This window comes from Nymphaea colorata, chromosome 7 (assembly GCF_008831285.2).
Source record: "Nymphaea colorata isolate Beijing-Zhang1983 chromosome 7, ASM883128v2, whole genome shotgun sequence".
Taxonomy (NCBI): Eukaryota; Viridiplantae; Streptophyta; class Magnoliopsida; order Nymphaeales; family Nymphaeaceae; genus Nymphaea; species Nymphaea colorata.
Window position 1 is genome coordinate 20,322,133 of NC_045144.1, and position 142,382 is coordinate 20,464,514.

General features: G+C 37.4%; 11 protein-coding genes, 1 long non-coding RNA gene and 1 pseudogene across 18 annotated transcripts in view; 7 read left to right on the plus strand and 6 right to left on the minus strand.

The window, feature by feature from the left end:
- Positions 1–8,935: 8,935 nt before the first annotated feature.
- LOC116257578 (uncharacterized membrane protein At1g16860) lies at positions 8,936–16,653 on the plus strand. The gene is made up of 4 exons (XM_031634467.2): positions 8,936–10,228; positions 12,093–12,248; positions 15,920–16,131; positions 16,211–16,653. The coding sequence occupies exons 1-4, from the start codon at positions 9,434–9,436 to the stop codon at positions 16,401–16,403; spliced, it is 1,356 nt and encodes a 451-aa protein (XP_031490327.1). The 5' UTR covers positions 8,936–9,433; the 3' UTR covers positions 16,404–16,653.
- Positions 16,654–17,738: 1,085 nt separating this feature from the next.
- LOC116257794 (upstream activation factor subunit spp27) lies at positions 17,739–21,584 on the minus strand. The gene is made up of 2 exons (XM_031634782.2): positions 21,111–21,584; positions 17,739–18,083 (listed from the first exon to the last, which is right to left on the minus strand). Exons 1-2 carry the CDS (start codon positions 21,291–21,293, stop codon positions 17,955–17,957), a joined length of 312 nt encoding a protein of 103 aa, XP_031490642.1. The 5' UTR covers positions 21,294–21,584; the 3' UTR covers positions 17,739–17,954.
- A 1,735-nt stretch (positions 21,585–23,319) lies between these two features.
- On the minus strand, positions 23,320–24,226 carry LOC116257818 (non-specific lipid-transfer protein 3-like). Its single transcript, XM_031634813.2, has 2 exons — positions 23,658–24,226; positions 23,320–23,546 (listed from the first exon to the last, which is right to left on the minus strand). The coding sequence occupies exons 1-2, from the start codon at positions 24,209–24,211 to the stop codon at positions 23,540–23,542; spliced, it is 561 nt and encodes a 186-aa protein (XP_031490673.1). The 5' UTR covers positions 24,212–24,226; the 3' UTR covers positions 23,320–23,539.
- A 7,390-nt stretch (positions 24,227–31,616) lies between these two features.
- On the minus strand, positions 31,617–50,387 carry LOC116257575 (centromere/kinetochore protein zw10 homolog). Its single transcript, XM_050078808.1, has 15 exons — positions 49,715–50,387; positions 49,455–49,577; positions 45,968–46,136; positions 43,768–43,925; positions 41,980–42,213; positions 41,763–41,909; positions 38,452–38,544; positions 36,620–36,715; positions 34,931–35,059; positions 34,763–34,840; positions 33,694–33,852; positions 33,421–33,574; positions 33,260–33,342; positions 32,386–32,474; positions 31,617–32,051 (listed from the first exon to the last, which is right to left on the minus strand). The coding sequence occupies exons 1-14, from the start codon at positions 50,306–50,308 to the stop codon at positions 32,391–32,393; spliced, it is 2,301 nt and encodes a 766-aa protein (XP_049934765.1). The 5' UTR covers positions 50,309–50,387; the 3' UTR covers positions 31,617–32,051; positions 32,386–32,390.
- A 2,056-nt stretch (positions 50,388–52,443) lies between these two features.
- On the plus strand, positions 52,444–57,480 carry LOC116257888 (triacylglycerol lipase 2-like). Of its 2 annotated transcripts, XM_031634902.1 has the most exons (9): positions 52,444–52,752; positions 52,836–52,922; positions 53,263–53,403; positions 53,643–53,753; positions 54,548–54,691; positions 54,963–55,003; positions 56,244–56,326; positions 56,427–56,522; positions 57,095–57,480. In XM_031634902.1, the coding sequence occupies exons 1-9, from the start codon at positions 52,480–52,482 to the stop codon at positions 57,412–57,414; spliced, it is 1,296 nt and encodes a 431-aa protein (XP_031490762.1). In that variant the 5' UTR covers positions 52,444–52,479; the 3' UTR covers positions 57,415–57,480. The 2 variants fall into 2 exon arrangements, with proteins under 2 accessions (XP_031490762.1, XP_031490763.1); XM_031634903.1 differs by lacking the exon at positions 54,548–54,691.
- A 2,270-nt stretch (positions 57,481–59,750) lies between these two features.
- On the plus strand, positions 59,751–70,147 carry LOC116258074 (ubiquinol oxidase 4, chloroplastic/chromoplastic). Its single transcript, XM_031635164.2, has 9 exons — positions 59,751–60,072; positions 61,129–61,336; positions 63,939–64,032; positions 64,875–64,990; positions 66,353–66,461; positions 67,343–67,411; positions 69,307–69,378; positions 69,462–69,509; positions 69,620–70,147. Exons 1-9 carry the CDS (start codon positions 59,936–59,938, stop codon positions 69,826–69,828), a joined length of 1,062 nt encoding a protein of 353 aa, XP_031491024.1. The 5' UTR covers positions 59,751–59,935; the 3' UTR covers positions 69,829–70,147.
- Positions 70,148–71,840: 1,693 nt separating this feature from the next.
- LOC116257850 (triacylglycerol lipase 2-like) lies at positions 71,841–79,190 on the minus strand. Of its 4 annotated transcripts, XM_031634848.2 has the most exons (9): positions 78,809–79,190; positions 78,121–78,243; positions 77,145–77,285; positions 76,212–76,322; positions 74,473–74,616; positions 74,343–74,383; positions 73,788–73,867; positions 73,584–73,679; positions 71,841–72,415 (listed from the first exon to the last, which is right to left on the minus strand). In XM_031634848.2, the coding sequence occupies exons 1-9, from the start codon at positions 78,992–78,994 to the stop codon at positions 72,093–72,095; spliced, it is 1,245 nt and encodes a 414-aa protein (XP_031490708.1). In that variant the 5' UTR covers positions 78,995–79,190; the 3' UTR covers positions 71,841–72,092. The 4 variants fall into 4 exon arrangements, with proteins under 4 accessions (XP_031490708.1, XP_049934759.1, XP_049934760.1 ...); XM_050078802.1 differs by lacking the exon at positions 78,809–79,190 and having other exon boundaries at positions 77,145–77,515; positions 77,957–78,233; XM_050078803.1 differs by lacking the exon at positions 78,809–79,190 and having other exon boundaries at positions 77,401–78,233.
- Positions 79,191–83,475: 4,285 nt separating this feature from the next.
- Positions 83,476–86,805, plus strand: LOC126410223 (uncharacterized). The gene is made up of 2 exons (XR_007573839.1): positions 83,476–83,745; positions 84,141–86,805. It is a non-coding gene; the product is annotated as an uncharacterized LOC126410223 (long non-coding RNA).
- Positions 86,806–89,755: 2,950 nt separating this feature from the next.
- LOC116257195 (probable LRR receptor-like serine/threonine-protein kinase At1g74360) lies at positions 89,756–93,425 on the plus strand (annotated as a pseudogene).
- A 13,211-nt stretch (positions 93,426–106,636) lies between these two features.
- Positions 106,637–115,315, minus strand: LOC116257027 (probable UDP-3-O-acylglucosamine N-acyltransferase 2, mitochondrial). Of its 2 annotated transcripts, XM_031633621.2 has the most exons (10): positions 115,097–115,315; positions 114,418–114,625; positions 111,823–111,899; positions 110,078–110,124; positions 109,216–109,280; positions 108,977–109,028; positions 108,756–108,826; positions 108,556–108,622; positions 107,035–107,106; positions 106,637–106,950 (listed from the first exon to the last, which is right to left on the minus strand). In XM_031633621.2, the coding sequence occupies exons 1-10, from the start codon at positions 115,257–115,259 to the stop codon at positions 106,876–106,878; spliced, it is 897 nt and encodes a 298-aa protein (XP_031489481.1). In that variant the 5' UTR covers positions 115,260–115,315; the 3' UTR covers positions 106,637–106,875. The 2 variants fall into 2 exon arrangements, with proteins under 2 accessions (XP_031489481.1, XP_031489482.1); XM_031633622.2 differs by lacking the exons at positions 108,556–108,622; positions 108,756–108,826.
- Positions 115,316–117,754: 2,439 nt separating this feature from the next.
- LOC116256998 (uncharacterized) lies at positions 117,755–126,459 on the plus strand. 2 transcript variants are annotated; one of them, XM_031633569.2, is made up of 8 exons: positions 117,755–117,896; positions 117,985–118,158; positions 118,293–118,462; positions 119,184–119,260; positions 124,969–125,034; positions 125,278–125,352; positions 125,430–125,504; positions 125,607–126,459. In XM_031633569.2, exons 2-8 carry the CDS (start codon positions 118,007–118,009, stop codon positions 125,988–125,990), a joined length of 999 nt encoding a protein of 332 aa, XP_031489429.1. In that variant the 5' UTR covers positions 117,755–117,896; positions 117,985–118,006; the 3' UTR covers positions 125,991–126,459. The 2 variants fall into 2 exon arrangements, with proteins under 2 accessions (XP_031489429.1, XP_031489430.1); XM_031633570.2 differs by having other exon boundaries at positions 117,773–117,896; positions 117,989–118,158.
- A 6,608-nt stretch (positions 126,460–133,067) lies between these two features.
- LOC116257419 (protein argonaute 4-like) lies at positions 133,068–140,643 on the plus strand. The gene is made up of 23 exons (XM_031634146.2): positions 133,068–133,221; positions 135,384–135,593; positions 135,670–135,875; positions 135,988–136,197; positions 136,323–136,459; positions 136,537–136,634; positions 136,729–136,826; positions 136,934–137,102; positions 137,187–137,303; positions 137,383–137,490; positions 137,598–137,660; positions 137,773–137,886; positions 137,982–138,147; positions 138,226–138,341; positions 138,421–138,558; positions 138,707–138,846; positions 139,097–139,162; positions 139,258–139,321; positions 139,417–139,525; positions 139,651–139,724; positions 139,810–139,904; positions 139,999–140,030; positions 140,152–140,643. The coding sequence occupies exons 2-23, from the start codon at positions 135,384–135,386 to the stop codon at positions 140,328–140,330; spliced, it is 2,709 nt and encodes a 902-aa protein (XP_031490006.1). The 5' UTR covers positions 133,068–133,221; the 3' UTR covers positions 140,331–140,643.
- A 1,105-nt stretch (positions 140,644–141,748) lies between these two features.
- LOC116257595 (amine oxidase [copper-containing] gamma 1-like) overlaps positions 141,749–142,382 on the minus strand; it is a 13,764-nt gene continuing 13,130 nt past the window's right edge. Inside the window, exon 5 of the mRNA XM_050078817.1 lies at positions 141,749–141,935. Coding sequence (XP_049934774.1) covers positions 141,764–141,935 — 172 coding nt within the window. The 3' untranslated portion in view covers positions 141,749–141,763. The remainder of the gene's footprint in view (positions 141,936–142,382) is intronic.

Sequence of the window (142,382 nt, forward strand, 5' to 3'; positions counted from 1 at the left end):
TCCAAAGGAGCCATCACTCCAATGAAATCAACTGTAGCTGCTGTTGTTATAACATGAGAGATAACAGCCAAGGGCAAATTTTCTTTGTCCCCAAACCCAAAAAAGAAGGGAGAGAGGGACCCAACATTCCAACCCACTTGTCACATGCATAGCCCCACATTTGTTCACCAGTCCTACATGGTGAGTTCCTATTGGTTGGCCTGAGACGTCACGGCACCATTAGGCGGAGTTGTTTGCTGTGGACTGGCATTGGGAGGGCACTTGGAGTCCCATTGGCATGTGTGTCATAAAAGGGGTTGTTCATTTCAAACCTTTTTATGAAATCCCGTAACACGGAACTCTGTTTCTACGGCACATGTTTATTAAAGATTATTTAGTAGCAGAAAGATTTTGTGAGTGTTTGATGAATCTGTCATCATTTTTAAAGTAGATTCATAAATCACTAACTAGGACATGTGTTTATGAATCTAACCTAAAGATTGGTTACATTCATAAAGTGTCTCATTAACAAACAACCCCTTAGCCAACCCACCAATACTATGCATGCAAGCTCAAGGGAAAATAGGTGGTATGGGAAATTGTTATAGAATATTACAAAAAGCTACTCAAAGAATTAACAATTAACAATTCAACATTTTTAAATGTTTTTTTCCAACAATTGGGACCAAATGACATGTTTATGATTTGACCATCAATTTTTAAGATTTTAAAACTACTTTTTGAGAAATAACATGAAAATCATGTAGCTATTGGATGAAGTTGACAAAATGGGGTGGTGATTTATTAATTTCGAGCAGTTTTTTTTTTATATTTTAATGTTTAAAATATTCAATCATGGGTTTTAGATGACGGGTGTTGAATGGTGCAGAGCCAAGATTTTTCAGTGACAAAACTTTGGTGTGGGCACTTCATATAAATTTAAAGTCATAACGATGAAAAGTTAATACATTACAATGAAATTTTTGATGGACTGGTGTGGGCAGCAGCCCACCCCAGCCAACAAGTAACTCTGCCACTCATGCTCAACACTTAAGAGGTGTTTGATAGCTTCAAATTTGAGATATAAGTGATTGGAAATCATTGAAAAGCTTAGATTCACAGAATTACACTCCCATCCAATCTAAGAAAGGTTTATATTGAGAGTCTCATACGAAATAGATATTAGATCTACCTCGGATCTAAGATCCGAAGCCATCAATCAGATCCATATTAAAAATTATTGTTAATAATGTTGTTTTCATCTCTGAGTTACATGTGGCATGATTGGATTGGCCCGCCTTAAGATTTAGTTGAGATTTGGAAGAGAGATCGAGTGGCATGGAAAGTCATTGATAATGATATCTTGAGCATGAAGCGCGCATCCTGACCATGACACGTGTCATTGCAAACACCATAATCAATAACTGCCTTCAATTCAAATTGAGGCAAGATCAGATCAGGTGACATTGAAAAATTATATCGTTGTAGCATTTCGTTTAAACATCCAACCTTGGGCTTTAGGTGCCACGTGGCAGCCAACAGAGATCGTATACATGATTTAGTTAGGATCCTTAGATAATAAAAATTAATCACTTTCGGGTGAGCGATATTTGACTCACCGCTCAAAGAAGGTCGAAGACTTCACTCAACTCTTCATCCTCAAGATACAGCACATGCGTCGGTGCTTTGAGATGCCGCATCTATTACGCTTCAACTTACGTGTCAGTAGTTTCTCTTTTGTAACATAGAGAGTTGGTCCTCATAAAACGAGTCACCTTAATTATAGTTTTATTAAGTTTAGTGCGTATTTTATGTGGCGTGATTCAATTGATCGACTTTATAATAAAAATTGTGCTGGAAATCCATGTCTGGTTAATATTATTCAAAGTGCCTTCCTATGTCTAATGTGTGACAACACTTAAAAATTAAAATTATTGTAGTTGATAAGTTTTTCACAAGCATTTGAGGTAAAATTGTTGGACAACGACAACAAATGAAAAGAAAAAAAGAACCACAAAGCCAAATAATTGGAAGGAAGGACTCATCACTTCTTGTTGTTGTTGTTAACACAGATGCCGTTTAAACGATGACTCGTTGGAGGTAGAGTTAGAAATTTTTTAGGAGAGGAATCAAATTATAGTTTCAATTTCTTAACAAATATAAATTTTTGAAATTTTCATATAAAATATATAAAATTTTATAATTTTTTTATTTTTTTTTAGATTGAACCCGTCTGTCGGGGCCTTTAAATCAATGAAAATTGCTAAATGGCACCAATTTTTTAGAAGGTCGAAATGTAGCAATTTTTAAAATATCGTGAGAAATTTTTATTTTAATTAGTTTTTGTACAGTTTTCCCTATTTATTATTTTAAAAAATGATTTTTTTTGCTGCTCCACAACCGATTTAACTGAACCGGTGAATTTGCCGATTTTTCATTTCAGGTGCATCCCTCTTGGCATAAGCTGAAACAGATCTAATTACAGATCTGGATTTACAGACATATCAAATCAAGCAGTACTGGATTTAATTGGTTCGAAACAGTTGGTTCTATTCAAGTAGACCTGATTAAATTACGCCAAGGTGGATCTCTATTTGAACTTGGATCTTAGTCTGAACTCAGACCAAACCCTATATGATATTAATCCAACCCAACTATTTCAGGAGCCTTTATCTGTAACAAACACACGTTTGGTATTTTTCCATCCATCTTCATATAATGTTGGGTCTGGGTCTCATTGAACACCAAGATCTGGATTGAAGCTTAACGTATTTACCTATTGAATAAGGTACAAGTTGATTTCATCTATCTGATTAAGATCCAGACTTGGACTTGACTAAAGATTGAAGAAAATACGATTCAACAGGTAAAATTGATACAGATAATGTCGCAATTGGATTTGAACCAATTTCGAACTTGGTTTAAAATCTGATTATGTGCTAACAATGTTGGATCCAAACCAAATCTGATTTGCTCGGTTCAAATCAAATTGGACCCCATCAAGTAATTTATGTGATCTTCGAGAATTTCTAAGCTAAAAGTTTAAGATCTCACCCGTTCCGGACTCACCTTAGTTGGATTCATCTTTGATAATGACATTGGGTCGATCCAGACCCGGGTCCAAGTATGTTGGATTTGGACCCACCGACAACCCTTATGAGGAGTGAGTGGGAAAGGCGGAGGCACAGATTTGAAGTCGCAATCTCTCCACAGGCACCGACAGATACTTCCATTTCGGATCAATTATATCCGGGCCCCACGAATCACAAACGTTCCCATTCTTCCCCTTTTTGGATCCACTCGCTCTCTCAGTAAACAATATCATTTTCAAGGATCTCTCGCTTTCTCTCATTCTCTCTCTAGGTTTATTTGTATTGCATAGCAAATTCGAGTTTGGATTCGGTTAGTAATCAGATCCGAACTTTTACCAGACACAGTTCCGAAATCAGATTCGTCTGATCCCTTTATTGACTGACGAGAATCTTATTTTCCGAATATTGTAATATGATTTCCAGTAAAAATTTAAATCTGGATTTGCATGTCTTCTTAAATGAACCTATGTTTGATCACAGATCAATATTATAAGCAATATTCAAATAGTTGGCTGTAGTGATAGCCGCATCATATTCGAATGTTTCCATTGAAGACCACCTTATGGTGAATCTATTTTTTATTTTACTTTATTTACTTATTGGCAGAAACTTAATTTGCACAAAACTACGATAAAACGGTTCAAATAACAACCCCTAATTCAAAGTTCTCCCTTCTTCGTATCACTTGAAAGCATAAAAAATGCTCTGAAAATGAAAAAAATAAGAGCTGAAAAAAGGCAAAAAAAAAAAGAACTGTTTTTTTTAAGTCGAAACAGAAAAACGTGAAAAAGCATGCATTTTCACGTTTTTTTCATTTTAGACTTTTTTTATGTTTTTCTAATACCAATATGCTTGTTTTCATTTTATAACTTTTATTTGCTGCTTATCTACTTATTTTTTGTTATTGTCTTATTAATTTCTCATTTATTATGTTTTGTTCTAATTTTTTAAAATTTAAAGGTTTACCGTCTTTTTCTAGTTTTTTTCAAGCTCACTATATTATACTGAAGAAACTTTGGCATTTGAAACATAAAAAAGATATTTGTGACTATGCTTTAAAGAAATGATGCAAGAAAATTGAATGGTGACTCTAGTTTTTTAAAGTCACCCAACCATTTAATCTACACTTTTTGTTATAATATGATGGACAATTAAGAGAAAAAAGTGATGAACATTTTAATAATCTAATATTAGTTTATATATATATATATATTTGTTTTTTTCTCTCAACTATTCATCCTTTACTAGACGCCTTATTAGATGGCTGGTAACTTTAGATAACTAAAATCATAATCCATTCACTTATATATATATATATGTATATATATATATATATATATATATATGTCAAGAATTTATGAAGTATGGCTTTTGTTCCTAACCAAAGCGGTTTGAGATATGTCAATTTCTTTTTATATATATATATATATATATTAAAGTAATTTATTAAAATCTGATCAATAATTGTCATATTGCTTTTTCAATGAAGTTACTTATGATAAATTGTAGGTTGTCTAATCATATGCACCACACAACCTATATGGTACTTGTAGTTCCTTTGGGGCTTGTGTACAAACACTGGATGAGGATAGAGGGGAAGAGAGTTCACTATTTGTGGGTGCATTTGTCCCACCACTCAATAATTGATAGAAGCCTAGCGGTCGGTAGCCAATACTGGGCTTCGTGTCTGAATTTGGATTGGACATGTGACACAGCTTGGGTCCAGTCCGATCCAGTAGGGCCATTTAGATCCTACCGACAAAATTGTGATCAGATGAGAGTAAACAACAAACATATAAGAGAAGTATATTTGTGCAAAATTCTTCTTATACTCTTTTGCTAAATTATAAACTGCAACCATATCTTATATTTATAACTTATTTTTATCATTTTTATTAATTTAGAGAATTTAATCAGTTGAAATTTAATTAGTTAATGCTTCCAATATTGGTAAGCTAGGGTTTAAACTTTACGCTAAACAAAAAATTCAAAATAACAACTGATACAATATATATATATATATAACAAAATGCATTTAAACTACTCAACTTTTTATCCAAAATTTTGAGGAGAAGGTGTTACCACGACTTAGTAACGAGCCAAAGCTTCCGCCTAACTACTTAACATTTTAGGATAAATGGTCTGCTTTTAGTACCTCAGGTGTGTCGCCTTACTGTGCTTCAACTTGTATATTGTTGACCCTATTTATAGCACAAAGGGTGATGACTTTGACACTCAAAATAGAAATTTGCAGCCTACTAGCCCTCCACCCCAATACATTGCACCAACTAGAATAGATGCTTGTGTGAGTAAGATATAAGATATATATATAAAGAGAGAAAGAGAGAGAGAAAAAATAAATTAAATCTTAGAAATAAGCGCTTCAATTGTTTACTTAAAAAAAAACACACAAAAAACATCAATGCACTTATGAAGAGTTATATTTGCTTGCCATGTGAGACACGCTTCTGATGACTAAAATGGCCCCATAAAATAGCACGAACAATTAAGTCTTGCTAAAATTTTAATTTCATTTTTAAATCATCTTAAAAGCTATCATAAACATGCAAGATAGATAGCTGGATAGATTAATTGATAGATAGCATGAACAGCTTAACTCTTTTGGGTACTGATTGAAGTGCAAAACCTCCAATACAAGTCATAAACATGTTCTAATTACTCTTATTGTAAAAAAAAAAAATTAACTTGACTTAAAGCATTATTAGCATTAAGATAAATACCTAACAAAAGAATCTCCTTAGAGTTCAATTTTCACGAGACTATGTCACTTATCATAATCTGTCATGTCTTTGGCAAAACCAAGCTTATCAATAAAAATAAAATATAAATTTAACTAAATTAAAATATTTTCTTAAAAACTAACTGGCATGCAGAATGAGAAGCAATGTCAAAAGAAATTCAATACCACGAGGACAATCCACTTAATGGGCAAGCAAGGGAAAACAGCAGGGCAGGGGCAAACCTTAGGTGTAGATACAACTACCTCTATTTACTTGCCTCAATCAAAGGGAATCCTAAGCTGGACAACTCTTAAGTTTTTAATGACAAGTGGACTTTCAAACTTTAGTTTAATATATTTGATGAATTAATATATATATATATATATATACTTCAAGCTGTGTGAGTCAAGATGATTTCGCCACCCAAACCTGGATGGAAAAATCCATAAATCCTATATATATATATATATATATATATATATATATATATATATATATATATATATATATATATATATGCGTGGATGTATTTTTAATGATGATTAATTCATTTTCTTGATAAATCTAACCATATGAATGGCATTCTAACGTCTAAATTAAAATGTATGAACACAATGTTTTAACGAGCACATCAATTCCTGTAAGATGAAAATAAAAATTCCCAAATTGGGATTCATGCTTTATTGCTAATTTGCCATGTAATGCATCATGAAGCAAGTCAACGCCTTATATGCTACTTAAATTTTCAAATTTAGTTATATAAATTAGTTTGTATACCTGAAAATAAAAGAATAAGAATGAACAATTATAGTTTGTCTACGAATCAATTGAACACTCATTCATTTTAGACCCATGGATCAACATGACATAATTTTCATTATGAAGCCCGTCAAGATTTCATAATAAATAAGTAGACCATGTGCAACAATGCTTCACGGCGTACTCTTAAGAGGACATTTGATTGTTGTTCATTGAAACAGGACAGACGTGACGTCTAATTTTATATATATATATATATATATATATATATATATATATATATATATAGCATGAACTTTATTTTACATCAATTAATAAATTATTAGTTTATAAAAGTTTTAGGTCAAGCAATTATAAAGTATACTACAAAAAAAAAAGTGCAACTTCAAAACTTTTTAACCATCTAAATGTATTTCTTCAAGAATTGCCAAGCCGATGCGTTCCATAATTGGTTGGACAGTTGGTTGTTAAAACTTCGAAGCTAAAAGTGAAATTCTCAAACGACTTAATGCTGAAAGTTAAAGCCAATTTTACAATAGATTTGATTCAACTGATCATTTAAGGCGCAAATTAAGTCATTTAATATATGTGCTTACTAAGTAAATTAAAATAAATTGTTATTAAGAATATTTATTTTCTTGTCAGTGTAATATATTGTTGATTACCCAATAGAGATATTGTCACTTCTGTAACAATATAAATAGTCTCGTCACTCTTGTTTAATATACTGACCTTAATAATGATATTAGAATGAAACAATGGGTAAAAGGACTTCTCTATGTCAATGGAAATAATTAAGGAGTTGCATGGCTTGCTCTCATGGGAATTAAAACACCCACATGCTTGTTTAACATTACAAAAAAATGGAAATTGGGCCTTACATTGGAAGTGTACTTTCATATCAATTTTTCCATTTCATCTAAAAAAGTGATTAGGGTGAGTGAAAAAGTTCTTAATCCCACCGCCAGAACAAAAGCCGAAGGGCCGCCCTCTTTTATATGCCCCAGCAGAGGTAGGCTGGTGTGGGCAGTTGCCCACGCTAGCCAACACCAATCCCTGAAAACCTTCATTACAAAAGAGTTGGATCTGGGTCCAGCCAAATGTCATGCCCACACCAAACTCATGTCGATGCCCCGTAAACACCAAACCCAGCTAAGAGAGTTGTGCCCCTTTGATAAATTTTTCTGGCTCCGCCACTGCCCAGGGCTAGGGCGAAGCCGGCAAGGGCCACTACCCCCTTTGAGATCCTGAAAAAGCATGACTTTATGATTAAACTTTTCAAAAATTTTAATTGGTTCCCATAAAGATTTTGAAAATTATACAATGGATCACCCTTTGAAAATATTTTGGTTCCTCAATTGTCCAACTAGCGCTTTGTAGCATTCCAACCCAATTAATACGAAACATAACACATGCGAGAATGAAATTAATGTCACACACTTTCACTACCATGCCCTTTTGAAGGTACTTGACACAAGAAACACTAGCATTTTATAAATATGCCTCAATTTTTGCGACACATTCATGAAACATTGTGTTATTGTTCTTGTTGCCAAACACCTCCCCATTCACCTATATAACTTATAACTTATCAAGAGCTTAAAGTCATGACAAATATTACATGCTTTTGTTTTAGTTTTCATTGCTTTTTCTCAGTAAAAAGATTCTTCTTCATGGTTCTTTTGCTACTTCTGTGCCCAAAAAGAGGAAAATTAAAAGGAAACTATCAAGATATTGATTGTATTTTTTTTTATCAAGGTGAAGGTAAAATTTTGAAGTGTCATTTGAGGTTCTTCACGCATGTGCTTGTAAATCATGTTAAAAGTTCAAGCTAGCACTTATAATTTCTTATAAATGTTAACAAAAGAGAGGAAAGTAAAACTATGAAGAGATTGATTTAAAAAAATATGAATTGCAAATTATTTAATAAATTATATCTTTTTACTAAACAGTAAAAAGTAAAATTGTAAAGCGTATTCGGATGCTCTCCAAAACCATTTTATGAACACAAGCTTCTATTCATAATTTCTGAAACACTGGCCAGCTGTTTGTAAAACGTGACAAGTTTAGTATTCATTAATTTCAGTCACAAAATAATTTCCATTTCCGAACTTGTGCCCACAATCATCCTTAAACCACTCTCCAGATTTTAAGCATATTAAATAATCCAACAATCCACAGGAAAAATGAAGGATAAATCAAACGGAAACATTATGAATAGGAAAGTGACTGATAAAAAGTGGGGACTAAGATAAAGCAATTCACAGAGGAAGGGAAAGGGTGAGACCTTTTGCTGGTAATCTGCCGCGTGCCGAGCTCGAGCACATAGGTAATGGAGGGAGGTGAATGAAAAATCTTCGACTCCCATCTGGGTAGAAAGAGAGAGAGAGAGAGAGGAGAAGGAGACAGAGCAGTCACCTCTTTCTCCCTTCGCTTTTCCATGGAATGGCGACGCCGTAAATTGAATTGAAGGGAGGAGACTCTCTCTCCTCTTTTCCGTGGAATGGCGACGCCGTAAATTCAATTGAAGACTAGAAAACCCCTCTTCTCTCTCTCTCCCCAAGTGCCAATCAGTAGATTCCACTTCACTCAACAGTGGCACAGTTGCGACTCTCTTCCTCTCTCTAAACTTTCCCCTTCCAAAACCATTACCACCCATTTGTCTCCTGTCATTTTTGGGGTTCTCTCTCTCTCTCTCTCTCTGTCTCTGTGCCCATGTTCTGAGACTGCTTTCTTCCAAAGCATCACTAGGTAAGATTTGGTCTAGTGGTTTCTGTCTGTGTCTCTGTGAGTTTGTGCGCGTGCTGTATCTTGGGTATTAGCTACATTGTGCCAATAAGGCGACAGAAGAAGAAGAAGAAAATGGCAACAAGGATCCCGTCGCACCAGTTGAGCAGCGGGCTGTACGTGTCCGGGCTGCCGGACCAGCACAAGGAGCGGCAGCCAGTTATAGTTTCGAAGGCCGTGCCTTACACAGGTGGCGACGTAAAGAAGTCCGGCGAGCTCGGGAAGATGTTCGACATCCACGTTGTGGAACAGCCCACCACTCCCCCATCGTCCTCGAGGCCTCGCAGTGGTTCCCTGGCCCGATCTGCGTCTAACTCTGGTCCCCAGCAGCTCCCTGCGCCCACCTCCGGCTCCGGCCCTCAGTCCTCCCGTAAATCCTCCGGCCCTCTCTCGAGCGCCGGCAACCCGGCTGCGTCACGGTCGGGCTCCGGGTCCCTGACACTCCAGCCGACCGGCCTCATCACCTCCGGCCCGGTCTCCTCCGGCCGCCGGCCGTCCGCCTCGTCGTCTGGCCCAGCAGACTCCTCCTCTGCCGCTGCACAGCCGCCGGCCGGCAAGGTCGTCTATGGTGCCTCTGTCACGAACCTGAGCAACAGCGACGCCGCGAGGGTTCGGTTCAGCATCTCCAAGTCCATCGTCTGGGTGTCGGTGGTGGTGTTCATGATGGCGCTGATCGTTGGGATCTTCATGCTTGTGACGGTGAAGAAGGCGGTCATCCTGTTCGTCATTGCTGGAGTCGCAACGCCCGTGGTGGTGCTGCTCGCCTGGAACTTGGCCTGGGGAAAGCGAGGGCTTCTTAGGTTCTTGGCCAATTACCCTGATGCGGAGCTCAGAGCGGCCAAGGATGGGCAATACGTGAAAGTCACAGGGGTAAGAAGATTCCCTCCGCCGACAATTCCAACTTGCTTCTTTGCCTTGCTTCCTTTTTCTTTCTGAATTTTATAGAAAATGGTTATGTGGAGGGGTCCATTTTAGATGTTGGAAGAGTCATTATATAAATGGCACCGCCGAAACGTGCCTCATTTATTTTTTTGGCTCAATTATAAGGCAAATTGAAGGTCTAAAAGAATCTTTTTGCTCCATTGCATGATCAGCTGCATTGTTCCCCTCCATGCATATGAATAAAGATCTTCAGGAGAAAGCTAAGGGCATAATTTTGAAGGCATTTAGCCTATTCAATGGTCTAAGTAGTATTCTCTAAGGATCAAAATACAATGGCAGTGTGTCTTGTATTCGGTCCAGCTGCTAATGCCAAAATGAGAACTAAACCTGGAATTAGTGTAAGAATCGTCTATGATTCTATGGTCTATCTTCATTTTACTTCTTGCTGGGGTTTTTGGTAATGCAGCGCCACAATCACCTAGATGACCAGCAAGTGACCCCGCATAAAGGTTGATATTTTCGTGAAGGGTTGATAATTTACTACATGAATTACATTTCATTCCTTAATGAAGAATATCTGCTGTTGAGTTGTTCCTGTTATCTTTTGTGTTTGCTGTTGCGCCAAAGTTGTGTTTCATAACGATCATCAAGGTTTCATTGAGACAATTCTTTTTTCCGTATGTTCTGTTGCGGGGTCTTTAATTTTGTATAACTGCAAACATGGAAATCGTTTTGTAAGGTAATGGGAAAAAGGGAAATACTCTTGCTGGAATGTTTTTCTTTTACTTGTGACAACATATGTAACACGGACTCTTTGTGGAGGTTGCAGCACCCGCATGGTGTCAGTGCAGGTCCAACACACCAAATGCAATCGTCAGCTTGTTGAGTGTGCTCAGCTAAATATATGCACATTGGAGATGATTTCTTGAGTTTTGTAAAAATGTCAAGATGTCCACATGAAAATGGTGTAAGAATGGATTATGTGATTCACTAAGCAAAGATGCACTTTTCAAGTATTATCACAATGTATCTTCAATTTCAGATATTGGTAACAAAGGTAGCAGATTGAGTAGTTTAATAATCATGATCACAAATCAAATCTAGGTTACAAGATGAAATTCTTATTTCTCCTTTTTGGTCAATGGAATTCTCAGTTAACAAAACTGGACAAAAACTTTGAAAATCAAGTATCTCATCCAAAATGCAGATTAAATGACCAAACAATTTCTGTGTCAAATTCTTGGTATTTGCAATCTTTGCAGTGGTTCCTCCAAACGTTTTCTTATGTCTTTGCTTTGCCCTACGTAGCAAAGCCCATGGTAAAATGTCTTTTGAATCCTTTTATTATTTTATTTTATTTACAAGATGGCAAACTAAGTCTGTGATAAAATGTTTGCATAGCTGTATTTCCAAAAGATATCTGGTCATTATAATGTACACTGTCAGCATCCCTTTCTGTTTATATGCATCTGTATACTAAATATAATTTTTAAAGACTTTCATTACCACCATGCCTGACTGATTGCTAGTTCAGACTTTTGTTCTTTTGGTAGCTTGTCATTCAGCTGTTCCCTAATTTGAAGGCTGCCAAGAGCACTACTTTTATCTCAAGCTGTTTCTTGTTCATGAATTGGGCCTAAGCTAGCTTGTTGAGTTGTTATGGATCACTGTTTTGGTTCACTAGTTCTTTTAATTGAATTATTCCAACTTATATCAGTTTCTCATTTTTTTTCAATGTCGGAAAAGGATCCTAGTTGCCGTGTGCTTCTCCAGTAGCTTTGTTGTGACTTGTGTGAATCATGGTCCATTTGTTGTTTAATGATCCATTTGTTGTTTATCATGGCTTTTGTAGGTTGTCACTTGCGGCAGTATTCCACTTGAATCCTCATACCAGAGGATTCCAAGGTGCATCTATGTATCCACAGGACTGTATGAGTACCGAGGATGGGGTGCAAAGCCTGCAAATTCTAATCATCGTTGCTTTACATGGGGTTTGAGGCATTTAGAGGTCAGTACCTGCAATTCCTAGGTTTCCACTAATATTTTGCTTTCATTTTTTTCAAAAGTTGATTTTTAAAGCATGCTGGGGTTTAATCCTCGGTAAATTTGAGCCTGCTACAGGTTCTGTGATGACTTCCAAATTTTGCTACCGTCCGCCACTTTCACATCTGGGCTTCTGCTTGTTCCTCTCTAGTAGCTCTTTTCCTGCCTAATTTCTGAACGTCTATTCTAAATGTATATTTCCCGGATTTGTAAGTTCTTCCTGCTATTCACATGCTAATATGGCCTGGAGTTGGTACTAAAAACTTCAGAAGATTCTTTAAGAATTGGCTTTTGTTTATCTGATGTGTATCATGGCCTGTGTGGCATGTTTATGTTTCTGCTTTCTCCATTCTAAAGGTTTGCTTGATGGCATATGGTAGCTTCTGTGTAAAATTTCACTCCACTTTTGGGTGCTGCAGTCCTCACTGCACCAATGAAACAGGGAGTTTCATTCCTATTCCTTTTGACCCCAAATGTGGATATAGCTTGTTTCATGCTTAGCGATGTGTTGGTTTTCACCCTGATGAGATCTTAATTTTGCTTTCTAACAATGGCTAACAATGGATAACTGTATCTAAGACGAGTATCCTGGATAAAATTGCCTGTGGATAGCATATCACTACAAGTATGTGCCCCCTCGGTTTATTTAATTATATTGGGACTTATTTTCCTTAAAATTTTATTAGTTTTGCCTGTGGTTCTTACCTTTATATTCAGGATTCCCTCAGTATTTTCAAAAGATGTGTCTTCTCCTTTTCACCTGTTCTAGTGGAGAATATAAATCTTGCATAACAAGCGCATACAAACACTTACCAAAAGAAAAGAAGAAGAAATAAATAGTGTGGGTATTGCAGCTCGACTCTCCAAATTTTATTCATAAGTTCATGTATCTCTAAATTTTCATTCTATTCGTCTTTATATTTGTTAGTATTGTCAATTTGTCATCACAGAACACACTGTCTAGTTTTTGCCTGTTGAGCAAGGATGGATAAATCGGAAAGCTTGAATTATCTGATAGGTTAGTTGATTATAAGATGTAGCAAAGAGTATGTATATCCCTGGAGCAGTAGCTGAATGAGGCACATCCATAGCATGGACCTGATTTCTGGCTGGTGCATCCTTCAATTTTTCATGTTTTTTTATCAGTAAGAATTCAATGATTCATCTAGTTTGCTAGGGGTTTGGGTTTAAGACTTTAAGTCCTTCAAGTTGAAAGAGTTCCAAAATTCAATACTCCGTCTTAACTCTTATGATCTTATCATGCTAGGAGTCTTGGTCGTAGGAAAAATAGTGGATTGTTGGCTGTAGCTTGGATATTGGAATGTCCGTATTCCTCTAATAACAGTAGAATCTTCCAAAGTGCACCCTCATATTCTTAATTTCTTAGTCATCTTTCATGCCTTTCATCCATTATTTTGCACATTTGCTTTCACATCATGTGCATACACATATCACAGTTACCTGATTTGGAATGTTTTAAGACATCATGTTCTTATAACCAAAATAGTTCCTAATGATACTGTAAGGAAAATTTTGCAATAAGCATGGCCAGCATATAAATATTGTGATAACATCATGATACTGTCAAGGTAACATCAGAATGTCTAATCTTTCCTTTTCGTTGTGTGTGTGTGTGTGTGTGTGTGTGTATATATATATTCTCCAGGTTTTGTTTATTTGGAAATAATAAAACTTTCTAAAAAGTCAAATTTGTAAGTAAAAGTAAAAATATAGAATACGTGTAGTTATTCTTTCTATTCCTGCTTTTTCTAATTTTAACCATTTTCCAAGAAAACCATCATGTTAAAAAACTTTGGAGCTAAACCTTCCTAGAAATTGCTGAGAACAACATTGGCGATTATGATATAATGCACATACACAAACACATGTATGTTGTGAGTGTGATTCTGTTTGTGTCTTAAAGGAGAACATACACACATATTTATATTGGTTCTGAAACAAAGATCTTTAACTCCAAAGGCCTTTTTGTCCCAGCTACAAGTCCTTTTAAATGCTTAGCCATACTTGATGTATTGATGTATTTGAGAAATTTGAAAAAAAAAATAAAGCATAAGATGGCCAGCCGAATACCTGTTGTTGGCTACAATGGGTATGTAGCTCAGGCATATTCTGAGAAACCTTGAAACTACCTTGTTTCAATTTCTGCTGTTCCTAGGATAGCTACAAAGGGGCAGTTGATGGCACAGCATCTTTTGAAGGTGCTTGTTTTTCCTTCTTGTGTACAACAAGAAGTTTCAAGAAAAATAAGGGTCAAGACTGCTGTCTGTTTTCAAATATTTTTGCCTTTACAATATAGAAACTTTCCACCCAGGTTTGGTTTCAGGACATAATGGGCAAAATTTTCACCCATTGAGTACACTCTGAAATAATTTTCAGGGTTAACAAGCAGCATCCAAATCTTTCAGTGCATCCAAATTTTTGTGGTATTGGAAGGGTGCCAAGGGAAAAAATCATATTTTTAGTTGTGGGTTTAGGGAGGATTGGGTTTTTACTCTTAAAGTTGTTCACATTTATGTCTGGAAGGAGACTAGGTGCAAACTAATACTAAAGCGCTGACACAGGTATGCAGGTGAATTATGGGTTGGAGGCTGGCCCATGAGTCGGGCATGGATGGATTGATTTGGTACCATAGTGGAGAACATGTGTTTGTGAAGTTGGGAAATGGGAATATTTTTGGCTGTTACTTGGAGACATAGATGGGTAGTAAAAGTTTCCTTTTTCTTTCGATAGACAAGCTGGAGTTGGGTGTAGTTCTACCAGATTATGCCAATAGTGGTGTGCACCTGTAGGATTCAATTTTAACCTAACGGAGCTCTTTCTTGCCATCACTTGCCTGTCTTATCATGACTTTCCACATTTAGACTGAGTTATGAGGAAGATCCCTCATTTTTCCTCTAGTCATACAGCAGTTAGCTTATGGTACAAACTACAAAGATTATTGAGGTGTTTGTAGAGAGTTGGTGGCTTATGGCAAGAAAGTTTGAGAGGTGCTTATCCATGGGAAACTATATTGACTTTCAAATGCGCTTAGCACTAATGACTTGCGAGTCATCAAATTTCAAGGACTTAGAGAGAGAACGATGGTAAGACATGCCTGAACTAATTTTACTACTTTCTGTTCTGCTCATAGCATCTCTGGTGTCAAATCCAAACCGACCATGACAAAAATTGGTTTCTGCCAGACTAGGCATCATCATCAATTAGGTAGCCTTTGCGTTAGATCACAAATATAACCATTTTATCAAGCTTACATCATCATAGGCTGGTTCTTTACTGTATGCTTGGTGCAGTTAGATGGGCAGTTTCAATCCTTATCATATAATGTGTTTAGCTGATCGAATGGGCAGGTGCATACTTGGGATTGGAATGTGTACGCGGGGTTCGAAAACAGTTTAGGTGTCAATAAAACCAGCTATTTTTATTGTGGTGGCATGTTGTATGTTGGGCATACCTTTCATCCCGCTCTCTCTTCCTCTCTCTACCCTCCTTTCCCTTTCATGTGGATATAACCCATGGTTTAGCTCACTGAACATGTTTCACTAACTTATATGAAAGTTGCACTTTTTTAAAAAATCTTGTACAAATGTTCACTCAGCAGCTCCTCTAATTCTGCAGAGGTATGTGGCCGATTTCTACATATCGGATTTCCAGTCTGGACTGAGAGCGCTGGTAAAAGCTGGTTACGGCGCAAAAGTTTCTTCATTTGTTAAACCTGTGACTGTTGTGGATATCACAAAGGAAAATAAAGAATTATCTCCTAGTTTCCTGCGCTGGCTTGCAGATAGGAAACTTTCAGCTGATGACCGAATCATGCGGCTGGAAGAGGGGTAAAATAGCAATAATTTCCAAAGTGGCAGATCGTATTGTAATTTCTTCACTTGCTAATATTCTCCTTGTCTATGGCAGGTATATCAAAGAAGGAAGCACTGTAAGCGTAATGGGAATTGTTCGTCGTCATGACAATGTGCTAATGATTGTTCCATCTACAGAGCCAGTCTCCACAGGTTGTCGGTGGAAGAGCTGTCTTCTTCCCACCACTGTTCATGGGCTCATCCTAACATGTGATGAGAACTTGAGTACAGAAGTCATAGCCGTGTAAATATTTCTGTGTGAAGGCATGGCCGCTGCTTCATGTCCATCTCGTTGTTCAAGTAATCTGAGGTGGAAAACACATGTAGCATAGTATTGTTTATGTATAAATCTGTACCCAAAAAGCTGGATGAGCTCTGCGTAGTTTGTCACTGTAATTTCTTGCTTCCCTGTCTAATTGTATTTAAGAGTTGCTGTATCAAGGGATCGTGATGCGTTTCTGATGTGGGTTAGTCAATTGCTCTTGCAACTTTTGCTCTCTTCTCCTTGCAAATGGCACACATGCACACGTACACACGATGCTTTCATGGAATGTGTTACCAAATATTTTCAATTTTCAGTGCAATAATGGTTCTCAAGTTTCAAAATATCTCATTTATCCTCGAGTCGAGTAGTAGTTCAGAATGAAAGGGCAGTTGCATGGAACTTTTTGAATTATTTGGCAAAAGCTGAGTGAGTTTGGAGTTCCCTACTGGGAAATGTCTTTAGAGTTAATTTATTGTGAAACTATGCGTATGGATGTGATAAAACTTGGAAACAGTGGTCGACCTACGGTGAACGCCCTAGCCCTGAAGAGAGTCAGCCAGCATCATTGGCTATTTTCAGTGCGAAGTTTTCTGCTTTTATGAAGCACAATGTACGTCTGGTTAAATGACTTAAAGGTTCATATGCCATCTAAATCTGAAAAGCTTGGCAGCCTAAATCACATCTCATGAGGTATTGAGATACTTTGCTTCAATTGAAGATTAGAAAATGTGGCCACAGTGCAATGCGTGAACATATTCCACCGAAGCTCAGGTAGGGTTTGAAGCTTACCTCTGATTACCAATAGCTTAAACAACTTCAAAGAAATACAGGTACATGACTCTTGGTTGCAAAGCTAGGGATTCAATAAAGAAAGGATCCAAGCTCAAAGAAGTGACCAGCTGCTTCAGTCAATATTGTTGCTAAGTATTATAACAAGGTCTTAATCCTAAAAGGCAAGCACCAGTTTAGTTTAATGTGAAATGCTCAAATACCATTTACTCGAAACCAAAACTTAAGAGGATGGATATTCTTAGGCAAACGATTTGCAAATCAGCTTGCTTGGCCGAGTTGACCTGAGCTTCAGGCTTGACCTGGCGCCAGGCATAAAAATGTCTTTGAGCGACCTCACCATGCTGAAGACCCAGCTTGGTTGATCAGAAGACTCCTTAAATGCCAAAACCACGTTCCGTTCCAAACATAGGATCTCGGACTAATCAAAGACCATAAATAGCCCCTGATATATGTATTCCAGACTTTGGAGATCTCTCTCTCTCCCCAACACCACACACACACACAGAGAGAGAGAGAGAGAGAGAGAGAGAGGAAGGAAGAACTTATAACTGGATTTCGACCATAGAAGAAACCTCAGATCATATCAAGAACAATGAAGGTGCAAAATTTTCGCCTGATAAATATGTCAATCAAGTGAACCAACCAGATGCAGATTTACAAGCCAATTTGAGACAGTTCTAGAAGCCAAGCCAGGGTGTATATAGAGATTGAAAGCCTTTCTACTAATCACGATTGCCCTCATTCACTTTGACTTTGCTGGAAAATGTAATTTGACAAGCCCCGGGAGCTCGGACAGTTCAAATTTGTTCTTGCCCAAAAAAATGCTTCTCAATTTGTCATCACAGTTAACCAAGTTTCTATTTCTTGGATCCTGCACAACCAAAAGCACCTTATTAGCATCCGCTGTTGAGGAAAACTGCATGGCAGGAATACATAGATCCATTGATTTTCTTAACAAGAAACCACACACCAGGATAGATACATAATACCCAGATTCATTTGGAAAATAAAGACCAATGTAGATTCTGTTAAGAACTTAAGGTAACATTCCCAACAAAAAATAAGAATTTCATTGCATTTATTCAGTTTTAACCTGACAATTTAATGTTAAAAAATGACAAAACTCTACTACAAAATAAAGGAAAGACATGAGATGCGTGGCAATTGCTGTTTGAGATCTGAACTGATCGTAAACCATGTAGAGCCTCTAAGGGGAGATGTTCACAATACAAGTTAAAGCTACACATTCAAATTTAGTATGATCCTTGAGTTTCTAAAGAAGCAAAAAAGAAGAGGTGCAGTTAAGGAGAAATTGCTGTTTGAGAGCCTGAAAACTGATGTCATGCTAGAAGCTCAATGCTGCTTTTCAAGGTAGAGGATTAACACAAACTTGGTCAGCCTAACAGGTAATAACAGGATAACACCTAGACCACCTGTGCTGGTAAGTGGGGAATGTGAAGGGTGTCAAATTGAGGACCCTGAAGCAAGTCCCAACCCTGTCATTTTGCTAACTGGGCTGTCCCATGGTCTTATCCTCATAGAGCTAGTGGTCAGGGGTCACCTGGGGCTTTCCATAAGGGCACCTTGTCATAAAAAGGAAAGCGACTTAGATGATACTATCCTGTCACCCATATGCATGAAAACGAAGACTTGCATGATGGCACCAGCTGCGACTGTACAGGCAATGACTCACACCTGATTCAGAGATTGAGAAAATCATTCCCATTCACAAAAGACCGAGTAACTTGATTGTCATATTCTCTTAAGCAGAGATAGTAAGTGATAAAATTTCAGTATCTTCTCTCAAAATTAAGACCAGCAACAGGATGAATCAAGAAAGAAGCCACACTAACAATACTTTAAAGCCACATAATGCCTTCAATATGGTGATAACATACAGATCATGACATGCTGGCTTGCTTCTTTGTTGTTAAGCATTTCCAGCAAGGCATCTTCACAGGGAGTCAGAGGAAGCATTCCCTAGTGGTAGGAGGACTAATACCCAAGGTTTTAGTGCCAAACACAGCCCAATCAACTGTGGGTTCAAAACCAACTAAGATCGCGTTGACACCCTGAGAGAATCCTCTTCAACATAAAATATTCTCCTGCATATTCACCTCAGTGCAAACGAGCAGAATATTATTTTTTTTTTGAAAAGTAGGAAATATAAACAGGTGGTTTTCTATTGATCCTACACTTCACCAGAACTTATTACAAACCAATCCACCTGAAAAGGCTGCATGATGGTGATGGGATTATGCTTCAAGTGACAACCATGATGAAGTTCCTATTGTAGTCAATCACATAAAGAGTCGACAAAACCTAATCTTAGTTGGTATGGGAGTGAGGGTTGACGAAATGCATCAGAAAGAAGAAACTATTTCATATTGTCCTCATAGACCTCTATGCTTCAAACTCTTCGTCAGCAGTAACATTAAGTTTCATTATTCAAGCCAGGAGTATAAGCTTATTGACCTTTTCATAAAGGCAGACCTAATGCCCAATTTGACATAATGATTACAGGCAATGGTATCTTGATCTTAAAGGGCATTGAAAAGATGCATATTTACTAATAGTAGACAAAGGATTCTTCCCCATCTCTTTTGGTGTGCCATGATAAGGATGTTGAAAAACATCTGATATTCTTACACACAAAATAAGAGAAATACTTCCATCCAAACTTTCCAATTTTCATTCCATTGATCCACATTTTAGGTAACGAGTCTCATTAAGTTTTATAGCAAAAAATGGCATAACATTATTGCGAGAGAAAACAATTTTCCACAGAGCACAATCACATTTATCAAGAACCCTAGAGAACAGGAGCATGTATGTTTGACGTCCAAATTGGTCTTATTAGAATTTGAGTACATAACACAGTTAATCAGAAAAATCAGTTGAAGTTCAGTCTACTATGCAATTTACATCAAGAAGTTCAATTTTGGTGTCGCCCTAAGCCACTTCTAGGTGTGGAGCATAAAAGAGATTTGCTAACAACATCCAAAAACGAAAGAGTCATGGGACTGAAAGCCTTTTACCATCAGAATTATACCAAGAACAGAAGTTCATGAGTGATGGATTTTTGTCAACCTGAAAGAGCTGGTACAATGACCCTACCATCCATGGCATGACAAAACCATGGTCGTCCAAAATGGGATTCCTCACATTCTCTATTAGATGGAGAAAAATAAAATGTGCAATATAAGATAATAAAGAAATAGAGAAGCCGAATTTGTTCAAATTCACAGCACCAGGGGCAAATTAGTGATAGATTTTTGTCAACCTGAAAGGGCTGGTAAAATGATCCTACCATCCAAGGCATGACAAAACCATGGTCGTCCAAAATGGGATTCCTCATATTCTCTACCAGATGGAGAAAAATAAAATGTGCAATATAAGATACTAAAGAAATAGACAAGCCGAATTTGTTCAAATTCACAGCACCAGGGGCAAATTTGGAGAATAAAGGAACAATTCTCTGTCCTTCAAAGCACAACTGCTTTCCTCCAAAATATCCAGTATGTTTTTCATCGGTAAGGAAACATGAGGTACACCCACAACATATAATCCACAAACAAGATTTTTATCTTTTATACAATTGCAGCCTGCAAGAACTCTTTGAATGACACTGATCAACAATAGAACATAAGACTTTGTTTATATTGTGATGTAACCGCATTCAAAATCAGGGATTCTGTACGATAAATTGCATATAACAATTAAACATACCGAACAGCTGGATTTAAGACAACATAAAATGAACAGTAAAACCAAATAAACTCTGTTGCTACAAGTTATGATCATCACTGGAAATAGAATAATTTGTTGTAACATCAGACAAGCCCTTGCACAAGAACAAGACAGGATCTGAAGAGAATTCTCTTTGTTGGGAGCGAACCTGAAGGTTGTTGTCCTTGATGTAGGACCAAACACGGATGAAACACTTGAGGCGCGACATCTGGGACTGGCCCCCAGTGAACTCTCGAAGGTTGGAGGGCAGGTTTATTGGGTCTATCAGATTTCCCAACTTCTTAGCACTCTCTTGGAACAGTGCCTTCTTCGCCTGCGGAGGCAACACCATCTCCCTCTCTCTCGCTCAAAGCTTTACTTGCAGACCGCCAAACACAATCGATTTTAAGGCCTGTGATATCGACGCGCTTGAAACACCCAAACAACCAAAGGCAGGGAGGACGCTGCAAGATTGGTGCTCTCGTTTATAGAACCGTTCAGACAAGTTTGCGATTTGGGCGCCAGAAATCGGCGGCCGGCTAGAGAGAGAGATAGAGCGCAGTGTTCGAATTCGATAATAAAATCTGAATCCGATTAACTATAGTGTATGTAGCAACTCGATTACATTTCATTTCACTTGACCCAAATCACCAAATTAGAACTCCTGATAAACATCCAACATTCGTTACATCTGATTAAAAAATTCTTTACATTTGATTAGTATGGATGGTTCTGGCATTCTATTTGGACTCTGTGGTATGTCTCAATTTTAAAGTTGACTAAGAAATGATGTTTTTTTCGTCTAAATTGCGGGTAAGCTCCAACTATATTGAAAACTTCAAGCAGCAGAATTGTAGATTTGGGACTGGATTCAGGTCATGAGTATCATGTTACAAAGCCATGCTCATGATCAATAACCCTCATATTTCCGTAAAGCTGTGATATAGAACTAAGAGCTCCAACTATATTGAAAAATTTAAACAGCAGAATTATAGAGTTGAGATTTGATTCAGATCTTCAGTGTCGTATCACAAAGCCATGATCATGATCAACCACCTCCACATTCATATATAACTTCTTTATTTGAGAAATCACAAAAAACAGTTTAAGTTTGTGAAATAGTTTCCAATATATTCATTTTAACCTTAATGAAAAGAAAGTTCGCAAATCAATTTTTTTTTTAAAAAATCGAACTATCAGGATTTTCTCTGTCGCACACATACTCCCTTCCGCCTTTTGTCTTCCCAATTACACTCGAAAGAAAGGCAAAATGATGAAGAAGCTGATCAGAAAATGTGAGCTAATGAAAAATTTCAATCTATAGGGCACTTTATATCAAGGGTAAAACGGTTTTATTGAATATATTTTAGTGTTTACCATTCATGAAACAAGTGTTCAGGAAATAATTTTGTAAGATAAAGTGGTTATTTGCAATTTTATAAAAGTAGGTAGTTCCTCATAAATACACATAACAAATTATCTGTAAATTTCTAAAAGTGTTATGGTTATCTTCACAAGGATAATCACCATTAAATCATTGTATAAACTAAATTGTTATAAATGACAATAGTGGTCACGGGAAAAAAGTTTCTCATGCAGTAGAGATTGTCCTCCTATTTGTCATGGAAAACCATGTTTGATTTTCCAGTATTAATTATATACAGCAAAACTAACAATGCAACTATGGATTATTTACAGGACACAAGTTGCAGAGCAAGAAATTCTTTTTAAGGGGTTGAACAGTAAAAATTTGAACAATATTTTTCAAAATTTCTATAAGAGCTAAATTAAACATTTTCAAAATTATAAATGTAAATTTTTTGATCTCTTGAGTTTCAATCATTGAAGCCGCGGAACACTTTGCCATTTTATATGTTTTTTTATGGATGTGTCCCAAAAGAAGAGAGTGTATTGAACTGTACACAATGTTGGAGACTAATTCCGTCGTCATTCTAAAATGGCTGATCCATTTTGCTTAAGTTCACATCTCAAACAAAAACGTGTTCTAAGAGATTTTGACTTAATCTAAATTGGTAGACGGATTCATTGTCATCATTTGTTGCCAACTCTGATGATCAAAGTTCCTAAAATGTCTTTATTGCGGATCTTTTACTCTTTTCATCTTAATGATATAAAACTTAGATTTTGTTTTAACAATAGCAAGAAGTTCATCAAAAAATTTTAAGTACATTTTTGAGACTCCTTCGAGGATTATGCGACCGGCTGAATATATATATATATATATATATATATATATATATATATATATATATATATATATATATATATATATATATATATATATATATATATATATATATATATATATATATATATATATAAAACACTAGAAAGTAAAAAAAGAAAGTACAGCAGCAGCACCAAGTGGCATTTTTTTTAATTTATTTATTAAGCAAGAAAAGGGGTTACACACGATAACAGCATCATCTGACATCAAACTCACTGCACCAACGTCCAACAAAAACACAGTAAAATGAAAACCCTGTTAGATCTTGTAAATCTCCAAATGAAGAGTACTGAACTACTTATTGGTTGCCATAATCTATCACTCAAGGGAGCTCGATCAGCACGGTCGCATCAGGCTCTGCAAAAGAACATACAGAAACGAAGCACGTTAAGCTCATTCATATATATATTATATATATATTGTATGTATATATTATATATATATATGATTAAGAGAAAGAGAGATCACATCTTGCTGCAGTCAACATTGGGGGTGATGACTACGGTGAGCTTGATGTTGCAGAGGGCAGGGAGGGAGCGGACGCGCTGAGGGTTGACACCAAAGGACGGCGCCGTCTGCTTGAAGCACTCGCACAGGGACCTGCGGGCGTCCGCCGTCGGCGCCATCCGGTCGAGATTCTGAGCCCCCCGGCAGCAGCCGTCGCTGGGAGTCGCCCCTCCCGCCCCCACAAGGTAAGAGGTGCACGGTATCAATGCGTTCAACGCATCCCCACACGATACCCCTGCTCCCTCGGCGGCGTGGCTCCCCACCACCACCAACAGCAACAGAGACACCACTTGCACCACCGCCACCACCTTGGCCGCCATTACAGAACCTCCGCAGTACTCACTCGCCACTAATAAAGTTCTTCCTGGCTGTGGACTCCCCAAGAGCAGTAGTACGAGGCAGGACTCTGAAGATGAAGTTGGTGCTTTATTTATAGACGCTCCTCGTCGCCCTCGACGCTTCATGAAGAGAGTAAGACCATTGGAGCCTCCGTTACTGCTATTAAATTGCTTCATCTGTCCCACAGACTGGTATTAAGAAAGAGTATTTCAGGAAGCAGAAGAATGGTTAGCCTGCTGGCGATCAACAAGGGGCGCTTTACAATGTGACATCCAACCGCCTAGAATTTAATGCGCCTACTTAGAAACTTCAATATAACCCTTTGATTCTTTTCTCTTGAGTAGGTGTGCATGCCAATACGGTATATATGAAGCTAGATCCATCTGCCAGCCTTACAATATGCAATTTATTTATTCGCATTTTCTCGTTGCTCATTCCATCAAGTACAACCAACTCCATATATATATATAAAAGCACAGCCGCCAATGTTCCGTTGAGAGAGTCGTTTCGTAATAGAGTTTTTCTTCTAAGAGTTAAGAGAGCGAAGAATTTGTCAGTGTATGTTCGCAATAGATAAATATTGCTATTGTAAAGAATAACGAAAAGGTTGTGAAATTTTAGTTTTTAATCGTCTTTTTTGCAAAAGCAAACAAGAATTACACAGCTAAAATATGCTAAAAAATGATATAATTGTAAAAATGCAGCACAGTTTCTTGTATATATATCTTTGCAATCAATCACATTTTAAACAAAACCTGATGATGAGTTAAGGAAAGATATAATCAATTCTAGAATTTTAATTCCTATTTGATCAAACACATTATTTTCAATTCTAAATCAAAATGCCAACCTATCAAAACAAAGAGAAACTAGAACTAAAATTTTCATTCCAATTCCAGTTTGAGGTTGAATTTTGTTTCTATAATTTTAATTTTAGAATCAAAATTCAAGACAGTCAAACACCTCCTTAACATACAACTTAACAATTTGCGTCATAAATACTGGGAAAATATTGTTAAATCTTCTTGTCATATAACTCATAATGATATGATCAGCAGGACTGACTCACAGTCATTAACTAATTAATGAAGCTTTGCTCTCCAGCAACACATGAGATCAGCTGAAGCCAGGGAGATCACATGGTGGTGCATGCAATGGCGTCCATTCGTTTGGAGGATCACCGGTGTCTCATTATAAGCACGAGATCAGGGAATCATCATGGCCTTTCGCACGAAGAAATTGATGACTGAAAAATTGGTAGGTGGCTACATACGCGTGGAAGACATGAATAATAAGGGCAATTCTTGGTGGTAGTTGATCTTCTTCTTCTTCTTCAGCATCTGATATTTAGTTTTTCTGCGTTTCTGCAAGTGCAGGTGGAGTTGAGAGTTGGGGATGTGTCGGAAATCCATCTTTGTGGTTTAGATATTACAGATTGTCAACGAAACTGGTTTGAGTAATAACTCACGATGTTGAAAGATGAACCTCCGTCTCTATAAGTGGCGATAGCTATTAAACTAATGGTTTTGACAGCATCATATTTTAGTCTGAGACCATGTCATCAAAATTAAGAAAGATCACACGCGTTTGCTCCAACTGCACAGTCGACTGCACATAAAACGTAACTTTACATCTGATCACAAGCGATTGATTTGTTTGGTGTAACATAGATGCAAAATGACGTTTAATATTGGTCAAATCGTAGAGAATTAGCTATTTATAATTCTTTGCAAAAAAGTATTTTCTTTTAAGCTTAGAAATTTTGATGCATTTTTGCCTTTAATGAATTTCTGGGTCACAAAAATAAGCCCTTCATATACGTCAGTGAATATAGAATGCCAGTTAAACTACCATATGTTCAAGGAAATCATGGCAACCTGATGTACATGTAAAACAGATTTACAATCATGAATGTCAACCTCTTAATATCATAATTAAATCACACACACACACACAAATAGGTAAACACCAAACTACTTGGGTAAGAGACAAAAACTATACACTATACATATATATATATAAACCAATGCTGCTTGATAGGATAGTTGTTGGATGACTCAAATTCATAGTTTGTCATTAAAGAACCACAAATCTTCGCTAAAATTATTAGAAGGTATCACTAGACAATATACTGTCGCTAGTGCCAATGTGGCTTTGGAGATTTTTTGTTTTAATTTTAAACATATATCTGGCAAGAATGAATATTCCTACATATATATGTACATAAAGTGAAATAAGCTGACCAACGGCTATGACTGTTGCAAATGGTACACGATGTGGTTAAAAACTGTGGTCAATCAACTATCATTACGGATGTACAACCTGTGACCGTTTGTAACATCACAAAATACAAAAGCCATCCCATTATAGACATTGGCCGGCTGTTTCAATATGTATATATATATATGGTTCATTTAGGTGGCATTTTATGTCTACATATATGCGTGCACACATGCATGAGAAAGAGGGATAGAGTAGAGTGGAAGGGGAGAGGGAGGCACTAACTCTTCTTGGTAGGTGTCATGCCCACCACCCACAAAATGCTCATAATCAATCTACATGGTCGCTGCCTTTTGCAGACAGAAAAAGAAGAAAGGCAAGATCTATCTCTCCCTCCCTCTAATTGGCAGAAGAACCAAGAAAGGTTCCTATGGAGGAAGAAAGTGAAGCAGCCGACTTGCTGCACATTTGAATGTGCTTCTGAATCATGTCGAGCGAGTGAATGGACAGTTGAACTACCATGGCGACTTCTGATTAATTGCTCTCCTGTCTATATATCAGCACCAATGAAATCAATGTTCTCAGCTTCCATATCCGACCTACCCATATCTAATCGACCCCACACTTCTCACTTCCATGCAAAGCTACCAACAATCCGACAAATGAGTTTTCATTTTAAAGACGCTTCTCTCTATCAACAGTTTGGAACATGAGCATCAGATCATGCCATAACAATAGCATCGTTGCCACTACGGAGCATTATTAGTGACGTATGGATCTTTGGCAACTTCCCTCGTCTTCGTTGAAGATAGCCGGAAGTCTTAGTCATGAGGATAACTTGATCAAGAAGACACGCCAAACCTATGTATATATATGCAGTTCATGAGTCATGCGGTGCAGGCAGCCAATGCAGGCCATTAATTTTTCAAAAATATAACTTCATAGGCGATATCAGAATATCCAAAACTATAGGTGCGTAAAAACATAATTGAGATCGGAATGTGGGATGCAATTTTATGCCCCATGAACCTATTTTCTAAGATTAAGAATTACTGATTTTGAGCCCTTAGACAAGATATATATATATATATATATATATATATATATATATATATATATATATATATATATATATATATATATATAATATATATATATATATATATATATATATATATATATATAAAGTTTTTTAAAGGGGTGGTCTTTAAGAAAAGTACACTAGGCTCCATGGGAGCATGTTAGCTCTTACGTCCAGCTTGCAGAAATATGGTATTGGTATTGCAGAAAATTTCATTGAATTACATAAAGGACATGATTCAACTTTATCACACACTTATATGGTAATAACCATGTGGATATCAGGGACAACTCAAGCTGTTCCAGAGAAGAAAGATAGTTGGTGGATTCTGCTTGTGCTTAAGCAATAATTCATCCAGTTAGTAAAACCTTTTGTAGTCAGATTTGAAAACAATGGACGTTGATAGGAATATATATGTAGCAATAACAACCTTAAACCCCATTTTCAAATTAACTTATATTTGAATTTAAGCTTAGACAATCTAAATCTACAAGGTTGAAAAGAAAAGGTAAATGACAATTTAAATTGACATTTTTTTTGTTGTTGTGGGAGGGGGAGGGGGGGGGGGGGGGGGTGATGGGGATAGGAAGAGGGGAGCTCATGAAATCCAATCCATGCGTTGGATCTCGATGATCATTTCTTTCTTCAAACTTATATATAGATTTAAGTAATACGAGCTCACTCATGAAATCAGATCTAAAAAAAATTTGCCAAAAACTGGTCTAGAGGACCATAAGTATTGCATGGTGTTGATACCCTATCTAAATTTATATGATTGCAAAGCAATCACTAAGTTGATATTATTTTTAATTGTCGATCATTTTAAAGCCCTTATAAAGTTTGATCTCTAAATCCAATTTCTACATCTTCTTTAGACCTTACAGATTTGGGTAATTTAGGCTCATACGTAGAGTTAAATATGAAGAAATAAGGTAAAATCAGGCCAAATAGTGCTGGATGGCCATACACCCTGCAGGGTTGTAGGAAATGACTCATATTTGAAGGAAACAAGTAAAGCTCTTAACCCAATTGTTGTTTTACATATAGAAGACAATGCTATTTAAATAATGTTACTAATAAATTTATTCTGACCTTAAACCGTGGTCTAATGCTATTTAAATAAAGTTACTAATAAATTTATTCTGACCTTAAACCGTGGTCTCTGTGTGTGTGTGTGTGTGTCTGTATCAGCTTCATTCATCAGTGAGATGTAGCCATCATTATGAACTTTTCAACAAAAAAGATAATTAGGCATTTATACAATAATTAGCTTGAAAGTGCTGCAATCAAAGTATCAAGTTGCCAATTTATCCACTTGTTTCATGATTCTTAATCATGTCCTAGTCAAGAACTCTCGTGCATTTGATAATAAGTGGAAAAGCAAATGGAGCTTTCAATGCCTTCTCAAGGAATCCCTTCAAAGGTGTCTCCGAATTGAATGTCCCTTGCAGCTTTCGCTTTCACTTTCAATTTCCCCAATTTCCCCAACAGAAGACTCTTGAATATGGGGCAGCAAGAAAAGTTCTCACTGGCAATCTCTTGCCTAAATGTTCAAAATTCTTTGTGGTGTCTCTCAACGTAGATTTGTCAATTTTCTTTTAATTGTAGTACGAAATATAAAGAGAAAAACTTATAAAACAAGTTTCACACTTTTTTTTATATATATATTTTCCATCTGAACAAGAAGCAAAGACATTTACCTGTCGATGTGGACATATCCAAATGGAACCAAAGAGGATCAAATAAATTGAATGGATGAAAAGCATGATTCTGGCGTTGATATGAACCAAAAGAGCTCAAACAGCACATCTTTTCTATAATTTGGGTTCAAATAGATCCAATCTTATAGGTTATGCCAGACACGAGGCTAGAAAGCAGTGCCAAAAACAAATATACAGCCATTTTTCCAACCATTTCTTGTCTGGGAAATGCCTATGTTGGTATCACCAACCACAATGACAAAATGTTTAAAAGCGCCAACTATCAGCCTGAAAATCACATATGAAAGCAAGTGAAAGATACCACATATTTACCAGTAATTTTAGCAAAAACTAATTTAAAAGCTGTAAAAGTAAATCAAGTTAAAAAAAACAAAAAGATCTAAAGATCAAGGACTCATAAGACAATTTCATGCATTTCTTCATGGTAATATTTGTTGCTATGCCTGCATCTATGTCAACACCTGCCTATAACATCGCAATATGGCGATCTGGCTGTGAGGGGCCACTTAAGAATCCGGTTTCCCCTAGGAAATAAAATAAAAAGTCACATCCATGACCATAAATATCGTGATATTAACGAGAAAATGATAAAAAAGAAAAATTTCAAGAAAAATGCATCTTCTTGAAAAAATGTGAAAAATATATTTTTCGTGTTCTTCTCACATTTTCCCTTTTCTTTTGTTTTTATTTTTTTAAGGTTAGTGACATCATGGATTCACCTTTAAACATAAATTAAATTATTTATTATCATTCTTATTATCATTAAGACATTATTGATATCATTTTATCTAGTTTTTTAATGGCTTCTTATTTGTTTCTCATTTGCTTTACTTTTACCTAATTTTAGGATTTTTTTCTTTTGTAAAAAATTTGCGAAGACTTTCCCAAAATCTTTTCGAGATAAACAATTTTGCAGAAAAATTTTCGAGAAAAACCTCACCATTAGGAACCTGAGAATGATATTTGTAGCTATGGTCACACACCAAATGGAACATCAAAATTGATTTTCTGGCGTTTCAACTGGGTTGTCAACTTGGTTTCAGGGGTGGTGAAGCTGGAAGCCCTCCTCGAGGTCACCCATTAGGATTTTTTAACATCCTACCTGCAAGCCACAACAGAGGTCCGCATAGCCATCTTTAAGGCCTTTATTACAGTTATTGCTCATTAGGATACTATGTGGTAGAGTTTATGAAGAATAATGAGGCACATCATTAGTCATATGATTCAGTTTGAGGAATTTATATATTCTAGCCTCAAGCAAATGATGAAGTACAAGTCCGCTTTCAGAATGGCGATGGCTATGTTATAAATAAGAAAATGCTCAGTTAGAGGCAGAAAATATGTTAATGTCCACTGGTAGCAGTGAATCAGCCAACCAAATGAAATTTCACCCCAATTTAAGTCATTGTGCAACTGTTTGCATTTAATAAATAACTACCCCGCGTTTTGGAATGGTGGCCACGATAAGACCGCAATCTTACCATCCAACAGTAGTAAGCTACTCTACTAGACTGATTCCATGCAACACTTGCAGAAGATCAGCAACTGAATGAACTATTACTGTATCCATTTTCTGTTACTGGCAATTTTGCACAAAGGATTAAACCCAGAGGCATACAAGAAACAGTGCCACAAATCCCTTAAAGCATATTGTTTCTTTCATTTCATTAAGCAGTTCGATTCTTTTGTTCTTTACAGAAATTTGAGTTCAGTGGCATCTCACGTTGTCATGCACCAGAAGTGTTTATTACATGAAGCATTCCGAAAAACTACATTATCAAAACATCGGACAAAAAACGTGCCCAGAATGGAATTTCTCTTCCTCTCAACTGATAGAAAAAAGTGCCAACAATGAAAAAACCTTGGGTAACAGGGAGATAGCAACACAACAAAGGACATCACCATAGAGTAGAATGCCATAGCTTGAGGAACTGCAAGGCAGTTTCCTATCTTTCAGCTTACCAAATCATGCAATATAAACTATGAACTACACCTCCAATGCAGAAAACAACAGTATTCAAGATCAGGAAATGGAAATCTCTGATAATGTAGTCAACTTGGAGAAGAAAATGAATGCTAGATGAAAAGATAGACCAAGAAATAACCAACATCCACATACTTGTAGCTAGGCATGTTAACAAATCAGATTCAAATCAAATATACCCCTAACTATATCTGCTTTTTCAAATATTCACATATTCAGATTCCAATACCAACAAAGAGAAGTGATATCTAAATCTGAATATGCTTTTACATTCATTTCCAAATCCAAATCCAAATTTTGAACCAAATTTGGCATTTTTCAAAATTGTAAGAGAATAAGGTATACAATATTTATTTAAAAATAAATCAGATCATAATCATATCAGATATTTATGTACATCTGGATCCGAATCTAATGGGATGTCATCTCTTAAATCAGAATCCAATCCGATTTCTTAATCGGATATTAATTTTTTTTCATATCCAATTTTTTTAGAACGGTTCAGTCGGATATCCAATCTAGATCAGATATATTGACATCTCTACGTGTGACAGGAAGGCATCAGAAAACAAAGGTGAAAAAAGGAGACTTAGTTCTAGATTCCAAATGAATTTTGTCATCAACTTCAATATATCTTGTAAGCATATTAATCAGAAACAGAAACTGCGGAGAAAAATTGGAAAGAAAAGGCAAATGACATTAATATAGAGAAACGAGGACTAAATAATATACTTAATTTACATAAAAAAACTTCAATGATGCCATGTAATGAATAAATGAACTCAGCTGCTGACTAGATCCCAGGTGAACGGAATCCATCTGCCCTTTCCTGGGAGAAGAACAGTTCTTGTTATCTTCATAGCCTCTTTAGAATCGTAATAGTAGATGGGCTGCTGCTTATTTGTTATATTGCCTCTCAACCACAATATAATGTTGGCGGTGCCAGTATGCAGACAACCTTTACACATCTCGGTATTTGTGGTGGACCAGACACAGTCCACACAGGAAACCTGATTTCATGTAAATCAATAAGCCATCTCATAAATCACAGTCAACAGTAAATAATCACAGTCCGTGATAAATAATGAGACTGCAAAATGGCCAATATAAGATGTCCAAAAAACTGCTTCTTCATCTGCATTATGTTCACATGGGAAGACAATATGCAACAAACACAGTTTCCCAGAAAAAGTGCAATTCATTCAGATGACCAGTATCAATCAACTGAACATCTTGTGGCTGAAACAAGAAGTAAGCAAGGGTGTAGAAACAACTTGTGATCTATGCATATTCCTTTCAACGATCTGACCTTTCAACGATCAGACGTTATTTTACCTCACGTACCTGTTCTAAAAATAAGCACTTTCTATTCTAGATAGGCACTCCTTTCGTATAGGTGAATCAGCAAATATTGCTTTCACAAAATCCAGAACCTGTACACCAATAAAAGCAAATGTTTCATGAGAGAAATTTCAGATACCAGAAAAATTATTAACTGAACATAACTAACAAACTCACCGTAATTATACATGAAAACTACATAATTAAAAGAGTTTAAGTTGCATGCAAATAGTCGGCTGTAGTCATTGTGATTCACAAATCTAAAATCAGATTGATGGCGATCACCAATCCTCCATAAAAAAAAGTATGGAATCATGTTTGCACACAGATGATCACCATAGATACTAAAAGACGTCATGAAAAAATAATGCCATTTAAAACTATTTGGAAGTTCTACATGCTCTTCCTCATATTATGGAGAAAACAGACTGCATCTTGCATTTTTCGAGCAATACAATTGGAAAGAGACCTCTCATCATAGTCACGAGTCTTTCCATTTAATGATTAAAGAACTTTGTTCTACAGAGCACCCTTTGCAAGTTCAGAAATGAGAAAGGAAATAAAACTGCTTCTTCGCACGACACAGAAATAAACAGAGAAAGGTATTGTAATCAGATTCATGTTGTTGGGTCATTAATCATGTAATTCCAATACCAACTCTCCATAAGAATGGAGTGAGTCATATATGCTTGGTAAATAGATGTGGAACACTCCCGAGCAACTTAATGAGACCAAATGAATGTGTGGTGTCACTAATCCATGAACAGATAATTAAAGATGCGCAACTGAATTATATATAATGACACTAATCCACTGCACCACATCCACAAGGTCACCTGTGCAGTTAGCACAAATATTGTAACAATTAAATTCTTACCTCCAACTTTGAAAAGCCACAACTAGCAAGAGAGCCATCTTCCCAAGCCGCTGTAATTGATTTAAGAGACATATCCAATAAATCTGGAAAATTAAAAGTAGAACTTTCACTACATAATAGAGCAATTAACCACTAGTTTAAAGACTGAGAATAAGGCAAACCTGCTAGTTTGCGGAGCTTGCATAAAGAAGGTATTAAATTCTCCAATTCAAACCATACGTCACTGTCTGATCTCCTATCCTCACTTTTGTTGATTCTTATAGTCTCGAATAAAGTAGATAAATTCTCTAATATAATGTAGATTAATCTTTGAAGCTGCAAATTTTAATACTATGAGTGACCAAAAAAGGAAAAAAAATCCAAAAGTTCACAATAGACAATATATAAATAAGTACATTAAATAAAATTAACCACTAACTGATGGAGGAGCTGACCTGAAGTGTCTCATCAGCCCCCAGGTCATCTAGTTGGAGTACATCTTCATTTATCCTCGAGAAAACACGATCCAAAATGCTGCAAAGTGTTCTCCTATATGTAGCTGGAATGAGCACTGGTTCCCACAAGATATGAACCTTTTCAAGGACAAATACAACCTGATTTGGCAAAACAATTACCATTCAGATATGCACCAATAATGTAAAATCTGGTCCATCTTTTTTGTAGCTTGATCTCATACCAAATGTTAAGACACAATGTATCTCAAATCTAGTGATTTGTCCTGATTAGTGCGAAACTGTTTCACTCTCCCAAGCAATGATAGAAACTCAAACCCAATCATGATTCTTCACCACATTTCTGACCTGATACCATATCTAAGCTAAGGAAAGAGGGGTTTTCTTGGTAGGTTATCAGACATTTCCCAAACATCACCCTTTCAGACACTAAAGATTCCTGTTCCTCCCTGTGGCTGTCCAATAGACCTGGAAGCGAACCCATGAAATTCATAGCCAGCTAAGAATAAGGGGAAGAGGACAGGTCAAGACTGTCACATATAGGAGGAGCTAGGTCAGTTCCCGGATCATATGTAATATACAACTGAGCTATGCTGTAATAGCAGTCTTTTCCATGCCCTTAATTAACCAGCCATTGAGATGCTCATAAAGTAATAATCTAAAGTTGTAACATATTAAAAATAGATATTTTAACAGTTTTAATATTTATAGATGGATCCAGAGTTCTGAAACTTATACTAAGCACAGACACTGATCATATTATTGTTTGCTTTACTTATAATTGACTGGCTATTGGCTATCATGTTGTGCAGTTGTTAGATATAATCATGTCCAGAAACAGCAAAAATCCTGTATAATATACAGGAAGCAAGAGGTATTTCTATTTTTGTTGAGATTTCAGTACCTGTTGCAGAACCTTTTAAGTTTATCTGTTGAAGTAACTCAAAATAGCTTAAACAGATAACAGTAATAAAATCAAAGAATACTCGCACAAACATGTCACAAAAAACACATGAATGAATGACATAAACATTTAGAAATTGAAACAAACCTGGTCTATAGCAAACTTTGCTGACTCAAAGTTCTGCCTTTGGTGAGTATTTTGAAATCCATTTGCACCATCCAAAGCCTGGAGCACAGGAAGAAAGACATAAGAATCAGATATGGCTTCTTTCAAGAATTTATCCAATATTACTAAGCCAAGATATTCAGCTTTGACCTCTTTTATATTCAGATCAGTAAGTTGAATTTGTTTCTGGAGTGTTTCTGCTGCTAACTGTTGGAAATTCGGGGCTATATCCACAAAGACCATAAGTTCACTTAGAGCAGATGGAGCAAATGCACGATACTGAAAAGAAAACAAGTACAAAGTTCAGCTGTTATGTACACTATACTGCAAAAGAGAAAATGAACACGAGAAACAAGATGAACACTTTCTCTGTCAAAGAAGTTCATTTCTCAAACTTCAAAATAGAAGTATAATATTTTACATGGCCATCATGGCACAGGAATATGGTATTCAGAAACTAAGAAGTTCACCAAATTAACAGTAAAGAAAAAGATTTATAGAACCACATGCTATTGCTCATTCACCACAAATTTTCCAGTCAACATCTGATCCTGCATTAGAGCTGTGGAGCTTAATTTTCATAATTTGCAAATCTTGTTGGTTTAGGCAGAAGCACTTTATAACCATAATAACATCTGGTTCTCAGGAATCAGGATCATCATGGAATGGGAAAATCTTGGAACAATGCAGAAAAGTTGTTTTGCTTGGGAAAGTTTCAACCTGCAAGTCTTTGAAGAATGATAAAACATTTACATGTCAAATATGTGAAAAAAAAATTACCAAACTAAAACAATATAGGATCCATTGTCCCCATCAGCCATATGAACTCGTTGACTACTTTCAAGTTGTTTCTCACAAATCCAGCCCTATGTATGGATGCAGGACATCCAAAACTCTAAGATTAGAAAAAAAAACCAGTCATGAAAATCTGACGTGCAGATCAGATTGTATATAAGGATTTTCAAGTTTTATGGTTTAAGCATCTTCAGCCTGTTGCTTACAATCTAGAGATCGGAATGTCATGATTTTAACCGTAATTCCCTCATAGTCATTGAAATTCTACATCAATATATGGGTTAGGTTTCATCTTTAATATTTTTTTTTTGTTTTTTACTAATAAATTAAAGATACTAAAATGGACTAAAGTTTCTTTTTCAATAAGCAAACCACAGCTAGAAAGAGGTAAGACCAGACCATGAACATTTAAACTCTTGCCTTCAACTTAAAGTATCAAGTCCAACTTAATGACAGTTTGACAACCAGTTGTCCATAAAGAAGAAAATCTGATATTTTATGCAACTAAAATCCTATGTACCATAAGTTTCAACAACATATACATCATGATAACCTCAAACCACACAGAAATGAAATCAAGTCTCAACAAAGATGAAAACCTGATATTTTATGCAACTAACATCATATATATCACAAGTCTCAAGTATCAACAACATATACATCATGATAACCTCAAACCACACAGAAATGAAATCAAGGCACCTGTACATTTTCTATTTGTCATACGGAGATATGTTAAAGTGAGGGTTGGTACAAGATTATACAACGGTCAATCCACTCCCGGTCTTCCAAAAGCTATTGCAGTACAGTAAGTCTCTCTAAAGAAATACAGACAGGAAACATGTACATAACACAGGCGATAATAAAACCAGAATATACACTGACATGATAAAAGATACTAGACATCTCTATCTGAACAGAAACTGCAAGACTAATTGCCACTCATTGTAGCACGAGCAGCAAAGAACAAACTCAAAGCCTAAATTTTGTTGGATGAGAAATAAGATCTTGCTAAAGCAAGAAAAAACCAAAAGACTACCATACCTCAAATGCAAGCCCTAAAGCCTCCTGTGACAGATGCAGAAGATCATTGTATACGAGTATAGCAGCTTGGCTTACAGTTTTCAATTGCTTTTCTAGCTTCATAAAGAAAGAAAAGAGTAAACATCCAAATGTAGAATGCAAATATTGAGAATGAGACATAAAGCTATCAGTTACAACAGATGTGAAGATGTGAAATTCTTCAAGAACATAAAGAATAGCTAACACCAACATTCAAGCAAAGCATTCCCAACAATCATCATATAAAGGGAGAAAAACTGGTGATATAAATTCCTAAAACAACGTCATTTAGAAAGAAATGTGCATTGAGCTAATACCTCATTAATGTTTTTTACTGGTTCAACCATGACAGATAATGCCATGTTTATCTAGATTCCTACATGTACCACGGATAAAACAATTTTGAGGATTCACAGCGGCAACACAACTATAAAAAAGAAAACCTAGTCTAGCTTGCAGCAAGTTCATGATGGCATACGGGAAACATTTTATGCAAGAACGCAGTATGTCCATTTTCAAACTAAAACAAACAGTCTATAGTGTAGTTTATGGTTGCACCCACATTCCGTGTTTAGATAGGAATTGCAAGAGAGGGCCATGGTGAGAAATATTTATCTGGGCAGAAGCAATTCATGCAGGCTAATTTTTTATTTTAAGAATCAGGCAAGATATCCAAGATTCAAATGCCATATTGGTAAGTATCCACTATAGCCACAAATATTGTTCTTGGGTTTTTATCGGCAAAGTTTTTCTCGCGTATTTATCAGCAAAGTTGTTTTTTCCAAGAAAATCTCGGGAACATCTCAGAATTTTTTAAAAAAATAAAAATCAAAATGTTAAGCAACAATAAAAGAAATGAAAAAACTAATAAGTATTGTATTGCATTTAGGAGGTTATGTTAAATCCCGTTTTTATTGTTTTCCTTTTTTTCCCGTTAATATCGCAATATTTTTGAAAATATCATGATATTTGTGGCTATGGTATCCACTACAGGTTGAGGCATACAACATCCAGAATCACCAACATATCAACGATTTGAAAACAACCCAACGGTATCAACATTTTAGAATAGCTCAGAGTATGAAGCAAAACACTGCAGACACACACACATATATGAACTATACTAGGTTTGTATTTTTCACAAAAAACGCTTTTTCATGCATCTTAATTTTATGTTTTATGTGAATGTCTCTTTAACTTTAACAATTTATATCATAAAAACTATTCTTCATATTTTCTCTTTCAATTTTTCGAACTGAGATTTTCCCCAATACATCCCAAGAAAAAACAATTTCAGAAATCCTTACAAGAGAAAGCTCACAAAGAAATTTATAAGCATGAGCTCAGTTAGTATATACAAGCCCATCTTCTAGATTTAAACAATATCATTTCACATCATGATCAGTTCACTAAAGATACAGTGACACCTCTGGTCTTTCCACTGCTACAGATAATATATCTTCATATACAATCTAAGAAGCCTCTATTGAACAGAATAATAAGATGAAGTGCATATCTGTCCATCATGTCCATTCCATCTCTGAAAAGTTACTCTCAAATTTTGCAGCTACATCTACATTCTTTTCCACATGATATGCCTCACCTAGGAAAAGAGCTTGACAGTGGCAAGCAAGTGACTAAATAAAGACATGATTATGTCAACAACTAACATTGACTGGAAGAAGAATCAAAACAGACCAATAGATTAAGGTACATTATTTTGACAAATTTTCTCTGATAAAATTACTTCTTATATAGGAAAAGAATCTCATGATCATGAATAAACAGAAAGAAATGAGTATGTGATGAATAACCTTGACTGGAATAATAACAAGATAAAGCAGGAGGGAATCCCTTGCAGCATGATAAAATTCGAGTGCCACCATGTTTGATGATACAGAAGCATCCTACACAGAGTTGACATTATCAAAAAAGAAAAAAAAAGTCATACGAGAATTACCACAAAGACTTAAAAGACATCCAAGGTGGACATTCTCAAAAATCTTTTGAAACTGAAGAATCAAAATGAACCCAAAACTTTTCATGGTTGCAGCTTCTTGTAAAAGAATTTTAGAACTAGCAGAAATGTTTATTTGTAACATGCCTAACATTATGCCATAAAATCCAAGAGCCTTGAAAATCATAGGTCACACCCTCTATTGTCGAACCCTACATTGGATAGTTGCAAATGACCCTGATACCAACTACAGCAGTCCATCCAAGAACCTATCTGGGTCTCCAATTAGGTGAATCCATTCAACCATATAGCCAGAGTTTATTTGTCAATGACAAAGGCTAGAACCATGATTAACCATACAGTTCTTTGACTGTTTACATGTCCAACTACAATTACAAGTAATGCTCCCAAACTCTGTCACACGGGTACTGTTCTTAAGGAGCAGTACCTGTACCGTACCGATATGATACCGGTACAGGTACTGGTACACACTTGGGTGCATCTCGGGTACTTGTTTGACCATACCGGGTACAGTCAACGTACCTGGGTACGTATCTGGCTTTTTTCCGACTCAATCAAAGTTGACCGTGTCCAAAACCATCTTTAAATTAGGGCTTTTGTTTTTCTTTTTTACTTTTAAACAAAACGCAAAACCCTCGACTGTTGTCAAGGGCTCTATGTATCACCCACAGCAGCAGCACATGTGGAGTTCTCCGGCGACATTGGGTGCTCGATCGACTGGATTTTGGCAGTTTTCAGCGAGAAGCAATGTCTCTGGTGAAGGGCAATGCAGCTGCTGTTGTTCAACGACTTCTCCATCGCTGATTTGGGCATTTTTTGTTGAAGCTTCATATTTAAGCTTCTTTTTGTTTTTGGCAGTCTCTAGTTGTCCATCAATCTATCAGTTTACTTCTGGCGGCAGGTTTAGAATCGTCTGTCCTTCTTCTATGACCTGAATCAACTATTCTTCTTTTTTCTTCTTCAAAAATCATATCATCTACAATCGTGCATGCTCCTATGTTATTTTCTGTAATTCGCCCATTCCATTTCAGCATTTAGCACTTAGATTCCAGTTCCACAATGCTGAGTCGTACTTCGTATTTGACTGTCTAAGGGGCTGTTCAGTTGTTTGGTAGATGATTTTCCTCATTCCATTGCAACTGTGCAATATATGCAGCAGACAACATTGAGATTGATATGTATTTTGTCCACATGCATAAAGTTTTTCATAGGTTTCTTAAACACACTGCTGCAGGAGCCGTTGGTATATATCTTTTGTGTTTTTTACTTGTTTATGTTGATATATGTTTTCTAGTTTATGTTGATATATATGTTTTATGTTGTTTACTTGTCATAGATATTTTTATGTTGTTTACTTGTTCATCATTTCTTAGTAAGTTTTCTTTATATATATATATATATATATATATATATATATATATATATATATATATATATATAGCCATACCCCCGCACCCAAGTTTTTTGAAAATGATCCATACCCGTACCCATACACACACCTGCACTGGTACCCATACCTACACACGTACCTATGTGACATAGCACCCAAATTGGAGTGTCCATGTGACATAGTGCCCCAAGCCTTGTCAGTCCTATTCGACCATGTGAAAGAAAAGTCTATTCCAACAGATTACATTTCTCAATTTTCCATGCAAGAAACAAGGAATTTTTTATGTATATATTTTTTTCAAACAAGGAAAGAGTGATTTCTCTTTCAATTTGGCGACAATGTAATAGTATTTAATTCTTCATGAATTTCCACTACTCAGTTACCATTCCTTAGATAGTGATATGCTTAAGTAGACTTGCCAATCTCATTGCATTGTTCAAAAGAGTATCTGACTTTGGGGATACACTTTGCAAGAGATTTACATAAATTTTTAAACAAGTTTGTCAATGCAAAATTACGTCTAAAATGGCAATGATGATCTCCATTTTTCGAATTTTCAACTTTTTCTAAATTTGCAGATAGGCCCCTAGACTTGGCTGATTTGCCTAGGCTGGTTGCTCTTAGGCGACCTGTTACTTGAAAATGCCTAAGCCATCATCTAGGCCCTCAACAGGCTATTTTTTCTCCAACAACCTAGATTTTTTTTCCCTACTATCTGAGGCAAATTTTCTTCTTCTTCTTCTTCTGTTTTAATGCAACCCATTTATTTGATGTTGCATATTTGCACATGGGCACATAGCACAAGTTAGTACATACACCATCACACTTGAATATTTTATAATGCCCCTGTGGCTGTGGCTAAAGTCTTTCAGCGACAGATTATTTAGCCATCCAGCAGCTGGCTGGTTCACACACACACACACACACACACACACAACACATAGATACATACATATATATATATATGTTTATTAGAAATTATAACAAAAATGGTTTTATGATATTGACATGGAAGCTGTACTATTTAAAAAATCTATGTTCCCCCTTTTTTATTTAAATTAGATATTTTAGGCTCTTTTTAGGCTTTTACGTTTAAAAATTATAGTTACACATTTAGTAGTAGCTAATTAAGAAAATATTTTTTTTTTCATACTCTGTAACACTGGAAAACATTGATATTGACTTGTAAGTTCCTTTTATGCTACATGACTTGTAAACAATTGTTCAATTTCATTAAATTTGATTTTTCAAACTTCTAACTGTGATTTTATGAAATGTCAAAATTTTAATTGTTTTATCGTTATAAGTTGATAGTTAGAGGTGCTTCATTGAAAACGTTTCAGCCCTTTCGTTCTTTCTCTCTCTCTTTTTTTTTCTTTTTGACTGCTTAATGTGCCTAACCCTGCTAGACTCTAGGCGCAACCCACTGCCTAGGCTGCATAGAGTGCGTTTGACAACATGGTTTCCATAATCATGGAGACAAGCGGAGAATCACTGATCTCCTTTGCATCCAAGAGTTTGCAGCATCAGAGAATAAATCAGCAAAATGTTAGACATTCAGAGGTAGTACCAACAACAGAAACAATAGCACATTATTGGACTCTGCTTGTTTGTTTTCGCATGATTTATTCAAGACAAGAACTTGATATTCAAACCTCAACAACAGGCCAAAAATTTTTCAATCAATAGAAATATGTATTGTTTTTTACACAATAGAATTATGGAACTTAATTTCCAAGAATTCATTTGTCAGGTACCTCAAGTGTTTCCCGGACTAGTTTCATGAGTTGAGATGCAGCTCTAGACACCAGGCGAACATTAGGCCAAAAAGGGATATCCTCTTTGTTGTTTGAGAGATTATCAGCATTTGTACCTTCAAGACTCTCACTCCTTCTTGTGTTTTCCTGTAAAAGAATGCCATCCTTTCTATGACGTGAACTTCTGAAGAACCAACAGTAATAGCAACATGCTTACCTGAGAAAGAGAAAAGTCACAACTCAAAAGCAGTTTTCGAGCTTTTGCCACAATTTCATTCTTCTTCCTGGAAGCAAAGTGGACTTCGACATTCTGAGCAAATCTGGTCAACTTTTCATTCTGGCCATCAGTCATTGGAATAAACAAGATGTCTCCCAATGACCCTTCAAACTCTTCTGTGGCTTTCAAGATACCTTGATATTCAGCAACCTTAGATGCTTCACTAGGCACAACCTGCTCAAGTAATTAATGATTCTAAAAGTTCAGCAACAGTGCATGGAGAAATGAATCATTCAAGAAGATGAATAGTAAATCAGTAAATTACGGAGTGACAACTGAGTATTTCAAATTTTCAATAATACCACAAGATCTTTGAAAGCAATAAAAGCAGTGAAAGACATGGAAGGCTTCGTCTATTAGACCACAAGCTCGCATAGAATCGTGTTCGATAAGTCTATTATCTAATGACATGAACATTAGCAAGATCTTAGAAAAGTTAAACCACAAAAATCAAAATAATATAGTTTAGCTATATCTCAGCAGAGGTAAATCCCACAACAATGTAGGTTCGCCAGACAAATTATCATTCATAGTTTAAGTAACAAAGCAGCACCGAGTTCACAACTGCAAAGTGATGAAGACCTTGTACACTCTAAAGGTCAAATGAAGTTCACATATAAACATTACTTTCAAAATGATCATTGAGTGCCAAATTTTCTTGCATAAAGGTTCACTTTAAATCCTGCAGATTAGAGGAACATAGCTGCCATCTGAATCAGCAACAGTGCATGCATGCATAGACATGCTAAAGGCACTAATGACTAATCATGTATAGCATATCTGGTTGAGAAATTTTTACTCAAAGAAGCCTGCCAGCCACTGAAATATGTTATTCTCATGGGATCATGAGAGCCCTAGGATGTGATTACATCAAACTGGAACATTTTGAACTCTTTACATCCTGGAACATTTTGAACTCTTCCATCCCAGAACACTTAGAATACTCACACTAGATCACCTTATTGAATGCCTCATACCATCACAACAATACTGGTTCGAGATACACTTTTCTTGAATTTTCACAATTTTTTTGTAATATATCGTTTAGACCCCAAGTATTAATTTATCTTCAAAACCACAGTATAGATTCAGTGAAAGTCAAACACTTCCACGTGCTACAATGTGACTTGAACCAGGAAACTATATCTTACAATAGACATACTTCAAACAGCAGCCAATGGTCCCCAGCCAAAACTGGTTATACAGGCAGTCGCCTACTTATGGTGAAATGGCAGAGCTCAACCGTAACCTAACCTAGACTATATACAGCCCTAACACCATATTATATACACCAACATTAGTTTGGGGTGAAATAAGAGAGCTCAATTGCACCATACAGCAAGCATAACTCCATTACCATATTAGAAATACTCAGGACTATATTCTTATCATTGATTGAGAGAGAGAGGGGGGATGCATGCATAAAACTTTCTTAAAATTCTAAACTCAAGCAGAATCCTAGTAAAGACCAGCAAAAAGAGATTATTGCACATAATTAATATGACCAATGCAAAACACAAAAGAGTTGCCCAGTGTTACTTTAATGTTTCAGACTGTTTGCCGAACAAGAAATAACCATACATGAAGATCAAACCACCAAGGAAAGCACCTCTTTTATGTAACCAACAATGCCAAGAAAATAACATCAAAGCTAATGCAAATACTAATCTACATGTATAAGAAAATGATAAACTGTAAAGACATTTGCCAACAAGCATCCCTACCAACCTTTGAGAGGAAATTCATAATAATAGAATCGGAAATTTGTGGCCATGTCAATCTTCCAAGAATGCCCATCCAAGTTCCATTTTGGAAGCATATGAAGTTGTATGCAAACTTCAAAACATCTATAAGCATTGGATAAACCATCACGACATCCAAACTTTCTGCCTGCCACAAAATACACCAGCAGATCATGTATATATTTCAACTAGTAAGATTAGTAGTCGTTAAAATCAGAAGTTAGCATAGGTCCGCCAACATCCTAAAAAGACTAGCAGCAATTCACATCTGCATAATTATTACATAAATCACTTGACTACTAAGTCACACGGACGCTGCAAATTGACTGCCGCACCCGTCTCGACAACTTGAGTGCGGGTGTGGCTCGGATTTGCACCCGATTCGAGTCAACAAGAGTCGGGTGCAGCTGACCGCACCCGACCATTTTCGTCCATTTTGGACAAGCACCTGACTCGCGTTTGACTCGAGTCGGGTGCAGTCAAACCGCGTCAATCCTATTTTCGTCCTTTTTTGGTACTTTTTATTTTAAAAAATTTTATCGTTAAAAAAGAGGGTTTAGCATTGTTTTTTCCATTTCAGTGTTCTGTCCTGGTTTTGTTGTTTTTTTTTTGTTGTTTACTTGTTTAGTGTTTGTACTTTGTAAGCATGTTAATGTTTAATATGTTACATTCATATACACAATACATTATAACTTATTAATATGTAATATATAATATTCATATATAATTTATCCATAAAGTGTGCAGTGTAGAGTGTATAGACTATAGTGTATACTCTAAATTTCTTAATTCTTATACGTGTGTGTATATATATATTTTTATAATAATAAATTAATAATGACAAATAAATATTCTCGCCGCACCTCCGCACCTAAATTTTTGGGGATGTGCCGCTCCGGCACCTGCACCTGCACCCCACACCTATGTGACATAGCTTAGCTATGGTTTTCTTTCTAACTAGCCAATTAGTTACTTTACTTAGGTACTTAATAACTAGATAGTTCATTAGCAATTTGCTATAGTACAGTTATGGTGCTCCCAGGAGCCCATACACCTACTCACAAAAAGTTATTTTTAGTAGCTAATACAGTTTTTTATTCATCCATGATCCAACCTTACAGGTATTATCCATATACATCTTTTAGTAGAAACCAGTTTCTATATAATGTAATTTTCAAGCATAAATAGCATTTTAATATCTTGAAAATTAATGCCCCACAATGTGCCACTTTTTTAAGACTTCTTCATGTTTCTATATCCAAAATGTCACAAATATTGTTCTCATGTTTTTTGTGGGTGAGGTTTTTCTCAGGTATCAATCATGAAGTTTGCTTTTCTCTGAAAAATGTTAGGAAGTCAAAAAATTTGAAAATGTAAAATATGAAAATTAAGTTCTCTACTTATTTTGTTGCAAAAAAAAATTGACAAAAAAGAAATCTCAACAAATAAAAATATATCAAAAATTTATTTTTCTGAAAAAGGCAAAAAAGGTGACAAAAACATGATTATTTGTTTTAGATAGTTTTTCAAAATATGACGTTTTTCCCTTATTTTCACATTTTTAACACAATATATTGAAACAACAGTATTTGTGACCATGGTTGAAATGACATGATCTAGAACATCAATTCTACCAAATAAACCATGTTCAATGTATATCAAAGTTTGATGTGATTATAGAGCTTGTAATTATGGTTTTCACGACATGACTGTATGTATAGACTATAGAGAGAGAGAGAGAGAGAGAGAAATGCACCAATCAAAAGGGGGGAAAAGACTAAGAAATGCATCTAAGACCCAAAAGCCTATGTAAACAATAAATAGGGACTAGTCAACTAGTTAATTGACTAGCCAATGAACCATGGCCCAGCCAACTGGATAGTCATGGATTAATTGCCAGGTCACTGACTGGGCCAACAGAAGGATTTGTCGCCTAGGATGAGAATAGAGCTAGCAAGTTCCACCATGAATTATATCCTAGTTCAAGTATATGCTTGTAAGCATCTGCAGTAAAAGATAAATTAACTGAAATTACATCCACTAAAATGCTATTCAAAAGAATTTTTAATAAAAATATCCAAATTATATTAATAGAATTTTTTTCTAAATAAAATGCAGATTTTCTGCTTCAATCAAATCTAAGCAACTCAAAAACTCAGAACTCATTGAGCATAATAGTGCAACACTTGCCTGCGAAACAGGAGAAGGTTCTGGATGAAGAACGATCTCAACCATGCCTTCACTTGGCTCATCCACAGATACCTTTCCAGCTTTTCTGCCTATAACTGGCATAATTACAAATTTGTTCAACAAGTCTGCCACTCTTGCAAGCCCATAATTAAGAAGACCAATAATCTGCAGATGCCAGAAAGACTTTCAACCTGAGAAAGAAGTGGAACTAAAAAAATGAACATATCATGGAACTCCCAATAAAATGGTTTCTCTAGTTCTTATTTTTGTTTTTTAATTCCAAAGAACAAGCATATCATGGAACTAGAACGGCAAAAGATAAGTGCCAACTAATAAGTTACTTATTCTGAAAAACATAACAAACTTTAATGTGGATGAAGACATTTGTAAGTTATACCTTAGATAAACTTGAAAATTGGTGTTCAAAGCATGTCTACTTCCAGGATGATGTGTTTTCAGCTGCATGCTGAGATTTTATTTCCATTTAGCTTCATCATGGCAAACATTTCAGTAAAGAAATCTCTTTTTAAGTATCATATCCTCAAAGGAGGATAACAAATAAAAGTGACGTGGGACCTTACACAATTAAACCACATGATATGCATGCTTTACTTCATATATTGTAGGCTCGTTGCCATGTTAAACATGATCATCTCTTCGGGGTAAAAGTATATGAAATGCTCTGCCAGTTGAGCAACGGAGCCAACAACTAGCACACTATTCTAACATATTTTGTCAACAAATCCATAGCCTAAGGAAAGAAACATTGTGTATCTCCAGACTAACAAAAACAAACTATCGCTAGACAGCCTCCAAAAGTGGCAGAGTACATCTGCTTGAGGGTGGGCAAGCATTCCTGCTGACTTATAAAATTTTATGGGGGAGGTAGGAGAGGGTGCAACTCCCTTTGCCTTTAATATGCACCCACCTTTTCACTAATATCTAGTTAAGTACTATTTTTCTTTCTTAGTTATAGTATGCTAGTATAGACATTCAAAGTACCTCCTAAACAAAAACAAAAAATAGTTGCCAAAAATACATTCTTTAATGACAATGCTCTCTTATCCAGTTATCCTTGCTGCACAGAAGGTTTAACATTACTATTGATTTGAGGCACATCGATGTTAATATTTATGTATTAATTAATCTGCATGTTTTATAATTATTTAGTGGTGGAGACGAAAAATTTTAGCAAAATTTGTCTTTTTCATTTTTAAGATAAAGTTACAAACTTGTGAGTTAGAAAGAATGAGAGAAAAAAAATTCTTTTTTGAAATCTTATTGTAGAAAAATCTTGGCACTACCAGAACTCGCAATTTATTTTCCAAGAAAGTTAGAAAATATTGGCAGGTTTATAATTAAAAAACATATCACAAACTTATCTTCGGAAAATACGATACTGTAATATAGAAGTTCTTGTCTTATCCTTGGTGAACCTATAAAATTACTTTTCTTTTTCAGGAAATTGGTGAACCATACTTTCTATTTTGAATCCGACAGGCTTGAACTTATAATTTATTTATTAAAACAAGTTAATGCACACCTGGTCAGATATCTAGCCCTGCCACGGGACTTTTCAAGTGTAAGGATGACTAGAAGATAAACCTTCAAGACAATGGACATGCCACGTTGCAGCATGTGCTATTCCTTTGGAGACCTTAAACCCTTTCCAGCTAGCATGAACGAACAATGAGGGGGCGTTCGTTCATTTCCCTTGATTTGGAGGTGAAATTTCACTAAAGGAAAGTTCTCTTCGTAAAGGGAGAAAGAGCTGAAATTTCACCTCATCCTAAAATGAGGTGTGTTTGATGAACTAGAAAAAGTTCACCAAGAGAAATTTATTGGTGTTTGATGGCTAAGTGAGGGAATGAGAGAAAAACAGTTAAATAACTAACTATTACAAATCTGTGTTTATCAATACTTGATCTTAATGTATTTCAGGCATAATACTCGCTAGTATCCATGGTAGATGACGTCTATCTAACAAAGCTGGAGATATATTTATATGGGGAATTAACATGCATTCACTCCTTTATGCATTAACATCAAGAAGCAACCGTAGATATTAGAAGTATTAAAGCGTTAGATAACACCATACAATACTATTATATGATACTAATCTTTTACCCGGTTCTCCATATGGGTCCCAAGTAGCCATAGATAAAAAAAAATTGTACAAGCAAGTTGGTCTGCCATCATGGTGGTTCTTGATATGTCCGCAAGGCTGAATCGTTGCAATCCACAACTCAAAGACAAGAGAGAAAACTGAAAAAAGGGGGAGAACGTGAAAACCCTATTTCGTCAATTCTGCCTTCACTGGGTGCTCCAATTGTCAACGCTCGAGGCCTGTTTTAGATCCTCCTTCCCACCTCGTCAAATAGGTTGGCCTCTTTCTCTCCTTCCTTTTCAACCCCATGGAGAAGACCTCAGTTGATAGTGGATTGTCAGAACAAGTTGTCAGACAGCAAGAAGAAAATGGGTGATTGAGATAGTAATTACATTGGCTGTCTATCACCCAATGCTCTCATCAGGCGGCTGAGATTTTCTTTGTTTTTGTTCAACTTATGTATATGGGTATTCTAATTCAAATGTTCATTAGGCAAATAGAGAGAATGGGGAAAATGAAGTTCAGCAAAATCTTACTTTCATTGGATGATGTGTGGACGTGGGGTGTTGCTCAGACGACAATGGCAGCTCCTCAGCCCACAACGACAATGGCTGCTGCTCAGGGGAATGCAACGACACTATTTTGTGAGAATTGAAGCCCTGAAGCTGATAAACACCGGTTGAAATTTACCGGGGTAAAAAGACGAACCACCAGAGGTCCCACTTTTTCCCCAGGTAAGTTTCAACCAGAATGAGGCACTTTCACCGGCTAAATTTTTTGGTGTTTGATGAAAGTGGGGAAATCCATACCATTTCCCCATGTCTACAGTGTTTCACCCAGCTATCAAACGCCCCCTAAGGATCTTCCATTTTGTAGCTGGTTAGAGGTTATGTGCTCCAAACATGGACAAGTTCAGATCCATGGAGCAAGCTGGCAAGGCAGCTCACTAAGATTTCTAAGCTCAAGTAGCAGAGTGAACTTTGTTTTGCAAGTGTCGTTGGTGCTTTGCATGATGGAATATGTGACAGGGAACACACAGGGATAAAGATGTCAGGCATCACATTTCTTTCTATGAGTTCTTGAGAAGCTCTTGCTTCTATATGCTTCAAAATTTCGGGTTACCAATTGCCTCTCTAGCAAGAAAACGAAACAATCATGGGTCCTAATATTTCAGGAAAAGATACACCTTCACCGGCTCCATGCTCTATTCGTTCTCACAAAGAGCAAAACTCTCCCACTTCTCAAGTTCGAAGCAAGGAAGGAATCCATGGATCAGTTGGATAGACCAAGAATTGCCCAAATTCTAGCTTAACAAGAAATCATGCAAACATTCGTAAGGACAACAATGCCTACGATAGAAGGAAGAAGAAGCATACGTCCAACGCCTTCAAGACTGACTGAAGCTCAACCCCATCGACTTGATTCCTAACCACCAATCTGCCGCTCTCCGACTCGAAATGCACAGCGTTCTCCAGATGCTCAACAAGCACTCTTTGTAACTGCGGGATAAGGGAAACGGGAAATTCACCAAAAAAAAGTGCGATGAAAGAAATAAGAGAAGAGGAAGACGAAATTTGCCCAAAGAAATTCGTCTAGGAAGAGCGAAAGAAAACAGAACTAGGAAAGCGCAAATTACCCGCTCGAAGCACTCGACCCATTGAGTTCTCAACAGGGAAAACGCCACAGGATCCACCTTGCGGGAAGGAATCCCACCTCCCCCGTCCTTCCACTCATCCGGAACCGACAACGCCGTCTGCAGATAGCGAACTCCTCCGGCCGCCTCAACCAACCGCCCGGCCTCGACGCCCTCCCTCACAGCATCCAGCCTCTCCGCCAGGTCCGAGATCACTCGGACGACGCGCAGAGCCTCCTTCTTCTCCGCGAGCTCCCTGCGCTTGCGGCGGCTCTCCTCCACCAGGCTGCGGAGCTCAGCGTCGAGGGGACGGCCGGAAGGGCCCTCGTCAAAGAGGCGGAGGACAGTGGCGAGGCTGGCGGCGAGGTCGTCGACCTTTGAGGAGGTATCAACGGAGCGGGAGAGTATGTCAGCGAAGTCGCGGTGGTGGTCGCGGACGTACTCTGCGACCCTCCGCTTGATGTCGAGGGATCGGACCTGGAGGCGGTCGATGAGGAGGCGGAGGTCGGGGGAGGAGAGCGGGGAGGACTCGTCGATCTCCTCCCCTCCCGACGGCAGCAGCTCCCTCAAGTCGATGGAGCCCCTCACCACGTCCATTGCTCCCTTCCCTTTCCTTCCACCGGCCGGCCGGACCGACGGAGGGGGTTGCCTTCCTCTTTCTAGTTTCTCCTCCTCTCCTCTTGTCTACCGCCCAACCGCTCCAGTCATCCGAGCCAAGTGACTCGGCGCCGTGGGACGAGTCAAGCGCAGTCAGATGGGCGGAGCCACGATTCGAATCCCATCAGCATAGTTACGGAAAGGGTTGCAAAAAATCGGTTTCTAAACCGGCGGGTTGCCGATTCCATGAATTGGTCACTTGAATCGGTTGTGAAGTGGACGGAATATAAAAAAGAAAATAATTTAAAAAAAATAAAGAGAGAAACAATTAAAAAATAAAATTTTATAAATAATTTTTTTTAAACGTCGACACATGGCCCTCTGAATCTCAAATTTGAATTTGATTCGAATCCGCCGATTCCAAATAAATGAAACGGTTTATGTATTTCTTAAAAAAATTTAGTTATGTCCATCGAACTAAATATGAAAAGTTCATACTTATTGAAAGGAGTTTCCATGGTTACTTTTTTAGTAGATCCACATTATTACTGCATTAAAAAAATTGAGACCATTGTTGGACTTAGTGAGAACTATCTCAAATCAACCTCAAGTTTGAAGTTGATCCATGAATTGCTTGTTTCATATTGAATTTGTATGGTGGGTCAGGTCTAAATTTGTCACGAGATCAAAAGTCATGTTAGATTTTCAAGGTTTTTGTTTGTCCTGTTCATGTGGCACCTGACAATGCTTGAGAATATAGTCGGATGTGATTCAATTGGCACCATAATTCCAGATTTGTATGTTAAAACATGACTTACATGAATTGAAAGTCATCATTTTATGTATTCATGCAAAAGCGAAAGCTGGGTGTACTTGGTGGCGACTCTTAGATAGCGTTTGATTGTTTTCCTTGATTTGGATGAGAATAAATTTCACTGGGGGAAAGTTCCCTTGGCAAAAAGTGGAAGGAGAGAAATTTCACTTCATTCGAAAATATAAGGTGTGTTTGATGAGCTTAGAAAGTTTCATTTGAAGAAATTTATTGGCGTTTGATGGCGGTCAACCCCGCCTTTCCCAAGTGGATGCAGTTATGAAGTCTAAAAAGGATGATGAGAAATCCAAATTTTAACAAAATTTGAATTTTACAAACAAGTCGAGGGTACCATCCAATTAAGCTACATAAACTCTATATTTACTTGCTTTTCGTTTCACAAATATGCAAAAATATTTGTGATGCAAAGTGATGTCCAAATTAAGCTACAAATTTTACTTTCTTATGTGTAATATGCAAAGAGATGTCCATCACAACTTAAGAAACTCTTGAATGAGATAATTATTTGGTCAAATCATTTGAAATTTTTATATTTGTTAAGATTTTTTAAACCTAATTTCTTCACACGTCATAATTGTTTCTTGATCTATTACACATAAAAAATAATTACAGGTAAGAGCAGCGGCCGAGTCAAGGTAGCACTCGCATGGGTTTTGTCTTTACCCTAATTTAAAAAGAAAAATTACATATAATTTTTATAAAATTTTACTTGTTTTATTTAAAAAATGATATTTTGGTCCTAATTAAAATTTAGAAACTTTGATTCAACCTTTTTGCCCAAGAGTTCAAAAAGTGTGTATCTAGTACCGGTGGGGCAATGGCCGGAATCAGCTCCGGCAACGTCCAGCTGACCCGCCGGCAGGCGGCAGCACGAAGGGAGGGAGATGTATATATATATATATATATAGGAATAAGAGAGGAGAGAGAGAGAAGAGACGAAAGGATGGTTTGGTTTGAAAAGGAGAAGGAGAATGAAGAAAAGAAAGAGATAGAGTGGGGGAGGGGGAACGTGGCAATCGGAACACGGATACTAATTAAGTGGAAGATGAGAAAAAGATTAAACGCGTGTTGAGGGGGACGGAAAAGCATCCATGACGAGACACAGGCGACGCTTTTGTCATCATGTTCACACAGGGCAACGCGTTTGAAGGAAAAGAAGAAACCCCACGAAGACGGTGGCCATGGGGAGGCCACTAAAGCGGTCTATGGTGATGATTCCAAAGGAAGACAGTGGAAAGAAAGCTGTGCGCTCAAAAGGGCAATTCCCCAAAAAGCATTCCCATTTCCGCCATGGCTAACTGGCTTGTGCATTTATTGCTGATAGTGATCAGGCTTTTAAATGCTCACGGCCAAACAGCACCAACATGCAACCAAGATGGCGTTATCTGTTAGAGCACTCACCGCGGCTCCTCAGCTTCTTCTTCTTCCTCTGCTTCTTTCTGTGTCGCTTGTAATTGTGAATGGCGACGGAAGAACCAGGCCGCTGTTGCCGGTTAGGAGCACCATCATGAACAGCGCAGCTGAAGGTGATGCTGGTGCACTTCCTTCCCCATCTCCGGCTGGGTTGTGCTTAAAAGTCGGGGACTATGGATACACATGCCAAGAATACAAGGTCTCTCTCTCTCTCTCTCTCTCTCGCTCTATATATATATATATATCTGTGTCACTCTTTCTTTTAATTGTGTTGAACCACAGGTGACCACTGAAGATGGATACATCCTTAGCCTGAACAGGATCCCCACAGGAGGACAACCAGTCTTGCTGCAACATGGCGTGCTTGTGGTATAATCTATAATGTGTTCTTTCTCTCTTTATAAGAGTTGAAATCCTTTCACCATTTAATGCATGTCATGCATTGCATTTGCTGTGAAAGGCAATGACCGACTGTCACACTGGTCTTTTAAAAACTTTTTTTTTAATTGATATTTTTAAACATTTATTCATATATATATATATATATATATATATATATATATATATATATATATATATATATATATATATATATATATATATGTCTTTCCAGCCAATTTTTCACCGGTGTAAAGGCGGGAGAATTTCTCCTTCCAAATCCACAAGTCCTGTATACTCTAAGTCTTGCATGTTGGATTATTGATGGCAGGATGGAATGACGTGGTTGGTAAATGGGATGAACCAGTCCTTGGCTCTCGTCTTGGCCGATGCAGGATATGATGTTTGGATCGCTAACACTCGGGGGACTCGATGGAGCAGAGGCCACATTTCCCTGGACCCAGCTCAACGGGTCTCTCTCTCTCTCTCTCTCTCTCTCTCTCTCTCTATCTATATATATATATATATATATATATATATATATATATATATATATATATATATATATATATATATTGGTATGATCAGAAGGTAAAGAAAGTTTGCGTTTTAAAAAGAAGAAAACTCTTTCTCTAGAACAACAGTTGATGACTATCATATCTATTGCAATGTGCCTATTTTAACATGGAGAAGGGCCTGTTATGAATGCAGGAATATTGGGAATGGTCATGGGATGAACTGGCGAAGTTTGATCTCCCTGACACCTTCAACTTCGTTTATTCTCACACAGGGCAGAAACTCCATTATGTTGGTCATTCCCTCGTAAGTAAATCAATCAGTTTGTGTTTATACTTTTCTTTTGCTTCCTTCTTCTCTTCGTTTTCGTTCTTATACTTGGTGCAACAGAGCGTGGGATCACCTGGAACTATATTCTCCTAATCTGATTCTGTCTTTTAAACCAAATCTGAACCGGAATATGAAGAACCGATTTTCAAAATGAATGGATATTATATGTAAAAACTAAATCTGAATTTGAATTGGATATTAGTTTAAGTAAGAATCTGATTGGATGTCATTCTTAGATTGAAATTCAATCAGGTTTTCTTACTCTGATGAGCTAAATTTTTTTCTACAATCAGTTTGACCGCAAGTTTTGAAAGTTTCAATGAGAAACATGGATTTAAGATCCACATTTTCATGCATATCAAGACTCGCTTTTTTTTGTTCTTAAAGGTAAGTGGTTCACTCCACCGCCCCTAATAAAGGCCAGTGGCTCCCCGTGCCTGTCTCCTAGGTTTACAGGGTATGTTTTAAGACCTTTTACGGTCTAAATATAAAGCACATTGGAACGTAATAGTGACCACTCCAAGATTTAAATACGAGTTATTAGAGGAGTCTAGCCACCTTGTCGCTCAGTACGCTATCACGTTTAAATAGCGGGCCATACAAAAGGTGATTTGACATTAGAGGGAATCTCATACCTACCAACAAACAAATGCTTACTACATGGGTCCCACATAAAAGAGATTCTCTATATCAGTCTCAATATGAAATGGGAGGTTATCAAACAAAACCCCTCTTATCTCTTTCTCACACATTCATTTTTTATGAGGCAGGGTACATTGATCGCATTGGCATCCTTCTCTCAACACAAACTGGTAGACAAGCTGAGATCGGCGGCGCTGCTGTCGCCCATTGCTTATTTAAGCCACATGACCACTCCGGTTGGCCAATCCGCCGCCAAGTCCTTGATTGGTGAGGCATGTGCTGCCCTCCTTTCTTCCTTTATATAGCGTTTGATGGTTCGGAATTATGATTCAAAAATGAACATTTTAGAATCATAATTCCTTCTCAAATTGGAATGGAATCAAAATTCTAGGTTTTAGTTTCCTAATTTTGGAAACAAAATACTCTTTGTTTACTTATTTTATAAAAATGAGCATTTTGATATTAAAATTTCATGATTCTGGATATATCAAAAGGTATTATTGTTGGTGGCCCTTCTATTATTGATGCATTGAACTTTGACAGGTTCTCATCAAGTTGGGACAATTTAAATTTGATCTTAGAAGGTATGCCCAAGCCCCCTTTCAAATTTTGTGCCTTTAGAATGGCTTTCTTTTAGGATGTCTACAAAAAATACAATTAAAATTAGGCAATGATGGAAAACACATTAAACTTTTCTATATACTAATACAATCACACCTAAGTGAGTCTTCAAAGTAAAGCTAAGTTATTAGGACTCAACATCTTTTACGTGTCACAAACATAAACAATCTCTAGCACACAAAAATTTTAAAATTATGAACAGAAAAGATGCATAAAACAACAATTTTAAATTAAACGTTCTAAAATATATAATTAAAAGTTAACATCATTTAACAAAGTTGGTGAATCCACCGGGCTGACTTGCAATCACCCAAATCAGCTCGGATCGGTTACAAATCTGGCCACGAGTCAAGGTTTAGACAAGATAGAACCTCACTCACTCGTACAAATGTATTCTGGTTATTTGAATACTCGATCAAGTTGATGAGAACTCACCGACCCATTGACCCGGTCATCTGCTGATCCGAGTTGGAGTCATAGGTATGCCAACTATGCTATTGAATCAACCATAAAACACAATCAGTTTGTCACCAATGAATGATTTGGGCTGATTCTCATAACATTGGTTATAGCCTTTTCAACACAACGCATATCAACCAGCAGTTTCCATCTTAAGGCGAAACAACTTTTCTCATAGATTTTCTCAGATGAGTGCCCACTGTAGCGAAACAACTTTTCTCATAGATTTTTCCAGATGAGTGCCCACTGTCTGACAAAGAGCTGAAACTCTCACCCAACTCCTTGTCTCATATGACATGGTCAACGGTTTAATTTGGTGCCTAGGAGTGTCGCCCTTGCCACGGGTGGAGCCAAAGGGGCCCTGGGGCCCCCTCAAAAAAAAATAAAAAATTTACATGTAAATTTTAAAAAAATTCACTTGTCTTATATAAAAATAAATTTTGAAAAATGATATTTTGACTCTTATCAAAATTTAGAAACTTTAATTTCGAAAATGTCCTAGATCGTTTGGATGACAATAGAAAAAACTGTTTTAAAGCAAAACAACATTAGCCAGGTTTGAAAGAAACTCGGTTTTGACAACACGTTAAGTTTTCGTTTTTTTAGGGCACATACCATTAATTTCTCTCTCTCTCTCTCTCTCTCTCTCTCTCTCTCTCTCTCTCTCTCTCTCTATATATATATATATATATATATATATATATTTATACTTACCTGGTTTGTTCATTTTAAACGTTGACACAGTGAGGCGGTTGTTAACATTCTCAAGTTAGTCTGTGCAAAAGCACCGGGAGCGGACTGCTACGACATGATGACTTCTTTCACCGGTAGGACGCTTCCTTGTGTATGTGTGTTTTTTCATGCGGTATTCATTCTTTTCGTACCAAAGAAAGGGAAGAATAATGTTTTACTTTCCTTGTTTGCAAGGCAAAAATTGCTGCCTCAATTCCTCCACAGTGGATGTATTCTTGAGGAATGAGCCTCAGCCTACCTCAACAAAGAACATGGTTCACCTGGCTCAGAGTAAGTCTCCAAATTAGCTTCCTCCCCATAGTCATAGAGAATCTTTTTTTTTTTTTGAAAATAAAGAAAAAAAGAAAAACACAATAAATTAAATGCCCATTTAAATTTTTAAAAAAATGAGTTTTTTGAAAAAACACATTAAAAACGAAAAAACTTGTTTTCAACGTGGTTTTAATGTGTTTTTCACGTATTTTTCACTTTTTTCAATTTTTTTATTTTCTATTTTTTATTTGTTACAAATTTACTTATCTTTTGATGTTTGTGTTATTAGTTTTTTACTTATTTTATTTTTCTTCATTTTTAGTTTTTAAAAATTTATCATATTTTTCTTGTTTTTTTTTGTTTCTCAAGCTCGCCTTCTTATACTCAAGAAAACTTTGTCGTTTAAAACTTCAAGACGTTATTTGAGTAGATGCCTCTCGCAACTTACGTTTTTACACGTTAATTAAATTTTTTAAATTAAAAAATAGATGCCGTAATTTTTATCTTGATTTATCACATAAATAAACTAATTAAGGTAAATTCATGTATTAAAATGGGTCTAAGTTTTCGATTTTTCAAATCAATGGCAGTCGTTCGACACGGAACAATTGCGATGTACGACTACGGCATACACGAGAACCTGGCACAGTATGGACAGATTGAGCCACCGATCTACAACATGTCAGGCGTCCCGAACGACCTGCCACTCTTCCTCAGCTACGGGGGACAGGACGCACTCTCGGACAGTTTGGACGTGGAGCTGCTTCTTGCTACACTCGGTACGTCTGTTCGAGGGGACGACCTCGTCGTCCAGTTCGTGCGGGACTATGGGCACGCCGACTTCGTCATGGGCACCAATGCCAAACACGATGTCTATGACTTTGTGATTGAGTTTTTTAGGCGCCACTAATGATGACGATAACAATGACTCACAGGGCGTTTGACAACAGAAAGAGTTGGACATATTCATGAAACATTAGAACACAATGTTCCTTGTTCCTGTTCTCAAACACTCGCGCAGGACATTGCTAAGCGTCAAAATGTATTCCAAAAGTCCCAATAGTAAATAAGAGTAGATGTGATTATATGACAAAGCTGAGATCAATCTGCCTTGTTCAGCTGAGCGTGATCTTGGGTAGCGATAGCGCCTCAGCAACAACTAGGCTTTATCATCACCTGACATGCAATTTCAAAGGTATGAGAGAGGGCTTTTCATCGTGCACTTACAACAAAACAGAGAGAGAGAGAGAGAGAGAGAACGTGTGCTAAGTCTCTGTCTAATTTTTAGAATATGATTTTTTTTTCTTAAATGGGTCCAAGTTCATAGATCGGGTCACGGGTAGGCATTCGAGACTGAGTGACAGGTTTGCTCTATTACAAAGTGAACTTTGGGAAGAAAAGTATTCTTACAGTAACCATGGAAGAGAATAAACCAACTTCTTTCAAAGTTCTCTTCTCTTCTTCTATCAGTGTCCTATGCATTAAGGCGGAATCCTTGTCCTGGTTTTCAAATTTTTTTGCTTTCCAAACAAACACGGGATCAAAATACCGGATATAAATGCCAGGATGAGATAGCCTATCAAATTAGACATGGGCCCGGGCCTGATGGTGCGGCCTGAGTCGGCCCGTTAATAATTAAATTTTTTTAATTTTAAAACTTAATAATATATATTTTATTATTAAAATATATTTTATGTTATTAAAAAAATTATATTTTTTATTATCAAATGAGCCGGGGTCTGGACCCGAGCTATCGGGCCAACCGGCCGACCCGATGCCCACCCCTAATATATATATATATATATATATATAGCCATCTAATGGAAACCATCTTTCTTAAGCAACAAAAAAAAATGAAGTAATAATAGATGATGAAAATAGTTTTATATATATATATGTATATATTTGTTTGTTTGTTTTTCTTTAACGTCTATGATAAATCAATAATTAGATGACTAAGTGACTCTAGATAATAGAGTCACCATTTAAATTTCTTATATATATATATATATATATATATATATATATATATACTCTTGTTTTTATTTTAATAAAATAACATAAGTGTTCTTGGTTATGAAAGAAAAGAACAAGTTTATCTTTTAAAAGGTAAAAGGAAAATTTCAGTTCTAAATCCTCAAAAGGAACAACCGCTAAGAAAATGGACTTAAGAAAGTACACATAACTTAACTTTTCCTTCTAGAAGAGTGATCCCCATAAGCGTCTGGTTAAAGTAACCATATATCTTTCTTAAAAAAAAAAAGTAAGGGGCAGTTTGAGGCACTCGAAATATGAAACGGGAAAGAAATTTTAAGAAACTCCATGAAATGAAAACAAAATCCAGGTTTTCAAAACCCTTTTGTGTTTGGTAGACATAGATTTATATTTCTGAAAACAAATTTCTTTATTTGATAGGAAATGAGATGAAAATCAGAATCAGTGGAAAAGTGTTTTTTTGTTATCTTCTTTCCCTCTTCTCCCATTGTTTTTTCTCTTATCACCCAAACCTCAACGGACGTTTTTTTTTTTCCGAACAGCAAGTTTTTTGAAGGAAATTTTTTTAAAAGATTTGAATTTTACTTTCATTGTTAGTAGATATTTCCTGCCCTTCAAACTAAAAGATGCATTTGATAATAGTAGGTAGATTCTATCGGTCTTTAGAAAATAAAGTTGAAATAATACTCATAAAAGTCCGACCCACAGGTTACCATTACTTGAGGGCAGAAAATATATTTCTTTTAAATAACTTCTACCTAATCCTAATTTTTAAAAAGTAAAAGAAAAAAAAAAGAGTAGTTGCATGGTTAATAACGTGGCAAAGCCAAAACACACACAACCAGCGGTTTGCAGATTCAACTCTGAATCTCATTGACTACGTAGAAAATTTTAAATAATTTATAGAAATGCGACTCAAATTTTCACAAAATTGTATTTAACTGCCTCAGCTAAATTGGCAAAGTGCTAAACATTCCCAAAGGTTTTAAAAATAGGGGATAAACAAATGAAATAAATTAAAAATTGATCTATAAGGAAGCAGATGTGTAGATGGACCTTTCGAAAGAAGTATTCTACAATTACAGTCGCCAATGTCCTAATAAATGTTTCTGTGAAAATATTGGTCAAGGTATCAACAAATGTTTCGTGTTAATAATTTAATAATAGTCGGTAAAAATTGATGCGGGTAATCATAATTTTGAGAAAAATGGTTGCTTGTGTTAACATTCCAATAGTTTACTGGTTTGCTGAGAATATTCAGGGAAAGAAAAAATCTTGGTTATTTGAGTTCTGCTGAAAATCAAAATCCGGTTCTGTGAGGCATCGCCACCGCCGCTGACTTCTCCAACTCCAACGGCGGCCCGGCGTTGGACCTCTCACCGAGCTGAAGATTTAACCATGTGAAATTGTGAACGGACCACCACCATCTTCCCCTCATGGCTGCAGCTCTCTCTACGCCTTCCTTTTCCCTTCCCTCCTGCAGGGCAATAGCCCCTTGCAGGGGCTCCTCCTTCAACCCCTTGTCGTTCTCGCCATTTCATGGCAAATGCCATCCTCTCCCAACGAATTCGAGGTAATGACCGGATTTCGATTCCTTATATCTGATTTTAATTAGACAAGTTTTACTTATGCCATTGATTCCTTTTTCTTTTAATAGGCGGATGGTCACTGTGGTTGCTTTGCAAAGTGATGACCAATTAGTGGTCTAAAGGATAACATGGTCTTGGTTGGTAACTTCGTATGGGTTTCTCGGCAACCATGAATTGTAGATTCTGAGTTGGTCGATGGATGGTTTTCCAGTTTGTATTGTTCGTTTTTCTTCTTTAGTGTTTGTTGCTGTCGGAAACTCGTGGATTGGTTGACCTTGGGAACTGGGCTGTTGGGGTGTTTCCCGAGGGGGTTTTCTGCTCATGGGTTTGACTAGATAGCTAATTTTGATGTGTTTAGTTCGTTTTTCGTGCATAAACGGCGGGACTTGGAGTAATTGAATTTTGCTCCTTCTCAAGCCAATAACCTCAACATGTAAGGCGATATACTTTTCTCTGTCATGAGGCGTGGTAAAATTATTGAGGAAAGTCCATTGTAGATCAGTTTGAGATTAGCGTAAGCTTGGGTAGGTGGTACAAACGACTACGCACGATTTGAATTAGTAACTGATATTTACTTTATCTTTTCCTGTCAGAAGGTATTCTTCCATACTTAATTTAAAGAATTTGGAATTGAATCCAAACAGGGCTTATCCATCACTTGTCTGCCAAGAGACCAGCAAGGAAAAACTAAGATTCATTGACTCGGTGCCTGAGATCTCCTGATAAAATTTGCATGCCAAATTTTTTGAAACCCTAAAGGGGAATTTATGACTGATAAGTTGGAGCATTGTCTTTTATTTGCTTTTTCCGATATCTGAATCTGCATGTGTTTTTTGCAAAAGAGATTGTTCTTTTTGGTACTTTGGTGGAGTTAAATTACATCATGGATGTTAGAATTGAATTTGCAATGTAAAGATGGCTTCAAGTCCGAACTTGAGATTTAACAATTTGTGTATTCAAATTTGGTAGCAGGAACGATGTACAGTTAATTATGATGCTAAATTAGCTAGTTGAGTAATATGGCCTACACTTCAATGCAGGAAATTGAATTTGATGAAAGCAATGGTTTTGCAAGATAAGAAGAAAATTGTGGTGACAACTGAGCTTAATAGTCTACCAGTTTTGAAACGTACTGATGAAGAACCTGATTGCTCAGTTGAAAGCACATCTTGCTCGGTTGAAAGCCCACCTAGTTTTCTTGAGAGTTGGGCTATAAAAGTTGAACAGACTGTGAATGTATTGCTACTGGTACGTGTTTTTTGATTTGAATACTCAATGCTTTTGCTTGATCATCTAAATGATGGACAACGTGCACTTTCAGAAATTCCTTCATTGGAAATTGATTCTTGCAGTGAAGCTCGTAAATTTGGATGTTTTTTTCTTCATCATGCAATATATTTGCTCACAAATCTTTGTTTGCAATATACATATACTCAGAGTCTTAGATTCATAAAATAATGGAAACTGCTAGAGAACGATCACCATCATATCAAGTTGGCAATAATCCTACATATTGATTCATTTTCGTGATTACTGTTCATCACCGTAATAATTTTTGTTCTCAGGTTATCTGTTGTTATAGTATGAAGGTTCACATGTGTCATATGTTGCTAAATACTTCCTTTTTCTTCATGATGACAATGACTGGCATGATCTAAATGAAAGTGTTAGCATCTTACAAGAAGGTCTGTGGCAAGAGGAACACTTTTTTCTCCTAGGCAGACATGCAAAAGATGAATGGTGTTAACTGTTTGAAGAAACTGTGGGGATGACAGGCTGAAATAATCCAGTGATGTAACCAAGAGAATATCAGGCTAAGGGCTTAGCTCTTGTCATAACTGTGACACCGTATTAGGGTCAGTTCTTGCCTTACAATGTATTAGGACAAGAGGAAGTAGGGGAACCATCCACCTTTGTAGTTATAACCACATACTATTCTTACTGTTAATTCCTAAGCAGTTCTAAAGAGCAAAGTTTCATGTTTTGTTATTAGAGCAAAGTTTCGTGTTTTGTTACTTCATAGTTGATCAATACCTATGGATACATCCATCATTTCTTACTTAAGCTTTGTTCGAAATCATTTCGACAGTATATTTTGATTTATGTTACCAATGAGAAGTATCAGCGTACTACATGCTTTTGAAGTTAGCTGTAGATTAACATATAGTTTTTTGGAATTTAGGAACCATATAGGGGAGAAACTATTTAGGAGCTCACAGGATCATTGTTTAAGTTAAAGGGTAAGAATTTGAAGATGTGTCCTATCTTCTCTTTAATCTTGTGAAATATTGTCAAACTACTCAAACTGACAACCGGGCTTTTGAGGTTTCATGAGGTGGCCCACCCACTTATTCTTTTAGAGCTTAGTAACTCATGTCTTTATTTATCATTCCTCATCTGGTGATAAAGTTAATACTAGGTGTTTAATGCAAAAACGACAGAAAAACAAATGAAGTTTGTGATGAGCCCTCCAAAGTTTTGACTGTTTCAGGCTATCTAACTTTGTAGACCGCTCATCTGTTTTTTCATTGGATGCTGTAGTTTGGGTTGTTTCCTTATATTAATGCAAGAATTCCTGATTTCAGAGACTTGTTGGTTTAAAAATATGATGTTGAATTGGCATTGTTGCTTTGTTTTTCTAAACAATTTAAAAGTTTACCAGTTTTCTGGTCGCTGTTTCTGTTTGGCATTAATTTGTTTCTGGTGTTGTCCTGATATTTCAGTAGAGGTTGTTGGTTTTGATGAGCCAGGGTGGAGTTTCTCATAGTCTTAGAAATCCTATATGCCTGACTTGGTTCTACAGAGCTTGCCTTCAGTCCTTTATCTTATTGGATTATGATCTTCTTGCAAACATTCAGACATACTGAAATGTGGAACTGTATGAACATGTCATTGAGTCTAGTTTGGACATCTCTCTCTCTTTTTCTCTACCTTCCTCTCTCCACACGAACACAGACACACAATCATATACATATACACATAATAAACATATATGTACTTTATACATATTCGCATCACATGTGGATACATGCATACTGGCACAGGAGCAGAGCATGAAAAAAATAAGGATTTAGTTTCAATTTAGGTTTTATTTATTAATTTAGTTTATTTGGATCTTGTTCTAGTAGTTTAGGGTTTGATTTGTTGTTACTTTGTTTGGATCCATATCCAGGGGTTCTGTTTTAGGCTATATAAAGATGTTTGGACCCTCATTTGTAGTTAGTCTTCGAATCAATGAAGCCCTAATCTTCTTTGAATTTCCCTTCTTTCAGTTATTTTATTTCTATTCCTTTTCATGTTCGCTTTGATTTCCTTAGTTCAATTTAGGTATTGACTGTGGGTTAGAGGGGCAGTCCTCTTCCCCACTGCATCACACACCCAGTTATTGATTTTCCCGACTGCAGAAGTTGAGAAAAGGGTTCTAGAAAGTGTAAGTCATCTCTAAGAGAGGAACCACTTTGTGAAAAATGGGGAAGTGTAGATTCTTCTAATTGTAGTATTCCAGATCTGGTTGGTTAAAATTCCAATAGCTACCTTGTAGAAGATGCAACATATTTATCTCAAGTTTTCCAGACTAGACATACTTGGGTTTTTGCTTCTGGTCATTGATCCACTTTATTCTAGCTGTCTCTGCAACCTAATCTGCTCTTATTTATTTTTTTGACTTCTTAGATGAGGATTTCCTTAGTTCTTTTGGTTTTTCTTTTTAAGTATCTTATAAGTTATTGAATAAAGTTTCTTTTAATATGAGAATATTGTTACATGCTTCTAGGAATCAGTTTCTTTTCAAGTAACTTATAAGTTATTGAATAAAGTTTCTTTTAATATGAGTATTGTTACATGCTTCCAGGAATCAGTTATTAAAATCTTAGATGCACTGTACCAAGAACGTGAGTATGCAAGGTTCTATGTACTTGAGACCATTGCACGAGTACCATATTTCTGTAAGTCATATATCTACATTGCCAGATATCCTATTTAGTGTCATCACATTCATCTACCTATTTCCAATTCTCAGTGATCTTGTTGCATTCTGCTTCTTTTAATACCGCCGTGGTTTGTTGCTGTTGGGCATGCATATATATTTCCGATCATTTTGTTGCAAAGAATGAAAACTTACCATGACATGATCTGTTTATAAGCATTAAACGTAAATGGAGTGTTTTTTTGTAATTCTACTTGGGTCTTCTCAATACATTTTTCAGCCTTTTTTGTCCTTTTTGGAAGTTAGGTGATGAGCCCACATGATTAAGACGAAAAGGTCTAAAAGCGTTTCATGAGAGTCTCAAAATTATTGACTGACATGGAGACAGACAGACTGTATGTATCTTTAGATTGTATCAACTAGCTAATATTGTCAACCCACTTTAAGCCATTGGGAGATATTTGTAGCTAAGATGCCTCTAGCCAAAAAAAGAAGGAAAAAGTCAATTAAAGGACAAAAATACTTTGAGAAAAGAAAAGCAGTTTTTTTAAAGGCTATCTCAACCACACGTCTCATGACTCATCTAAAAATTGAGGATTGACTGACATAGTTGACACCATTAGGTAGTTGACACAATACAGATGCAATATGTGTGTGTGTGTGTGTGTGTGCGTGTTCATGTATGTATATTTTTTTGTCTATCATTGGCATTTATTTTAGCACCCTTGGCTAAAATATCTCTTTCATGATATACTTTTTTCATTTTTCAGTTTGGCTCGTAAGACTGGATTTCATATTTTCTCTTTTTAGATAGTCATATTTAATGATAGATTGAGACATCAAGTTTGCTTTTCATTGCAGCTTTCATATCTGTTTTGCACATGTATGAGAGTTTCGGTTGGTGGAGGAGGGGTGATTATTTAAAAGTGCATTTTGCTGAAAGCTGGAATGAGTTGCATCATTTGCTAATCATGGAGGTTCAAGTTCTTTCCATCTGTGTTCAAAATTGTGTTCCATTGTGTTTTAGCATGCTTAAAAGAACCCCTTACATATTTATAGCATTTTTTTGGTTCTGTCTTGGTTCAAATTCATGTATATTCTCTCTATTGGGATTCTTCAGCATTCCTTATATTAATTGTATTTTCTCTTACCCTTTCCAGGGAGTTTTTGTAAACTGTATTCTTGGTTGGTGTGTGCTTGTATTGTATGTGTAGCTTTTGAATATGAACATTGTATTGTAGGTATAGTCTTCTGATAGTCATAGAAATGTATTTTAGAGCTGGAGGATTATGCACTCAAGGTAGCTAATTGGTTCCTGTATTCCCTCAACAAAAATGTCCTATCCTGCTTGTGTGTGCATGTATAGCTTTTGAACATGAATATAATATTTATACTTTTTGGTCTTATGAGGAAGTCGTGGTAAATGAATGCAGCTAGAGTGTGATGCAGTTGAGAGAGCTAGAATATTGGCCGTCCCAACTCCCGATAACTGTGAGTGGGTAGTATTGCTTACATGTAAGCCTGCATATTATTTAAAAGAAATGAAACTTGGGGAGGTTGTTCTGTGAGCCAAAGGGTACACCTGCAGACCATGTTTCACAAATTTCTACTAGATAATGTAAGATAAATGTGATGTATGAAATATTTGATATGGGTTGGACCATCTTTGTGTTCTTCATTTTCTTTTGAACATGTTACTTACTTAACCTTTCGATTTCAAAGTGACCCTCTTACTCTTCCAAGACTTCGTTCTTTCTCTTTAAGGCATCTTGATTGTAAGAAGAGCCATATATTGCTTATGCAACATACAACTTTTTTAAAGCAAAGGATAGGCTGGTACTCGTTCATGTTTTTTAGGAGGGATTGCTATTTTACGTTTTTTATTTAGATAACATGCAAAAATCACACAACGGAACACATAATGCAATTTTATGTACACATTTCAATTGCATTGGCATATTGTGCTGTCCGATCATTGTTGATGACAAAGAGGTTCACCCCCTCGACTCACTTACTGTTATGCAAAGATAATAAGAATATCAATACAATCAAAGCATTAAAGGTTGTAACAAGATTTGTCAATGCTCTATGACTATTGAGTTATTTTTGGCAACAGGAATAGCATTTTACTAATTTCTTTGTGGTTCCTGACCAATTTCTTTTCATTCCAACTTAGTATGCTTCTGTTTTGCCTGCATTTTATTGGACTTTTTGTGGCATGTGATTTTCTTGTGACCAATTGAGCAACTACAATTTTCTTCTTCTTTTTTGTTTCTTTAAGTGAAACTGTTTATCTGATATACCCCAACGCTTCTGATATGATAGTTTGTGGTCTGCAGGAATTAGGTGGTAACAGTTGGTGGTTTGATCGATTTCTTGCTCAGCACATAGCTCTGTTCTATTATTTCATGACTGTTTTCATGTATCTAATAAGCCCAAGGATGGCATGTAAGTATCAGCTCTTTATGTGTAAATCTGAGTTGATTAACAATTTGGAATTATTGATGTTTGTGTGCATGTTCTTTTTTCTTCTTAATATCTTGTATTTACCTAGTATCGTGTTGAAATGATGTTTTAACTCACATATACACACACTATGCCATGATTATCCATAAGAGCGTCCTTTTGTATTATGTAATTTGTCACGGTGTCTGTAATGGACTAATACCTTGAAGTTGGGTCTATTGGTTAGTACAGGGAATCAAGTTGCCTTTTCTCGTTTGCATTAGGAGGCTGATTGTTTTGAAGATTTTGTTACAACATTGAAACAAGAAAGAAGCTACTACTTTTGACCTAATGTTAATGTGAATGCATGTTCTTACCATGGGACATGCTTTGCCTTTTCTATGTGGCTTTAGGTGCGAGTTGGTTTAATCCAGGGGTATATAGTGTATAGGATGAGAGCATGCTTCAACTATTTTGTACGGTTGTGGGTACGAGTTTGGTTTAAACCTTGGTACCCGTGGATTCCAACAATTTAGAAGTTGATTTCCACTAACCAACCTGTAGATCACATCTGCAATGGAAAATTTGTGGTGAAAAGAAGGAAAAAAAAATTGATTGTATGTGCGAATCAACTCAGAGATTATATATATATAAGACGTGGTATTCCTGTCTATTTGTTATTCCTAGTTGGACAACATTCTGATTTTTTTTTTTTTTAATTTTGAGCAGAGATGGCTTCCTTGATTTCTGAATTGCTTTATTCACCATTCGTTCTGATTACTTCATCATTGGTTATCTAACTGCATTTAAGGAGTTTTAAGGCAACATATATTGCTGTTAATGGGAAAATCTGTTAACTGGCATGCATGCACTTTGCCATGCAGACCATTTTTCTGAGTGTGTAGAGTTGCACGCATATTCGTCATATGACAAATTTCTCACCCTGAAAGGAGGTAAGCTTTGCCTTTATGTCTTCTTGCAATGGGTTCTTGCAAAAGGTTTGTGTTACATACTAAAACATGTAGCATTACATTGCTGTTTCTTTTAAAGTTCTTATGTATGCTGTATACCTTTGAGACCAATTTTGCACACAATTTTATAAATTATGTTGATATAGGCTCGTTATCTGATTAAGGAGTTATAAAATATCCATACGTTTCCTTGAATTACAAGTCATGCTGAAGCATTATCACTTGTTTAACAGAAAAGCAAATTGTCTTGTTGCATGGTGCTGTAACTTTTCATATTACCCATGGGCGGACATAATATTAATATATTTCCAGTGGTCTTGCCAAATAAGAACTTCATGCTCCAGCTATAATTAACCATAGTACTACAGAAGGAAAAGTCTTCTACTAATGAGGGCTTTCTGTGGTTTCTTCTCGACAAAACTATTCAGGGACTCCTTAGGAAATTCTTGGGCATAAAGAGGGCTATTTGAGATAATATTCTGGTTTTGCAATCTTCTCAGAATTCCCCATTAACTGCTTTAGACAGCTTTCCTTTTGTTTACCATCAACTTCTTAGTATATTTAAGTAATGGTCCACCGATCAAATAGAAACAGCAAGATGAGGTGGCAAGTTCTTCACCTCTACCTCTTCGTTAGACTAATTTAGTTCCGTAATGCAGTTTGTTTCCATTGCATATGTTATAGGTGCCTGATTTCAGTTGGGAGTGCTTTACATGCTCTTGAACCGATGTCATTCGCTAGAGGCTTCTCAGTGATTCTCATGCACCTACAAGCCTGTTAAAGGACCTGAACTGGCAATTAGCTTTTTTTTTTTTGTTATTTATTAAGTTGAGGTGGGAAATATATCAGTGTTGGCTTTAACCTTATTCACTGTCTCACATTACAGTTAGTTACCTTTGACTCACCAATAACACAATTCTTGGCACCAAGATTTCCTACCATATAGGAGGAACCTTTCTTTTTCTACTTGACTCCTGGGAAAGTATGTACATAAAGGATAGTGAAGAAGAAATCATTATTCAATTAAATGGAGACAAAAGAAAAACTCCATTTTTAATGCTCTGACTTGGACCTAAAAGAACTATCATGGAAGTGATCTACCAATCAGTTGCCACTCATCCATGTTATTTATTTTAAACAACTTTTTCAGTTGAAACATTTGTTTGCCATAGGACTTTTGCTACTGAATTAGTAATCTTATTTTTGTAGTACAAGAAAATGACAATCTGTTCTTTACTAATGGCGTAAAAGGGATCACCTAAAATTGTTCAAGGCAATGAATGAAGAGATACAAGTTTTCAATTTGCACATGTATGGTACATTGGAGGTTAGAGCTACGCCGCCTAATCAAAGATATGTTTTTTTTTTTCACTGGATATTCTTTAAAATTAGATGTAAATTTTGTGCAAGCGTCAAATGTATTTTTTTTCTGCTTTTGTTGAGAGGAATACCACATTCAGAGAAGAGATCCCAAACGTGATGGTGCATTACCATATTTTTGTATGTATGAGAATTCTTTGGCATGCCTCTGTCATGGCCTTTCGTATGTTCTAATAGTTAAATGGAACTTCATAGTTGCTTTATCTTACATCATGAAACAATGTAACATATTGGTTTCTTAAGCACTAGAAATTAAATTCACAAAATCATGCCTCTCTTTTCATTGTTTGTTGGTTTTCTGTTATTTTTGTTGGCTTATCGAGTTTGATATATCATAGCTACTTTTGTTTATCGAATATCCTTATCTATTGGAACTCATTGAAGCAGTTTAAGGTGTGTCGGTGTAGAATTTGAGAAGTTTTCTAAATTCAAAGAGAAAATGTTTGAATAGAAGTTAACTCATATATCACCAAGACTTTGATGTTCTACTGTTGCAGATGAGCTTAAAAAATTACCTGCACCTGAGGTTGCTTTGAAGTACTATACAGAAGGGGACCTGTACTTGTTTGGTATGCAGTATATGCACATCTCTCACTGTCAGTTCATGGTGTCAACTGTCAATTTGGTTAAATCCTTTTGTATTTTGTTTCAGACGAATTTCAAACATCTCGAGCTCCAAATACTAGGAGACCAAAGATTGGTAATTATTGACGTCATCAATTTTAATGCTATATGATTTGTTGTTTAGCTTGCCCCCAACATGTGATAAAACACATTTCACCTGATATTTTTTTATTCTATATGTTGCAGAGAATCTATATGATGTATTTGTTAACATTAGAGACGATGAAGCAGAGCATTGTAAAACTATGAAGGATTGCCAAACCCATGGAAACCTCCGATCACCTCATTCATCTGCTGGTTCGTGTAAGGAATCAAATACAGTAGCTTCCAAAGATTGTGCAGGCATTTTCGACTGTTTAAAGAAGTCTATAACCACACCTCCACAGGAAGAGTAATACGAAGTTTGAAATTTGCGGTGGGATGCTGAGCGCAGCCATCTGGGATTTAAAGTTGTAGCATATACTTGTAAAACCTTACATGATTTCTTCTTCATATAGATAGATATAGGATCTATGGAGCAATTACTTAGAAGTACATTTTGTGCAACAGCCCTTCCTATCTGATAGAAAAGGATCTCATGATACTGAACGGATCTTACCTGGGATCGCAAATCCCAAGTTTGTCTATGAAGAGCTGATCTAATTGTATTAGTGTCTATAATTGATTTCTTTTGTGTAATACTAATTGATAGGACCTCATTGGTAAGTGCTACAAGATCTCGTGCATTGGAACCCATGGTTATGGATCCGAATCCATTAGTATGGGACATTTTCTTTTCCAAGCGGAATCCCCTAGTATATGAAAGAATGAAAAAGTGCTTTCGTTGTTGTGGAATAAGAAGCCTTCGTATCTTAATGCATGTATTTGATTTATTCGGAGCTATTAGAGCGGGATCCACTTTTTGGGGAATATGAGTCGAAGCAATAACAAGAATATTTCTAGTGGAACATCTTTCACAATCCCTGGGGAGATGGTTCACTAATAGACCGAGGGATAAGTAATTCGACTCATTCACATAAAGATCATGAATGTTTGGAATCCATATTATGCAAGGAGACATTGCTTTTGCTAATTCTAATGGAAGGGTGATCTCAAATTGGTCTATTTTCGGCGTCATATACATAGTTAGCACATTCGGCATAGTTAGCAGCTCCGTATCAAGGTCATCATCGTCACGATCATCAATATCGATATCGTCACGATCCTCAATATCGATATCATCAATAAGATAACCTTGATTGTCATCCAGGAACTTGTTCGGAAATACCGTAATGAAGGGAACATAGGAGTTTGTCACTCGGTATTTGACAAAATATGATCGTCCAGTTCCTATAAAACCTATCACTAAAATACCCCTACCCATCCTTGTAATAAATTTTTCATGAGAGAGGCATTTTTGCCTTGGCTTACAAGTGGAGCAACAAATCTAGACTGAAAATTTATAGTTCAATTAACAGAAAAATTCCCTTCTATCTAGTAACAGGGTCCTGTACAGCTCTCTCTCTCTCTCGTATGCACACAAAACACACACACACGCACATGTATTTATTGTTGTAAATAAGCTAAAGAGAGTTATTATCATCTTTTCTGTTTTCGGTTCACATGTTGGAAGTGGTCTAGTAAAGGGGACCAGACCTGTGAATCGACCTTCAAGATCTGTCATTGATAAATTCAAGAAGTGGTTCTTCCATTGAAATCTAGCATCCCAAGTGGAATTCAACATAGTTACATGCAGAACATCTTAAAATCGAACTGCTGCTCCACGTGAAATATGAATTCCCTCCTACATTATTCCCTTTTCCCCGTCACGAAGACTGTCAATTCTCAGCTTCAACTATATTTCCCTATGCATCTGAACTGCTGATCCATATCAATCTGTTTGCTTCTCAGCGTGTGTTTCTCCTACAATGCGCGCGTGTCCATCCCAGACGTTGTCAAGGAGGGAGGCAGTCTCAGACACTTACAGCATAGAGGTGCCGTGTGACTGGTTCCATTGCTACCTTGGGATGTGGGAAGGGTGTCTCTAGCTTTCCATTTTGTGCTTGATTGAGCAATTATATTTTTGGTATGGATCATGGATGTTTCAAAAGTACATAATGAGGCATCCAATCCACTCATACAAACACGCGTTCAGGGCATGTTTGGAACGCTCGTACGAGGAGTTGGCGACAACCCATCTAAGACACCCTCCGCCATGAAAGATGAAGGATTTTATATTAACGCGATGCCGTTGTGTAGCAAAGAGTTGTCGGCGGAGCAGTTTTACCTGATTGGCAAACCTGAGTACAGATCGACTCAGTTGTGTTTGATGGAGAAAATTATAACCTGGTTAATTGGATTTGAATTCCAACATGCAGTTTCCACCGGTACTACCAAAAAACCTATTGTCATTGCAACAGATGATATATTTTCTCATACATCTTCCTAAATGGTTTCTTATATAAGAAGATGAGCGAACAAAACATTTTACATTGTTTTCCCAAGATATGTATTTATTCTACTTACTTAGCACTTTAAATTGCTCGCGACTGTCGTGCTTTGCTCTAGAGTTCCTTTCATACACAGAAACAAGAAGACAGAAAGAGACTTAATGGGTGTTTGTGGTTGGTTCAGTATGCACAATGAGCTTACCCTTGGATTCAGATATGAAGGATGAACTTCATTGTTGGCGCATGAAGAAGGCAACAACATGATCATAGACCAGCTGTTTGGCATTGATGCCCATGATGAAATCTACATGAGCATAGTTGTGAATGTAATGGACAGTGAGTTTGTCCTTCTGGTGAAACTTGAGTGAGTCCAGCAGGAGGTGCAAGTCAAATATGTCGGACAGCACATCTTGGCCGCCATAGATGAGGAACAATGGAAGGTCACTTGGAATGTTAGACATGTTATATGCTGGAGGCTCCTTCTGCCCATAGTGCTTCATGTTTTCATTCACGCTGCTGTAGTCATACATCGTTATGTCGCCACCTCGAATCACTGCAATTAAGGCCAATTTCATGAAAGGAGAATCAAGACTCACTTTGATGAAGCAGTTTGTCTAAGAAAGTTGAGGCCTGAGCAATGCCATCAGACATGGTATTTTGAATTCAGAACAGCTAAATACATTAGATGTCAGGTCAAGATCAAATCCAGTACAGCCAAAAGCTGTCACAAGTGTGCAGGGTGCAGGTGCGGTTGCAGGTGTGGTTGCAGCAATATTTTTTTAAAAAAATTAGGTGGAGGTGCACCGATGATGCACATATGTGTGTGTCTATGTATACATATCATATGTTATATAGTTATTTAACTAAGTAATAGCCTTATTTAACTATATTTAATATGAACTTTTGTATTAGAGTTAGTTTAGTCAGGTGCACATTTAAAATGATCAATTTTGGCTCAATTCAGCTGACCACACTAGATGTGTTGTGCTGAAGAAGCACCAACACCGGCATCAACACGAGCGCAACACGGATGTGGCAGCCGTTTAGGAGCACCCATGCAGCATAGGCCAAAAATGACAAAGACCTCATACCAGAGGCCATGCATTTGCAACCATATAAGTCAGGCTATTTCAAGAATTTACAAATAGGGAACTAGCCCATATGCAGCTGGACATGGAAGTTTTCACTGTGCTTGATTAGCTGAAAGAAATTATGGCATAAGATGTTCCTTTTTTAGTTTAAGCAAGAAGAACCAAGTCAAGAATGAAAACCCTTTAGCACATTTGTGAACATTGTTTTACTCTTTTTGTTGTTGTCTATACATGTTTGGTTTTGTTCTTGATAGTGAGGCTATCCTTTATAGTCTGATGAATGGAATTGACTTCAAAACAGTTGTCTATTTAAAATTTCAAACCAAATGATTGCCACACACACACACACACACAGAGGCGCGCACACGCACACACACATATTGTTGGTACCTTGTGTATTGGTATATAGTCCTTTTGATTTTGATTATCAAATTGAAAAAATCTAATGGATTAGAATGGTCTACATTCAAGGTTGTAAGAGGACAATGTGAAGGATGTCACAAGTCTCAGCACTACCATTTTGTTGCCTAAATTTTTGAAGCACACTGGGGCTCGGAACGTAAAGAAAATCTAGGCCATGTTTGATCATGTAATCAAAGCCAAACACACTCTGGATTCTCATGAACTTACTCTGAGCCAAGTGCACAAAGTTCCTGGTGGATGTGGGCTGGGGCTCATTCTGCAGGAAGAGTTCAACAGTGGAAGCATTGAGGCAGCAATTTTTCCCTGAACAAACACACCCATTCAAAATTCGCTTGCTTAGGAGCTAGCAAGCCATTTAAGCAGTGGCATAGTCATGAGCTAACTTCTCAAGCTGGGAGAGGGGCCACTTACCTGTGAAAGCAGGCATCAGATCATAGCAGTCAATCCCAGGCTGCCTACATATGGCCTTGATGAAATTGTCAACAGCTTCACTGCGTCATGCATCACCAGATGATGAATGAGGGCACCTTTAAAACCTCTTGACTAGTTTTTTCTCTTTACCGTTGTGATTTCTGTAACTGTACAAGTTTCTGTTAATTCTCACATATTTTTTTTTTCTAAATTTAAGCCTCCAAATCTGTAGATTTTTGTTCTTTTTTTTGGTTTCAAGATAAGAAAATTTTAAGAACACACACACACACACACACACAAATACAGAGGAAGTTAGATCTTTGTACTATTTTGATGGCACTAACTACTATATCCAGTTTTTCTTCATTCAATGCACAAACAAATCAAGAGATAAATACAGGTTTTCATGTTTTGTGGTAGATAATTTTTAGTTTCCTATGCATGCATACGCACATGTGCACGCACATGCATGGACCTAAATTTTGTGTTGAGTTATTAATTAATGCTGATCTGATCTCTAACAAGAACAACAAATTTAAATTACTCATGGCATACATCTTAGGATTGAATTCGACGACGCCCAGCCATCCGGTCATCTGTGATTTTGGAGAAGGAAATTAAGATGATACAGATTGGGCCATCCAAGAATGAAAATCTCAAAACTAATGCAGAGATGAAGAGATACCTCGCCAATGAAGGAGTTGGCAGCAACTTGGCCGAGGATTGTGGTGATATGGCCCAGGTAGGCAATTGGGCAGAGCAAGGCAGCAGACCTCACCTTCTCCACCAGCTTGTGCTCCGAGAAGGATGCCAAGGCGATCAGTGTCCCCTGCAACATGAGCAAATCACAACAAATCAAATCAAATCCCGTTGCCACTTGCATGCACAAGAAGCTGAATCGCAAGGTCAAGCTACTCTAACTCACAAAAAGTAGCGTGCGCTGTGTAGTAAATGAAGGAAGGACATTTTGGTAATTTATTAAAAAAGTCTCTTTTAATTAATTTATTTCTTTTTTATTTTCATTTTTGTCTTTATAAAATGTTTTTTAGCATGAATTAAAGGTATTTTAGTCATTAAGCGCAAAAATTTATACACCAGTATGACACATATAATCAGGTTTGACTCGATCGATCTGACGATTGATATTAATAGTCTTCATATTTCACAATTATATATATATATATATATATATATATATATATATATATATATATATATATATATATATATATATATATATAGAGAGAGAGAGAGAGAGAGAGAGAGAGAGAGAGAGAGAGAGATGCAGCCATATTCCAGACCAGTTAAGTTGGGGACGAAAACCTAACTCTACAGCTATGTTCTTGATTACGAGTGATATGGTAGCAAATATATTTTGAGTTAATCATTTTTTTGAATTTAGTTTTTTAATGATAAAGATTAATAACTATTATAACATTAAAATTTTCATATAGCAGAAGAAGTCAGTAGTTCTAATAAAAACTACTTAATATATTTTACATTATTGATCGTACATATTAGGATGTTCATGTTCCGGTATAAAATATTTTTTTAACAAAAATTAAGCAGACAACAACATCTGAAATATACCCCTTCCTTTTTTCTGTTTATATATATAAACACACACATGCACTTCCTCAGCTACAGAACTTCGCAGGGGCCATGACGCTAGAGAGATTTTGGAAAAAGCCAAAAACCTATAAAAATTTTAAAAATTGCCAAAAACCTATAAAAATTTTGGCCTCGTAAACAAGAATTTCTGTCTCGGTTCCACATGGACGTTCTCATTTTTTCCAAAAATATTTCAACCTTTTGGGTGCTGTGTTGTCTCCAATGCCCACTTTAAAAAGGCTCAAGAGCAAAGCCAAATTTTTTTAAATTTTTGACTCGAGTCACGTGGATGCGTGCACAAATTGTGTGCAAGTAAAAGAAGGGGGATATTTTAGTAATTAAAAAAAAAGCCTATACTTTATAATAATTTTATTTTTTTTAATTTTTATTTTTTTCCTACTAAAAAGTTGTTTTTTTATTAAAACAAAAGGTACATTTGTCATTAATCATATTGATGCATGAAATCCGTATGTCACATATAACCAAGCAGGTGGAAATACTCATCTACTGCCCAACAAAAAAGCCTTAGCGTGCATCCTTTCACATATACACACAAAAATGAGTATGAAACCTTGGGTTACTAATTGGTAAACACCAGCTAATCCATGCATGTTTCTTCTCTCACATGGCAATATAATTAATTCAGTCATTATTATAATTTAGATTTATTATTATTTTTACTCTCTTTTTTTACACAAGGCTCTTGTTTTTACTGATCAAGGGTATTCTAGTCATTGTTCATCACATGCACGGTTTTAACCTGTTTGGTTGATCGAGTTTTCGAAGCGAAGAGAATGGTAAAGACACGCTTACGAGGGAATGACCAACGTAGTGCAGCTTCTGTCCAGTGACTTCGTGTACAAAATTGACGACGGTGGGGAGATCATATTGAGCCAATTGGTCCCATGACCATGCCCAGTATTCCTGCAATCCAAATGATAATGCATACCATCCATGAGTAACTTTCTATATATTATACACATATATATATATATATATATATATATATATATATATATATATATATATTCTAGCACTATACTATGAGAGCATTAACAATAGTTTATGGCGTTTTTAGTGATTGCATATGGTGCATGCTTCTAATGACAAGTTTAAATATTCATGCGGTAATATTCAGCAGTCAATTGATTTCAATTATTATACATGGCCGGAGCCAAGATTTTTTTCAAGGGCGAGCCAAACGGTCCATCAAACTTATCTAAATAGGAACAAACTAAATCAGGGTAGGGCCAAACTAAATGCGAATCTAAAAAATACAATTACCCAACCAAAAATTTTTATTTTTTGTAATGTAATTTTTTTTTTCAATTAGTTGGGGTAGGGCCACGACTTAGGCGGCCCCCCCCTCCCTCCCTCCTCCCCTGTGCACACATGCTAGATCATTAGAAATTAAAAATTTGTCCTTAAAACCATGCATACATTATGAATCGTTGCAAAGAACACCACAAAATGACACTAGTGCATCATAACCATGATTATTACTCATTGGCTCTTTCTTACTAATATATATATATATATATAAGGTAGTTACCTTTGTAGTAGAATGGTTTATTTTTATTTTGTATCGCTAAAAACCATCACAAAAAATATATTCCATTACTAAAAACCATAACCAAACAACATGACGCTAAATAAAAAAACCCATCTAACTATAAAGGTAGGTATATATATATATATATATATATATATATATATATATATAGAGAGAGAGAGAGAGAGAGAGACCGGTTGATCTGGGCTCAATGATGTGTGGCCTCTGCTCCACCGGGTTCCCCGCGAGTTGGCAATCCACACATCGAATCCATTTTCTGCTAAGATTATTGCCAAGGATTGTTGTGGTGGGGCTAGTAGCCATGACATACCATCCTACACTAATAATGAAAAGGCGTTATATATCTGATACCACTTAAGCTCAGAAACAGAAACCTGACCTTTTACATTTGTTTAAAGCAAATTTGATGTATAATGTAAACCTCCTTACATCTTTAGAACATATCAACACTAATCTAAGTTACTTTTGTGAGAAGTATTGAATTTCCGGTGCAAGCTCCCTGGGAGAACGGGTTCCCTTCCCCTTTTATTAACCAAAAAGAATGCTGCATGCAAAAATTGACAAACAGCGAAAAATATTGAGTGTTCCATATCAAATATAATGTTATAAAAGCTATTAAAATTTTATACCAGTTCTTTTATAGAGTACTCGATCCAGTTGTAAAAATAATAAAACTTTATATGAATACTAAAAAAATATGTTAAACGTAAGTAGGGTAGAAGCCAGAAATTTTTTATAAAGGGGACCAAGTTAAAGTTTTCAAATTTTGACAAGAGCCAAAATATCATTTTTCAAAATTTTTATATACGACAAGTGATATTTTTAAAATTTTACATATAAATTAAAAAACAAATTAAGGGTGGCCAAGGCCCCTGCGGGCCCCACTCGGCTCGGCTGCACTCCTGAATGTAAATGTAAGGAAAAACAGCATTTGGTGTAAAACCCTCAAGGTTCATACCCTTGTGCGTTTAAAATTTCTGCTTACTTTGGGACTTGGATGGATATATGATGCAACATTCAACTCTAACAACGAGCTTGCCACCTTTTGCAGTCTTCAAGGAATAAGACGCTTGAACTTCAAAGTGGCCATGAGATTTGATCCTCGAACTGATCTTAATTACAAGTAAGAAAAAACAAAGAAAATTTCACCATGAGTATGCCATGTTGCAGCAGCACTGGTTGGTTGGTCTTTGAACTGAACTGCCCTTGATCGCGTAGACCGGCTGCCGGTATTCTATGCACTCTAAGGACATACCCGTCTCCGGTCGTCACCTGCCACAGCAGACGTATATATTAAAACAACCCATTGAGGGAGACCACATGTAAGACTTGGCAGAGGGGCATATATAGGTGGGGTCTCCATGGGGCATACGCCCCACCGAACCCACTCTATGAAACTTTAAAACTCGGTGAATTTGGGTCTAGTTATATAGGGCAGCCCCACGAGATTTGGATCACTGCCTCATGATCACTGCTTAGATTGAGGTTTCAAATCCATGGTTTCAAGTACTGTAGATTTGATAACCATTGACTTAGGATCCTTATTATATCAAATCCAAGTACTTCAAGTTAGAGAGAAGAAAGCCTCCGTTGATGTTAAGATGCATGCAAGGATCATAGATTTAGAATTCATGAAGCTTTGAAAACAAGAAAATTTGAAATCATGTTCGAAATCAATGACTTGAAATCTTGGGATTTATTTAAGATCCCAATATATAATATGATTAGAATTAAAAAAAAAGGAATTCTTAAACAAAATTGCATAAAATTTTTAATTACAATTGCACTGCACAAAGTTCTTATAACAAAAAGAGGAGAAAAAACAAGATCTACTTACATTATACTCTTGGCATTGATAACCATGGGCCTCCACAGTGGAGCACAAACCATCTGTTGTTGCAAGCGTCGCATAATTTGCCGGAAATAATTCGCTTCTCCGGCGATTAGTGATGGTGATTAACAGAGCAAGGGAAAGGATTAGTAAGGGAAGCATCCTCCAAACAACAGCAGCAGCAGCAGCCATGTTCTGGTGTTCCCTGGAGCATTGGCAAGAAGTCCATCTCTTCCCATTTTAAAGCGAGTCAAGTAGAATAAAATGCTTTCAGAAGAGAGAAGGAAAACGGATACTTTTCCTTTTCATTGAGGCTTATGAGCTATGTCCTGTCAGGATCATCACATGATTTTCTTGTTGCTTTCTTTCAAATATCACTTTCATTGAATTCCGTCCATGCACATAAATCAACGATTATATCACATCATCCACTAGATTTGAATGTATCTTTAAATTTTCTGATTAAATACTTAATTGTTATCAGGTTTTGTCTACAAATACAAAATTATGATGTTTCGAACTACCTCACCAAGATTTAGGTATATATATATATACATATATATATATATATATATATATAGACCATCAAATAGGTGGGTTAAATCAACATAAGATATATATATATTAATTGAATTGATTATTAGCCATACGATATATTTACTTGAAAATTTACAAGATATTATGCGTAAAATTTTGCCTTTAAAAAATCAGAACATGCTTGTGATACAGTTTTTCCAAAAGTACGGTTTATATCCATATGAACCATTAATCAAGTTGATTAGATAACTCATAATCAATTTACAAAATTCTCATATTTATTGAGTCTACACAGTTTATAGACTATACACACACAAATGTGCATTCCTCCAGCCACCCAGAAGAATCCGGCCTCTCACAAAAATCAAAGTCGGAGTCAGAAATTTTTCATGAAGGGGGCCGAATTATAATTGCAAAATTTTAACATGAGCTAAAATATAATTTTTTAACATATTTATATAGGATCAATGATTTTTCATATATATATTTTTTTAAGGGGAGGGTGGGGGGCACAAGGCCCCCCTGGCTCTGCCCCAGCCAAAAATATTATATTTATGTCAGATTCTAGTGATTTGAAGATGAATTCCTATTGAATGAAGCACATGCTAATGCTATGTTGTCCAGTTCAATTAAGGAATTAAAGAAGCTAGAATGGTGAGCTTGTATGGAGGATGATGATGGGGAATAGTTAATGGAATCTGGCTTGCTTTGCACATGCCATACTTTTAGAAGTGATTTCTGTCAGACGTTGCTTGGCACCATCTCTTTTATTTATCTCAAGGAGAAGTAAAGGGAGGTGGATGAAGTGCTGTAAAAAGGAAGCCTGTGTAGCCTTTTCAATTTGGAATCTGTTGGAACAAAATGTAAACTAGCACATGTTCTTCAAGTATAACTGGCAAACATAAGAGACAATCTACTATGCAGTAGTGGAGAAGCCTTTTTTTTTTTTTCTTTTGAAGGGGGCACTCATTCACAGATTTTCAGGTCCGAAGGGGCACTCACAGGAGTGGAGGCAGGATGAGGCGAGGGGCTGGCAGCAAGGGCGGAGCAAAAAATTTTTTATGAGGGGCCGAATTAAAGTTATAAAATTTTTAGATGTATCGAAATATCATTTTTCAAAATTTTTATATAGCACAAGCCAAATTTTTTAAAATTTACATGTAAATTTTTAAATTTTTTTTTCAGGTGGGGCCAGGCCCCTACAGGCCCTACCTTGGCTCCGCCCCTCAGTGGCATGGGCCCTAGTTCCCTCCCTTTAGATTTGAAAAAACAAAAAGTTTACATACAAATTTTGAAAAAAATAGTTTGATCTATGAAAAAAAAAATTGAAATATTGAATTTAGGCCCCTACAACAAAAAAATTATTAGATCTTCTTCCGGATTCATATAATATAAATATTTAAAGATGTTAATGTGAAAATAAAAACACAATGAGGTGCTAGCGTGGGCAACCGATTGCACCAGCCCATATGTGGTATACTTAGGGGTGAACACGAGACAAGTTGAGCTCGAGTTCAGTCGGCTCGACTAATAAAACTTTGAGCTCGACTCGGCTCGAGCTCGAGAATAGCTCGACGGAAGAAGCTCTAGCTCGACTCGACAGTTACGTGTTGAGCTCGAGCTCGAGAATAGCTCGACGAAAGCAGCTCGAGCTCGACTCGACACTTATGTGTTGAGCTCGAACTCAACTCGATTAAGGCTTGACAAACTCGTTTAAATAGAATTGATATTCATCGTTTCGTATTGAACTCGAGCTTGACTCGATTAAGGCTCGACAAACTTGTTTAAATTGAATTGATATTTATCGTTATGTATTGAGCTCGAGCTTAACTCGATTAAGGCTCGACAAACTTGTTTGAATTGAATTGATATTCATCGTTATGTGTTGAGTTCGAGCTCGACTCGATTAAGGCACGACAAACTCGTAAATTCGTTTAAATAAATCGACAGGTTTGACAAACTCGATTAAGGCTCCAGCTCGACTCGACAGTTACAAGTTGAGCTCATACTCAACTCGATTATTTAAATGAGTCGATTCATGAACTCGAGCTCAACTCGTTAAGCAAATGACTCGACTCGAGCTCGTTCACAAGCCAAGCTTTAACAAATCGTAGCTGACTAGTTATTCACCCTTAAGTACACCCTTGAGCTTAGCGCTATCTTCCAACCACTTAAAACCCAAAGGCATAAATACTCGTGGGAAGCCAATTAGAAACACATTTTTACTGTGTTCAAAATCAGCCACGAGATCACGAGTACATTTTTCGAGACGAGCACCTGTCAAGTACATGTCCTTGAGGGTTTGGAGCTTTTGATGGATATGGGAAGTGTGTTTCACAAAACAAACATTAATATATATATATATATATATATATATATATAATATAAAGAGAGAGAAGTGGGATACTGTTTTAATGCTAATTGGTTCTATAATCATCAACTTTAATGTATACTATTTGGTCATCGACATATTTGACAACTTTTTCCTGCATTATTTTATTTTTCAATTATTAATAAAGAAAGAAGGATGAAAAAACACAAAGAAATGAATTCAAATTTAAGAGAGTTGGTGTGCTGTGAGGCACGAGAGAATTTCTCCATCCAAATCTCAATAGGGAAATTCATGTATGTAATGAATGATAACACCCAGCCACTAAGGAAGACTTGAAATGAAAGAAATCAACCAAAATAATTTTCATGAATCCCTCCTCCTCCTCATCTCTTGTGCGTTTCTAACGAGTCGGGGCAGGTCTCATGCTGGAAATTTTCTCCGCGAGAAAAAAGGGTTGGCGTTTGCACCTATGACATTTTTTACAATCTTTCCAAGTTGTCTTAAGCATTCTGAACTTCGTGAATCATGACTGAAGTCGTCTATCACGAAGGTGAAGAATGTCCTGTCAGTCAAACACGCACCAAATGATGTAAGGAATTATCAGAACAAACAGTCTTGGACTTTGAATTCTCGACTCTCTTCAACACAAACGCGAACTATGCGAATTCTGTCCACACAGGCGCGTCTCTTGCTTAGTGGGCAAGTTCTCCCTCTTTATGAAACCAAAACATAGGGTAAGACTCTTAATTTGCCCTTTTTTTGGCTCAGGATACATTATTTTTCTTAATTTGCCAACTAAAATATAATTAATTCACTCAGTTTATTATAAAAAACAAAAGGAATCTTGGGTCATAGATTCAAGATATTATAATATATAAAGCCATCTTTACTCACATAGTTAGTTTGGTGAACTGATAAAAAGTTTTGATCAATTTGATTTAAGTGAGTGTTATTTTTTTTTAATTACAACTAATAAACATATAATATTTTAGTATATGATCAGCCTTTACTCAACCAGTAGGATTAGTCTCTTACTCACTAAAATAAAATAATAAGGAAAAGAACTAAACTTTTATTAAATTAAACCAAGAAAGAAGATATGATAAAGATGAAAAACTTTTTACATGTTGATATGATCATTTGCTAAAAAAATGCCAAATTTTATGGTAAATAAGTATCATTATTTTGTCAACCTCATTAAGTTCTTCATGTAATTCATGCCCATTTTATAAGCTTATAGGTATATAAGATTGTGCAGGCATTTTGGTGGGAGGTGGCCGGCCCATTTCAAGATTTTCTTGAAAAAAAATGGCCGAGATAAGATTGGTATGTCCTGGTGGTATATAAATAAGCTCAACCCTTTATTCACTCTCCTGTGTTATTCTATCCCCCTTTCTTCCTTCTTTGGTTGCAGACGGAGTAGATCTACTGCTGCATGGAAGAAGCCTGAATCCAGCAGTGGTATCAGACCAACGGCCTGCAAGAATCAGAAATCTCTAACCTGTGAGCTAAAGGCCTTCATATAAAGTCTTCTTCCCGTTTTGTTTGTGTGGGAATAAGCAAAGGTCAGTAAGTTTGCGTGTGCGTTTCAGTTGTTTTCATCCCGGTTATTCTGTGCGTGCCTGTCACCAATCTTCTTTGGAAAAGGAGAAGAGCGTTCAAGAACTGAGGCAGAGGCGCTGCCTCTCTGCTAGTCCGGCAGTAGAGCTTGTGTCTGCTCAGAAAGAAGAAGAAGAAAGAAAACTCAAAAAGGAAGACACAGAATTGATATTATTATTAAAGAAAAGGTCAAGGAACAAACCTATTTTTGCGGCGGAAAAATCCATCCTCCCCTGGGATTCTGCCATTCTTGTTGCTTTCGTCGCCGTCGGGGTGGGAGAACTGCCGCTATATCTCCGCCTCTGGGTTTCTTCGGCTTTGGGTCTCGCCCCGCCTACCACAGCTTCTGGAGAATTGCCGTCAGCGTCGCCGGCGCTCCGATGAAAAGTTTATGTATTGGAAATTTTGAGAAAGAGGGCCCAAGTTCACCGATTTTCGCCACCGCCCTGTAAAGTATTACCTTCTAAAACGACAGGTAAAATTCATTTTGTTCATTAAAAAAATGAAAGTGAAATATTATAGAGAAATCGCCAAAAATAGTGACAAACGTGGAGAATCGCGTAAAATACTTTAATGTGTAGACTTAGACTTCTGCTTCTAAATCAGTTTAGAAAATCGAGTATGTTTGTCTATTGTCTGGGCTTAACTAGTTTGTGTTTAGTTTTCAATTATATATCAAACTTTATAATATACATAGGAAATGGTGGGTAGAACTTATCCATCAGAATTGGCCGATACTGAAAAGTTGATAGGGACCAAGTTTCTTAATGAAGTTTCAAGAAAGCGATATCAATGGACAATCCTCTTTTCATCCCTCCTATTCTCTCTCCCATACTTCTTCATCATCATCCTTTTTCTATTTGGTTGCAGGCAGACTGCATGGGTGCACAGAAGAAGACGGGCTACAACAAAATGGGCACCTGCACTATCAACTCCCCTCGTGGCGACGGATGAAAAGAAGAATGGAGGAGGAGGACGCAGACAGAAGGTGTTGGGTAGTGGTAGTGGCCATGAGCCCTACCCATTCATATCGTAACTGCAAGGGGGCCCACTTGCAGTTACGAGCTTTAATGCTCACCTAAAATCTCTCACTCACCCAACCGCTAGGGTTGGGAAAAACCTAAGGGGCTGGACTATCGATTCCTAGTATATCCAGAGAGTTTGATGAATCTCTCTCTAACACATCAACCTGTGAGAGGCCCCTTGAAAGTAAACCCCAAAAATCTCTCTCTCTCTAGTTTTCTTTCTTTCTTCTTTCTTGCTCGCAGAGTTGCAGGCCAAACTTGGTTGGAGATCCTGGGCGGAACCTAAAGTTCCTACAGTGGTATCAGAGCCTCAGGTTCTTCTAATTTCTGTAAGTCCCTTCAGACTTCTGTGACGCCTATGATTACCTATGTATATATCATGCTGTGAATGCCTAAGTGTGTATCAAGCTGTATATCGAATCATGTTTTGTGAATGTGCAAAGCATGCTAGTACTTAAAAGGAAGACGCTGTAATAAGAACAGATAGCAGAGGGTTTGGACAGAGAATGCATAAATCAGAGGACTTCGTTTTTTTTTTTTCGTCGACCTCTTTGTTTTTCCAATGACCGAGCATGTGGAGAACGCCTTCACCAGCAGGAAAGGGCAAGCATCCTTTTTTTTAGTTCTGTCTCAGATAAGAAACACCGAGCGAGAAGGAAGGCTGCACACCCTCCCTGCTGACCGCCTGACGGCCGCCCTTCCTCTCCTTCATCACGGAAGAGGAGGGGCGACGGCCTGTTTCCTTTCTTCTGATTAAAAAAAAAAAATCACAAAAAAAAAAGGGGGAAAGGCCACCACCATGGCCGGCGGTGGCCCTTTCACTTACGGGAGTAGTGGCTGCCGGCAAGGGAAAGGGATGAGCAGAGGGAGCAGAGTGCGGGTCCTCTGAGAACGAACAGAGGGGTTTCATTTGCTCGCTGCTCGCCGGAAGAATCAGGGTTGTTCTCTGAAGTGGCACGAGCATCTCCTCGCGATAATGGTGGAAATTGGCCGGAGGCGGCAGTTGAAACCGTCGGTCAGCCGGACGCGGTGGAGGTGCGGCGGGTGAAACCCCAGCAAATGGTTCTCGCGAGAGGAGAGAGTGTATCGAGCGAGAAAAATGGGGAAAACTCGTTCAGAGGGGTATTTATACAAAAAATTTTGAAATTACGAATTTGGTCCACACATTTCTCATAATGTTCAGAAACACTGTCATATTTTGTAAATATTAGTTCCGCTGCCATTTTTGCTGAAAGTCTTTTCAGAAAAAGGCTTGTGAAAGCTTATTTCTGTGGAAACCTAGAATTTTATACGAAATTCCGTAATGATACCCTCAGAGTTATTCTAAATTTCTGAAAGAAGGTTCCAGAAATTGTTTTGCATTTCAGATGTAAACAGAGATTTTGTATAATTGTATATAGGTTCCCTCAAGCTGATCAAAAATTGCAGCAAAAGGGTTCCAAACGGTTTAAAATTTAATATTGAGTTTTGATTGTTTTAAGTGATACCTTAAAATGGTATTAAAGATCTTCTCCCTGTTGCTTTCCATGTATCGTTGTTATATATTTGTTATGGAATTAACTTAGAAATGACTTCAAGAGTGGGAGCTTCGAAATGGTGAAAACTGAAAATGGTTAGCAACATGTTTGTGTGCTTATGCAATTTTGTTACTTTGTGTGTGCATGACCCAATGGCGCTATAAATGTTGTGTCGTATTTGGATATGGATATTATGTTGAAACATGTTTATATTGAATTTGAATTTGGATCCTCTTGTTGATATTATTGTATGTGGATCCACATGAGTAAGATCTGAATTTAAATAATTATTTGGATTTTTGCTTTGGATCTGATTGTTGCTTAAGATCCATATTTGTATTCAGTTTGAATCATGATCTAAATTTGTTTGGATATTGGTTAAAAATACATATCCTGTTTATGTTGGTTCAAGTTTATGTTATTATACTTGATTTATGAATATTCATCTTAATTTTGGGTCTATGCAGATATTAGATATGACCAAAACTTTTGTTTTCAAAATCCATATTCAGTTGACACTAAACATTGCACTCTTTTAGAGCATGATCTGATTTGACTTGTTCAAGATCTATATTAGATCTAAACATATTATGATGAGCTTTGATTTTTAGATCTAATGGTTTTACAAGTTGTACTTTTGCAATGTGTAACACTAGAGTGCTAAAGATGAATTCCAGTTAAAAGGAATGATTATGTTATCACATGTTGATATGCTAAGAGGTGTAAATCAACACTCTTAGACATGGTGAGATCCTTATAACATTATGTTGGGTCGTGATACATTAAGATCCAAATTAACTTAGCTGAATCATTGGATCCAAATTCTCGTACTGTTACTAAACACAATATATCATGTTTGCTTTTGGATCCAATGAGTGATATTTGTTGTCCTTTTAGATTCAAATCATTCTAGAGTGCTATTGAACAATGCTTTATTTACTCCATTAATGAGGTGAACTTGTTTAAAAATATATATTCAAGAGGTATAATGTAACACTCTTGGACTGAAACCCGTATAAATTTGAATGTCTTGATTTAAAGACTTGCTTTATTTGCTCTTAAGGGTGATGGATTAGTTTGGGTACAAACATATCATCTCAAGGTAGAGAAATTTTTCTTGTTTCACCTTGTTCAAAAGTGGGACTATTGTTTAAATCCAAGCATGGTTATTGAAATCATAGTGCACAATACTTCATATGGATCATTTGTGTTTTTTAAACTCAGATTATTGTATTGTAGATATTGCTAGTTGGATCTGAATTTCCATATTTGAATTAATGAAATCCACATTACGTAAAGTTTAGCTGCAGATCTAAAGTGACTTGTTTGGATATGTGAGAATAATTCATATCCTGTTGTTTTAGTTCCAATATATGTTATCATGGTTGCCTTTGGATATGATCATACTGCAATATGTGTTGTCATTCTAGATCCAAAAGTTATTCTTGAAAATCATTGAATAAAGCTTCATTTGCATTTCTTTCTTAGGAAAATGAATTTGTTTTAATGCATACTCAAGAGATGTAATATAATACTCTTGCACCAAAATTAATATTGGCAAGAATGCATTTATTTGAAGCTTTGTAGCACTAAAGTGCTAATACATGATAACTTGTTTTTCTCAAAAGAGAGATGGGTTAGCAATGATTCAAATATGGTTGTTGAATCATATTGTATAATATTTCAATGAGGATCATGTGTTTTAAACTCATATTAATTGTATTGTGGATGTTTCTGGTTTGGATCTATACTAATATAATCTGACTCTTTATATTCATGTGGCTTTTGGAATTGGATCTATTCATTGTTTGAGATCCACCTTATATACATCATTGATTCGGATTTGAATATATATTTGGATATATGGTTAAACAACCATATCTTGTTTATATTAGATCCAAGCATATTATGTTATTTATTCGTTTGAGGATCAAACAAAGCTAGCTTGCTATTAAGTAAGTTTATGTTTGAGGATGAATTTGATTTTAAATTTTTCATGAGGTATAAAATAATACTCATAAAAATAATGAGATCCACACTAATTAGATCCATATTGAGATCCTTGGAGATTTATAATGCATGTTAAATGCATATCTAAAAATGAAACGATGTGTTTGCAAATACATATGTATGGGATACCCAAATGAAAGTAGGGTATATGACATTTTCTTTTTATGCATGAGTTTGAAGTGTTCGAATAAGAATACCGAATACAATAATCCAGTGGGAGATCATAACGATCTACTGGAGGATCTGATTTATTCAAATAATCAGTCTGGCAATGAACCAACTGGATAACAGTATGGCAATGAACCAACTGAGAAACAATTTAATAATGAATCAACTGTGCACGATTCTTATGATGATAAGTCTGGTAATGAACCGACTGGGTAGTGAGCTCCATGATTATATGTGAATAATTGTTGCATGTACAAAAACTGACTTTTTATTTGGTGATCAAGTTTGATTGATTGAATATACTAATAAGTGGTCAGGTAATGAACCTCAGTTTGGTATTAAACGTCCAACTGAAGCTTATTAGTGATCTTATTGATCATCTTGTGGTATACATATGTAGAGATATGTGAATTGTATATTGCATGCATGGGTTGTCAAAATTATGTATTGACCTTGATGAGTTAAATGAAACTCATTGTATGAGAGAGTACATTGATGAAAATTATACAAGATGAAAAGTGCTTGTATGATAGACTATGGGTTGATTGCTCATTCCCTTAAATAGTCATAATAAAGATTAAGTGTCGTTAATCAAGTTGATGACTATATAAATATTTGATAAGTGGGAGCACACTTGAATATGCCATTTACTATGTTGAATGCTATGGAACTCCTGTTGTTAAAGAAGTTAAGTAACTATGGAATACAGTAAAGGAAAATATTTCATGTGTTTTAATGCATATTAGCTTGTGTTATGGACTTGGTATAAGCTTCTAATTTGGCTTGTAAGTATACATTAAGAAAGTCCAGGCTGACCCTTGTTTTATGGCAGTTAAATGTTTGAGATACATGAATGAAACAAATGATATATTCAAGTGATTGTTAACATTTTTTAACAAAAGGAATTCTAAATGATTTGTCAAGCATGTAGCCCGTATGAGGCTAAGAAATTCTTTGTTTGCCTCTTTGTGAGGTGGTTGAAAAATATTTATGATGATTTCATTGTTGAATAAGAAGGAAATATGCATGCACGTTCCAAATGCTTATATGATTGCTAGTATTATAGTCAAGAGAATTCTTGATGTTTTATGTAAAACTTGTGGTCCACATGGGACTAAGTTTTAATATGTTATAATGTGATATATATTGAATATTTGAAAGGTTGCGAAGGAAAAACCATTGAATGGAAAACCTCACTGTAAACCTTGAAAAAGGTTAGGTTGCGTTGGAAAAGACAATTATGGAAAACCACGTAACAAATTGAATAAAGAAAACCCACATAAAGTGGAAGCAAACTGGCGGTCTCATGGCCAAGTGGGAGATGTTGGGTAGTGGTAGTGGCCATGAGCCCTACCCATTCATATCGTAACTGCAAGGGGGGCCCACTTGCAGTTACGAGCTTTAATGCTCACCTAAAATCTCTCACTCACTTAACCGCTGCTAGGGTTGGGAAAAACCTAAGGGGCTGGACTATCGATTCCTAGTATATCCAGAGAGTTTGATGAATCTCTCTCTAACACATCAACCTGTGAGAGGCCCCTTGAAAGTAAACCCCAAAAATCTCTCTCTCTAGTTTTCTTTCTTGCTCGCAGAGTTGCAGGCCAAACTTGGCTGGAGATCCTGGCGGAACCTAAAGTTCCTACAGAAGGCAGCCACCTTTTTCTATGAATTGACTCCTAGGCGACGAGGAGACGATGGACGGGTTCCACCGGGCCGCCATCCTTTTCTACTTCCTGGTTTTTTCGGTGGCCGTCGCCGTAGTTGAAAACTCTCTAGAGTCGGACAAGAATGCGCTGGTGGACTTGAAGAGGTTCCTCCTCTCCACCTGGGGAAGTACCGGTGGTGGAATGAGCATGATGTGTCACCTTGTGGTTGGGCGGCAATTACCTGCGCCGGAGGTCGAGTCACCGGGATCGACCTCTCCATCTCCAACTCCATGCCGCGCGGCGATTTCTACCCACGCTTCTCGTCGCTCACCGCCCTCTCCTCTCTCGACCTGTCTGGCAACACGCTGGGTGGGCAGATTCCGGCAGATCTCGGCGGGTTCGCCTCCCTCCGATACCTTAACCTGTCCGTTAACGTCCTCGAGGGCCCATTGAACATCACCGGACTGGTGAATCTTGAGACAATTGACGTCACCGTGAATCGGCTCTCGGGAGCCATCCCCGCAAGTTTCCCCCCGAACTGCGGTAGTCTTGTCAACGTCAATCTTTCTCCAAAGAGTGCAAGCTCCAAGTGTTGGACTTATCGGAGAACACCATATTTGGGACGATCTCGGCGGAGATCGTTAGGTGCCAGGGCTTGGTATTTTTGAATCTGTGGGGAAACAAGCTGTCGGGAAGGATTCCTGCAGAGATCGGACAGCTACAGGAGCTCGAGGTGCGGAACTTGGGAAACAACAGCTTCGACCCGGGGATCCCCGGAGCCTGGTGAACTGCTCGAATTTGACGTTTCTCGACCTAAGCCGGAACGGTTTTGTCGGCGACATTCCTACTACGATCGGCGAGTTTCGGCAGATCCAGTCGCTATCTCTCCATGGAAACAACTTCACCGGAGGGATAGCCTCTTCTGGCATTCTAAAAATTCCAAACATAATGCATCTAGATTTGAGCTACAATCGATTCTCCGGCAACCTTCCCCTTGAGCTCACCAGAGTCCCCACCTTAAATTTCTTGATTCTGACTGGCAACTCGTTCTCCGGCAGCATTCCACCCGACTTCGGCAATCTCACTGGCCTCCAAGCACTCGACGTCTCTTACAACCGGCTCACGGGAAGCATCCCGCGGAGATTGGGAAATTGACGTCTCTCTTGTGGTTGATGCTTGCGGAGAATTTTTTGGAGGGAGAGATCCCCCCGGAGATCGGTAACTGCAGCAGCTTGTTATGGCTAAATCTCGCCAACAATAAGCTTTCCGTCAGATGAAGACGCTCAGCCTGATCAATCTTGGCTTCAACAAGTTCACCGGCAAACTCCCGTCTGAGATTGGTCAAATCCCGCTGAAGGTACTAAACGTTACCAACAACAACATATCCGGCCCGATTGCCCAAGGGCTCCGGCCCGATTGCCCAAGAGCTCGGCAACCTTAGGTGACTGGAGAGTTTGGATCTCTCGTACAACAATTTCTCCGGTGAATTTCCAGTGTCCTCCTTGTCTCTCCTGAACGAATTGAGCCGCTTCAACGTTTTGTTCAACACACTCCTTAGTGGAAAAGTTTTGGCGACGGGGCAACTCGGTACCTTTGGCGATGATTCTTTCCTCGGCGACCCACTACTCTTTGGATCGCTCCAACACCATTCATATGCCGGCTGACCGCCCGCCGTCGACCCACGGTAGGAGGCCGCCGATATCATGGAAGGCGAAGACAGCAATCGCCAGTCTCACTTTTCCGGTGCTCGCCATGGGACTCATCATCTGTGGGATCCTCGCTCTGATACTCTGTCACATTGACCCCACAACCGAGATGGAAGTTTTCAGGGGGAAAACGGCGGAAGATTTGGGTGGTTCCTCGTCATCTTCGCCCATCAGGGACTACGCCAATCCAGTTAAGATCATCTGCCTAGACAAGACGGCTTTTACCTACGCAGACATTTTGATGGCAACAGAGAACTTCTCCGAGCAAAGAATCATCGGAAGTGGAGGGTTCGGAACGGTGTACAGGGGGGGTGCTCCACGATGGAAAGGAAGTGGCCGTGAAGAAACTGCGGGGGGAGGGACCTGAGGCAGAGAAGAAGTTCCGCATGGAGATGGATGTATTGAGCGGAGGTGGCAGGGGTTGGTGCCACCCCAATCTGGTGGTGCTCTACGGTTGGTGTCTGTTCGGCGCCGTGAAGCTCCTCGTCTACGAGTTCATACCAGGGGGGGGGACGTTGGAGGAGGCGGTGGCGAACGGGCGGCTCGGCGGGTGGCGCAACCGAGTGAAGGCTGCAAAAGGGGTGGCGAGGGCGCTCGTCTACCTCCACCACGAATGCCACCCGGCGGTGGTGCACCGCGACGTCAAGGCGAGCAACGTGCTGCTGGCCGGGCGAGGGTCACGGACTTCGGGCTCGCTCGGATGGTGGGACCAGGAGACAGCCACGTCAGCACCCATATTGCAGGCAGCGTGGGGTATGTGGCACCAGAGTACGGGCAGTCGTGGCGGGCCACCACGAGAGGTGACGTATATAGCTGCGGCGTTGTGGTGATGGAGACAGTGACCGGCCGGACGACGGTCGGCGGGGCGGACGGCGACCCCTGCCTTGTTGACTGGGTGCGGGGGCTTCTGGCGGCGCCGCTTGGGCTGAAGTCGGCTGTGGACCCTGCCCTGAAGCAGGAAGCCGATGCGCTTGAGCGGATGGTCAGGGTTCTCCATTTGGCATTGAGGTGTGCAGACGACACCCCGGCAAAGAGGCCGGACATGAGGGAGGTGCTGTCAAAGCTGGTGGAGATCGAAAATGGGTCGACGTCAGCATCACCGTCGCCTACGCCGGCGCCATCGTCGCCCCCCTTCCCTTGTTCATAGCAGGCAATTGCATTTGTCCATTACACGTACATACATTCTACATCTTATTCCTCAAGAACAAATTCAATTCAATTCTAAACCAAACTAAAGGGCGAAGCTATGCTGTTTCTTGGTCAAGATCATGGCGATGAGGCTGAGTGGTGGGGACAACTCGCATGATTCTCCTTGGAAAAGTCGGTACTCGTTTGTTGGGCTCCCACGCGTTCCCACCCCGAGCAGCATTGAGGCGTCACCATCAACTCCATTGTTGTTTCACCTACTTAGGCCAAGAATGTTGATCTTCAATCCTCATTGGGTTGGTGTACATTTTTCCGTTTTGTTTTCCTAACCATTAATAAGACATGATTCGTCTTCCTAGAGAAGGAAAAGGCGGTTCCAGCCAAAATCGATGACTGGCTGAAGTGTCTGGTGATTTCTCTTTCATTTGGTATTGCAAGGTGCTGAGATTTTCTTTGATAAGCTGACAGAAAAGTTGGAACACGCAAGCAAGTGATGGCTGTTGTTGAATATATGTATGTGTATTAGTGTATATGTATCTGCAGCTGAAGAGTTGCCATCAGTTACCCGACTGATCACTCAGCAAGTGAAATCATCTGCTACCCACTTTCAGCACGCATCATTGTTATATGCAGGAGAACGCGTGCTTCATGTCCATATTCAATAGAAAGGGTTTGGAAGTAATGTCAAGAAAGGGCTATTTCTGGCGCAGATTGGAGTTTTTATCTGTAAAATGCTTTTTGCCTTTTTGTTAGTTTTTCCAATACAGCTGCTGAGGCTGATGATAGCCATGAACCTTGACTCAAATCTGCTACCAACTAGAACAGTTTTTTTTTCCTTGAAAATTAGAGCAGTTGAAATGGTAGTTTTGCTTTTTTTTTTTTTTTTTGTCTAACTCTGTAAAAAGAGAATGAAGTGAATTCGGCAGAAAGTGGAACTAGGAACTGTTTCCGTAAGACGCACTAAAATTGCCCTTCCTTGTTCCACATGAACCATAAGCAGCAGCTTATCTTATTGTTTGATTCAGATACCAAAATTTTAGTATCATCTTCAAGGTCAAGGTGAGATGACAGGTTAATTATGAAGCTAAAGCTAGAATATCATGCGCGCACCTTGGGCTGGCCTTTGTACGATGCAAAATGCGATTAATAAATTTGACTCGTTTGATTAAGTTCCTTACAGGTTGTTTGGCGACAGTAACACATTCTCATAAATTTACTCTAAAAATTGAGCAAGTTTATCGAATATTTGTTTAGAACAAGTTGTTTGGCGACAGTAACACATTCTCATAAATTTACTCTAAAAATTGAGCAAGTTTATCAAATATTTGTTTAAGTGTTACATGAATCTATCTCGTTTTTTTGGGCACTTTCATGAGACAGTAACAATGGATTACTGCCAGCAAATATTTACAGTAGAAAAAAAAGATTCATGGCTAAGAGGGTACCAACTACAATTTTTTTTTCTTTTTTAAACTTTGGCACAATCTTGGTTTTTTTCTCTATGCCTCACTTATCAATTCTTAAAAAAAAAAAAAAAAAGTTGTTCGATTGTTGATGAAACTCAACTGCTGAGTGGCTAATGCTATAAGAACAGTTGAAGTATTTTGTAGTGTAATCAATCATAGGCAGCAGACGATGATAACTAAGTTTTAGGTATAGCCGGCCCCTTTGAACTACAGAGTAAACTCTGCTCGTAGTTTCGTGATATCTAAGAAGTTGTAGTTAATTAAAGATACTGAGCATCTATGGTAGGTTGTCTTTGAAAACTAAAGTCCCCTGAAAAGGGTAGTTGGAAATGGCGCAACTCTATATTCATGTCCAATCTCTTGACCACCGATTGTTATTAATTAATTAATCTCTCAACGTCTCGCGTGAAAGCAGCCGACAGAGTTAGTGTTGGTAGGCGGGAGTTATCAAGGAATTACTAATGACTTCACTCACTTCTCCCAACCACCAAGCCAAATCCAGGTGCTTTTAACTGCAGAAAAGAAAGGCCAATGGTTATGTGCCTTTAGCTAAAAGATAATCTTATTAGCTCTCCTATTTAGTTTTCGAGGATGCATTCTACAAATTCAACATATCATTTTTTTGTTTTTACATTGGAAGGCGTACCATGTCATTTGAAAACCGGTCTTAAGATGTCGTTTGGCAGTAGGGACGCTTTGTTAATGTATCATAAATGAGTAGAGTCATGAAACACTAAAACTAATGAAACATGAATCTAACCTAATCATCGAGACTGATTCTCACAAGTGTTTTTGCTGCCAAACAACTCTTAAGAGAAAAGTAATAAACAACCACCGCAACTTACAAACTCAGCAAGTTTACTTTGGATTTGCTTGAGTCAACCTAGACTACCAAGGAACGGACGCACGAGTCAAGTACTGACCCAAATGCAATGAAATCCTAGAGCATTTGGCTCGATCTAGGTCAGCTAACTCGGCTTGGGATCACTCTATTAATCTGCACTGTTTCATTCCACACCAATTCTAACTACTGGAGGACATGACGTGTCACGACCCAAGTTTTTGACACATTTTTTGTATATAGATAATAGCTGAAGCAACATGAGTCTTCCTCTAAGGAAACTTGAGTAATAACCAAAACATAAACAAATCAAACACCAAACTGTTTGAAGAGACATCCTTAATTGATTTTCTCACAAAAACCCTTAGACTCAACAACTAGAGCATCTACAATACCCAGACTCGACGCAGTGTCCAGATTGTCAATGCCAGCCCATCATAAAGTTTGAGGACGTCATTCTTGCAGCCACGATTACTCAAGAACTTCTTGTAGAGATAAAAAGAAGAGTAAGAATTCCTTTGAGTATAGAAAAATGCAGTCATATATAAAACATGGCCCGACAAAATAAGTATATAATTATGTCAACAAAAGTCATATATGGTCAGCATTTTTAGGTCCTTGTGCCGCCCAATACTCTGGGCCAACCAGTGTAGACAGAGAAGTGCGCGACAACAGTAAACTCATACGCACTACTACCTCACAGGACGGAACCAACCACTGGACTAAAGCTCATACTCGCACTCGCATATACCATTGCATATCACATAGCCACATTTCATCTATGCATGCAAAGGTGGGGTTTGACAGTTATTATACATAGTTTTGTAACTCCCACAAAAGTCAACCTTAGGCTACAAATGCTATAAATTTTGGTCTTAGGAACCCTAAGGGACTTAGTATCAAATCCCAAATCTGTCCACCAGCTGAATTTGACAAGGGTAGGCACAAGAGACAACTGTTCTACCGTCGCTTTTTCAGTCGTCGCAAAAAGCACTCCAATGACAAGCAGTCATTCAAAAACTCATATCTCTTCATCAGCTTTTCCAAAAATTATAAAATTTTACAGGGATAAGCTTCAGAAGCAGATGAATCCAACAAGATCTTGTTCGACATTTTCCGACACCAGAGCTGACAGCGCCGGCCGCCAGAATCTGGTTCAGTTTTTGGTTTCACAGGGAAGCATTTCAGCGACACGTGGTCACTCAAAAATTTGAATCTCCTCAACTGCTTACCCAAAAAAATATGAAATTTTACAAGAGTAATCTTCAGAAGCGGGCAAATCCAACGAGCTCTTACTCGTCAATTTCTGACACCGGAGCAGACAGCGCCGGCCATTGGAAGCCGCTATAGTTTTCAGATTTTATGTTGCAAAAAGCACTCCTGCGATAGACAGTCATTCAAAAATCAGTATCTTTACATCGGCTGCTCCAAAAATTATGAAATTTTACAGTAATGATCTTCAGAAGCAGACGAATCCGACGAGCCCTTATCGACATTTTCCAACACCTGAGCTGATAGCTCCGGCCGCTGGAATCTGACATAGTTTCAGATCTAGCAGGAACAAAACACCCAACTCCTTCCATCTTCTATTCCTTTTTCATTTCAAGTCCAAATCGCATCAAGCTTGGTAGGGATCCTCCTGAGACTCAGGTGCCCCTACTGTGTCTCCGGCGATCCTATTGTGACTCCGGTGATCCAGCAACAGGGACTATTGTGAGTGTAATTTTTCCAGTGTTCACACTCATGACTAGTATAAAGCAGCACTACTGAACTAGTCTATTTCCCAGAGTATATCACTATAGGATTGAGGAGTTGACAATAGAAAAGACATTCAATTTTAAAAAAAAATCTTTAAGAGAGTTGGTGCAAAATTGGCAAACGCTGGTAGGTGGTCGGTTTCAATTTTAAATTCTTGTCGCATCAATCCTCTGTACTGTAAAAAAAATGCACCGATATGCAAGTTAATGCATAGTGAAGGCATCACCTTGACGCACCAAAAATAGTTCTAAATCCTACTTGATCCAAGAAGGGGGGAAAGATGTAATGCCCACGATTTTCTTTCTTTTTCTTTAGTTAGGAAAAATGTTAGAATGGGGAGAGGTTGTAAATAGTAGATTAAATAATTGTTGAAAATAAGGAAATAGCTGAAACTGCCAAGGGAGCAGAGATGGAAAGAAACAAATGAATCACCAAGGATAAACCTGGCTGGAGGAGTAACTGAAATATTAATTGAAAGAGGGAAAAAAGAAAACGGACAAGTTATTTCTTTCCTTGAGAGAGAGATTGCAAAATTCGTATGTCAATTTTGGATGCCTTGAAGAGGGTCTATTTAACCCTATTTTACCGCAAATAAACATTCCTTTTACTGCAGCAATGGAGGAAAACGTCCAGCAATAGAGAGAGAGAGAGAAAGAAAGAGAGAGAAGGGTTTCCAATTATGCTCTCTTCTTGAAGAAGATCGTGTCTAGGGGCTGCTTATGAGAAACAAGAAGACTGTCGACGGGAGCTGATTTTACCAGTATGGGAAGATTCAGATGTGTATGCAGCATGTAGTCCATGTATGATATGTGTTATGTTTGGGGAATATAGATGTATAAATGTAAATATGTCATATGTATACAGGTATGTCTAGAGTAAGAAGTAGGTGGTCAGGTTGAATATGCTAGTATGCAGTACTGTAACATGGAAGGTTGAGCATGATTATAGACTCGCAACTAAAAATTTGAATAGGATCAGCGTCATGACTGATGGTGAGTGAGTAGGTGTTGTGACGTGATGATACCTAAGTTTTGGAAGTGCATAAACTGATATTCTTGTAGCATGTATCACTTAATGGTAAATTCGGCAAGGAAAAACCCCTGTTCTTATGAATATATATATATATAGGTACGCATGTGTGGGTATAGATCTACAATGCATGCTTATACATACTCATATGTAGCTGTGTATTCATATTGTGGGTGGTAGGTTGCAGTAGCTGGACTGTATGTAAATGTGCTTGCATGTTGAAATGGTATGGCTGGCAAGTCCCTTCATGAATGGGTCTGATGATGATCGGCAACTGCAGATGTATATGTGAGAAAATTAGTATGAGCAGGATATATCAACACTGTTTCTTAGCTATTATGTTTCTGTCTTATTCCTCTAATGATCTCGTGCATTACGTTAGTGTATAAATCATAACAAAACACAGGAAGAAAAAAAAAAAAGAGACCTTTGCAAAACATAACATGAATGGTACAAGGTCCACTTAGCAAGGGACTGCTTCATACTCTATGATTGTCACTCAGTTGTAGTTAGTAATACTAGATATGCAGGGGAATATTTGATCAAAATAGAAGTGCGCAACTCTTATACATTGATGAGTTTATATAATAACCTAGCTGATTCACCGAATCCACTCTTGACCCCGTAACTCAGGTATTTCGCAGATCCGATCATGAGTTTGAAACTATGTCGCTAAATATATAATTTGTCCGCAGAAATATAATGTTAAACTTACACACTGTTGGTTTATCATGGACACGGTAAAATAAAGTTAACTTTCATGTGTTTTGACTTTGTTGTCATCTAGCTAATTAAAATATGTCATTCACGAGGATCATCCTGGTTTCTTAGAAATCTGAAATTTTTTCAGTCGATTCAACCGTACAAGTATGGTCAGAATATGTGGGAGTGCTGTAGGAATTTTAAATACATGTGTACATTGAAAATTATCAGCTGAAAGATCTAAAGCAATTAAATAAATTCATTTTATCTTAGATTTTGTTAATATTTGGAGACATAATGACTGGATACACCAAAACAATTTTGGACTGAAAAACATGGTAACCTGACCACTTGGGTAAGAGGCAAAAACCAGACTTATTAAAATTAATTATTAAAATATAGTTTTTGCAATCTAATTTTATAGATAAGATCTTAAGAGTGATTGGAAGCATATATTAAATTAGTTGTTGTCATACTTAAATAATGTTTCTTAATATAAAAAAATGAAGGGCTCTTATACCATCAAAGTTTTGGTAGTATAAAAATTAATTTATTTTTATAAAAATGATTTGAACTAAAATATGAGTTATATTAAATTAGTGTTTATAAGCACATTAGAAGAACCACATTTTATTTAAAACATTTTTTAATAAAAATCTAAGAGGTCTAGTTTTTGTACCTTCTCATATATATATATATATATACAAGTGATGGGCAGATACCATAAAAAACAAAAACCAGATGGCTTAAATTTGTTTTAGAAATTGTCTTAAACAAAATCCGATCATCCTATTGTGTTCATAAACATCAATTTAATATAAATCATATTTTAGTTCAAGCTATTTTGTAAAAAAAATGATTTTTCTACTATCATAATTTAGATACTATAAATGGCATTCATTTTTTATTATTAAAAACATTATTAAAATTTAAAAAATGACTAACTTAATGCATGTGACTGATCAAATCATTCCTAAGATCGGATCAACAAGATTATACTAACAAAAGAACAATTTAACGTTTATTTTTAGTGGTCTGGCTGTCATCTCTTGCCATAATAATCAGTATATATATATATATATATATATATATATATATATATATATATATATATGGTAGGTAGGTGTTTTTAAATTTTGCAATGCTAAAAGCAGTTGCCATTACCATTACTGCATTCCGTGGCTAAAAACTGTGGTCAACCTGACAGTTTTTAACGTTGCGGCCGGCATGTTCCGTCACGAAAGGATCTGCTTGAGAGACTTGAACAAATCCAATCTCATTAACAGTGAGTTTGTAGTTTGCATTGAAAAAGAAAAAACTAGGTCCACTCATTTTAAGTCCATGGCAGATCTGGGGTGTCTGTTCAAAGGTTTATTTTTCCAAACAACTTATACAGCAAAAACTTTCCAAGAAAACAAATTTGGCAGCCAGAGAAATGACAGAAACGTTGCCATCAATATTCTTGTGAGAAGAAATCATGTGCAACTCAGTCAATAGAATTAATTACTTCTGCAATGGCGCTCTCAGTTTCTCTTGCCATTGTCATGTTTAATGAGAAAGTGGTTTTGCTTGCTTGATCAGGCCTCTGACTTGTACTATATTCGCTCTCATCAAAGATGGAAATTAAGCGGTTCTGTTTGAGCAGGAGATATTGCAATCTAAATCCATAAAACATTCATTAATAAAATGGAGGTTGAATATGTCGCCAGTGCAGAGAAAGTAGCCTTTCAGTGCAGAGAATCGCGTACTGTCTACTTCGATTTTTCACATTATTTACTTCTTTGACTCAAGCGCAAATGCAGCCGGTCTTCTTCCCGAACAACAGAAAAAACCACCGTGCTGAACATTAAGACGCTGCCATCTTCAAATGGCAGAAAGAATATAACAAGTATTACAGACAACAGTGCCATGAGATACCAAATGAGAGCTTCTTTCTGTTATTTCTTTCAACTCTGCAGCCCTCAGTCATACAAGTTTGTTATGGCAATTTCATTCTCCCATTGGCAGCTTTGATGGGTTGCAAACATCAAGGGTCTTTTCATCTGAAAAACAGAAGAAAAGAAAGACAGAAAAGAGAGACTTTCATGTCAATTGTCAAACAGTACAATGAAGAGAAGACAGGAAGCAGTGAAAGTGAACCTGCCTATCACTTCATGCAGTCTCACCTTAAGGATTTGGTCTCCAAAAAATGAGTTTGAATTCAGTATTTTCACATCTCTCTCTTTCTCTCTCTCTCTCTCTCTCTCTCTCTCTCTCTCTCTCGGGAAAAAAAGGCCACACAGTATAACAGTTTGACTCCTCAAAAGAGGAAACTTTGAATGTCATTTTAAGATAGAAAAGCATAAAACCAAATAAATGTTCTCAGCGACTAATCGAGTCACTTTCTGTTCTTGTCTCTATGGACATTAGGGTTTGATATATAACCCAAGACCTTCATAGTCTTCATGAGGTAAGGGTTTCACTGAAACACATAAACCCGCCATTATTCTTGTGTTGCTACTCTTCCAACCTCTCCCAGATAACCTGCTCTGATTAAATCTTACACAATTTCAAGTTACAGAAGGTGTGCCATGAATGAAACGGAAAAACAAGAATGAAGAAGTGAAGAAATAAAGTCCGCCATTCATTTAAAGTTCAAGGAAAGGCTTGGCCGAGCTCTGTTGACTGATGAAAGACTTTTAGTTTCAGTCTTTCCTGTTTATTTTTGTTAAAACGCACAAGATATGCATGATTTCCTGCAATAGGCTGAACGCAAAGGTTTCAGAAATAAAGCACCACCATGATATGGAACTCCCAAGGGTCTTTATATCTTGTTGGAAGAAGAAAAAACATGTCTTAGCTAGCAATTTACTTGTATTACAGATGGCAGAAAGTTCTTCATCAATCGTTGGAATCTTGAACAAGAGAAAGATAATTTCAAAAACATTACCATTAGTATTGTTACAATATATGAAACTCACAAGTGAAGCAGCGGTTTTGAACCGTGCAAGCTTTTTATGCATACAAACGGTGTAGAGAGCGGCCACCAGTGCAAGTTCCAACAAATTGGACTTGCAAGGTCAAGAAAACGCCCATATGATATATGGGTTGTCTATAGAAAAGCTCAGGAAGGATATCGCCATTGCAAAACTCACAGCAGCCCATTTTGTCCACTGTTGCTGCAACACAGCTGATGCACCTGTAGTCCTTCTGCCCACATGACATCTCGAAAAGAAAGGGTAGCGATGGCCATGGCCTTGGCCAGCCATGGCAGTGGAAATGATAACAAGAGCAGCAGCAAAGAGGAGGAGGAGGAGAAGAACAAAGAGAGCAAAGCCATGGTGAGGAAACTAGCTTAACTGCGAGGTGAACAAGGCCAGGGGACTGAGGGCTCTCAAGTAAGGTACTTATACAAGGGAAGTAAGTACCTGCTGTTCTCTTCTGCGGCTCAAGAGAACAGCAGCGGCATACCTCTTCACAGCGGGAATGCCCCTCTGTGTGGGGTTAGGGTGAAATGGTTAATATGCTGGACCTACCATATCTATTTCCAGTAAATATTGCCATGAATATGACTTCACTTTTTCACTGAAATGCCACCAAAATGCTTTACCGATCTTTTTTGGTTCTAATCAACAATTAAGTGAAAGAGAAGATCTGAAACTCTCAAACTTTCATTCTCAAAATGGAAAGCAGATGATTGTTTGCTCTCTGCATCTATTTTGGTTCTGTACTTTTATAATTCTTTTGATCTTCTTCCAAATCCAATACCGATGTTTTAGCAGATTTTGAACCGTCGGATTCAACCGGTATCAGATTCATTGGGTAATCCAAGAATTTAACAACTTAAAGCTGCATCAACTCAAAAGCAGAAAACTGCTCGACAAACAAAGATAAGAAGTTGATATATAAGCTATTTGGCATGATGAAAGACATCTTCGTTAGTAAATCTAGTTAAAAAAAACTTATGCTTTGTAATCTAAATTAGCAATATATATATATATATATATATATATATTAAAATTCAAGAAAGAATTAAGTGCTGGAACTTTAGGGGCAGGATGGGTAGTTTCAGTGGGAATGCGGAAGCTGCGCAGTGAGGACAAGAAAAGGATTCTGTCATATTTGTAAGAGCAGTTTATGACAAGCAAATTTATGGGTTTCAGGAAAACATAAGTCGGTGGTGGTTTACATTGATTTTGTCTGCTATTTTCCTTTTTCTTCCTTGTTTCTTTTTGTTCTCTTGTTTTTCAAAAAAATTGTTTGAAATCGAGGGGGGGTCCAGTGATTCACAGAGAGCTGTCTCCCCATGAAGTTATTTATGGTGACGACGTCTGCAGTCATAGAAAATGACTACACAAGGGAACAAAAGGATAAAAGGGCATGCTATAACTTTCAAACTCTCTCTCTCTCTCTCTCTCTCTCTCTCTCTCTCTCTCTCTGTGTGCCTGGGTTGAGTTACTGAGGTAGTGTTGCCCAATTACTGGTAAACCCTGGGCACGCACAGTAAGAGAGACAGAGAGAGGCGTTAGTACTCTTCTGTAATGACTATGACAGGTCTTGGAGGTTTATCCCTTTTGTCGCTGACACAAGGAAAAAGAGAGTCAGCCTCGACCCTCCATGATGATGTTCACCTTATTGTATATAAAACGGATGACTTACTCTTACAGGAGACACTGCTTTCCTGGATGAACAATTTCTCTCTCCCCCCCCCCCTCCCCCCTTTTTGTCTTCCTGCCATTAGCAACCATGACAGAACACCATGTAGTAAAATGTACCGTATCCATGTCCCCAACATCTCTCTCTCTCTCTCTCTCTACCATCTGAAATTGGTTCAGCTTTTTCTTCTGTCCGTTTCGTCGGTCTGACCACCACAATAAAACTCCCCTGGTCTAGCCCAAACAGTCATTCTTACGGCCACACAGACCATCTCCCTCTTTCTCTCTCTTAATTCAGTTTGAATGTGAAGAAGAAATTCATGATTCATATAAAGAAATGTATTCCAGTTCGTGATTACAGAGAAACAAATTGCACTCAGTCATCTGTGGCTAGTACTGTAAGGTATTGGTGCCACTGACCACGTGGGCTCATCTTGGAATTTGATCCTAAAGCATGTCTGTTTAGATCATAACCATGAAATTAACTGCAACGTTTTCTGCGACAACTTATGTGGAAATTCTGGACCAAGACTTTCTTTTTCGTGTTCATAGAGTCGTTCATTATGTGTATGTAGGATTGCTGCCATTGACTGGTAGCCGATTCTCTAACGTCGTATCGAGCTCTCCAATTGCTTTCAGCCATTACCAACCATGACAAAACATTAAGCAGTGAAACAATATATCTGTCCCTCTCTCTCTCTCTCTCTCTCTCTCTCTACACAATTTGAAATTGGTTCAGCTTTTTCCTCTGTCTGTTTCCTCGGTCTGACCACCACAATAAAACTCCCCTCGTCTGGCCCAAACAGTCATTCTTAAGGCCACACAGACCATCTCTCTCTTTCTCTCTCTTTATTCAGTTTGAATGTGAAGAAAAAATTCACGAGTCATGTAAACAAATATATTCTAGTTCGTGATTACAGAGAAAAAAAATTGCACTCAGTCATCTGTGGCTAGTACTGTAAGATATTATTGCCACAGAGCACATGGTGCATCTTGGAATTTGATTCTAAAGCATGTTTGTTTAGATCCTAACCATGTAGTTAACTGCAACGTTTTCAGCGAGAAATTCTGGAGCAACATGGGGACTTTCTCTCTCGTATTCGTAAAGTCCTTCATTACGTGTATGTAGGATTGCTGCTATTGACTGGTATCCGATTCTTTAAGGTCGTATTGAGCTCTCCATTTGCTCGTCGCCCTCCATCTTCTTCATCCTCCTATTCTGTTTTTTCCTCCATACTGCCTCGTGAGCTCTCCCTCTCTTCTTTCAACTAACATCTTCCATTTGCAGCATTTAATGCACCGCATCATGAGCAAAAGAGGGAGAGAAAAAGACAGAGAGAAAGAGAGATCTAGAGCTAAAAAAGAGAAAGAAGAACTCTCTTGGTGGTCTATGAAAATTTTGTACGCGACGGTGGAAGGAGTTGCTGAGCACGTGAGCCCGTTTAACTTATGCAATGATGACGATCGACGTTGTTGCTTGCTGCTCCTTCATTTAATTACTCTATCTCTCTCTCCAAAACGGATTGAATGCTCTCTATTTCTCTCTCTCGTTTGACAGTGATCAGTGGGGGGAAATGAGAAGAGTCATTTTCCTGTGTAGCCTTGATTTTGTTGACCATAATAATGCAGAGAGTCAGCTTCTTCATAATGTTCTCTCTGTCAAGTTGCTTAAAATCACGCGTACGATGGAGGATTTGGAAAAGGTGAGCGCCGTTCTGGAGAAAAGAACAGGAGACTCGGGCAAAATGGGATCATTCTTCAGACAGCATTTAAGATTTCAGGACTCTCCTGCGCCTATACGTGCAAAGTCGCTGCTTTCCACGAGCTGCCACAGTGAATGTGAATCGTAAAGATTCAAGGTGGTAAATGAGTTCGGTTTTTGAATTAGTTAAATACATAAGAAATCAGATTTTTTTATTGTTGTTTATGTAGTGCAGAAAAAAGCAAAATTATGAAGAAAGAAGAAGATTTAAAGATGTTGGTTCGAAAAGGCACGAAAGTAGCAGTTGTTTATACTAAGACGACAGAGAGAATTGAAAACGACTGTGCGTTTCACAAACAGTTTACGGGCATCATTTCACAAACAGTTTTTGCTCAAGCCAACAATATAAACACAGTAAACAAAAAATTCAGAGAGAGACGTGAGCAGCTTTCTAAATATCTTTGAGAACTGTTCAAGTACTATGGAGAACAGACGCAACTGAGATTAAAATACCTAAGTAGAATTTACCTCATTTGCAACCAATAGAACCTATTTGGAAGATTTTAGAAAACTTATTTTGATACTAACATTACTTATTCTTTAGAATGAGAAAAATTGTCAGCCATCACTCTCATTAAATTGTCTATATAAAGGTCTATGGAGTTCAAAGGTCATTTATAATTTTACTCAGTTTCTACCATGGTGGTAGTCTTGGCCGATCTGTAAAAATACAAAAATCAAATTGAATTGGCCAGGCTGCCGATTTCAGTGGATGGACTGATTCAGAGATTCGACTGAATCTGTTATAGACCATATTGTTACTCTCATTTCGTTTTTTATGAGTTGTAATATATATTTCCTCTTTTGCTTCTGCCTTGCAGTTTTTTGTTACTGTAACTAGGGGGTTTTTTATAACTAAAAGACTTTTTATCCTTAAATTTTGGTATACATTCTCATTTTATTTATTCTCTTTCTCTCTCTATATTGAATGTGTTATGAACCATATTGTTACTCTCTCTCTCTCTCTATCTCTTTCTCACACACACACTCTCTATATGTAAAATAGTTGTTCCTGTTGGGAGGGAATTTTCATATGAATAAATTGATAATTTTAGTGGATCGCAAAATAGTTGTTCCTGTTGGGAGGGAATTTTCATATGAATAAATTGATAATTTTAGTGGAAAGTGCGATTTGACCTCTCATGTTCATGGCTGGAAAGGTGTCTTACAAGATTCAATAGCTGAAGCATATGGAGCATCTTCTGAAATGAAAGGAGGTGCTGTTTTCTTCAATCCAAGTTGCATTTGATAGCCGCTAATTTTAGATTAGAGGATTTTAAGACTGCAGTTTTTTATAAACTGCAGTTGATGCCCTCTCCCTCTCTCTATGGTTTCGACCGTCAATGGCGATCGACTACTTTTCTTCGCTGGCAATCATGACGGATGCCGGCCACCATAGATATCACTCTACGACGAGGACCGAAACCTCCGGCCAACATTCTCTCTCTCTCTCTCCCCGGACCGGGCTTTTCCCAGTCAAAGCCTCTGACCGGCCATCTCTGTCTTTCTCTGTCCCAGCCAGCCATGTGGCCAGTTGAAACCATCAGCCGGCCCTTTTCTCTCATCTCTCTCTCTCTCCCCACACCACTTCCAATCAAAATTGATTGGATGACCCATAAACAAGTTCACATAGTATTAATACACACACGCACACTGGCTATAAAAATGGTCACGATCATGCCCACCGCTTACTTAGTTACTTTCTGTCTTACAAGTGAACTCTGCTCATGTATCCTTTAAAAAAGAAAGATTATAATAATCTTTAACTTTCTGATCTCACGAAATTCAATTTAAAGAAAAAGATTTTAATGGTTTACATTCCGCTTTTTGCATCTTTTGCATTCATCCAAGCAGTTGCAATTTTAAAAATCCTTAAAACCCAACCAAACATACTAAAGCAGCGCATAGCCACCAAGCATGTACGCCTGTGTGTACAAATCCAGCTACATAATAAGATACAGAGAGAAACTCAAGTGCATTAATACTGAAATATCCTCAAGATACAAACTTTCTTTGCCAAGAAGGAACATTTGAAGCCAACCTTTGTGGACTCAAGCCAAAGAAGGTTTCAAAGGTTAAGAAAATCCTTCCATCCTATACATGAGCAGAGGACTAGGAAATGATGATGTTTCCAACATCCACTAAACACCAACGAAGTTGTGGATTGAAGATCCGAAGAATGAAGCAAAACGACGCTACTTCGGCGACTGCGGCATCTTAGTTATCTGGCGAATTTTTGCAATTTGTTTGCGCCACTCCCTAATGGGAACCTGCCAGAGAAATGGTTTGGTATTAAAGCAACTAATTGTTTGATGACACCGATAACTTTACAATCTTGAGAGAGCAGTTCTCACCGCAGGAAATCCTCCATAGTCGCCTGGTTCATTAATGCTTTTTGTAACACAGCTATTAGCTGCTAGGCGGACCTGCATTTAGAACAAAACAACCCCCAGGTTAGAAAAAGGTCATTATTTCTAACTGCCATAGTATATACATAGGAAACAAAGGTCACATGCCAGTACCAGCCCAAATTCAATTTAAATGTGATTGGGTCAAATCCATAATAGTCATGTGAATCTACAGTCATGTTAAAAAATTTATTTATATATATGTATGTATATATATATATATATATATAATATTTAATTATTTCATGGGAAACCTTTTTCATAATTTCTTATGACAAAAATCAGACCAAGGTTTTTCTGTGATCAAGAATATAGTTCCCTTCTGGAATAGGTTATTGCGTTCTCGTCCTGTTTTATAGTTTGGAGAGCAGAGAGAGAAAATGGCAAAAGAGAAATACTAGATGAAGACGGCCTGAGAATAGGAAATGCAGGGTGAGGGAGGAGCATGTGGTGCAGCCGGTGGACTGTGGGTTAAGGTTTTTTCTACTTCACCCATAAGCCAGGCCCCCATCTGGAGCCTGTAACCCAGCCAGCCAGGCTGTTCAAGTAAACGGGCTGGGCCGAGCCAGGCCCAGGTTCCAATAGGTTTGGGGGTCGATTTTTTTTTACCCATGCCCAGTCTGATGACCAGTCTAACATGATATGTGCATATCAGATCTTACATGGCTACGACTAATGTGGAACTACATAGAATCAACATCTGAAAGTCTTCATAATATCATGGTTGGGAACCTTTCAATGTTTAATTTATGAGATTCTTTACCAGATAAACACCAAAGATGAGAAGGTTGATGAAACGCCATTAGCATGCATTAATGTAGCCCCTTACAGAGTGGCGAATGCATGCTGCATCAAAATCTATCATAAATATTTAGAAAGCAAAGGCCATAATATTTTCAACACCGCAGTTCTATAGTAGTACCAGAAAGAGAAAATTGCATGACGAATTGTTTGAATCCCTTCAAATCTTCTAGAAGACTACAACAATTCAGATTAATTATCAACAAAAAATATTTCAAGAATACCCAAAGAAAACATCAAAAAAGGCCATAACAAAATGAACTTAATAGGCAAAATCAGAATAACAAATATGACAAGACCTAAAGGCTAAAAGTACAGCAACCCAAAAATGATTACCAAAATAATGCTGCCTCTGGCCCTCTATCATCTCCAATTAAAAAGACTAATGAATAGCAACTCGTAAAAGAGATTGTTTAAGCTGCGGAAACATAAACTTCCAAGTTCCAACTAACAGACAAAGTTTCAACTTTCAACTACTAGCCCATCAAGAAATAAAATTAAGCAGAACAGATACCGTTCTGCTTCAACAAGTGAAAAAAAAAAAACTCATGGAATGTGCTTCTCAATTCTACACATCACTTGGGTAAATTCCCCACACATTTTGACAGAACTGATATGTGCATCTGCACCTTGACTTATTAATATCTGAGCTAGAGGTTAAAGTACCTTTGAAACAATGGAAACATGATCTCTTACAGCTACTCTGCCACCCAGGGTGACATAGTCCTCTAGCCTACAAAAAGAAAAACAAATATATAACAAGGTCTGACACTAACTTCTTGCAATTTGGAAAACTTATACCAACAGCACTTAACTTAGTGCCATTAGAATTTCAAATTTCCTGAAATGGAGAAGCAGCAACATACGTCACAGAACCTGCAATTCCAACTTGACCACAAAGCATACAGCATCTTCCAATGACTACATTATGCCCTATCTGCACCAAAGCATCTCATTTCAGACCCAACCAAAGGGAAGAAGGATGCTGCAGCCTCTGGTGCAGCTACCTTGCAAACTGTGTACAACAGCCAGAAACCAGAATAAATTATCACAATGAACTAAAAAAAACAGAGGAAAAGAAATCCACCTGAACTAAATTATCTATCTTTGAGTGATCACCAATGATGGTATCTCTCCAACTGCAAATCACATGCATGGGTAGCATAATATCAATATTAGGCTAGCAATGCAATATTGATTTTTTCTTAAAACAAAAGAAATAAATTCTTCATGTCATAAATCAGTATTCATTAAAGACAGTAATGAAGCAAGCAAAACTTATCTCAATCAATATAAATATGTAAAATGCACACATTAAACACCCACCTTCCCCTGTCAATGCATGAATTGGCACCTATTTCCACATGGTTTCCTATTCTTGCATGAAGTAGCTGTGTCAAAACATCAAGTAGTAATTTACATCAGGAAAATAACACCTTAAGATCTTAAAGTTCTACTTTCAAGCTATCAACAAATTGGAGGTTTAATGTAATTGCATGCTATACCCACATTAGGGTATTCCTCATGGACTTGGAATAATTTCTGCAAAGAGAATCCTTTGAGGGATATTGGTACATCAACCAGTAGCAACTCAAAGATGTCATAACTAGTTTAAATGAGCACACTATTTAATGCTAACAACACAAAATTCTTATATCAAAATCAGATAAGAACCAGACATAAATGTCAATATCAAATAAAGACGGTGGTGGAGCCAGAAAAAAATTTTGAAGGGGCACTGATTCACAGGTTTTCATACCTGAAGGGGCACTTACATGTATAACAAAGTAAATATTAAATAATATTAATGTAAAAATGAAAGAAATTTGAGAAGCTGGCATGGGCAACTGCCCCCACCAGCCTATACGTGACTCCACCACTGAATAAAGACTATGGATTGAATTGGTTTTTTTGTTAAGTCTTATAGGAATCCAATTTTATAAGAATCCAATTTTCTGTATACTTTTTGACATGATAACACAAGTAATATTTCTCACGTGTATGCACCATAAATACAGTCATGATCTGTGTTATTAAAAATATGCCTAAGCTGGCATTTACGCTTTCTCCAATTACAACAATGATGAATGATCAAATAAAACAGCTAATTTATAAAGCAAATTACTCTTAACATATGTCAAAAATTAATAATAAAGTAAAAAGAAGAAAACTATTAAACTTCACCAACTTGAGGCTTTTTCAGCATCCTTCCTTCAACCACATCGAACCCAAACCCTGTTTGGAAATCCATTATAATAAAGTTAATGGACATATAAAGGCCAGCCTGCTGAACCATTCAGATAGAAATTTTTTTTTACCATAATCCAATAATGACTCAGGATACAAACAGAATCATAAACTAGGAATTCCACGTGCAGTTCCAAAGATTTGAACAAGCAGCTTTATGTTTGTCTATATCCTAATCACATGCAATAATAGATATGGTATTAAGGGGAAACAAAAATTCAAAAGAAACAAATCTCATTTCAACTGATTTAGCAAATGAAAGGCAGTCCATACTCCCTCTGAGAGAGAGAGAATTGGTAATGCTTAGTGCAAAGACGCCTCAATACATAACTTTTGGTTACGGCCTGGACTCAGAGACTCATCAAGAATTTGTTACATTATGGCATTATGCTCTGAGTATAACAGATGTTCTTTTTGAACCTTCCACTTCTAGCAGAGTTAACACTTATCAGATATAAACACATTGCTCAAGCCACATACTTTCTCCAGTCGAATTTTTATGAGTCATACACTTGGGGACACATGGCATTTTTAATTGCATATAAGGGTCATCATTTCAACTAGTCCCCGTGTTCCTCAAATGGATCGAACCTTATCTCAACCACATGGGGGCAGCTTTCCAGATTCATACTTTTCAATTTTTCCCGTCTAAAGGTACAAATTGGTCATGTCATAGCCTTTCACATGATCTGTTAATACTTTTCTCCAAGTCTTCAATCATTTCCTGTTCGGCTGTTCCACAAAATCCTTCAGAAGTCCAGGTCAGACACAAGCATCTTTACAACATGAACTCTTTCTACTTATCACGATAAGTTCTTCAATATTCAATACCATACACGAGGACTGGCCTACAAGCAATTGTACAAAAAGTCCCAATTGCAGAAGCGCTTTTCTATAATGTGTCAGGCTGTCAGCAGCTTGTCTCAAATTTGCCCATCTACCACTTCTTTTTCCAACATTATCTTTTCATCATATGCATCAAACATTGAAAATTCTAACAATGTTGAATTACAAATCCCTGTTATTGTGATGCTATTATGACAGTTTCGTTATTAAAACTGCATTTTTAATATGTTTCTATACTAAAACTGCATCTAATGTATTTAAATTTTTGTTCTACTAACCCTAAATCATTTATCCATAATATGCTCCTCCAAAGTTCTAGTGTTCCCAATGCATCCATTCTGTCTTCACCATACAGTATTATATTTTCTTCAGGGGACATACACCATATGACCCCATCTCAGACAGAAGAGAACACATCATCTTAATGAAAAATGATATGAGACTAAGTCACTAAGGTGATAATTAATTGACAAAGATGTATAGTTTGCTTCTTCTAAGTATTCTTTGTTAAATGTGTTGCCCCTTTAAGGTACTTTGCTAAATCCTTTAGATTTTAGTTATGGGCTCTAACCCTGACGCATCTCATAACTGCTGCTCCTACAAACCATTGGATGGGCCAGGTTGTGGAAGCCTTTCTGCCAGCAATTGGTGCCAGCATTCACGTTACATTTAGACTGTGTTTTAGTGTACTCAGCAACCCACATGCACATCTAGATCAAACAGATGTCATCATATGCATAAGCTCCTCATAAGGTTCACAGTTCATCAAGCATCAACAAAAGATCCTTATATTTGAGAAAAATTTCAACAGCTTATAGTTTCTGAAATAGAAGAATATACCATCTTGACCAACAGAGACACCATTGTGTATAATGCAATGGTCACCAATAGAGCAATTACAGAGGGATGCATTGTACCTGGAGAACATTCAGCACATTATGTCATCGTCAAGCTAAAAAGTGTATTAGAGACATGGTACATGCATCACATATTTCACATGATCATGTTGTCATTCCTTTCAAAGCTACCTTCAGTATAATATTGTCTCCTTTAACCAAAAAAATCAAACTGCAGCAGAAACTTTAGCTAGTTTTTCAATTCATAAACTGCAAAGAACTTGGTCTTGCTATAGAGAGCTCCACTACTGAGGGGTTTCACTGATGAGTGATGAGAGCAAATAGTGAGGATTCAATACAAAAGAAGAAAATCTCACAAGATATGGAATCCATAATGGTGCTAAACAAGCACACCAACTGGCCTCCTACGCACAAAAGTGGAGTTTAACACCACATGACTGGCACATTTAGATTACCATGAGGGACTACTAGCATAGATGGTTGGTTATTCATTAGGTTGAACAGTAGTTTGTGACAGAGACAACACAGTCAGTTTCCTGGGATGGAAGACATTAATGAACTGTCAATAGATTAAACATAATGTGTTGCTACAAGTCATTTCAATTTTCAACTTTTGAAACTCCTTCCTTTCCTTGGATGAAGGAAATAAGAGACCAGAGGATAAGAGCAACAGAGAGGCAGCCTAACGGAAATATGATGACTAAGATGATTCTGATCAAATCAGGGTCTATCCGCTCATATTGGATGATCTAGGGAGGCACCAAGTGCATGGTAACTTCATTATAAACATAGAATATTCTGGATATAAGCTTAATAAGGTAAAACAATCTAATCTAAATGGTAGCCAAAAGATGGCAGTGAATCACCTTTGTGCACCAGTCTAGAATCTTCTCAACAAAAATCTTTTTAATGTTAAGAACTGTTGAGGGAGCTAACAGGATCCATGACAAAAGTCAGAGATCAATTTGAGCTCTATCCTACTGAATGTGGCTGAGGTTAAGTTCAAGGCCATGGGAATTAAGACAAAAGGCAAGGGCATGACTGCCTGGTAAGATGATTTACGTTCCACAAGGCACTCCTGGAAGGTAGTTGTTGCAACGGCTGACAAATGAAGGGAATGCATCTTGGTTTTGTCAAGTCCTCCATACTTCTTAATTACCATTTTTGCAGAGCATTGTATGCCTTGGGCCATCACACTGAGTGGCCTGATATTGGAGTGTAAATTGTTTATACTGACTGAACTGGATCCAATTCTTTGTGCATTCATTGCATTTTTAAGAGGTTTTCATAATGTATTTGGATACATACAATTGGTAACAAGAGAATGTGACTTTGATATCATCAAGGAGGCACTAGGCATGATGATGGACCCATTCAGATACATTCTTAAAGTTATCAAATTACATTGTCATTCTTTTCTCACAATGGAAGTTGGGAGTTCTGAAGGATATCCTATTTTCCTTCTCCCAGTATGCACTACTTGATGAACAAGAGGATGTAGCTGAGAGGTTCTAGCACTTGAGGACCTGTGTAAGCGAGCCCTATAAATAGCCAGATCTTTAGCTCATGGCAGTCTCTAAGAAGCATGGGTGGAAAGTAACTGGTTGGACAGGAGAATAAAGCAGCCCTTAGCAACATAGGATAAAATAAAGGACTTGGCATGGCCAAAAGAGTTTAATTGACTAAAAAGCAATGCTGCTTTTAAACGGTGCAGATATAGGGCCAGTGATTTCAGTTGGTAATTCGATTGCAATGGCCAGGCAGGTTTCTTAATAAGAGACTCAAGATTCATTAGATGGAAAGTTGACAGACATCAAGGAGCTACAAGCCTTGAAGTATCCTTGAGAAAACAGTCAATTTCCCTACTTTTATTGGGAGATGAACCCATTTCAAGCCATTCAATATGATCAGCCAATATCCTTGATCAGACAAAAGATTTTCCTAAGTAACAAGAACACATTTTATGGAAAATAAACTGCAAGGCTATGAAAATGACAGGGTAGATCTTTGGATTTGGAGATAGAAAATGGTGCAATAAAAAGCAGACAAGGTAAATCAATTGAATGTTTTTCTCATACAAGTGTGCTCACAGGACCTGAAATAAGACCATCAAGGATCACTTCACATAGATGCAAAGAAAAATTACTGCAAAAGGCTTATCGAAGCATGGAAAGCCACCAGGAGAAATGACGTGACTGAATATCGATTAATACTCACTTCAGCACACAATAAACTGAAGACAAAAGAATAGGACAATCCACACAGGACCTTAGATATCAAGACTTGATGGTTATATGCTGTCCTTATGGAAAGGGGAAAAAAACACTACAATGCCACAATGTTTGCACAACAATTATCACCAATAGCCTCTAGTGTGCACCGAAGAAAAAAGTAAAACAAACTCGAAGAAAGAATTTTATAAAAACTGTATGAATGTGATAACGTGACTGGACGAGAAAAGTGGTAAATAGTATTTAATGTCTTTAACTTTTTCAATTTTCATCAGCAATGATGCTATGGAAATCTTTGCCCACCTTTTACTATTGACGATAAGACAGGAAAACTGAAGAAAACATACCCTATTTTGGTCGCTTGGCCAATCCCAACATCAGGCCCCACGATAGCACCTGAACCAAGGTGAACATTCGCCCCAAGCACACTTCCAGAATGAACCACTGCACCAATTTCTACTACCACAGTAGGTTCTACTTTAGCCGAACTATGAATCCAACCACCACCGTTATGCCATTTCTTGAACTCGGAAGAATCCACATCAGTCTTTACTCCTAAATATAGCATCAAAATGCAAACAAGAAGTAAACCTCTGAAATAATTTAGCAGAAGCATCACATGTCAAAAAGACTAATCACCTGAAATGTGGTTTAACCACACAGTAATGCAAGAGAAATGTTGTTATAATGACGAACTTAATGTACATTTGGTTATTGAAGCGTTCTTAATTGGATATTATCAGTTGTCCTGCTCTTCAAGTGCCACCTTAATTACACTTTTTTTGAGGCACAAAGAACTTAAATCATAGATCTTCACAAGATGATGCAAAACTCATATTTCATCCTTGATCATGCTAATCTCCACCAAACCCGCTTACTGGGATAACTCCCATTAACACAATATCGTAACCAAAAGGAAGATACAAACTGCAACCAAATGAAGTACGAGAAAAACCAACTTTAGAGAGATATAACATGCGTAAAGAAAGAAGTGTGAGAAAGAGAAACAAAACAAATGGATTTTACCTCGTTGGGAATCCCAAGAGAGTGAGGACGAACGGATGTGGCGAATGGGAGGATGACGAACGCTACCGTAGGGACTGCGATTACCATTCGATAGAAAGGGGAGAGTGCGACCCCAAGCAGATGATACGCGCCTGTAGAGAAGGAAAGAAGAGGCTCTGCACATGCTCTCTCTCTCTCTCTCTCTCTCTCTCTCTCTGTGGAGTGGCAAGGGAGGCTCAAAACAAAGATTGCTTATTTTTCATTTAGCATATTCATCACAGCCTTACACTTTATGGCAAAATCATTCTCTTAACTTTATTTATTTCAAATTAGTCTCCCCCAGTAACTTTTATTAAACCTAACATCAGTTCATGTTTCAGTCGATACCGAGTCCAATCAGTTTTAACATTCATTCTGAATCCTCTTTTAAGCCCAAGAAAACCTCTACGTTTCTGAATTAGTTTGCTTTGAGCTTAAGTTCATCTTGGTCGTACCTTTAACCTGGTAATTCATGTCTAAAATAATAAATTTTCTAACAAATCTCTAAGAAACATTATCAACTTGAGAATACGATTGTTTATTTTTTGGCAGATGGAATTGGGGAAGTAAAGCGTATGAGAGAAACCAGTGAATCTGAACTCTGAAGTAGATCACAGCACCTTGTTTCCTTTTTAAAGATTATGTTCTAATCTCAGACAACCTATATATCATGTTTTTTCCAAATGAAAATCTATGTCCCCAGCATTGGTTAATATTGAAACCAAAAAGGCCTAAACTTAGCCTGTATAACGGAAATAAACATTAGAATAGCAAGATGCAATATGTGCAAACCAATGGATATCAATGGATTGTTATGGTGAAGTTGGTTGAGTAGGCAAATGCAACAAGAGCTTGATTAGGAGACTGACCAATAAAAAAAAAAAAGTAGGGATGTCAATGGATCGAATGTGCATGATTATAAGTTTCAGATTACCATTTGTTTGTATCTGGTAAATAAATCTCGGTTCGATTCGCCAAGTATGTAATATCAACTTTGCCCTAGTCAAACTTTTTAATATATAAATGTCATATCTTATGCCAGTCAAATTCAATGTTGGTTTTAAACATTAAGTTCCATGCTAAGTTTAATTCAACACAAATATATCTCAATCAAATCAAACTATGACAATAGTTGGACAACACTCAAATTGCACCATTGGCGTCAGTAGGGATATGTTTGATAAGCTTGGATCTCATATCTAAGGTTACCACAGATTTTAAAACCATGGATATGTGGTTAGTCCCCTCTCTTTCAAACCATAAATCTGTAATTTTCACAAGGTCATGTAAAATTGAAAACACTGGTTAAAAAATTCATTGTTTGTTTAAGTTGTGGGATTAGCTTAGATTAAAAATCAGTCTCCAATCTCATGTATGAAGCTATCAAACATAGCATAAAAATTTTATTTGGAAGTGTCTATTTGCCTCAATTGTGAGATGTGAGGTGGTACGAAATCAACGGGAACATCAAATTCGAGGATTTGAGGCCAGACATCCTACTATCTAACCTCAAAAAATATGAGGTTTTTTCTTTATACGAGAAGATCTCAAATCCTCATGCTTGCATAACAGTACAATCTAAGTCATATGGGTACCTGTATGAAGACATAGATACAAACACGGTAACTTTAGAAAATGTGGGTACAAAAGTACGACATGATATGTATATGTATGTACCCAAAATGACACAACAAAAATGAAAATAAAAGCAACATTTAAATAATCAAACTAGTTTAAATAAAAACATTGCATATTAATAAACTATAAAAACAGAAAGAAAACTAAGCTGAAAAACATCGAATCACATAAAATTAAGCAGTTTTGATCTAAAAAATACCCAATTGTATTAAAGTACACACTTTATGTATAGGTACGACCACATGGGTAGGTGGACTTTATTTAAGTATGTGACTTAGAGTACAATCAAGTGTTTGTTTACTTTATTATTTATGAGATTTATACACCCTTAAATAACAATTGGTGGGAAAGGGGAAAGCATTACATGTTATTTGTCATAGAGTAGAAAAAAATACATGGGGACGAAGGGTTGCAAAGCTGTCCTTTATAAGTCATCCACTTATTTGCATATGTTATCAAGTAATGCACATATCAAGAGAACTACTGAACAAGTTAGAAGAATAGACACGAATAATCGTAGCATCTCTTGTTACGTGTGACACAAGTACAACAAAATGTGATGGACATGTTTGAATTAGGTACATAAGGCGGACAAAGTTAATTAGTTTATTTTCGAGTATATATTTTGCTTAAAATTTAGAAACAAAATTTATGTATTTTTTCCAATAAAAGCTAACATGAACACTGAACTGTTTGTATCAGAATAATACCACTACATGCATATTTTTTTTTCAATATACATTCACTCACTAAATTGCATTTCTCCTTTTATAAGTGACATATTAATTATGAATAAGAGGAGATAAAAGCGTAATCTAGTGGGTGATCGATAAAACATACATAATACATTGCAGAAATGGTTCTCCTTTCTGAAATTGGGTAAAAAGTATGTTCGAAAAAAGAAAATTGACAAAAAAAAAATCTTACGAAAGGACCGTTTACTTTTGGGTAAATACCTAAAACAGGCTCGTGTCATTTGTTCCGTACAGCTGCTGCAATAGAATGAAGAAGGCGGTTAAACTAAAGAAAAGAGATCCACGACACTTCTCTCTCTCAACCCTAGCTTTCTGGCCGGCTTCCTGCTGAGTTTCTCCGGCTACCGGCGCATCCGGCGGGCGGGACGTCGTGCCCCCAAGACCACCAGGTACCTCTCTGTCCGTGGGCGCTTGGCTGTTCTTCTTCGTTGAAATTTGTTTCCCGCCTGATTACTGGTGCCTCTTTTTCTTTCTAAGCTAGCGAGAGGGAGCGACATAAATGGATCGTGATTGGGGTTCGAAGCCGGGAAGCGGCGGAGCCGCTTCCGCGCAAAATGAAGCAATCGACAGAAGGGAGCGTCTTCGGCGGCTTGCCATGGAGACCATCGACCTTGCTAAGGACCCTTACTTCATGAGGAATCATCTTGGCAGGTACTAGAAACAAGAGGGGCTATAAATGCCGTACAAACCCTCCCTTGCTTTTTATTCTGCTTCGTATTTCAACTATGACAGTCGATTGGGTTCTTTTGATTCCCTTCTCATGTTCGTTCGTTTGCTCGGTGAAGCTACGAGTGCAAATTATGCCTCACTTTACACAACAACGAGGGAAACTACTTAGCTCACACACAGGGCAAACGCCACCAAACCAATTTGGCGAAACGAGCCGCTCGTGAAGCCAAGGAGGCCCCTGCGCAGCCACAGCCCAATCGGCGGAAAGTTGCCCTTCGGAAGTCAGGTTATTCATGACCTTCTGAGAAACTTATCTTTTGTAGGATCCTGTTTGGTTTTGTGTTTATGTGAACCAGTAGTTAAAGGCGGACGGAAGAAGGCTTCCGGGACACAGTTGCATGTGAGAATTCTGATTGGAAGCAATCTGACTGTTCCATACTGCCAAAACTTGAGTTGGGAACTGATTTCTAACGGCCTTTATTAATTCTAATTATGTTGTCTAGAGAAAGATGAACATGAATGGCTAGCTGGTTTATTGCGTGCGTCTAGTTGGTTAGTCGGTTGGTCTGTCACCAAGTTATTTGTACAGTAAATTATATGTTATAGTCTCATGGATTTATAATTATTCAATCACTTTTAATACCTAAACACGGTAAGGATCATGCATAATCTTGACCGCCACCTTGTTTTAGCAGGATTTAGTGACTCAATTTAATTATTTCTGGAAGAAAATTTTTTAGTTATCGAAGGTGCGTTTTATTTGTTATCTACCGTGATGGATCATGAGGTCATGGTAAATTTAGGCTTGTGGAATATGGATGCATCTGCGATTGTTTGGTCCCACACTAATTACTTTTGATACTTCTGCATGGACCATCTGGGTACTGTTCATCTATGCATTTGCCTCATTCGAGGACTTTAACGGTTTCACTGTCTTCCAACTAGTTTTCAATCACAGTGTTGGATGATGAGGAGTGCATTGTTAATTGTTTGATTTCTTTGTGCAGTCAAGATTGGAAGGCCTGGTTATAGGGTGACAAAACAATTTGATGCTGATACTAAACAGCGTTCACTTTTGTTTCAGGTGAGCTTATTATGCTTCACAGATTTTGTATGAAGTTACTTCACTGGGTTATTTAGTGGGTTCTTACCTTTTAAGCCCTTGAAAAGCAGAGTTGGTATTTTCAATCTTGAAGGAATTTGATTTATTCAATTTCTTCTCATGGTTTTTTTAATTATATCTTTTTTTACCAGAAGGGTTTGGCTTAGGTTTTTACCGTTGCTCTCCCACCCCATTTCTTCTTTTATTCTGGTGTGAGGAGCTTGGGTTGGGGTATTCAGCCATCACAGAATCACCTTATTTCATGGGATACATATAGAATGTCTATTTTATATTTGTCTTGCTTGAAGCCTTGAAATGTGATTCGTCTGTAAGCTATTACCGAGGTTGAGCACAACTGTGTCCTCATGGGACAAGTTGAGTACCACTATTAGGTATTCACCCATTTCAATGACATTAAAGCCATGTTCAAGTCCTGGTTTGTCATCAAAACAAGTGTTTAGAAAAGATGCTAGAAACAGGGTTTTGACATGATTTAAAGTGTCATCTAATTATTGTGGTAAGTTAATGCTATTGTCTTGTCTTTTCATTTCTTTTTGCTGATTGAATACTCTCAATTATGGTATAACGTTATAAGGCAAATCAAATGAAAGGTCATCCAGGAGATATAGTGGAGTTTCCTACGCTGATATGTTATATTAGGTCTTATATGGTGATATGCTTGAGGAAGGCCGCTGACTTCATAAAATTGAGTTGTTGCAACTTGAAACCACAATAACAGAAATGATGTTTTCTACTGGATTACAGTGCTATGGTCTCTCACATGTCCTGTTCATAATCACCCTGTTCATAATTCAAGTTTGAAGATCATCCATTTTGTGTTGAAATTTGCAAAACCTGGGCCTCGTATGCATCTTGCACACGACTTGTCTTTAAGTTAGAAAAACTAATTCTAAACTTTCATTTTCTTGGCATGTCTTGTTTTTCTGTTCTAATTTGCTAATATAGTTGTCAAGCAAAAGAAAGAATGCAAGGTCATTTCAATGCATAAGAGATAATAGATTCTTATAATGGAGAAATAGAATCCAAATCCTTCCAAAGACAATTGTTCCATGTGCTAAAAATAATGCAGACTGGTCCCTCAGCTGCATCATTGGAATGATCATGGTGGACCATTGATACGAAGGAGGCAAGTTAAACAAGTCATGAGAACTAAGTACCAGACAAGCAGTAAAGTCTTTTGATGTTAAAAATCCACCATAGATGCAAGCTGTTGAAGGGACTGATCAGATGACTCAGATCAGTCTCAATATATATATATATATATATATTGTGTGTGTGTGCGTACTGCGTATTCATGTATATATGTATATATATAGAAAAACTGAATGGTGAGTCTGGCCATTTGGAGTCATCCAACTCATTCATGAGGGTCATTTGATCCATTCTGTTGGACGGCTGAGAGAAAAACAAAGAGAAAAAGGTGATAGACATTTTCGTCATGTAGTAGTAGTTCACTAGGGCTGCACAACGAGTCGAGCCAACTCGGGCTCGACTCGAACTCGCTCGACTAAGCTCGGCTCGAGCTTGACTCGATTATAAACGAGTCGAGTTCGAGCTGAAAGTTAAGCTCGAGTAAATAAACGAGTCGAGTTCGAGTTGGAAGAACTCGACTCGACTCGACTTGATTTTAATTTTTTTTTTAGTTTTTTTCGTTTTTATTTTCATTTCGTTTTTTTTCCCTCTCATTTTTATTTCCTCCCTTTTTTCTTTTTTTGTTTCCATTTCGTTTTCTTTCCCTCTCATTTTTCTTCCCTCCCTTTTTTCTTTTTTCTCTACATTTTCTCTTCTCCCCACGCACACCTTTTTCTCTCTCATTTTTTCTCTCTCATTTTTCTTTCCTCCCTTTTTTCTTTTTTCTCACCTTTTCTCTTCTCCCCACGCACACTTTTTCTGGCATTTAATGTCAATGCCTCCCTTTTTCTCTTTTCTCCCCCACGCCGATTTCTCTCTGCAGATCTCTCTTCTCCCGCAGCATTAATGCAATGCCATTATCGGGTGTTGTAAAACGAGCCGCATTTATGGCAGGTGTTGGAGGAACACCGTGAAGGAGAAATAAAAAGTCGAGCCGCTCGAGTCGAGCTCGAGCTTCAAAACAATTTCTCGAGTCGAGCTCGAGTTAAAGTAATGAAACTCGTATCGAGCTCGAGTCGAGCTCGAGCTGGTTAAATATAAGTGGAGCCGAGCTCGAGCTGGCTGAACTCGAGCTCGACTCGGCTCGTGTGCAGCCCTATAGTTCACACTTTTTTCTCTTTTTTTTTAATCACCCATCACGATGGATCAGACGTCCCACATGAGTGAGCTGGGTGGCTCTGGATAGCCAGAGTCACATTTCACTCTCTCATCCCCACCCCTTCTTATATATATACGCATACATGAGTGAGCTGGGTGGCTCTGGATAGCCAGAGTCACATTTCACTCTCTCTTCCCCACCCCTTCTTATATATATACGCATACACATGCACACATATACACACATGTATATATTCATATATATTATATAGTTTTATACCTATATATATATATATATATATATATATATATATATATATATATATATATATGCACACATATACACACATGTATATATTCATATATATTATATAGTTTTATACCTATATATATATATATAGCCAGACCCATTTTGAGACTGATGTGACCAGGCCTTTCATTTTTAACTTTTTGCACTTTTTTCTAGAAACTGCCTCGTAGGCATGATCTTTACACTTTACATCCAATTATGTTTTTTTTCTAATGTTTTGTTAATAAAAAATTATTTTTTTCAAATGTATAGATGATATTTTAATTTTTAAGATCAACATTCCGATTTTTTTGGCTTCTAGAACTCCTCTTGCATGTTTAAAAACATGATCTTTATGTCAATCTTATGTTTTTGCATGCAGATGACATCTGTATAATTATTTTTTCAAGAGCCCCTTAAAAATATTGGTGCCAAACTGGATTGGTTTAATGCATCTCTCTCTCTCTCTTTCTCATTCATATACATTGCTTTACATCATGCGGCATTAAGGGTGGGCGTCGGGCCGAGCCGCCGTCGGGTACCCGGTACCCGGCCCGGTTCCAGGCCAGGAAAACTGGGTCCTGGGCCGGGCTCGGGCCAAATAACGCAGCCCGGGTCGGCCCAGTCCCCCACTCCCTCTCCATCTCCCGCTCCCCCTCCGGCCTTCCCCCTCTGTTTCCCTCTCTCCCTCCGTCTCCCTCCCCCGCTCCCTCTCCCCCTCCGTCTCCCCTTCCCCGCTCCCCCTCTGTCTCCCCCTCCCCCTCTGTCTCCCCTCCCCGCTCCCGCTCCCCCTTCGTCCCCCCTCCCCCACTGCCCCCCACTCAAACGGGCCGAGTCGGGTCGGGTTGGGGCCAGGACCTGGGATATCGGGCTGGGCCTGGGCCCGTGCTTTGGGCCCGACGGGCCGACCCGGCCCGGCCCGATGCCCACCCCTATGCGGCATGCCCACCTCTAAGCCAAGGTGACATGTAGGTAGGGCTGCACACGAGTCGAGCTCGAGTTCAGCCAGTTCGAGCTCGGCTCGACTTATATTTAACCAGCTCGAGCTCGACTCGAGCTCGATACGAGTTTCATTACTTTAACTCGAGCTCGACTCGAGAAATTGTTTTGAAGCTCGAGTTCAACTCGAGCGACTCGAGCGGCTCGACTTTTTATTTCTCCTTCACGGTGTTCCTCCAACACCTGCCATAAATGCGGCTCGTTTTACAACACCCGATAATGGCATTGCATTAATGCTGCAGGAGAAGAGAGATTTGCAGAGAGAAATCGGCGTGAGGGAGAAAAGAGAAAAAGGGAGGCATTGACATTAAATGCCAGAAAAAGTGTGCGTGGGGAGAAGAGAAAAGGTGAGAAAAAAGAAAAAAGGGAGGAAAGAAAAATGAGAGAGAAAAAGGTGTGCGTGGGGAGAAGAGAAAATGTAGAGAAAAAAGAAAAAGGGAGGGAAGAAAAATGAGAGGGAAAGAAAACGAAATGGAAACAAAAAAAGAAAAAAGGGAGGAAAGAAAAATGAGAGGGAAAAAAACGAAATGAAAATAAAAACTAAAAAAAAAATTAAAATCAAGTCGAGTCGAGTCGAGTTTAATCGAGTTGAGTTCTTCCAACTCGACTCGTTTATTTACTCAAGCTTAACTTTCAGCTCGAACTCGACTCGTTTATAAACGAGTCGAGCTCGAGCCGAGCTTAGTCGAGCGAGTTCGAGTCGAGCCCGAGTTGGCTCGACTCGTTGTGCAGCCCTACATGTAGGTTCCTTCTCCATTTCTATTTCATTGGTAGAAGTTTAACTCAATATTGGAGCATGCATAGGTCAGAATTTGACCTGTACGAAGTGTCCTTGTGACATGAGCCAAAATATTTTCATGGAAGACGTTTAGAGGGTTTTACACTAAGGTGATGGTTGCAAAGGTTAGAAGCTTCTTGGTTTGGTCCTATGATTTTGTTCATGGTCTTTAAAAGATTTCTTACAATGGATACTTCCGGGATACATATGTATGCAAATAGTACTATGATTCAATAGAAAAACAAGATCAATTCAAGCAATTTAAGAAAAAAAAAACTTGATTCACTATATAATATTATTATGTTAAAAACATCTTTTGTTCTTTATTCATGCTTGTTTATAGATTTTGTATAGCATGCCAAGATTTTGTGGTAAAACTCGTGGACTTTAAAGTATGAGATTCTTTTGTTTCAAAAATGAGAAGATGTGTAGGGGAAATGGAATTTGAGGCTCTAGATGCAGGATGAAGAACTACCGGTTTCCATACAAAATATATGTATACATTGTATAAACATTGATTTTGAAGCCCTTAAACATCATTGTTGCAGAAAGTTACCCTTTTACTGAACAAAACCAAGTAGGCCATATGTACTGGTTCTCTTCACCATTTAACAGACTGTGGCTGATGGCAGTTCTTGATTAATGTTACCATTGTACGTACACTAGTTCATTGAAATGGCTGAAAGAGATTTAGTGGCTTGATACTTTTATCTTGGTTATTAGATTGTCAGAGTCTCCTTGATGTCCACCATTTCTTTCATCAAAGTTCAGTATTTCATGTCTCATGTTTGGCCGTCTTTCACAGTGGATCTTCATGCTTAGTTAAGTTCTTTTACTTTTCCTCTTGAACGGTTTGCACTTGGCATTATTTTGCATGATTAAACAAAGATAAACAAGTTGTTTGGGTTCATCGTCATGTGCTATTCTGGATAGATCTTTTGATCAATTTAGAGGTATTTGAGCAATTACAGATAAGACCTTGGGTACTGGGTAGTTTGACAAATGTTTTTAACTTGTGGTGCCTAGGTTTGGATAAATTTCTCTGAAATGTTTTTATATGATTGAGAGCAAATTACATCCTTCAGGTTTGGTTCTTGAAATGACCTGCAGTATGCTGTATGGGGATATAGAACCATGTTCTTCTCGTGTAACTTCATTCCTCTGCTTATGCTGATTTTTCTTACAAAAACCAGAATAGCTCAGAAGCTAGAAAATTTCTCTGATCCTAAGATTGTTGGTACTGGATGGAATTATTTGCATTTTCATTTCATCTCAAATGAGATGCTTGTTTACGATGTCATTGGTCATATCTTTGAAGTTTTTTACTGTTTTATTTCTTCATTTGCACTTGTTTGACTATCTTATGCCTTGCAGATAGAGTATCCTGAAATAGAAGAAAATACCAAGCCAAGGCATCGGTTCATGTCATCCTTTGAGCAGGTTTTCATGATGATCTCTATATATTTATATTTGCTTATTTGCTACTAGATCGAATCTTATCCTGTACCTTCTTTTGCTATTCAAGACCAGTATGAATTAGTATTGGACTTGAATTTGTATTCATTGAATTCTAGTGCTTCCTTCTAAACACAACTCCAAGTTATATCTTTCCTTGCATCTTATACATGCCATCTTACCCTTGGGCAAATAGACCGATATTTATGGGTGAATTTTTGTTGGCAGAGGGTTCAACCTTTTGACAAGCGTTATCAATATCTTTTGTTTGCTGCTGAGCCATATGAAACCATTGCTTTCAAGGTAAAAGCAAAACTGTGATTCATTATGCATTTGCTTCCAAATTCACATGGTTGCTCATCCAATTCTGTCTATGAAAGGTTCCAAGCACGGAAATTGATAAATCCACACCGAAGTTCTTCTCCCATTGGGATCCCGACTCAAAAATGTTCACGGTTTGTGCATAAATTTGTTTGATACACAGTAAAATTTGTTTCGCGCACAGGTAAATTTTGTTGAGTGTTAACCTCACATGTTTAGTCTGTTTGAATGAACAGCTGCAGTTGTATTTCAAGACCAAACCCATGGAAAATAAACCTCCCGGTGTGCCTGGGCCAGTTGCTAATGGGGCTGCAACTCCAAATATTCCACCGCCACCACAAGCACCGCCGCCACCTCCACCTCCCCAAGGGCCCCCAAGAGCTCCACCACCACCAATTCCTGGTTCAATAGGTGGAGCCCAGCCCCTACCTCCTCCAGCAACAAATGGCCCTCGTCCTATGCCTCCAGGTGGGGCTCCATTAGTCGCTCCTCCACCACCAGTTGGGGGTGGCACTATGGCGAATTTCACTCTTGGTCACCAGGTTCCTCGACCACAGATGCCGCCACCACCGGGTTTCCCTGGAGACGTTCGCCCAGCACCGCCACCACCAAACATGTAGAAGATTTTGCAGACAACGCCATTGTCAATATGAGCATTGTGTCGTAGAAGCTGCCACGCCTCCTGAAATGGTTATTTGCTACTTACTGGTTATTATCTATAGAAAGCAAGGCGCCGAGTAACCTTTTAGCTACAAAAAAGAGGCTCGATAGAGCCTCAGTTTAGTAGTTTTATGGCGACTTCCTGTTAAAATTAGTAGAGCCATTTGATATTTCCTGTCTGGCGACTGCCTGGTATTATTTTCTTTCTGGTTCAGACGCTTGATAACTAATGAAGCCCAAATATATGGTGGTTGGGGATGGATCCCCTTCCTCACCTGCCTTTTTGCAACTATCAGCTGCTTTCAGATCTCTCTCTTGTGAACTCTCTCTCTTTGTGAGGTATCTGGAAAACATTGGTTAATCACCCAATTTTCATGTCCAAAATGGTTGTTGGAATAACATTTCCTGATACATAATTGGTTTGATGTACTTTCTTGTGCAAGTATTTCTTTTGTTGCAGTCTGAACAATAAAACGAAGCTCAAGCTAATAGTTGACCCAACCAAAGCGATGATGACATTCCTTTTCTTTGATCCATCTCCTCATTCTTCTGAAGTTAGAAGCATACAAAACGGTCCATTAGCTATGATTTTGGAGTATAGCATATGGAAGGCAAGCACAAAAGTTTATGATGGATAAATGAGTGAGATGTAGATGCCTCCGCTGTTGGCTTTCCTTTTCTAAAATAAAGGGCTACTGTGGTCATTTTGAGCTCCGAATACGCAAACGGCCTGTTCGAGCCCGAACATGTAACCTTCCCGGCTATCGAGAAGCCTATCCTGGAGATAATGTCAGCCGGAGAACGCGTGTCAGCCCCCACCTGTTTTACTGCCACTGAGGGACAGAACAATACGTCATTACTGCAACTGAGGGACAGAACAATATGACATTAATGTGTTAAAGTGCCCTATGTAGAAAAAGAGAGAGAAATGGATGTCACTCCCAAGTTGTCAAAGAGGTCAAGGCACACGCAGAAAGCAGCTTCAGTTTGAAGCTAAGCAAGAATGCAGAGAGGTAACATTGGGAGAGCTGCAATTCTGCTTGATGCAAATAAGAAGAGAGAGAGAGAGCGATTAAATTTGATGCAAATAAGAAGAGAGAGAGAGCGATTAAATTTGATGCAAATAAGAAGAGAGAGAGAGCGATTAAACGCAAGATATATATATATATATATATATATAATAATTTCATTTAATATAAAAAACTGAAAAAGGACATTAAATGCATCAGTGCAGTTGTTAGGCTTACAATGGTTTTGGATTTCCATTTTTTCCTTGTCTCTTCCTGTCTGTTTTTTCTTGTCTGTCTCTTTTGCTCTCCTCATATTAATGTCTACCAGATCCTTATATATACTTGACTTTGATGTGGATCATCATTCATCTGGGCTGTTGATCCTAAGGAAATTATTTGGTGAACATCAAGTTACAAATATATAAGTCAATATTAATTTCTTAATAGTCTAAAATACTCATGGTGAGAGGATAGAGGAAAAGAATGATGAGAACAAATATGTTTCCTTAAACGAAATTTCTTAGTTCTTTTAAGGGGTATTTTGGATTCTTAAACAAACAATTGGATTTAAATATTTGCAACTTAATATTCATTATTTTATCTCTTGATGATTCCCATGAGAGTAGAGTATTTATACCTGTTTTCCTATGCATATAAAAGACCCTAAAAGGTTAAAATTTATAAGACTATAAAAAGATCATGTGAATTGAAAGTTTGAAAATTTGAAATAGCTACCAATTAAAAGCAAATCATTTAACTTTAGTTGACTGCAAAATTGAATTTACGCCTACAATTGTGAATCTTTTTAAAACTTTTGTAGCTTCACACTACCTTTATGAAAATACTACTAAAAACATTGCCAGCAAAGCCAATGAAAAAAAAAATTACATTGAAAAAAATAATTTTTTTTAATTGTGCCATATATTTTTTGGATTTGAATTCAATTTGACCATATCCAAATCCAAAGGTTTGACTGTCGGCCCGTTCCTGAAGAAAATTCTGGTTCCGCCCCTGACTGCGAGGGCGTTCACACGAGATAAATATAAGTATACATAATTTTTTAATTGTGCCATGTATTTTTTGGATTTGAATTCAATTTGGCCATACCTAGATCCAGAGAATGGATTGTCGGCCTGCCCTTAAAAAAAATCTTGGTTTTGCCCCTGACTGCGAGGGCGTTCACACGAGACAAATATAAGTATACATAAAAAAATATAAGGATGCACAAACCAAAGTTTCCTACTCGAAGACTTAATCGTGTAGATTTCTAATTCGAGTCATACTTTTTATTTACAACTGGTCCTTCCTTAGTAAAAGAAGCACGAGCTTTATGAGGAGAGTCGAAGCCTTTTGAACTTTAAATAAAATTTAAATTTTCAAATGGACCAAGAGAACTAACGTTCAAATTTCAAACGAGGAAGCCAACAACGAAACCCACTTGAATACGGAAAGGCGAAAAAGGCAAAGCTAAGAACAGTTCACTCTGTGCTCACCACGTGGCTCCATGAAAAAGGAAAAAAAAAAGAAAAAAATCTAAAGTTTTTTAACTTTGAATGAGACGTGAATTAAAGCTGAGAGGGCAGATGAAAAGTGATAAAGAGGGTTTTTTTTTCATATTTTAAAAAACGAAAATTGCTTCTATATAAGAAAAAAGAAGCAATTATTGTTGTTCATTCTCCGGATTCGTTCGTTCTTTTTTAGCAAAAAGTGAAGGGAGCCCATCATGGAGCAAGCTTGCATACGAATAATTGTAATAATTAAATTTAAATCACTGCCACTAAAATTGACCTGAATCAACCCATGTGAATCTTATCAGAGATCAACTCATTCCATTATTAACCAACTTTTTAATATACACTTAGAGTTCACTTTAAAAGTTCACTTTAAAGCTTATAAAGTAGACCCTTAAATCATTGTGCGGATAGGAATGTACAACGAGCGAGCCAAGCTCGAGTTACGTGTTGCTCAACTCAAACTCGAGTCAAACTTTATGAGTTCAAGTTCGACTTGTTTAAGCTTGTTGGTTTGCTCAGCTTGATCTCCTTCCCTTTAATACCAAAAGAATCATCTATAAAGTGGGACTCCATGGCTTTTGAGGAAAGTGGTAAAGATCTTGGGAGTTATTTATAGTACATTGTACATTAAGGGGCCGTTTAACAGCGGTGGCACATTGTTATTGCCCTGAATGTGTTAGAAACAAGTGGTGGCACATTGTTATTGCCCTTTGAATGTGTTAAAAACAAGTGGAACAGATTCATGAAACACTTAATTATGTTGTTCTATGAATCTGCCTCATTTTTTGGCATAGATTTATGGGATAGTATCAGAGCGTTACTATTACCGAACAATCCGTAAGCAATTGAATTGAGTACCAAAATATTGTCAAAAAACCCCATAAAATTTGGGAAAAACTTAAAATAGCATTTGAGCGACAATCTCGCCTAACCCAATTTTGTGAAAACTTGGTTTTATAAAAACATGGGTTTTTAGTGAGCTATTGAAACTTGATTTATTTGTTTAGATTTTTATATTTGGTTAAACCGCCAATAAGAACCATGTTTTGTCTTTTAGCAGGAGAAAATAAGCTCAGAGGGGTCAGAATTTTCACTCCCCTCTACAAAACTAAGTTATGTTAAAAAACTGGATTTTTTTCAAACCCGGATTTTGTGGTACCCAAACACATAAAAAAACTAGGATTGGAGGAGGCCTCCAATCCAATTGCTCCCTTACCAACTTATAAATGAAGCACCCAGAAGACCAATTTCTTTGTTCAAATAAGAAAAATGAAGGAAGAAATGTTGGAATTTTAGTTGGTTAGGTTTTGCTTGGCCCAAGGCAAACAAAATTTCAAAGTTAGATGTGGTTTTTACTTTATTACCAGCAACGGCGTAGCTAGAATTTTTTTTAGGGGCGGGCCAAACGGTTCGCGGGTCGGGCCAAACTAAAAAAATTTGATTTTTTCAATATAAAAAAAAATTCCTGTGCTCACTCGGGCCATGGCCCAAGCGCCCCCCCTCCCTCCGCCCCTCATCACCAGCATGGAATTGCCTCAAATGATTCACCTTCTTTATATGACTTTTCTTTTTGTTTTTCTCTTAATGGTTGTTATATTGAATAAGAAAGCCCTGATTAGACTGCTGAAATATTTTGAAAAGTCAGAGCCAAACATTCGATTTTCTTTATATATATATATATATATATATATATATATATAAAGAGAGAGAGAGAAATAAAGAGATTAATTGAATCTAGCTACACGACCCTAACATTTGCCTTTGTTAAATGTTAAAAATAAAGCAAAAAAAAAACATTAAATGCAACTGTGGTTATTAGGTTCCTAGCTTTCATGATTTTATTGCTTGTAGTATATTTTTCCCATCCATAAAACTCATGGACAGGAAAGGAAACAATCGATGATCTGTTTCAAATGTTCTTCGCTATCATTGGAATAATAAGTTGAAAATAATGCATATGAATGCAATAAAAAGGCCAGAATTAAATTAAATGATGAAGTCAACCACTGAAAAAAATAGTATCAACAACATGTTGTTAGGTGGTAAAAAATGAAATCAATAGCATTTTGGTACTATTTCTGTCAAACAAGGTATTAAAGTTTCTGACAATCAAATAGCATGTCTTTACACACTATGGCAATGTGGAGGGTGGAACTTGTGTTCTACCCCAACAAAGCCTGGTGTAAAGCACCTGACATCCAAATGTCTGGCATTTTAGTACCATATATCAAACACTATTTCAAGTCCACACTTATTATTTAAGTGGAATTTTAATGTTGGTCATTTTCACATAAAATGCATATTATTAAAAAAAAAACACGTATAATACCGAAGAAATAACTTAGTCATATAATATAAAATGGTAATTAGATGCATCTTTTAAAAAAACACAAAAAAAGTGAAAAACCACATATTATACACATTTTTCAAGTTTTTTTTTATTTTTCTATAATTTTTAAGATTTATTAAATGTTTTATTTTTTAAAAAAATTTATTGAGATTTTATCGAGATATTCTCAAGATATACAACTTTATCATATTATGCCTGATAAATTTTCACTATATAATACCCATACATGATATATGTGATAGTTCTCAAGATATACAACTTTGCCATATTATGCCTGATAAATTTTCACTATATAATACTCATACATGATATATGTGATAGTGATGTTAATATAAGAATATCAAATCCATCCAAAAACAACATAATGTTTTGTTTCAAGTTTGTTTGGGGGTTGAACTATTTTACAAATATTTTATGTGCATTCCACTCCTAGACTGGAATACCATCAATTTAAGTTTAAATAATTTCAAATGGGTCAAGAGAACTGGCGCCAAATTCCATATGTGGAAGCCAATAAGAACATTATTGGAATATGGAAAGGTGGAAAAGTTGAAGAGACCAAACTCTGATTTGAGACGTGAAACCAAACCGGTAAAATGATTTGAAGGTAAAAGGAAAAAAGTGAAGAAGGGGGAAACATTTTTACCTTCAAAAACCAAGTGCGCTTTCCAGTAACAGTAAAATAGGAACAACTTTGACATTTTTTTGAAGTAAAAATTCGAATTTTACCAACAAAGTGATTATATGTTTTTAACCTTAATGTCGGAGACTAGGAAATGTGATATTCAGAACCGATTTTTTTCCGAATCGGCAGAAAAGTTGAAAGAGAAAAGCGATACGGATACAAGATCGGATGTTTGATACGTGGATCCCGTGGCGTATCGGGACCCGAACTTTTCGTAGACAAACCGTATGGAATACGGCGCGGATACGCAGGAAACCGTATGTGGACGTTATTTAATGAACAGGCGGCGTACAGCGCGCGTGGATAGCCGTCCGTCGGCAGGCGTGCCGAGCAGAGGCCTTTTGGCAGAGAATCAACGGCTGAGATCATCCCGATCTGCTCGCCGGTTTTGGTTGCGGCGTGGTCCGTCCGCTTAAATCCCTCTGACGGAAAAGCCCTCAGCGGGAAAGAGGGATGCCCCAGGGCGCGCCAAAAAATGATTCGTACTTCAGTGCAAAAATTACCGACTAATACCCATACTAAATCATTAATTACTTCAGCTGACTTGGAAGTCATTAATTCAAAATAATCGGGGCATTTCGACTTGTCCATGTCCGGAATTAATGAAAAAGGTGAGAATGATTACGTAACTCCATTCTCTCCTCCCACCACCCGTACGGGAAGAGACGTGGATCCTGCTTTACGTTAATGACGAAAATGCCCCTAAAATTACCAGCTCTAATTACGTATTGAGACAGTCGTTAAATGGCCGTACGGCAAAGCTCATCCTGGGGTAGGGTACAATGGATATTTTTGTCCGATGCAGGGTTCATTTGAAAGAATGCTACCGAAATGATGGGGGAGACGTTAACGAATTTACAGGGAGGGTCCTCAATTTTAACAAATGACATAAAAGCGATTTGTTTGTGTAAATTTATAAAATAGCCTCCCCAACTAATTTTAACTCCACGTAAGTAACTATGGTTAAACTACAAGGAAAAGCAAGGGCTTTACCCAGGCTTCATTTCACCACGGATAAACCATGGGTTAGTTTGGGGCTTTACGCCTTCCAACCCTCTCTGCACCGCACCAACATCTGTCAATCAACGTATTCTTTCTTGAGAATACAAAATAATGTTTTTTTTAGGTTTTATAAAAGTTGAAAGCTAAATTTCTTTTCTCAGATTCTTAAAAATCTTTGTCAGCTGAGACGGATACGCTTAGTCACAGTTGAAATCTTTTTATTTCTCATATATCCTGATTTTTCTATTTTTTTTTCTTTTTCTGTCAATTGCATTTTTTTAATTTGTTTTTTAAAAGAAAGTGGAAATATTGGTGAAAGAAAGAGCTGGATAAGTGGGTAAAAGCGTCTTTTGGTAAATACTTTCTTAAGTTAGCATGTTAAGCGAAGAAATCGAAAATGGGGAGGGCTGTCAAGTTATTTAAGTAATTGTCAGTATTAGCATTTTTAGCAAAATGCATTATGTAACTCCCTGTTGCAGTAAATAACAATTATTATTTTACCATCGCCTTCGTTCTCTTGTCCAGCTTTTCCGTTTCGCCGCTTTCGCTTCTCTGTCTCCTCATTTTTCTTCTTCCCGCCGACCGTGCCGCCTGCCGTCGTCGACGGCGGCAGTGTTCTTCAGACTCAAGGTTCTGTCGCTTGTTTGTTTTTCCCCTTTTCTCTGATTATGCCTGTTATTGTCGTTGTTTTGATTGTCTGTCGTTGGACATTGTTGGTGGATGCGTTTATCTTTATGATGCTGAACACACACACCACTGAGCGGACGCGGGATCATTCTTCTTGTTTCTTGTTGTTGAAGATAATGTGTTTTTGAAGTCATGCATTCTCTGTTATTCTATTTGAGCACCATTTATTTGTTTTTCTTTTTCTTTTGAAGTTGGAAAAGGGCTTCAATGTGTTCTCTGACGATCTTTGAGAGTTCCTTTACTTCCCTCTGTTTGTTCTCCTCGTTGGTGCTTCTTGCTGTACATTTCCTGTTCCTCTAGGCCTATGAAAGTTAGGTGTGCTGAGGTGAATAAAAGGTGGTTGAAAAGGAGATTGCTGTTGAGATGCTCTTTGTTACATTAGATATTATTAGAGCTTTGCGAGTTTCCTGGTTCAATCTTTGTTGAGTCTTGAGGTTGCTATGCTTCTGTTGTCATGCTATTACCAATGCTGTATTTCTGGACCTCTTCAATGTTGTGGGTAAGTTTTCACTCACCTTCGTGGTTGTTTCCTACTTGTTTGTCTATGTGGGTAAGTTTTCACTCACCTTCGTGGTTGTTTCCTACATGTTTGTCCATGTGTTTCTTTTATACATCTATAAAGTAGAGGCCTTACCCCTCTCCTTGTGATGAACTTATTTTCTTTCTGTTAGAAGAGTCATACCCATTTACCATTACCTTGTCCAGTTAATTAATGCCACCTTCCTTCTAATTTTTTTTTTCCCTCAAATGAAGTGCTGGCTGTCCAAACCTACAAGTGAAAATTAGTGCGTAACCCGCTTGATTTTCTATTTTTAGGTACGTCAAAGGGGATGCTTTCTTTTTCCCCTTTTTAAATTTTATGAGCTGTTAGGCCTGCAAAAAACTAAAAACCAGAAGTCTGAGGACACACACACACACACACATAAAATATAGGATTTTTCTATCCAAACCTGGACTTAGAAATCCACAAACCTTATAATATATATGTATGTATGTGTGTATATATATATGTACATGTTCAGGGGAATGCCTTTTTTTCTCTTACTTACATTCTATAAGTTGTTATACCTAAAAGAACACTCAAATCTTGATCAAGTTTGATTGTAATTTTTTTCGAAAGATGGATATCCTTATGCACACACAGAGAGATTACAGATATATATATATATATATATATATATATATATATATATATATATATATATATATATATATGTGTGTGTGTGTGTGTGTGTGTGTGTGTGTGTGTGTAGGGACATCCATCTTTTGAAAAAAATTACGATCAACTTGATCAAATGATTTATGCCCCGTGAAGATGGTTCTCATTCATATACATACAAAGGCACATCCAACCCGGTGCATCCCTCATCACAAATATATATATATATATATATATATATATATATATATTCTGAAGGCGTAACAAAATCCATGATTTATTATTATTCTCTTGCCTGTGGATATTGAAATTATGGTTCTTGTTACATTCAAATATCAGTAGAGAGGATTGCTTGCAAGGTCTATTTTATGCTTCTGCCATTTATGAGTTGTTCTATGTTCTAAGAAATTCAAATATTATCTACGGTTAGTCTGGCTTTATGAGTTCTATGTGGCGTTAATCGTTGTTTGGTTGGTTATTATCGTAGATTTTTGTGTTATTCATTTTTGTACGAGCTGATAATCTAGTTTTGGTTCCTCTCTTAGTATTTTGTGATGATTTCAGCTTATGGCTTAATTTGATGATTGTTATACTTCAATGTTTTGGTTTATTCTTTGTGGCTATGACATTATTGAAACTGTGCTATTAGCGCTCTTGATTGTGTAATTATTGTATTCTGTGCTATAGAAAAAAGATAACTAAAACAGAACATTTTTTATTTTCTGTATCTTTTGTGATTCAAAAAGTCAAAACTGATGGAGATTACTTTAAGATTTTCTTATTTGTGCTGCGTTAATCAGATGATGATAGATCAACTAGGTTACATACTTTCTAGAGCTTGGTTGATTCTTCTTTTGCATATAGTCTTCTATATACTCTTCGGACTGGGTATATCACTTTTGGCTGGATTTTTCATAACATGTGCTGTATCCTACTCTCTCTCCAGATGGAGAAAGAAAGTCTTCCAACTGATCTTCCACCGCCACCACCAGTAATCCCTCCTAACGTGGTTCCAATAAAAGCTGATTTTAGTAATGCACGGGTTCCGATGGCCAGGAAGGGAACTGGGAGTCTTGGTCAGCGCATCTCTTTGTTGGCCAACCATTTTGCTGTCAGGCGTCCTACCAACATGGATGCTTGTTTTTTCCATTATAGTGTAAGTACATTCTTTTTGGCCTCATTTGCCTACCATGAATTGCCTCATTATGTCTTGTTTGCTATGATGCCTTTAGGTTTCTGTGACTTCAGAGGACTCCAGGGCTGTTGAGAGCAAGGGTATTGGAAGGAAAATTATGGACAAAGTGCAGCAAACATATAGTTCTGAACTTAGTCAGAAAGATTTTGCATATGATGGTGAGAAAAGCCTGTTTACTTATGGAGAGCTGCCTAAAAAGACACTGAACTTCACTGTCATATTGGAAAGATCAAATGGCCGAGGGTACCAAAGTTTTGGATGTTGTTTCTTTTTGTTGTTTTTTTTTTCATATTTTGTTCTATCGTCTTTAAACCTTTCGTGGTTTCCCTTTGCGTTATTTCTAATATGCATCCAGTGGTGGAGATGGTAATGGGAATGGCAGCCCTAGTGATGGTGAAAGAAAGCGAATGAAGCGTGGTGGACGATCTCGCAAATTTGATGTTGAGATCAGTTTTGCTGCCAAGATACCTCTTCGCCAAATTGAAGCAGCTATGAGAGGAGAGGATTCTGGACAGGAGGCCCTTCGTGTTCTGGACATCATTCTGCGACAGCATGCAGCTAAAAAGTGGATGATTATTCAGATTCCTTTTTAATGCTAAATTTGATGATTAATGAATAATGATATGGTGCTGTTTTCTGCTTATTTCATCTCTAATTATTGTTGACGATATCCTCTTTTATGATGTTCAGGGGTTGCCTGCTTGTCCGCCAGTCATTTTTCCATGATGATTCAAGGAATTTTGTGGATATTGGTGGAGGAGTTGTAGGTTGTAGGGGTTTCCATTCATCTTTTAGGCCCACACAGGGTGGATTGTCTCTGAATATAGGTGTGGTAACTTGTTTAGTTGTCAATACAGTATCATTTATTTGACTTCAAAAATTGACTTCTTGTGTTCTGGAATAGATGTGACGACTACAATGATACTGAAGCCTGGTCCTGTGATAAACTTCCTTCTTGAAAATCAAAACGTTAGAGATCCTTTTAGAATTGACTGGCAGAAGGTTAGGTGACTGCTTTTGGTCTGTAGCCCATGCCAATGCGGAAGGGCATTAATCATGATGCTTATAAGTTATAACATTTGTTCAACAACTTTAGGCAAGACGGATGCTGAAGAACCTTAGGATCAGGACGACTCACAATTCTATGGAATTCAAGATATTTGGTCTCAGCGAGCATCCTTGCAACCAACAGTAGTATGTATATATTTTTCATCTTCTCTGTGCTTCTTCTTAGTAACTGGGGACAATCTCAAATATATCTTTGTATTTGATGATGACCTCTTGGGTTGACATGGCTGCAGCTTTTCATTGCGTGTGAAAAATGGCGGTAATCCTGATGCTCAGGATACTAGAGAAGTCACTGTTTATGAATATTTTCGAAAAGAGAAAGGTGTGGAACTGAAAGATTCAGCATCCCTTCCATGCATTGATGCTGGCAGGCCTAACCATCCAAACTATATTCCAATTGAGGTTTTATGTTCACCTGGTTTGCTTTAAGTTGGATTACATTTTTAGATGGTTTTGTAAGTATTTTGTGGTTGCCTCGTCTTTCAGCTTTGTTCGCTTTTGTCACTGCAAAGGTATACAAAGTCTCTCTCCTCTCAACAGAGGGCTTCCTTGGTTGAGAAATCAAGACAGAAGCCTCAGGAGCGTATGAGGACATTAACAGATGTATGTGTTTTGTATTTTTGCCTTTTCTGTATCACAAGTTGTACAGTGGATCTGATTCACTATTTGCTTGGTTCTGTAGGCTATGCGATCAAACAGATATCATGAGGATCCTATTCTATCTGCCTGTGGCATTAATTTCAGTGACCAATTTGTGCAGCTGGAAGGCAGAATTTTGCCTTCTCCAAAGGTATACATTTGCTTAATTAGCTTCATCATTTTTTGATGTTTACAATATTTTAATATATCATTGGGTAATGTCCACAACTTACTCCATGTTTTGCTTGAGGTTTAAAGCTTGTATTTGGAAATGGAGAGTCTTTTGCACCCCGAAATGGCCGGTGGAATCTCAATCAAAAGGTGATGATCATTCAATTACCTGTTTGTCTTTGCAATTTCTATTTGCAGTAGCTGCATTGGGTTCCTAGTGAATATTAGTGACATAGTTTTTCTCTCATAATTCATGTATCAGCAAATGCTTCAACCAATCCGCATTCAGCGATGGGCGATTGTTAATTTTTCTGCAAGATGTGATACTGAACATCTTGCTAGGGAGCTCATTAATACTGGCAGGAACAAAGGAATTGTAAGTTGTGACATCTTATGACCCTCTCAAGGTTTGTCTTAATTCATTTTTCTGCTATTGCATTAACATGTACTAGTGTACTGTTTCCTGAGCAGCAAATCGAACCACCATTTGCAACATTTGAAGAATCGCCCCAGTTTCGGAATGCCTCACCTGTTGTCAGAGTTGATAAAATGTTTGATCAGCTCAAATCTGGTTTGCCAGGGCCTCCAGAGTTTATTCTTTGTGTTTTGTCTGAGCGGAAAAATTCATATGTCTATGGTAAATGAAAATTCACTTTATGCCTCCAATGCCAAATTCTCTTAGATGTGTCTGGATTAATTTTTTTCCATCATTTAGGGCCATGGAAGAAGAAAACTCTTTCTGATGTAGGCATTGTGACACAATGCATAGCACCTTCACATAAGATCAATGACCAGTATTTGACCAATGTATTGCTGAAAATCAACTCGAAGGTTTGATGACATTGTCATTCTTTTCAGGTTTGATCATCTTAAGCAATTCTCTTATACACTTCTTCATTTTGTCATTCAGCTTGGTGGAATTAATTCCTTGCTATCCATTGAGAAGACACCAAGTATTCCAATTATATCCACATCCCCAACAATAATCCTTGGGTTGGATGTGTCTCATGGATCGCCGGGTCATTCTGACATGCCTTCCATTGCAGCTGTAATGATTCTTTTTGCTATTTCTTCTAAAGCCATTGTTATATATTTTTTTTGACATCTTCTGTTGAGTATACAGCTTCATAATTCTTATTGTTTATATAACTTAATGTAGCTTTGATATGGATCTACTTGGGGTTGTGAAATAATAGGTTGTTAGCTCTCGTGAGTGGCCTCTAATTTCTCGATATAGAGCAGCTGTGAGGACGCAGTCACCTAAGGTTGAAATGATCGATTCTCTGTTCAAGCCGTCTGTCCACGAGGATAAGAAAACTGATCATGGAATTATCAAGTTGAGTTAACTGATTCAAATTTCTCCCGAAAATTAGTTTGTTTTTCTAACTTTATGGATCGGAGATTGTATCTTGTTAATTAGTTGTTTTGCAAGTTTACTTGTTGGCATGCTTGCTCAATATTGTCCATCTATGTTTACAAGTTACAACATATGTAATCGAGCAGCCTTCCTAGTGTTCCTTGTGGTCAACTTACCGATGGTATAGTATGTGTGGTTAAATTTTCTTCCTTTTCATGATTGCTGGCAGCGAACTATTAATAGATTTCTACCAGAGTAGTAGGCAAAGAAAACCAGAGAAGATGATCATTTTCAGGTGAAGATCAATGTCATTCCCCCTTTCTTAGATTCTTAAACAATTTTTTCTGGTTTAAGATATATTTAATATTTCTTCTATTTGAATTCATTCAGGGATGGCGTCAGTGAGTCTCAATTCAATCAAGTTCTTAATATTGAATTGGAGCAGATTATCGAGGTACCTCTATAATTCTTATTGGTAAAGTAAATGTTAGTGAGCTGTTTCAGTATACATGAAACTGTGCTAATTTGTTTTAAACAATTCTCCTGTAGGCTTGTGACTTCCTTGAGCCAGGATATCGTCCTAAGATCACTCTCATTGTTGCCCAGAAGAATCACCACACCAAGCTTTTTCAGAATAGTCCAGAAAATGTGCCACCTGGTATATTGTCTTGAAGACTTGGACAAATGTTCCACCTTTTTCGTTAATTTGTTTTGTTTTAGGTGTACATTGTGTTTCATAGAATTTCTTGAGTATCAGAATCTGTTTCATATACCTTGCTGTAGGTACTGTTGTGGACACAAAGATTTGCCATCCTCGGAATTTTGACTTCTACATGTGTGCTCATGCAGGAATGATTGTAAGTCTTCTCATTTTCTCCTTTACATAGTTTAGATGCTTGTGTTATTATTTTAAAATTTAAATCTACTCTTTCTGGTTTGAAGGGTACCACTCGGCCAACCCACTATCACATATTGGTGGACGAGATTGGGTTTTCTGCTGATGATCTGCAAATGCTTGTTCACTCTCTCTCCTACGTGTAGGTTTTAACTCTGGGTGATCATGACAGTTATGAGATATTTGATATGGTTGTTTGCACAACTCATCACATCTTCTTCGTTGGCTATTTGCAGGTACCAACGAAGCACAACTGCCATATCTATTGGTGAGCAGTGATGGTTGTTGTTTTTCCTTTTCCCTTTTCTTATTGTTTGTTGTTTTATGACGTAAAACTTAATCACTTTTAGCCTTTACATTTTTACTGATATGATTCATATTTCATGTAGTTGCACCTATAAGCTATGCACATTTGGCAGCTGCTCAGATGTCTCAGTTCATAAAGGGAGAATATGATTCCTCTGATACTTCAAGCAGCCATGGTGGTGTTACCATACCTGGGACTTTGCAAATTCCTGCGATGCCAAAGTTGCACGAAAAAGTCTGCACCAAAATGTTCTTCTGTTGAAGGCTGTTTTCGGTTGCTCATGCTGTGAATAGTTCATTTGGAAGGGTCTCCAAGTTTTTTGTAGTTTCCACGTACACATGGAAACATGTGATCCGCCCGCCTCGTCTGGAGCCTGCTCTCAATTCATTTAATCTTTTGTACAGAAAAATGGCAGTTCCCTCAAACATTTTAGATTACTTTGACGTCGGCTTTCAGCACTGATCAAGTGTAGTTACAGAACTCATACCTTTCTAGGCCAGTTAGCTCAGATCAAGTGTAGCAACTAAACTATACAGAATTGTTGCATGAAATCAACCGAATTATTTTGGTCGCATGGCCTATGTACAAGTTACTTCTGCTTTTGTCCGTTCTTTGAGAGTTATTATATGCCATTATTCAGCCTGTTAGATGGAATGGTTTACCTCTTTTCATTATTTCAGTCCCTGTGGGTCTATTCTATCGATTTATACAAATAAGTTATTTTTAACTTTGGCTATCCTGGTTGCAGTACTTCCTGTTAGTCTGGACTTGAACTGCATGCTATGGGTTTATCGTTAAAACCGATGGCTGTGATGTGGTGAAGGAGTCCCATTGGATCACATGGTGTAAATGGTTCGGTTGACATTGCTTTGTGCTGCTTCATGCGATATTTAGTACCGTTGTTTAGGAACAGTTTTAACACCTCAGCCGGAAGCATGGTTTAATTAGAGTTCACTCGAATAAGGTTTATATAATGTTTACTGTTAATGAAATCGTGGGTTCTCCTATATGAAATATGTTGCGCTTGCCACTCTGAGTTGGGTGGTATCATGCTGGACTTTATAATAAAAAAGTGTTTTGTCAGGTTTAAGACTTTGCAGGAATGCAAGTGCTCCATATAACCAAAGATTCTCTTCAAAGTTAAAAATCGTTCCACATTAGCTTAGAAGTTACTACAATTCTTGTCCGAAAGGCCAAGAAAGTTGACCTCTCTGCTTGGTGTTACTTGAACGTAGCCACGGCCTGACAGAAAAGAAAAGGTGTAACCTGTGTGTATGTATGCGTTCTTACGGTTCCATGTTTATGTCGATGGAATTTTATTCTTTATGGGTTAACCAATTTTTATCTAACTGTAGGTTTTGGGATCATAGTCTGGAGATCATCTTTTAAGTTATGTTTTAAACTTGAAGCCGAAGGTTCTACGTTTTATCATAACCAGGCATGTTCGAGAAGGAAAATGATTCATGTTCCTTCTGTCGATCAACTTACAAGCTCTTATATATTATTTCACCAAGTCTCTATCACATTGATGCCCATGCTTTCTCAGCCCATCCCAGTGGACGCTAGACATGTATTCACTCACATGTACACATACTAATGCATGCACACATGTCCATTTTGAATACAGCAGAAGACGGGTTGGGCTGGAGCTGGTGTTGTTAGGATGCAGAAGCTGCACATGTCGGCAGATCCTTTCAGTAGTTTGGTAAAGTTCGAAGTATGGGATTGCTTTCAAAGAAGATGACAGGCTTGAGATCAAAGCTTGCAGAAACTGTTGGCATGATAGGGAAGTCCTCTTGGCAAGGGATGTGGTGGAAGCCTAGTGTGTACCACGGCACAATATCCTTGTCCTGTATAGATCGATCCCTGCAAATCGAACACGAAAAAAGAAAAAGGTTGGTTCATGTCAGTCTTCACTTATAAAACTTTGTCGGAGAAGGTTGATATAATGGGATGGATTTTGGCTGTCCTGTGGCAATGGTTTGTCAAGTCTCATCTGTACCATTCCTTGTGAAAACTAATGCCACTAGTGTAAAATCTGAGTTCTTGGAGGTAGGGATCTAGTAAATGATCTGGATTCGGGTCGGATGTCTTAATCAAATTCTACGTAAACCGAGTTCAATTTATACTTGAATTCAGAAAAATCCGAATTCAGATCTGCTATCATAGGGTTTGACATTGGCATGTAACTGGGTAGAAACCTATCCAAACCCAATCACCTAACAGATTCAGATATCCCACAGCATGCTGAACCTGATACCGGTTAGCAAATGGGTTCAGATTTCTTCAGCAGATCATATGTATGTGATCCGA

What these genes read in the sequence shown, in the direction of transcription:
- LOC116257578 (XM_031634467.2), top strand. Translation starts at nt 9,434, where the DNA reads ATGGCAACAAGGATCCCGTCGCACCAGTTGAGCAGCGGGCTGTACGTG. An exon ending in AATACGTGAAAGTCACAGGG is followed by an intron (nt 10,229 to 12,092) that starts GTAAGAAGATTC and finishes TGGCTTTTGTAG; the next exon opens with GTTGTCACTTGCGGCAGTAT. An exon ending in ATCATGCGGCTGGAAGAGGG is followed by an intron (nt 16,132 to 16,210) that starts GTAAAATAGCAA and finishes TGTCTATGGCAG; the next exon opens with GTATATCAAAGAAGGAAGCA.
- LOC116257794 (XM_031634782.2), bottom strand. Translation starts at nt 21,293, where the DNA reads ATGGTGTTGCCTCCGCAGGCGAAGAAGGCACTGTTCCAAGAGAGTGCT. An exon ending in TCAAGGACAACAACCTTCAG is followed by an intron (nt 18,084 to 21,110) that starts GTTCGCTCCCAA and finishes TTGGTTGTGCAG; the next exon opens with GATCCAAGAAATAGAAACTT.
- LOC116257818 (XM_031634813.2), bottom strand. Translation starts at nt 24,211, where the DNA reads ATGAAGCAATTTAATAGCAGTAACGGAGGCTCCAATGGTCTTACTCTC.
- LOC116257575 (XM_050078808.1), bottom strand. Translation starts at nt 50,308, where the DNA reads ATGGACGTGGTGAGGGGCTCCATCGACTTGAGGGAGCTGCTGCCGTCG. An exon ending in CTGATCTGAATATAAAAGAG is followed by an intron (nt 34,841 to 34,930) that starts GTCAAAGCTGAA and finishes CCTGTGCTCCAG; the next exon opens with GCTTTGGATGGTGCAAATGG. An exon ending in CAAAGTTTGCTATAGACCAG is followed by an intron (nt 33,853 to 34,762) that starts GTTTGTTTCAAT and finishes TTGCCAAATCAG; the next exon opens with GTTGTATTTGTCCTTGAAAA.
- LOC116257888 (XM_031634902.1), top strand. Translation starts at nt 52,480, where the DNA reads ATGCTCACGGCCAAACAGCACCAACATGCAACCAAGATGGCGTTATCT. An exon ending in TGCAACATGGCGTGCTTGTG is followed by an intron (nt 52,923 to 53,262) that starts GTATAATCTATA and finishes TATTGATGGCAG; the next exon opens with GATGGAATGACGTGGTTGGT. An exon ending in CCCTGGACCCAGCTCAACGG is followed by an intron (nt 53,404 to 53,642) that starts GTCTCTCTCTCT and finishes TTATGAATGCAG; the next exon opens with GAATATTGGGAATGGTCATG.
- LOC116258074 (XM_031635164.2), top strand. Translation starts at nt 59,936, where the DNA reads ATGGCTGCAGCTCTCTCTACGCCTTCCTTTTCCCTTCCCTCCTGCAGG. An exon ending in CCTCTCCCAACGAATTCGAG is followed by an intron (nt 60,073 to 61,128) that starts GTAATGACCGGA and finishes ACTTCAATGCAG; the next exon opens with GAAATTGAATTTGATGAAAG. An exon ending in CTGTGAATGTATTGCTACTG is followed by an intron (nt 61,337 to 63,938) that starts GTACGTGTTTTT and finishes ACATGCTTCCAG; the next exon opens with GAATCAGTTATTAAAATCTT.
- LOC116257850 (XM_031634848.2), bottom strand. Translation starts at nt 78,994, where the DNA reads ATGGCTGCTGCTGCTGCTGTTGTTTGGAGGATGCTTCCCTTACTAATC. An exon ending in ACTACGTTGGTCATTCCCTC is followed by an intron (nt 74,617 to 76,211) that starts GTAAGCGTGTCT and finishes CTCATGTTGCAG; the next exon opens with GGGACACTGATCGCCTTGGC. An exon ending in CTTTGTGCACTTGGCTCAGA is followed by an intron (nt 72,416 to 73,583) that starts GTAAGTTCATGA and finishes CCTTAATTGCAG; the next exon opens with TGATTCGAGGTGGCGACATA.
- LOC116257027 (XM_031633621.2), bottom strand. Translation starts at nt 115,259, where the DNA reads ATGTGCAGAGCCTCTTCTTTCCTTCTCTACAGGCGCGTATCATCTGCT. An exon ending in GGCCAAGCGACCAAAATAGG is followed by an intron (nt 111,900 to 114,417) that starts GTATGTTTTCTT and finishes AATGTTCTCCAG; the next exon opens with GTACAATGCATCCCTCTGTA. An exon ending in ATGTTTCCATTGTTTCAAAG is followed by an intron (nt 107,107 to 108,555) that starts GTACTTTAACCT and finishes TTCTAAATGCAG; the next exon opens with GTCCGCCTAGCAGCTAATAG.
- LOC116256998 (XM_031633569.2), top strand. Translation starts at nt 118,007, where the DNA reads ATGGATCGTGATTGGGGTTCGAAGCCGGGAAGCGGCGGAGCCGCTTCC. An exon ending in AGCGTTCACTTTTGTTTCAG is followed by an intron (nt 119,261 to 124,968) that starts GTGAGCTTATTA and finishes TATGCCTTGCAG; the next exon opens with ATAGAGTATCCTGAAATAGA. An exon ending in ATGAAACCATTGCTTTCAAG is followed by an intron (nt 125,353 to 125,429) that starts GTAAAAGCAAAA and finishes TGTCTATGAAAG; the next exon opens with GTTCCAAGCACGGAAATTGA.
- LOC116257419 (XM_031634146.2), top strand. Translation starts at nt 135,384, where the DNA reads ATGGAGAAAGAAAGTCTTCCAACTGATCTTCCACCGCCACCACCAGTA. An exon ending in CTTGTTTTTTCCATTATAGT is followed by an intron (nt 135,594 to 135,669) that starts GTAAGTACATTC and finishes TGATGCCTTTAG; the next exon opens with GTTTCTGTGACTTCAGAGGA. An exon ending in TGGATTGTCTCTGAATATAG is followed by an intron (nt 136,460 to 136,536) that starts GTGTGGTAACTT and finishes GTTCTGGAATAG; the next exon opens with ATGTGACGACTACAATGATA.